This window comes from Chelmon rostratus, chromosome 10 (assembly GCF_017976325.1).
Source record: "Chelmon rostratus isolate fCheRos1 chromosome 10, fCheRos1.pri, whole genome shotgun sequence".
Lineage (NCBI taxonomy): Eukaryota > Metazoa > Chordata > Actinopteri > Chaetodontiformes > Chaetodontidae > Chelmon > Chelmon rostratus.
The window spans coordinates 26,198,818-26,320,713 of record NC_055667.1 but is presented as its reverse complement, the minus strand read 5'-3'; the positions used below and the strand labels follow the sequence as shown (position 1 = coordinate 26,320,713).

At 43.7% G+C, this 121,896-nt stretch overlaps 5 protein-coding genes across 14 annotated transcripts in view; 4 read left to right on the top strand and 1 right to left on the bottom strand.

Moving 5' to 3' along the window:
• Positions 1-4,155: 4,155 nt before the first annotated feature.
• Positions 4,156-33,666, top strand: otud5a (OTU deubiquitinase 5a). Of its 3 annotated transcripts, none has more exons than XM_041945598.1 (9): positions 4,156-4,988; positions 12,569-12,659; positions 27,085-27,149; positions 27,242-27,398; positions 27,504-27,652; positions 28,364-28,549; positions 28,939-29,143; positions 29,794-29,865; positions 31,270-33,666. In XM_041945598.1, exons 1-9 carry the CDS (start codon positions 4,401-4,403, stop codon positions 31,401-31,403), a joined length of 1,647 nt encoding a protein of 548 aa, XP_041801532.1. In that variant the 5' UTR covers positions 4,156-4,400; the 3' UTR covers positions 31,404-33,666. The 3 variants fall into 3 exon arrangements, with proteins under 3 accessions (XP_041801532.1, XP_041801531.1, XP_041801534.1); XM_041945597.1 differs by having other exon boundaries at positions 12,566-12,659; XM_041945600.1 differs by lacking the exons at positions 4,156-4,988; positions 12,569-12,659 and adding an exon at positions 21,001-21,085.
• Positions 33,667-35,529: 1,863 nt separating this feature from the next.
• On the top strand, positions 35,530-40,086 carry pim2 (Pim-2 proto-oncogene, serine/threonine kinase). The gene is made up of 7 exons (XM_041945652.1): positions 35,530-35,865; positions 36,735-36,835; positions 37,014-37,064; positions 37,869-38,077; positions 38,173-38,342; positions 38,530-38,706; positions 38,836-40,086. The coding sequence occupies exons 1-7, from the start codon at positions 35,808-35,810 to the stop codon at positions 39,000-39,002; spliced, it is 933 nt and encodes a 310-aa protein (XP_041801586.1). The 5' UTR covers positions 35,530-35,807; the 3' UTR covers positions 39,003-40,086.
• A 1,185-nt stretch (positions 40,087-41,271) lies between these two features.
• Positions 41,272-54,552, top strand: slc35a2 (solute carrier family 35 member 2). 7 transcript variants are annotated; one of them, XR_006007163.1, is made up of 7 exons: positions 41,272-41,615; positions 42,638-42,820; positions 43,349-43,500; positions 45,005-45,127; positions 46,071-46,660; positions 49,215-49,368; positions 49,603-49,739. XR_006007163.1 is itself a non-coding variant. In XM_041945864.1 (7 exons), the coding sequence occupies exons 1-7, from the start codon at positions 41,552-41,554 to the stop codon at positions 49,629-49,631; spliced, it is 1,305 nt and encodes a 434-aa protein (XP_041801798.1). In that variant the 5' UTR covers positions 41,272-41,551; the 3' UTR covers positions 49,632-50,919. The 7 variants fall into 7 exon arrangements, 6 of the variants coding, with proteins under 6 accessions (XP_041801798.1, XP_041801802.1, XP_041801803.1 ...); XM_041945864.1 differs by having other exon boundaries at positions 46,071-46,670; positions 49,603-50,919; XM_041945868.1 differs by lacking the exons at positions 49,215-49,368; positions 49,603-49,739 and adding an exon at positions 54,501-54,552.
• A 9,642-nt stretch (positions 54,553-64,194) lies between these two features.
• On the top strand, positions 64,195-100,164 carry slc6a8 (solute carrier family 6 member 8). 2 transcript variants are annotated; one of them, XR_006007173.1, is made up of 14 exons: positions 64,195-65,710; positions 75,103-75,234; positions 78,438-78,705; positions 80,061-80,193; positions 85,080-85,214; positions 85,608-85,711; positions 86,110-86,234; positions 88,713-88,825; positions 90,689-90,826; positions 90,994-91,096; positions 91,444-91,544; positions 92,031-92,201; positions 92,671-98,853; positions 99,044-100,164. XR_006007173.1 is itself a non-coding variant. In XM_041946501.1 (13 exons), the coding sequence occupies exons 1-13, from the start codon at positions 65,359-65,361 to the stop codon at positions 92,803-92,805; spliced, it is 2,010 nt and encodes a 669-aa protein (XP_041802435.1). In that variant the 5' UTR covers positions 64,195-65,358; the 3' UTR covers positions 92,806-100,164. The 2 variants fall into 2 exon arrangements, 1 of the variants encoding a protein (XP_041802435.1); XM_041946501.1 differs by having other exon boundaries at positions 92,671-100,164.
• A 4,678-nt stretch (positions 100,165-104,842) lies between these two features.
• The window catches only part of bcap31 (B cell receptor associated protein 31), a 19,447-nt gene continuing 2,393 nt past the window's right edge, over positions 104,843-121,896 (bottom strand). Inside the window, exons 3-8 of the mRNA XM_041946447.1 lie at positions 121,027-121,127; positions 118,520-118,664; positions 115,002-115,137; positions 109,822-109,948; positions 109,013-109,113; positions 104,843-107,186 (exon numbers count right to left, since the gene is read on the bottom strand). Coding sequence (XP_041802381.1) covers positions 107,160-107,186; positions 109,013-109,113; positions 109,822-109,948; positions 115,002-115,137; positions 118,520-118,664; positions 121,027-121,127 — 637 coding nt within the window. The 3' untranslated portion in view covers positions 104,843-107,159. The remainder of the gene's footprint in view (positions 107,187-109,012; positions 109,114-109,821; positions 109,949-115,001; positions 115,138-118,519; positions 118,665-121,026; positions 121,128-121,896) is intronic.

The following is a 121,896-nucleotide window of genomic DNA, read 5'->3' as shown; positions in this document are numbered from 1 at the left end:
TCACTTTCTTTGTGTTTCCGAAGCTTTCGACCACTAATACGACCAGCTGTTATCGTGTGAAAACAAACCTCAAGATGTGGCTGAAAGCTTCAGAACCACCAAGCTGGACGTTGCGAGAATTTTCTCTTTTAATTTTATCCTAGGAAAACATAAAACACTGCAGATGATTTTTAAAAGATGATTATTGATCTGATTTAACTGAACAGAGATCATCAGTCTGGACCTTCTGAGTTCAGTGTGAAAACAGAGCGACAGCGCCCCCCGCTGTTGAGCAAGCAGAAACACTCATCACACTGCTCCTCAAGTCATTTCAGTTAAACTTGACAGTAATATGCAGGGTATTTTGTATAAAGTGTATCGCTCTATATTTGAAGACAACTATTGCTATTATTATTATTATGATTATTATGATGATGATTATTATTATTACTCAGCACTGAGCACCAACTGTAACTAAAGATGTGTGTGTGTGTGTGTGTGTGTATGTGTGTGTGCGCGCGGGCGTATGGAAGATGAAGATAATATAAATACACTTTGTCACTCCACAGTCTGGTGTCTGATTTGTAACTCATGTATATAATATTAATGTGCATCATTTCAACTGTCTCCTCACTTTTGTAGTCTCAGGTTAATTTTTATTAATGTGTGCAGTAACGCCTTTGTTTGGCAGATTTCTGGCCGTCGGTCAACAAAGCAGTTGGGACAAATTTGAGTGCAGCACCATCGAGGTTTAAATGGCTGATACTTGTTTTTGATTGGATCTCATTTGAATTCACACTGTCTCTTGTCTGCCAATCAAATCTACGTGCATTGTTCGAGGCCAACTCAGTCTGCCATGCCTGCAACCAGACGACCATGTAAAGGAGGGCGGTCATGTTGCCGTACGAGAACACCTTTCAGAGCTGGAAATTCAACAATATGATCCTATGAAACCCGAAAAGCACCAACATTACCATACAGAGTAAAGCTTGTTTACCCGTGCTGGAAAAGCTACATTAAAACACTCAATGTCAAACCTGAGGAAATATTGACAGGTAAGTTAATGCAATCAGCCAAATAAAAGAAAGTACCTCCCACTCAAACACAAATTCATATTTGGTTCATATTTTTTTGTGTAAGAATTTCAGAAATTCTTGAAATTCCTGTGCCCATTTCAGTGAAACATAACTTGCTAATATCTAAATAAGAAACTGTCATTCCTCTGGACCTGAGGTCTGCTCCAAAGCCTCTGACATGACCACACACCTAGCATAGAGCATCAGCTTCTAAGAGTTCGCCTGAAACCCCTAACACTCCCACTATGTATGTCAAGTCGGTTTCACTCTGCTGTTGTTTTTCCACGTCGAAGCAGGCTGGGTTTTATTTGACTTCGAACTGACATCATGCTGGTCTGGCAGGGGTATGCAGGAACAAGGGCTAACCTTAGCTAATGTCAGCTATCACAGCTAGTGTTAGCTAATGTCAACTATCATAGCTAGCCTAAGCTAATGTACGCGATCATAGCTAGTGTAAGCTAATGTCAGCTACCATAGCTGGCATTGGTATCAAAAATCAGCCCGTAATGTGCACTGAATTTTCTAGATATTTGGAAGAATAAATCACAGTATCATCTGCATATAGCTGAATATGTCAGTCGGAACAAATTTGTGGAACTGATGTCTGCGGTGAAGACAGGATTTAAGCCAAAGCAAAGACTGTTTTGAAAGACCAATAGCACAAAGTTTGTCAAGGAGGAGGAAGTGATCAACCACGTTAAAAGCCTTAGTGAGATCCATAAATATTGCACCTGTAAACATATTGTAGCGACCTCAGACTAAATTTTGATGAAAATACGGTCCCAGTTCTTGTCCTGTTAGACCTCAGTGCAGCATTTGATACGATTAACCACGATATCTTAATCATTGGTCTTGAACAGTCGGCTGGTCTGTCTGTCTCTGTGTTAAACTGGTTTCAAACACCAAAGGGAGAAAGTTTGACATCTGTTTTGGGGTTGCAGGAAGCTGATTAGTCTATTACTGTTCTCACTATACATGCTGCCACTGGGTGGCGTCAATAGAGGGCACAATATACGTTTCCATTGTTATGCTGATGATACACAACTGTACTTCTGTGCTGAACCAGATGATGCTGCAGCTATAGACTCCATTACTAACTGTCTGTTGGCAACAAATCAATGGATGAGCAATAATTTCATGCCCCCCCACTCCCTCATGTATTCATTATGAATACATGAGGGAGTGGGGGGCCTCAGTTTTTTTTATGTAGGTTAGGGTCAGGGTGAACCCTAATATGTTAACTTTTCCAGAAACATTAGAAAAGTAGCAGGTTTATGTCTTTGATAGTTTTATTATCAATGATTAGAAAACCATGTTAAATTTTAAGTACTTTTGACCCTTAATGAGTCTTTCACTGCCAATTACTCACATTTCTTGACATTCAAGGATGGTTCAGAAGCCTTAGAGAATACATGAATTATTAATAGTATTAATAGAGCACAATATTGGAATATTGGAGCAGAATCTTTTAAAAAGAGAGGTGTCACCTGCGAGCTGGTTTATGAGAATTTCTTGTTCTGTTGTTGTACTTTTAACGTGCTTGTGTTAATATGATGTTTAAAAGCTGAGTGAGGGGGACAAAGCTGGAAGGAGAAACTGGGCGAACCGTGTCTGAAGCTCCACCAGGTGAACTACCAAGGACCCCAGCCAGGTTTCACATCAGAGAACTATGACTGTCAGCATATAACATACAAATAGCTTTGCTAAAATAATGAATGAAATGAGTGACTTGGAAATAAATGTTTGTTTGTTGAAATCAAAAAGAGGATGAAGCAGTTATGATGGATTGGTTCCGAGTCATTTCTCATGAACCCAAACTGAGATTCATCTATGAATGTATCCAGAGCTAATTGATGCTGTTTGGTAAAGGCAGTTAATAACAGCTTGATAACAGCTCGTTATTTAGAAGACTAATAGGACGCTAAGTATCAGTGAGCCAAGTGTTATTAATCACATTCATGTAACAGGTCATTCAATCTTCTAAGAAAACCTCCAGTAAAAATGGGGAAAATTGTTCCAATATCATCAACCCGCAACGCTTTTTTTAAACTTTATTGATAACACAGTAATGTGACAATATACCACCAGTTTATTGGGGTGCTTCCAAAACAGGAGTCACACCTAAAGAATATCGATCTTCTGCTGCTGGAAACCTCCAACAAACCAGCAGCAGATGCTCACAGTGTTCTTGAAGCCAAATAGTGAACAACAGAGTTAGCAATGTAGTTTGGACCTAGTCCATTAAGGGCTTTGTATACAAGGTGGAGGACCTACTACGACCATCTGCTGTGTTGGCTTTATTTTCATCCTTATCCTCTTATTTTTACTCTTTATTTCGCTGTTTTTTTTCTCCATCTTATTTTACATTCATTTTCTCTCCCTGTTTTTATGTTCATTTTGTGTATTTTTATGTGAAGCTTTCGCTGCATGTGATTTATTTGTTGTAAAACACTTTGAGCTGCATTTCTTGTATGAAAGGTGCTATACAAATAAAGTTTATTATTATTATTATTATTATTATTATTATTATTATTATTATTATTAACTTTTCAAGCTATATATTTTAGTAGGGATAAGACAAGGGGAGTGGATAAACATGGTGGTCGTCATAATTTGTGTTGTTGTATTCTCTTTCAGGTTTTTTTTTAAACCAGCTGATAATCAATTCCATATTGTAAAGATCTCAAATTGTTAGACCACGCTACCATTTGGAAACTTTTCTCTCCAAATATCAAATTAAATCTTTTCAGGAAAAGCTTTAAATTAGCACTATTTTCCACCAGCTAAAAGGAAACCTTAGATAACTGACCACAATAATAATTATTGGTCTATGGTGTCAAGCAAATCTTCGTTTTCTGATTCGGTGTTACATCATAAATGTCAGTGAAAGTTATAACCTTATCAAACTGAATAACTGGGCATTTACAGTGACCTTCTACATCAACAATATATACCTGTAAAGTTGTTTTTCCGTGTGTCCTCACCTGCTGAACGTTCTCACAATGGCCAATAAAACAGACCCGATAAACGGCATGACGTAAAAAATGCCGTCGCAACCAGGAAGTGACGTCGCTGCCCTCCGTCAGATTGTGTTGATGTTTTGTGGACTGGACGGGTAATAGAACGTGAAGAGGGAGACGCTTTTTGTTTTTGTTCAACTAAACCGTCGAAAAGGAGCCGAATTGCTGTTTCTGTCGTCCGTTTCGATTCGTTAAGAGCCTTAGCTCGGTGATTAGAGCCAAACGACCGGGCCGGAGGGCGAACAGACCGAAGCATTTGATCTAGAAAGGGAGGACTCGTCACCCTCTGACCCCCTCCCTGCTTCCCTCACACATAGACACCACCATGACGATTCTCCCGAAGAAGAAGCCCAGCTCCGGTGTCGGCGTCTCGGACCACGCCGATGACAGCGACCGTCGCAGCGGCTCCGACCCGCACCAGCACCCGCACCCACACGCAGGGCGGACCGGAGCCCGACCGAGGGCTTCACCTCCGCCGTGGTCCTACCAGCCCGCTCCGCCCTCCGCAAGGGACGACAGGCGGAGCATCGAGGCGAGCTCCCGGCCGCAGCAGGCCTCTCCGCCGCCCGTCGGCTCCGTGTCTCCGGTAGGGCCGGGCGACGGTCGGGACAGCAGCGGCGGAATGGTGGCCGGGTCCCGCGGGGAGCTCGTCGTGTCGGCCGGAGTCGTCGGCTGTGGCGGAGGCATCGGGAGCTGCTGCTCCGGGCCCGGGCTGAGCAAGAGGCGGCGGCAGGCAGGCACCTGCTCCGGCGGAGTGGTGGCGGCTCTGGCCGGCGGAGGCCAGCCCGGGGTGACAGGACCGGGAGTAGTGGGGTCCAGCCAGGACACGGAGGAAGGAGCCGGGAACAATAGCGAGGACGAGTACGAGAATGCTGCCCGGCTGCAGTCCATGGACCCGGCTACCGTAGAGCAGGTAGGAAGCTAACGTTAGCTAAGATAATGTTAGCAAGAATGCTAATGCTACTGTGGCTACACAGGTGGGGTAAACAGTAAACGTCTAAGTTTTGATGGGTTAGCGTTGGCTTGTAGGGGCTTAAAAATGTTCGTCGATGTGACTGGTAACAACCGTCAGCGTTCAAAACTCAAACATTACACAAAAAGTCAAAATAGATCTTTAGATACCGAAGTATGCGAAATATACCGTGTGTGCATTCTGTGAAATAAATAACGATTTCTCAGTTTTATCGTGATAGAATAATGTGTTTCAAAGTGAATATCACAATGTACATTTAGAATAATGTTTTCTGAATGGCTGTCAGGTGTGTTGAAATGAAAAACCTTAATTTATCTCAAACATATTTCAGATGAAACATATTGCCTCGGTTTTATTTAAGTGCTGGTAACCATAGAAACGGCACTGATGCTTCAGGTGACTGACAGGTGACACTAACCTGACCCTGAGTTAAACTGACTACAGACACACTTTTAAACATGGCAGATGACTTAAATACATTCACATTTGTTCCTTTTGTCTGCACACACGAAGCAGAATGGACTTCTGGGGGTTCACGTAGAGACAAACACCAGGTGTCCATGAAGAGCTGGTTAAGAGAGTCTGACCATTAATATAAAGCACACTATTCACTATGTGAAGATACAGTGGAGTATTAGTGTCCTGGTGTCCTTTGGTAGCTGGTAAAGACACGTGTGCATGTGAACCCCACTCTGTGAAACAGTTGGTCCTGCCCACGTTTATGACGGGATTCAGGCCAGAGATGTACTTGCTTTTAACTACACGCAATGGCCACAAATGCAAGTGGAGTCAAAAACCTCCAAAAATACAACAATTTATAAAGGAAGTAGAGTTTTATATGACCTCCTTACACAACGTAAAAGATAAAAGAGCAATGAAGACTCTGGACATTTGCAAATCCTTTAATATGTTTAATTAATTTTCTCAGGTTGGGTCCCCTCAGCGTTCATGTATATATGTACATTTGTATATAATGTATATATTGTATATACACTGGTGTTTGTATGCATAATGTAATGATTATATGGTATGGTGGACACTTATCAATAAAGAAAAAAAATGTAACCACCCGTTCACGTAGACAGCCAGCTGCATCATGAACGTAATTGTTCAGGTTCTTGCCTGTGTGCTACGCGTGTTACTAGAGGATACCACTAGAGGGCATACCAGAGAACTCGGACAGTGTAGAACTTCCGGATTTGCGTGAAGTGTACTAAACATGTCTAGAGGAGGTCACTGAGTCGTTCATTCTGAGATCACCACAGAAAAAGCGACGGCGGCACCATCACAGATGATGGCGTTTAGGTTTTTCTTGTTCTGCCGATGTGAGAAGGTCGTGTTGTGGAACACCACCAGTATTTTTGAATGTCTGCACACACGCACACACATACACACACTGAGTCAGTCAGTTCAGCAGAGTGGCTTGCCATCACTCTTCCTTCTCCACTCTCTAACAACAGTCATCTGCTACCATCCCAACACTGCCCCTGCTGTTCATGTGTGTATTGAATGTTGCGTCGCTTTAATTTCTAAGGACGCTCAGAACGACGCAGGGTACACGAGGTAGCCATCATGTGAACGTAAAATTAAAAGCAAGTATATCTACCATTTAAGGGAGTGACCTCCCACACAGCACTGCACAAAGACGCTGTGTAAAGCATAAATAAAACAGAATGGGACAATTTGTTGATCCTTTCTGACATAAACTCACCTGAAAACAGCTCAAAGACAGTATATTTAATGTTTGAGCTCATCAGCTTCATTGATATCTGTAAATAAGATAAGGTAAGATTCGGGTGTTACAGGCAGCAGGCAATAGCAGTAGGAAAAAAATAGCAAAAGAGCAACAGCAAAGCTGACTATATATAAATATGTACATTTTTTACAAATGACTATATAGAAAAATATATATTTTTATATATAGTCATTTATATTTGTGTGTGTCACAAAATACCAGTGTGTATTGATAGTTTGAGTAAAAACATTGTGAATATGGACTCAGTGCTGCATTAAGTAACGCTGGAGTTGAACTCTGACAGCTGTTAGTTGAAGGACCTGCGGTAGCTTACAGGGTGGATGCAGCAGTCTGTTATTGAAGGAGCTGCTGAGGGCCCCCACTGTGTCATGCAGGGGGTGGTTAGGGGTTGGCAGTGATGGATGTCAGCTTGGCTAACATCCCCCTCTCACCTACATCCTCAGTGGTGTCCAGAGGGCAGTCCAGGACAGATCCAACTCTCCTGACCAGTTTGCTCAGTCTCTTCCTGTCCCTCTCAGAGCTTCCACAGCCCCAACAGACCACTGCGTAGAAGATTAAAGATGCCAACACAGTGCTGTAAAATGTTCTTAGCAGTGTCGTACACACTCCAAAGGACCTCAGTCTTCTCAGCAGATGGAGATGACTTTGGCCCTTCTTGTACAGGGCATCAGTGTTAGTGGACCAGTCCAGTTTATTGTTGAGGTGGACACCCAGCTATTTGTACTCCTCCACGATCTCAGTGTCCAAACCCTGGATGCACACCGGTGTAGTCTGTGGTGCCTTCCTGCAGAAGTCCATCACCATTTCCTTGGTCTTGCTGGCGTTGATGTGCAGGTGGTTTAGTCCACACCAGTCGACAAAGTTAGCGATAACTTCCATGTATTCCAAATCATTCCCCTGTGATACACATCCAACGATGGCTGCATCGTCTGAGAACATGATGCAGCAACACATTCCACAGGTGAACAGGTTGATTGTTAACAGGTGAGAGTATCATGATTGAACGGCTCAGTGGTTCACAGCGAGGATGGAGCGAGGGTCAACACTTTGTCAACAGGTGATTGGATAAACAGATTAATACCTGGACTCAGGAACACTTCAGGAAACTGAACTGGAAACTAAACACAGTTTGTCTGGAGATGATTGATGTTTTATGTTTTAAAGTCCAGAGTTTTTGTAAAGGCAAGATGGCAGAGTGCAGCTGGAGGCATCCACATTCAGTTGAAACCATCAAACTTTAGCATCTAAAAGCACATTTTAATTGATGTTTTAGGTAGTTAGCGTCAGCAGGATAACAAGCAAACTTATAATTGCATTACATGGATTTAGGTCACTTGGCAGTTCAAAGAAATTGCTTCATACAAAGCTGAATATGTTACTGATGTAGAGCAAGAAAAAAAAACGCGTAGAGCCGGAATGTTTTCACAACTATCTCAGTGAATTAAGTCTTTATTACACATGTTTAATCTACATTAACATAATTAACATGATAGAATTATTAGATCAGACTCAGAAACAGTGGATAATCAAAATAGTGAAGGTCCTGGATCAGGATCAAGATCAGGATCAGAGCCAAGAAAACCTGGTAGGTGTAATGATAATTCATTTCACTGAAATGCAAGTGAAAGTCTGACCGTCAGATTAATTGATCATGAAAATGATTATTAGTTGCAGCTCTAGAAGTGATGCCGCAGACGTATACAGACACTATCAAGGGGGGGGGGGGGGGCATTTGCAGCAAACTTAAACAACTCAATTCAGTAGGGATGCACGATAACTGTTTTTTAAAACTGATACCGATAGCCGATAACTTTCAGCTCCTAAAGGCCGATACCGATAACCGATAACACACACATATACCTAACATCATGACCACCACCAATACCACGAACAAAATCAAAATCAGTTTTGACTCTTTAAATGAAGAGATATTTATTTTTCCAATGAAAAACTATTGGTAAGCCTCTCAAACATGTTCTTAAAGCTATCAAACAAACCTATTTGATATCTCACATCAATTTAAATAAGGTGCATTACTTACTGATATAAAAAATAAAGGCCCCTTGAAGTGATGCAAATACATGCATCAGGATTACAAACTGAAAAAGTGCATTCCAGAAGTTTACAAAAATAAATATACATAGAAAATTAATGCACTGACACAAGTTAGATTCAAACATTTCTATTTAAACAAAGTGAAAAAGTGCATTTCTCAATGACAACAAAGATAATGCACAGTGCATATTGTACTGACAGGAATTAGAAGACGACACTCTTAAATACTCAATTCTGATTGGTCAATCGCGAAAATTCAGCGGTGTTCCTAACAGTCAGACTAAAGGGGGAATCCCTTAATGTACCAAGCTCAACAACAAATCGCCAGCTGATTTGAGAGGCAAAATATGGAGCATATTCCGTACATTATTTTTAATTTGTTTGGAGAGGACCAAACACTTGGCTGGAGAATGATGTCCCCAGCAAAAAAGACGAGAAAAGTAAAGAACAACGCTGGACCGACAGCAGGAGCGATATTAAGACACAAAAGACTTGAGGACGCAGAGATTGACCAGATTGAAGCCGACAGACATGAAAAAAACACCAAAAGAAACACAGCATGGACGATTGGTCTGCTAAAAGACTGCTGAGTGGAGACAAAACTGGAGACAGATTTTTTAATGTCTGACGCTGAAAGCAGAAATCAGCTGATGCAGGACTTTTATCCATCAGTCCGAAAAAATAGCGGTAAACCAAACTCTGTCTCCAGCTACGTCTCTCTCAGGTCTGGGATATCCCGTCACTTCTCCACATTTGACATGATTTCGCTGAATATCTGTAAAGAAACGTTAGTGTCTTTAGCAGGCCGGGCGTCCTCATACGCTTCCAAACTCCGTCAAAGCGGTGGTTATGTTTCAGGTGACTGATCAGGTCTGATCACACACTGACATGACACACTGACATCACACTGTGACATCACATCACACAGTGACATCACACAGTGACATCACACGGTGACATCACATCACACACTGACATCACACGGTGACGTCACACAGTGACATGACACGCTGACATGACACGTGACATGACACGGTGACATCACATCACACAGTGACATCACACGGTGACATCACACTGTGACATCACACACTGACATGACACACTGACATCACACTGTGACATCACATCACACAGTGACATCACACGGTGACATCACACAGTGACATCACACGGTGACATCACACACTGACATCACACACTGACATCACACACTGACATCACACAGTGACATCACATCACACAGTGACATCACACGGTGACATCACACAGTGACATCACACGGTGACATCACACAGTGACATCACACAGTGACATGACACACTGACATCACACGCTGACATCACACTGTGACATCACATCACACATCACACGGTGACATCACATCACACGGTGACATCACACGCTGACATCACACAGTGACATCACACTGTGACATCACACTGTGACATCTCACACTGGCATCACACACTGACATCACATCACACACTGACATCACACTGTGACATCACATCACACATCACACGGTGACATCACATCACACGGTGACATCACATCACACGGTGACATCACACGCTGACATCACACAGTGACATCACACTGTGACATCACACACTGACATCACACACTGACATCACACTGTGAAATCACAGTGACATCACACACTGACATCACAGACAACACTGTGACATCACAGATCACGCTGAGTAACCACGGTAACAGGGTTTAACATGAAATATTTCCAGTTTATCGGAAGTGAAAACTGACAGGAAGTGGTTGTAACTTCTTTACATTTGATCGAACAGCTCAGTTTCTGTTTCTGTAACTCTGCCTCCAAGTAATCAAAGTAAAAAATGAAGTGCTTCTTTTCCAACATGTTAAAATAAACCTTCTGGACGCTGCAGCTTCACATCAGAATTAAAAACTGACTCAGATTCACTTTGTTCATTCAGGTTTGGTAAACAAACAGCTGTGAGCTCAACAACACCAACATGCAGAGTGTGTATTTTCCCTGTCGCAGCGTTCGAGTGATGGTGGGTCTCTGTAGTTTCTGCTCAGTCCAGTTAACCGATGGTTGAACCAAACACTGAAACGTCTGTAAATCCACAGTTTTTGATCAGCGTGTGTGTTACTGACTGCCCGATTAAAACCAGTAAAAGCAGCTACGTCTAATGTTTGCCATGTCCATCTTAGCTTAGCAAGAAACTTGCACGGAGCCGCTGCAGAGATCAAAATCAGAGATGCGTTCACAGTTTAGACACAGACTCAGAGTCAGACACTGACTTAAAGGATAACTTTCGTTTTTTACAACCTGGACCCATATTTGTAGCATGAAATACGCCCATTTGCTCACCCAGACAACTTTGGTGGCATTCGGAGCACCAGCATATCATAACTAAATATTGGAATATGAACGAGTTTCGCTGCAGATTATGCGTTATATAGAGGCTGCGCATGGATGCCTCGAGTACTCGCATTATACGGATATACGCGCCGCTCCTCTGGGGCTAATTTCTTCAAAACGACTCCAAATGCCACCAAAGTTGTCTGGGTGAGTAAATGGGCGTATTTAATGCTAGAAATAAGGTCCAGGTTGTAAAAAAACGAAAGTTGTCCTTTAACATCTTGTATTTGGGATATTATGAGTTTTACTCAGATGCCAAAGGTGAGGAGGAGTCTGTGTGTCTGCCCGGTGTGATGGCATCATGTTCCGTTCAACGTTACTACCTTTAATATCATTAAATCATAATTCCTTGTGCAATTTTTCAATATCTCTCCATATTTTCCATTTATACATTTTTTATAGTCTTTTTCTATAAAATGTACATTTATATAGTCAACTTCTTATTTTGTATTTTGTAGTTTTTATTTTCCATTGCCTTGCTATTTCTGCTTTTATTGCTGCTGCCTGTGACATCAAATGTCTCCAGCTGCAGATTAATAAAGTTTATCTTATCACAAATCGTATCCATAAGGGTGCGTTGTCTCATAGAGCACAGAGCCAAGTGTAGGTGAGCAGGTATGTGGCGGACAGGTATGTGATCCATGGAAAAGAGACGACAGACGTCTGTAATTAAATTTCTCCCGTGCTGATTAACGAGGCTCGGCGGGCGGACAGACCCACAGCAATGTCTCCAAATGTCTTTCGTCCAACAGTGCAGTCAGATTCAGTTTACTGTGACACTGTAACTCAGCTGCTAGTCCAGATTCACGGTCTGTCCTCCGGATCTGTTCAGAGCTGCAGCGATGAATCCATCCTCGCAAATCAGCAAAAGTGTCAAACATTCAACATTTCACGCTTCCAGCTTCTGAAACGTGAGCGTTTCCTCGTCCTCATAACAGCTAAATACCTGCTGGGACAAAACAGTTAATGACACTGGAGGGACATTTTTCACTGTTTTCTGATGTTTTAGAGACCAAATGATTGATATATAAATATATATAAATATAAAGAAAAATTATCTGCAGATTAATCAGTAATGAAAATATTCGTTAATTAACTTCCCTGAAAACTGTCTGTGTTTGGAAAAGAGGGAATTCTGGGTAGTCAAGTCCTCGTAGGTCAGCTTGAGTGTTACTGTTTGTTACCATCCAGGTCCAGTACACAGCTCACCCTGTGTGTGTGTGTGTGTGTGTGTGTGTGTGTGTGTGTGTGTGTGTGTGTGTGTGTGTGTGTGTGTGTGTGTGTGTGTGTGTGTGTGTTCAGCAGGAGCACTGGTTTGAAAAAGCTCTGCGGGAAAAGAAAGGCTTTGTCATCAAGAAGATGAAGGAGGACGGCGCGTGTCTGTTCAGAGCAGTGGGTGAGTGACACACACACACACACGCACACTCGTTTTCTCCTCAGGTGTGTCTGTGCAGTTCCTCTGGTCTCCAGCAGGTGTCAGTGTTCCAGCATGTTTTCAGTGTTTGGCTGCTCCTGAGTGCTTCTGTTCAGAGGTGTTTATAATAGTTTGTCTCCCCTGATTGATAGAAATGGAATGGAAAATATCACTGAAGCAGCCTTTGTAGTGTTTATTCATTCAAATAATTTTATTGATTTAAGTATTTATTAATTGGTTTGTTTAACAGGAACAGTGTTAGATAAGAGGCTGTTTTTCATCTGTAGTCTCAGCACAGATGTTACTCTAAAACAGAACATCTGGTTAAAATGACAAACTATTCTGTTTTATTTTCATAAGCATGCAGCATAATATTGATTTTAATAAAGAAACAATGTGCAGGTCACCATTATAATACATTGTACAAGATATACAAAGTAATGAGGGATATTCCACCTGAGTGGTCTCAATACGTCAGTTTCTTCTCACTGTGCTTTCTCCGTCACACACATGCACATGCCTGATCTGAAAGAGATTTTGATTTGAGATCAGCTAATGGTTTTAGTACAGAATGTGTCTTGAAGTTGTTGGTGCTACAAAAACATCTCACGCTTGGACAGAGTGATGCCTCTTTTACCTCGTAAACAATCTTTGGCTGAGGACAGACACCAGTGTTGTGTTGAAGTCTGTGTCCTCATTTGGTTCTGTGTCCTCTCACTGAATCACAACCAGTTGTTTCTGTGACGCACAACCTCACGTTAACCAGCCATCTCCATGACACCTACCACAACCTGACCACCTGACCATAACCTGATCACAGCGTAACATAACCTGACCATATCCGTGCAGGGCAACAGTGTCATAATAGGCTGTTTAACTTCTTTTAACATTTATCTGTCAACGTCATCTAACAGCACTGTTTCAGAAAACCTACTGTTTTTGCTCTACTGCGTTATTTACGTTTAACATTTTGCTCATACCCACTACATGCGTTCCAATACCATGTGCAATGCCGCATATTTTCTGTGTTATGTAGTCTCTATTGTGCAATCGTATACTGTATTTTTATTATCAGTATCCTACTGTGTGCAATTCCAAATTTTCCATTAAAAACAGAGCCGTCCTTCTAAAGGCAACTTTATTGTATAGAATTGTAAAATATATACAGTATAGGCCAAGAGTTTGGACACACCTTCTCATTCAATGTGTTTTCTTTATTTTCATGACTATTTACATTGTGGATTCTCACTGAAGGCATCAAACCTATGAATGAACACATGTGGAGTTAACTCTGATAAGGCACACCTGTGAAGTGAAAACCAGTTCAGGTGACTCTTCAAGTTCGTCGAGAGAATGCCAAGAGTGTGCAAAGCAGTAATCAGAGCAAAGGGTGGCTGTTTGAAAGAAACTACAATATAAAACATGTTTTCAGTTATTTCACCTTTGTTGTTAAGTACATAACTTTACATGTGTTCATTCATAGTTTTGATGCCTCCAGTGAGAATCTACAATGTTAAAAGTCATGAAAATAATGAAAACGCATTAAATGAGGTGTGTCCAAACTTTTGGCCTGTACTGTACAGTTGATTTTTTTTTTCTTTATTTGTTATTGATATTTATTTACATTCATTGTTCTTGCTATTACTGCTGTCTCTAACAACGTAATTTCCCCTGTGTGGGATCAATAATCAATCAAGTTTTATCTTATCTGAACTTTGAAGAGAAGAATGTGCAGCTGCTGTGACTCTGCTCTGACAGCAGAGGGCGCTCTTGTACTGACAGACTGTGAGGCCACTGGGCTCCACGCTGGTGCAACACTTTGCTCAGCTGCTCACATTAACATATGATTTGGTCGCATTAATATTATTATTATTATTATAGATATATTAGTTTTTCCTTTTTTTAACTTTATTAACAACACAGTAATATTACAAAGTGGCTCCAGTAATAGACGGTTTATCAAGGTGTTGGCAAACATGAGCCACACCAAAATTATCAGCACAGTTTCCAAATGGACCCTGTTATTAAAAATGTATTCAAAGTCAACACCGATGTTTTCAGAGCAGCACAATCCAGCGGCCGTTGTTGAAAAGTTGTTATCGTCACGTCCAGCATCTCTTCGTCGTCTTAGGACGTCTTAAAACAAATCCATCCAGGATACAACGTCCCAGCTTTTTCTGCTCACTAACTTCAGACTGAAGCAGAAACAGCAGCGTAGCTGCTAGCATTGACACAAGCTACCACGTAACATTTTAACTCGCACCCTCACCAAACAGGGTCGCAGTCCAGAGCCCTGAGTGATGCTGTCTGGTCCTCACTTTCAAAGAGAGCTTCAAAGACCTGCTTGAAGGTTCAGACTTGGTTTGATTGGGCGGTGTTAGACATTGAGTTGTGATGCTTCAGGGCTAGAGAAAGCATTATGTCAATGAGTGGCCTCGCAAGGATAGAAGTACTGAGGTGTGTGTGTCTGTGTGTGTGGTGGGAAGGTATGTGGAAATGTGGGTCACTGTGAAAGATGAGGCTTTCTGGTTCTACAGTTAAGACAGGACAGGTCCATTCAGCAGAGCCCAGGTTGTGTTTCAGATAACGACTATTATGCAGCTGCAGTTATGTCATCATTGTGTGTGTGTCTGTGTGTGTGTGTGTGTCGGGGGGGTCTGCTTCAGTCTGATTCAAAGTCCATTAACACACTGTGTCTGTTTGTGTCTGTGGTGTAGGTGGTTGTTATGGCCCCGCAGTACTGTCACAGTATGTCTGTGTATTACTGTGATAATGATTTTCCTGATCATGTGACAAAGTACAACCTGCTGCAGATCCAGTGATGCTCTGCTGTCAGGGTGCAACAATACATCGATCCACATCGATCCACATCGATACATCGATTAATTAATTATCGATCCAATTACATCGATGCACAATGACAACATCGATCCACACCATCATCTTTAAGATAAGCCTTTATTTTGAAATTTACATAGCACGTCTGTACGTCTGTGTCAGCATTTCCTGCGCACGCCCGCCACCTTCAAATAACTGAACGGCGGCTGACGCGAGCAGCCAACGAAAGGTCGATAATGACGACATACGCTCACCTCTTGGAAATGAATCAGCGGTGTGGAAACTCACGCCACATAGAAACAGTTCCAATGTGAGTTAAAATACTCGGGAAACGCGACGAACTTGGCTGGGCGCCTAAAGAAGAAGCATGGCCTTGACCCCCATGCTAGCTTCATCGTAGCTCTGTTTACACTGTTTATTTAAGACCTGATACATGAAAGACTTTAGAAATAAATCATGGTCAAATCATATCTCAGTTGTTTTTTGTGAGTTGATAGAAATGTAAGTGATTGTGTGAGATGAGCAAACGATATCGTATCATATCGATCGCAGGCTTGTGAATTGAATCGAAATCAGGTTATCAGATTATCGTGACAGACGTTGTGATATCGGCAAACATCGTATCGTCATCCAAACATATCGAGATCGTATCACATCGTGATGAAGCTGGTGGTTTACACGCCTGCTCTGCTGAGCTGAAGAAGTGCGTCTGCCTGGTTGTTGTGTAGCTCCATTTGTTCTTCCAGTCTTCCTGCATTTCTTGCACGTTTCAGGTGGACGTTAGCGTCTGCAGGACGGACAGACAGGTGGACGTTAGCGTCTGTAGGACGGACAGACAGGTGGACGTTAGCGTCTGCAGGACGGACAGACAGGTGGACGTTAGCGTCTGTAGGACGGACAGACAGGTGGACGTTAGCGTCTGCAGGACGGACAGACAGGTGGACGTTAGCATCTGTAGGTTACAGCGGAGAAAAAATGTCCATTTGTCTCAGTTGACTTCTGATTCTTCTTGCTTCTGTTTTCTGTAGGTCGTTTCTTTGCTCTGTTACATTTCACAGAAATCAAGTGTCTGCACACACACACACACACACACACACACACACACACACCTGCCTACCTGAAACAGAAAGTGGACAGCTAGGTGTGAAAACACATCAAATGTGAAAGTCCAGTGTGTGTGTGTGTGTGTGTGTGTGTGTGTGTGTGTGTGTGTGTGTGTGTGTGTGTGTGTGTGTGTGTGCGTGCATGTATTTGTGTGTGTGTGTGTGTGTGTGTGTGTGTGTGTGTGCATGTATTTGCGTGTGGGTGTGTGTGTGTGTATGTGTGCATGTGTTTGTGGGTGTGTGTGTGTGTGTGTGTGCATTCAGGGGTGTGTGGATGTGTGTCTGAACAGTTTTTCGTGAGTTTCTGACTCATCGATCAGTTCAGTTTTGCATTTTCAGGCACCTAAAAATGATCCAAATTTAATAATCTGTCAGAATTCCTCTTTGATTGAACTGCTCATCGCTCAAAGACGAGAGGTCACAAGTCGACAAAGTACATTTACTTAACTACTGTACTGTACGGCAATTTTGTTGTACTTCTACTTTGTCTGAGTATTTCCAGTTTACGTGAGATTGAACTTCTACTAAAACTGACAGATATTGTTAATTTCAGTTTCAGATTTGACATTAAAAAAGTAAGATCATCTTCTAAAATCCAACAAAAACCAAACCAGTGGTTTACAGTCTCCCAGTCCTCTTTAGCTGCATGAGGCTGAGAATACTTCTGGACTCGTACTTTGAACACAGGACTTTACACTTACCTGTGTTTTTACATTGTGGTACTGATACTCGTACTTTAAGTGAAGAATCTGAGTACGCGTTCCTGGGTGTGTTTCCTGTTGTCAAGTCACATTCCAGCTGTGTGATGAAACCTGTCCGACCTGCCAATCACCCTGCCAGCGGTGGAACAAGTACTCGGATCCTTTGCTTCAGTAGCTGCTGTGTAGAAATACTCTGTTACAGAATCGTAGGAGGTAAAAGTGTTTTAAATGACTTTATATGCTGCTCGGTATCTTCATTTAATAATAAATCAGGTGTGTGTGTGTGTGTGTATGTGTGTCTGTCTGTCTGTGATGAGCAGCGCAGCCTGCGGGGGGCGCCGTCAGAGCCTCAGACTGTCCATCTTGTTGTTTCACAGCGTGATGTTCAGGGTGTGGTGACACCGCTGCTGTCAAACACTCACACGCCATCAGCTGATCCACACACACACCTGACTGCTCAGCAACAAACAGCCAATCACAAAGCGCCTGAAAATATTTGGACATAAAGTCAACAAGCTGAGGACGTCTTCTAAACATCTGGAGAGCGAACTGACACACATGAGGACTGTGGAGCCTTTTATGAATCTGATTGGACAGATGGGACCAAGTTGAACCTGGTCTGTTCTAGTCTGGCTCAGCTGGACCTGGTCTGTCCCAGTCTGGCTCAGTTGGACCTGGTCTGTTCTAGTCTGGCTCAGCTGGACTAGGTCTGTCCCAGTCTGGCTCAGTTGGACCTGGTCTGTCCCAGTCTGGCTCAGTTGGACCTGGTCTGTCCCAGTCTGGCTCAGTTGAAGTCACCAGTCACCTGAAGTTATCTTCGTTTCACAGTCAGTCAGGTCCAGGTCCCTCTGTAGGATCTCACCAAACCTCGAGCCTTCTTCCTTCTTTTCTGGCCTCTTCGGCACAAACATCGCGGCAGAAAAACAGTTTGAGCTGCTGGATGGCGTCCATGTTTCTTTTAGCACGAGAGCACGTGACAGTTGGCGTTCTCGTTATACTTCGTTCAGGCTGTCGTCGTCAGGTTTCAAACACTAAAGCAGGTTTTTGTTGGTTTGTCTTGGCTTTTGGGTCGTCTTCAGCTTTGACGGGAGGTTCACGGTAATAAGTATTAAAAAGACGCTATATGAATGCTGTGTGACGCAGGATGATGAATCTGGTTGTCATGGTTTCTAGAGGACTGGATATGAAGTGCTGTATGTGTGAAATGCTGCAGCATTAATGCGCTGCTTGATTACTGATTGATTCCGTTTTAATTCAGGACTGTGGAGATGCTGCATGCTGACACATCCTGGACCTGATCCATGCAGAGTGAAGGTCACACAGTGGAGACACTCTGCGTGTGTGTGTGTGTGTGTGTGTGTGTGTGTGTGTGTGTGTGTGTGTGTGTTTACTTACAGTAAACCAGATGTGTTTGGACACGTCTCTTCTGTCAGACCTGTTGAGTAACGCGTCTGATTCGTCAGAGACGTGTGGCCGGCATGCTAATAATTCCCAGCATGCATCGCTGCTGGTCACACTTTGTCAGAGAGAAGTAGGGCAAAGACTGTGTGACGACGTGGAGCAGAGCTGTCAGTGTTTTATTCGTTTGAACCGCGCGAGAAAATGAGGATTTCTAAAGGATTATAACTGTATTTTCATGTTTGAGATCACATGAACAAAAAATCATCCATCACTCCTTCCAGGGAGACTTTGTTTCACTGCATTTCCATGAAAATCAACCTGCAGCAGCTGGCTGTTAGATGTCTGAGCGTCCGTGAACGCAGCACACGATGATAACATCAGTTAAAGAGAAAATCAAGTTGACTGCATGCTGATGTGATGGAGTATCTGTCTGCAGCCAGTTTATGTACTGTATGTACTGAATCACGTTCCACACTCAGCTGACAGACCGGTCTGATTAGCATCCCGAGTGTTATGGAGTGTGTTGTCATGACAACGCTGTCAGTCATCCCTGAAGGCTTTTTGCATCTCAGTCCAAACATCCCGTCAGTCCTGCTGCGTTTGTTGCATGTCAGCAGCGTTACTGCCGGTGATCCTGTGATTGGTTTGATGCGTGTGAAGTGGGAGGAGTCTCTTTGCTCGTTGAGTGACAGTGACAGCTTCACGAAGCTTTGTCCCTAATTAAATTTGACAATCTTGAGAGAAACATGGGGAGATCCAAACTGGTGCTTCTGCGTCTCTTCCGTGGCTTTTCCAGCCAAATTAAGAGCAAACTTTCACCAAATTTCCAGGAAATCCTAAAAGAAAATGTGAACCACCACAGAAGAAGAGACACAACAAGACGACGTCATTCAGAGAGGTCCAGTCAAAGGCCAGACCATGGAAACACATCTGATGTTTTCAGCTCTTCACTGAAGAGTCGAGTGACCTTTAAGTCACATGATTCATGTATTCACTCTGGCTGTTTCTGGTTTCATCCATACAACAACTTTCACACCTCAGATGACAGGATGCACTTTTCACACACATTTAGACTCCTTCTTACATTTCCAGCTTTGATGCTGGATGCTGGGGAGGTGTCTCAACAACAAAGGTCCCCAACCACATTCGAACTGGAGTCCACGTGGTGTTATTGATCACATTGATCAGTAATATCAATACTGTTTTAGCAGCCAAGGTGGTGTCTTGGTTCCTGATTTTGAGGCCCCGTCTTGAAGAAAGTCCCCGTGACCAAATCTAGTTGATCTTTTCAATGGGAGGAATGGGGGTCATCAGGGGCTTAAGATAAGATAAGATAAGATAAGACTATAAATCACCAGCTGGAGAAATTCAGGTGTTACAGGCAACAGGTGTTAACAGTTGGAAAAAAAATAGCAACAGAAGTAAAGAAATTCAAAATACAAAATACAAAATAAAAGCTGACTATATACAGTAGCTCATGTTTTCCCAGGGGGACCCCAGCAGGTTGATCCCGCCTCCCCTGACTGACTGACCAATCACAAAGCTTCCAACTGTAACACCACATTGGTGGTTTCCAATTATGAGTTCCTCAGGCCGCTCTGTGACTCAGCCGTCACACAGCTGTTTGTCACTCATACGATCTGCCTGTCCGTCAGTCACATGACCTCATGCTGAAGACTTTTCCTCATTGTTTTAATGGGAAAGTGGTGTTTGTTAACACAGGGCAGAGATCACTGAGCTGTCGGCCCTGTCAGAGTTGAACGTCAGTCAGGGGGATGCAGTCATGACCTGCAGGAGGCTCACATAACACCAGTGATCTGAGTCATCGGCCCAGGAATCCTACCTCATTTTCACAGTATTTTTAGCAGCGTGGGTCTATGGGTGGACGGTCCAGACTGAAGAAATGTTCATGTTACTCTGCTGATCCTCTGACTTTTCTGGCGCCATCATCAGGTCACCAAGTTAATGTGTCCAACAGTTTGGTTTACGAGCAAATACCTGCTGAACTGATGATGACAGAACTCCCATCAGCCTCATCTGGACTTTGTGTTTAATAGTACTTAGCAAATGTTAGCATGCTAGCAGGCTAAACTAACATTACACCTGCTAAACATCACCGTGTTAGCGTCGTCTCTGTGAGCATGTTGCTGCAGTCTGCAGTACCGCCTCCTTTACTGACATCCGGTGTGGTCAACACTTCAGCAGCCAATCAGGAGAGATGATCTGCAGGTTTTATTAGTGATCAGCACACGTTTCTTTCCTCTGACTGTGTGGAAATCTCATGCTTTCACGTCACAAATGATGAACAGAAACTGTGCTCAGACAGGGTGTGAGAGGGAATTTTCAGCTCAAGTCGTTCATGCAGGTTTGACTATTGTTTGTGTTCATTATTCCCAAATGTACCAACTGCACAGACCTTAGCTGTTAGCCAACTCACAACAGACACTGCGAGTGTGTGTGTGTGTTAGCGTTTGTGTGTCTCTGTCTGGTTACTCTCCTCTCTGTACGTTAGGAAATAATAAACCCTTTGACACATACACACTTTCAGCTCACACTTTCTTCATGCTGCTCGCTCGTGTCTTTGAATGCAGTCGCATCACATCTGTAATTTGCCTCATGCGCTGTCTCAACAAAAAGTGTGTGTGTGTGTGTGTGTGTGTGTGTGTGTGTGTGTGTGTGTGTGTGTGTGTGTGTGTGTGTGTTTGAGTGAGTGAGTGTGTGTGTGTGTGTGTGTGTGTTTGAGTGAGTGTGAGACCTCTGTCAAAGTGCCCTCTGATCTGGTTTACTGTAACATCGACAGCTGAGTGTTTATGTCCAGACAGTTTGTGTGAACACTGAACAGTACAGTGTGTGTAAAGAGGAAACCCGCTGTTTCTCCATCAGTCTGCTGCCTGCTCTGTCTGTCTGTCTGTCTGTCTGTCTGTCTGTCTGTCTGGGTTAAAGGTGGACTTTCCCTTCAGGTGGAGGTGAAATGTCTGAGCTGGTGGATTCAGGTGCTGGGTGTTGGGACCTTGCTGAGACAGGTGGTCTGACAGCTCAGCTGGTTGTGAACAGTGTTTACACACTGACCTCTGTCAGCAGCTGCGGTTTGATTGTTGGACAGTTTTGTTCTCAGTTTTTATCTGAAGGGACACAGCTTCAGAGTAAACAGTGAACACGGACAAACCCTGAAAAGTGTCACGTAGCACCAATAACTGTGATAAAACTAAAGTAGTAAAGTTCATGTGGAGGAAAAACTCCTATGTCCAGGATGTTTGAAGCACTGGGGCTTTGACTTTGTCCTATAGCCTTTAGTGGCCTGATGGGGGCGCTGTAATTAGAGTTAAGTTGAGTCAGAAGTTGTAACTGGGCACAGGTCTACCTGTGCTGCTGTTTCATAAAAGCTTGTAAGTGCACCTGATTGGTTTGGTTTCGTTCACATCGTCAGGCGCCGTCATTTTCTCCAGCCAGCATTTAATCACTGAAAATTAAACTCTATGTCAACCCCTCTGCCTTGTGGGAATCTGCAAAGGCATACATATGTGGGGCTGTGACATGTCTTCATACGTCAGTGCTGAAAAGAGATGTTCTGTCTAGAAAAGACAGTACATAGTCTGGACTTTCAATTCAAGCTCTTGCAATAGTTCCCTATCAAAACAGCTGGATGCCAACCGATCTGCTTTAAACCAGCTATTAACCAGGAAAGCAGGGAGACACATGTTGCAAAACACGGGTAATTTGAATCAGGGAATAAGGCTGACCGGTTACTTGCCGTCTTGTCCGTAATAAAACTGAGCCAAATGAAATCCCCTTTCTCATAGATGGGAACTGGTTCAAGCACCTTAAATCAGCCGATATTAATAATACTGACATTGTTTTACAATGACCTCTATAGCTCATTTTCTGTCGAGACCAGAGCGAAATTTCTTGGTAAGATGAAGTTCCTGTCTCTATCTGATGATTAAAAAGTGGATTTATGCAAGCCAGGAACAAGAGACATCTGCCAGGGATCCCCCCTCGGCCCACTCCTCTTTTCCTGAGCATTAGAACCAATGGCTGAAAACATTCAGCTACAAACTGCACAACAGGAATAATGATGGGAAAGTGTAGTGTAGAAGTTCCTTGTATACAGACGACATTCTCTTGTTTTTGAAACAGAGAGCGATGACGTACCTCTGTCCTTGATGAGTCGAATCAGTCTCATTAAGATGAATATTCTTCTGTATCCCCTGCACATGCTCCCTCTGTACTGACAGGTGTGGGTGGTCGTTATATTCCTAATTTGGTATTTTACACCTGGACCTGTCACATACATATCTTTGGAGAGGAACGTGTATTGATTCTTGGGCTGCTCTCCACACTCCACATGGATTCTGCTCACTTGTGATGCAAATCAGTTAAAATTTTGAAGTAAAGTCCACTGATAGGGGACGAATTTCCACTGCTTGTGGAGTGTAAATTTATTTACAGATTCTAGACACTTATTTCTGAGGTAATTAGTGGGATATTTAAGAACAGAATTAGAAAAGGACCCTGGTTGTTTTCTTTTAGACCTTTCCTACAGAGAATTGCATCCGCCTGCATCACCCGCAAATTTCTTGAGAAGCTCCTTTAAATTACTCATGAGTCCGTCTTGTACAGTTGGAGCTAAGACTTCCTGCTAAGTGATAAAGGGAGAATTTCAACGTCGCTGCCTTGCTCTGATTGGTCAGCTGCACTGCTCCTCAGTCAGTCAGTGACACGCTCCTAGTGGGTGGGGCTTCAGATCTGATAGACTTCTACAGAAGAGTTGTGACCTCACTACTCTGACTGGTCGACTGAAGAACATCAGTGACTTAAATGAAATGAAAAGAAATTACTTCTATGAATACTGCTACTTCTAATAGAGGATGATCGACTAAATAGATGTATCAGACTGGATTCGACAGATAATCAATATTAAAGCACTCTGATCAGGACATCCATAACTTCCACTGCTTTCACTACTGTGACTGATGCTTCTACTATGACTGCTTCCACCTCAAATACGATTACTAATACTATAACTGTTTCCAGTACTAATACTGTTTCCAGTACTAATACTGTTTCCAGTACTAATACTGTAACTGTTTCCAGTACTCATACTGTAACTGCTTGCAGTACTCATACTGTAACTCTGTCTCGTTCGTGGTGTAAATGCGTCCAATTTTCTTTCTTTATTGATTAACCCATTGACAGATCTGCCCACAGACCAGTTATTCTGTGTTTTAGCTTCCAGCCGACAGTTTCTGAAAGCCTGTTAGTGAGCCACAGTACCCAGAATTTGCAGTCCAGTGCTGGTGGTCAGGGTGGAGTCTGAGACTGCAAGCTTCAGATAAAACTTTATCGACATCATTAATATAACAAGCAGGTTGAACACAGCGCTCTTTTCTCAGGCCCCTTTCTTAGAATAACGTCCAGGCTGACCAACCAGAGTGCTCGTTGTGGTTTCCTCTGTGTGTGTGTGTGTGTGTGTGTGTGTGTGTGTGTGTGTGTGTGTGTGTGTGTGTGTGTGTGTGTGTGTGTGTGTGTGTGTGTGTGTGTGTGTGGTTTGTTATTAATTCTGCAGAAGTCTATCTGTGTCATGTTTCTCAGCAGCTAACACACATTTACTATATAGCCTCCTCCTCTCCTCTCCTCGCCTCCTCTGCTCCTCTCTCTGTCTCCTTACTGCCTCCTCTCCTCCTCTCCTGGCCTCCTCTCCTCCTCTCTCTGCCTCCTCTCCTGACCTCCTCTCTGCCTCCTCTCTTCCTCCCTCTGTCTCCTTACTGCCTCCTCTCCTGGCCTCCTCTCCTCCTCTCTCTGGCCGTCTCTCGGTCTCCTTACTGTCTCTTCTCCTCTCCTGTCCTCCTCTCTGCCTCCTCTCCTTCTGTCTCTCTCCTCTCTGCCTCCTCTCCTCTCCTCCTCTCCTGGCCTCCTCTCCTCCTCTCTGTGCCTCCTTACTGCCTCCTCTCCTGTCCTCCTCTCCTCCTCTCTCTGTCTCTTCTCTGCCTCCTCTCCTGTCCTCATCTCTGCCTCCCCTCCTCCTCTCTCAGTGTCCTTACTGCCTCCTCTCCTCCTCTTTTGTTGTCAATCCTGGCCTCCTCTCCTCCTCTCTCCTCCTCTCTCTGCCTCCTCTCCTCCTCTCTGCCTCCTCTACTCCTCTCTTCCTCTCTCCTCCTCTCTGCCTCCTCTTCTCCTCTCTCTGTCTCCTCTCCTGTCCTCTCTCTGCCTCCTCTCTCCTTCTCTCGCTGCTTCCTCTCTCCTCTTTCCTCCTCTCCTCCTCTCTCCTCCTCTCTGCCTCCTCTCCTCCTCTCTCTGCCTCCTCTCCTCCTCTCTCTGCCTCCTCTCCTCCTCCTCTCTCCTCCTCTCCTCCTCCTCTCTCCTCATCTCCTCCTCTCTCCTCTCCTCCTCTCCTCTCTCTGCTTCCTCTCCTTCTCTCTCCTCCTCTCCTCCTCCTCTCTCCTCATCTCCTCCTCTCTCCTCTCCTCCTCTCCTCTCTCTGCCTCCTCTCCTTCTCTCTCCTCCTCTCCTCCTCCTCTCCTCCTCTCTCCTCTCTCCTCCTCTCCTCCTCTCCTCCTCTCCTCCTCTCCTCCTCTCTCTGACAGTATCAGTGTATTTAAGCAGTGTGTGTGATGCTGTGCTGGTGGATTGTGGGCTTTCCTCGGTGTGTTTCTGACTCGTATCAGCAGCAGAAATCCTGAGGTTAGAGAAAAGCTGCATCAGTGCATCTCTAATGATGAACAGCACTAGAACCATTAACGCTCGTCTGCTCCAAGAAGCAGAATGACTGTAACATCAATGCACGACCGTCACATGACCTGGGCCTGAAAAACACTGAACTGCATGAACCTGGAGGAGGGTGACACACATATGCGTACATGCTCACACACACACACACACACACACACACACACACACAAGGTGATGTGTTGGGAGATTCTTGTTTCTGATACACACCTGCTGCTGCTGCTTAACCATGTGTTAGTTTTGTTATGAGAGAGTCCCTGTGCTTAGGTGTGTGTGTGTGTGTGCGTGTGCGCTTGAACTTTACACATGCACGCACACACACACGCACTGCTGATCAGAAGAAGGAAGTTGTCGGGGAGATTCTGAGAATCGCTGTGGTGACAGACCATGTGACTTGCTGGAAATCAGACCAGTGTGACGCTCATTTGCATATCTGTGCGTGCGCGTGCGTGCGTGCACATGCGTGCGTGAGAGAGAGAGATAGAGAGAGAGAGAGAGAGACACCAATCAGGGCTGAATCCTTGGAAATCAGATTCTCTTTGATGTAGACTGATGACGCCAGAAATCGATTCTGAGTTGATTTGTGACGCAGAATAAAGAAATAGAACGAGTATTTTCAGTCTTTCTGTTACACTCTCTGTCCAACTCACTGTCATGTCTCTACGGTAATTATGAAGCTACAGGCAGCAGCTGCTTAGCTTAGCATAAAAACTGGAAAGAAGGGAAAACAGTTAGCCTAGCCACCTCCCAGTGCCTCTAAAGCTCACTGATGTTCGATCTTGTTTGCTTGCAAAAACTGAAGCATAATGACAAACCATCGTTTTACAGGTATTTGTTGGCTTGGAGCAGCAACGTCCTGCTGGCTGAGGAGGGTGTTTTGTCTCAAGATGAAACTATTTGTCACAGTTGCTGCATTTGACAGTTTTTCCTGCGGATGGCACGTTCAGGTGTGGGACAGCCAGCTTCCCTCTGATTTAGCTTTTGTTGTCCTGTCAGACCGTGTTGAGGGCTGAACTGTAGCAGCTTCTCTTTGGGCTGTATTTGCATTAACGGGTCTTTCCATCACCATGTCAGGTTGCTATGACGACCAGCAAACAGGCTACGTGACCACTCGTCTTAGCCGAGTAGACTGAGGTTTGGTCACAGAGCCTGTTTACACTCGAAAACATAATACGAAAATGTGAACAATGTTAATGTCGTCTAGTGTTTTTCTATTTGAGGGAACTTTGTGAACCACTGGTTTAGATGCAGGAGGTGAAATTAGTAAGTAGTAAACTTTATTTATCACCTTTCAGGAGCGCCGCGAAGGCGAGTCTAAACAAAGCCTCTGGCCCTGTGGAAGGTCTGTAGTCTACAGGTTGATTTGCACTTGAAGTGCAATAATGTGCAGTCGATGAAATTAAATAGTGAATTGTTGACCAGTATCAGCTGATGCATGTGGAAGACTCTGAAATCCAAGACATTCACTCGTCTTCACCGTCCTGTTGGTTGGACACTAGTCCACCTCGGAAACTGACGTCTGTCACAGTGTCATAATAAAACCTGCAGCTTTATAAATCTGTGTCTGCACTTCTCTGCCTTCGTGTATACACACACTTTCAGTTTACATCTAACCCAAACTCTGTGTGTGTGTCTCAGCTGATCAGGTGTATGGAGACCAGGACATGCATGAAGTGGTCAGGAAACACTGTATGGACTACCTGGTGAGTGACTGTACACACACCTCTTCTGTTCACTGACAGTCTGTTTATCAGCCATGATTTGTCTCTGATAATAACGTTTGTTTTCCTTCCAGATGAAGAACGCAGACTATTTCTCCAACTATGTGACAGAGGACTTCACCACATACATCAACAGGAAGAGGAAAAACAATTGCCATGGCAACCACATTGAGATGCAGGCCATGGCTGAGATGTACAACAGACCAGTGGAGGTGTACCAGTACAGCACAGGTGAGTCTGTCTGGCCAATAACAACCTCCAGATCTGCCATCATCAGCCAATCACATCCCACCGACCTGACCCCACTTCCTATCCTCTCCTCTTCCTCCACCACAGAGCCAATCAACACGTTCCACGGCATCCACCAGAATAACGACGAGCCAATCAGAGTCAGCTACCACCGCAACATCCACTACAACTCTGTGGTGAATCCCAACAAGGCCACGATCGGCGTCGGACTGGGACTGCCCGCCTTCAAACCCGGGGTACGAAAACCAGACACTTTTCAAGGTTTTCCAACTGTGAGGCGAGCTGACGGAGGGATGAGGAGGGAGAGACATGAGGCAACAATGCTGTGGGAGGTGAAGGGACAGGTGTATGCAGGTGTAGTGAAAACTACAGGAAGTTGGTTATTGTAGTTCATGGACGTCATTCAGATACCTCAACATAGTCGCATCAAAAAACTCAAGAGCTCAGATTTGACTGCGTCATAAATGTGTGTTTCATGTCTGTGAACACATGAAACACGTCTTTAGGTTCAGTGTGACAAACAACTTCTAGAGGAAGTCGTTCTCTCTGATGTACAAACGTCCACATGTCCACTTAGAAATCACAAGGAAGAAAAGTCGTCTAGTTAATGCTGTTTGTACATCAGTGAACATGCTGCTAAAGGGAGCTGCTAACGGCAGCTGCTAACGGCAGCTGCTAATTGGAGCTGCTAACAGGAGCTGCTAACAGGAGCTGCTAACGGCAGCTGCTAACGGCTAATTCAGCACACTTTCAAAAAAAATACAAGCTTAAGTTGTTGTCACGTACACCACATCAACTGAAGGCACAACTGAACTGTACATTATGGTTCGGTAAGTCTCCAGGAAATGAATGCAAGTCTATGTAATGTCCCCAAAAACGATGAAAACCTAACGTGTGTGTGGTACATGCATTAACTGATGGTGGATCCCCCCCCCCCCTCCCCTCAGTACGCAGAGCAGTCTCTGATGAAGTCGGCCATCAAGACGTCAGAGGAGTCGTGGATCGAGCAGCAGATGTTGGAGGATAAGAAGAGGGCGACGGACTGGGAGGCCACCAACGAGGCCATCGAGGAGCAGGTGGCCCGGGAGTCCTACCTGCAGTGGCTGCAGGACCAGGAGAAACAGGCCAGACAGGTACGGGTGGAGGGCAGGACCCATCATTGAGCATCATGCTTTTGTCCCATCTGAGTAACATGTGAAACAGAGAGCGCTGTCAGCCTTGCAGTGAACAGACATTATGCTTTGAGCCTGCTGATCTCATTCAAAGACGTGATTCTCAGAATGTAGTGAAGCAGGTAAACCTACCTGCAGACAAGATAAGATAATTTAAGACTTCATTAATCCCCAGCCAGGGAAATTCGGGTGTTATAGGCTGCATAGGTTACGCTGTCTGTCACATGTAACTATGGTTACCATGTTTGTTTACACGAAGGCTCCACCCCCCCGCCAACTCAGCTGTCAATCAAACACACCTGTTGAAGCTAAACTATTAACGATAAATGGAAACATTTTCCCACCTTCAGCCCCGTAAGGCCAGCGCCACCTGCAGCTCGGCGACGGCGGCGGCTTCCAGCGGACTGGACGACTGGAGCGCCCGGTCACCACGGCAACGGGACTCAGACCCCTCCCACTCCGAACTCACAACTGCCCCGTCGACCAACAACAAGCCCCCATCCCCCGCCGGAGCCGCCCTAATCCTAAGCAAACCCCCCTCCCCCTGCGCGCCAGGTAACACCCGCACGCACACAAACACACACACAGGTTGTTTTTTTCCCCTCATCTCTCACCACATTCTAAACTGTCTACATAAAAGAAAAACAGATTTCCTCTTCAGGTGTGTTTGTACAATTCAAAGTGCTTCACAGGAGAGATGTAAAGAAACAGAAGACACAAAATCTAAAGAGAAAAGTTTAAAAACGGTCAAATAAAACGGGAGTCACAGTGTGCATGTGACTGCAGTGATACAACAGACTGACTCTCCTCCTCAGGTAGCTCACCTGGTAGAGATCTGTTCCATGCACTGATGTACCGCAGCCAACCTGGCTATCTTGAGATCTTTAGTGAACATCAAGAGGAAGATTCAGATGTTTGGTCAAAGGTCAAAGTCAGCTTTATTGTCGATTTTGCAGTATGTACAGGACAAACAGAGAATCGAAATTTCGTTACTCTTCAACCTCTGTGACAGGACATATATTAAAAAGAGATAATAAAACCGTACAATCTAAATAAAAACTGTACAATCTAAGTAAAAAAACAAAAACAAAACTGTCAACATTAATCCTGAACTGACTCATTCCTCCTTCCTGTTGACTGTGTGTGTGTGTGTGTGTGTGTGTGTGTGTGTGTGTGTGTGTGTGTGTGTGTGTGTGTGTGTGTAGGTCCCAGTAATCAGAGCCGTCATCATTTGGAGTACAGAGCCATCATGCAGGAGATGTCTCCTACAGCGTTTGGTAAGACACAGACTCTGTTCGTAGCTGCAGTCGAGGTGTTTTCCGACTGCTGCTAATTCTGGTGCTAGTGTTTATTACTACTGCTGCCACTGTCTCAGCTACTGCTAATGCAACTTAGCTGTTAGTACTACAACTGCTGCTTCTACTACCCGTGCCACTACTGTAGCACCAGCCCCATGTGAGCATAAATGCCACCTTGGTTTGGCTCCTGCAGGTGGTGTGAACCAGACAAAGTGTTATTTAGCATGTTGGCCACAGGGGGCAGCAGTCAGCCCAGTGCCTGGAAAAACAAACTTAGTCATGAGCTTTCTGCTTCATTATTAGCTGTTCTGAGTCTTTTTCAACTGTGTGTTTTGTTTTTTCATGAGAAAAAACTTCAGTGATGAAGACTGATGTTCTTCAGTTTAAACTAAAGAACAGCACACAGCTAAACTGAGCTTTCTATGGGAAACGTGGGACTTACTGTTGTTTACTGTCAAACCACAAGAGGAAGCAGCCGAGTGGAGCAGAGCATGGTGTGTGTGTGTTTGCATGTGTGTGTGTGTGCGTGCGAGGTTATGTGAGTTGAAGCACAGGCCAGTGTCACCCTGTGAAAACACACAGTTTCAGTGTTTTTGTATCTAACAGTTTTATCAGAAGTGTTTGTATCAGAGCACAGACAGAAACATCCCTCAGACAGATGTTTCTGTCTGTTTCGTGGCTTTACTGCTCGTTAAATTGTATTTTCATGAGACATAATCATGAGTTGTTATCCAGTGCTTCACTGGAGTCCTTTGAAATGATTTATTCGTGTGCTAGATGTAGACAAGACCAAGAGTTTACAGCCAGGCCAGCAGCTCAGTGCGGCTGTAATGCTCATGGTGAAAACACACGGTTTGATCTCCAGCAGTCACGATGGAGGGTTATTGTTGTGAGGACAGTGTCAGCAGAAAGGGCGACATGGGAAGTTTTCAGGGCTGTCTTTTCTAACTTAAGTATGTATATAAAACCTTCGAAAATGGAGAAAAATAGACATCTCTTTATAACTTGTGTGATACTGATAGTCAGCGGATCAACAGAGTTGTTAGGATTCATCATGTGGGACCATGAAGGACAGACCGTGTCTGTTGACCCGCCTCATTGGTCCAGACTGAAACATCTCAACAGCTATCAGACGGATCGTCATGAAACGTTTCGGACAGTCATGTTCCCCTCAGGATGAACTGTAGTAAACTTGGTGAACCTGTGACTCTGTCATAAGGTTGTAAACATTATGCCTGTTAGTCATCAACATGTTAGCATGCTAATGCTAACTACAGCCTCACAGTGACTGTACTGTCTCTTAGACTCCTAGAGTTGAATGTGTTCTGACATGAGCCTCAGCACTGTCAGTACCTGGTGTGTGAACTGGTCTGTGTGTTTCAGGTCTGACGGACTGGGAGGACGATGAGATTCTGGCGTCGGTGCTGGCTGTCTCTCAGCAGGAGTACCTGGACAGCATGAAACACCAGAGCGCCGCCATGCATCGAGAGAGAGAGCCGTCACCGGACAGCAGCTGATAGCTGGCTGACACGCAAAAACACACAAATACAACGATGACCTTTGACCTCCCCGTGCCCCCGTCCCACCCTCCAACATCCTGAGCCCCCCCCTCGCCTCTGACCCGCAGAAGGAGATCGACCAGGGAAAAAAATAAAACATCAAACAAAGAAATGCAAACTTGTTTTTTTCTCCAGATGTTTTCACTCATCTGCTCATCACTCTCCATTCTGTCGTCTCTTCTTCCTTCCTTCCCCGTTTCCCTCCCTCTTTTCCTCCGTCTCGTTTCCTCATCCACCTTCTAGCCAATAGTGATCAGTGTCATTTACACCCCCCTCCCATGCTCTGGTTTCCACTCAGATGGAGCTCGGTCTTAAAGGTGGAGTTGTTCTGCTCAAAGTTCGTCGATATTCAGCAGATCTCGCCTCGCAGTCGCTGTCTGCTCTGAAAAAGGGGAGCAAGCAAAGTGGCTCGAACCAAACCACAACACTATTCCAGCCAATCAGCGACCGGAACTGTTCGAGCTCGTGCACAGGAGGGGAAGGGGGGAGGGAAAGGGAGGCTAACGTGTAATCTCGTGTGAGGACGGAGAGATGGTCAGATCGGCAGTCTTTCTCCAGAATGACTCACGGAGCGTCAGTCGTCATTTCATTTTCTTGACATGTAAACGTCATATTTTGCAGCTTTCAACAGGCAACACTGATGACATTCATCATCAGACATCATCGGTTTACTTTTTGATGTTTCTGTTTGGGTGTCAACAAATTGGATTGATCATTCAGGTTGTAGCAGGCTGTTAGCTCTCCGGCTATCAGGGCCATTTCAATGAGAATGCTAAACAGGACAGTGTATCAGTGTGCTGTTGGCTAAGTTAGCATGTTCTTTTGCGAGCAAGCTATCACCTGAAGTCTTACTGTGTTTTAAAGATATTTCCTTTTAGCACTGCTATCAAGCTGCATTAAAGTTAGCTTAGCTAACTATAGCATTTTTTTCCCTGCTCATTCTGACTTGTCGTAGCTCCCACTGGCAGCCATTCTGTGAGTTTTGTGAACTCTAATCGAAATTAAAAACTGTCTCATGCCAACCAAATTTGGAAAAGCAACCAGTACGTATCAGTGTCTTGTCAGCTAAGTTAGCATGCTCTTTTGCAAGCAAGCTAACATCTGAAGTCTTAATATGTTTTAAAGCTAGTTCCTTCTGACAATGCTAACAAGCTGTGTTACTGTTAGCTTAGCTGTCAATAGCAAAATAATTTCCCCCTCATTCTTACTCCTCTTTTAACTCCCACTGGCAGCCATGTGGTGTGAGGATTGCTAGCTCCATGCTAATCAGAACTGAAAATGACGACAATGCTAATGGTACCATATATCGGTGTCCTGTAGGCAAAATTAGCATGCTCTTTAGAGAGCAAGCTATCACATGAAGTCTTACTTTGCTCTAATGCTCGTTCCTGCTCACATGCTAATAACCTACAATGTTCTTAGCTGCAGAGAGTGAACCTCTTTTACCCCATTTTTAACCTTCTCACAGCTCCTACCAGATGAGGAATGCTAATCAGAACTGAAAACTGTCCCATGCTAATCAGAATTGAACACGACGACCAACCTTAACCTTTGTCAGCCCCAACTGGCGCTGGCTGCGATTTTGTTGGAGGAAAGCTCAACATGATTGAAAAGATGACCAGTCTGGCATGTAGGCAATGTTAGCATGCTCTTTAGCGAGCAAGCTATCACCTGAAGCCTTATTATGTACCTTATTAAAGCTACTTCTTGCAGAATCCAGGTTCCTAATACCACTAGCAAGCTTCATTACAGTTAGCTTAGCAGCCAGTAGTGAAATCATGTCCCCCGTCCTCTTCACAGCTCCCAGCGGCAGCCGTGTTCAGCCAACACACATCAATCATTATCTGAGAAACAAAATGCGTCTTCAACAGCCAGCAAAGACTCCACGGTCTGTAACTTCTCCTCCCTCTTTCTCCTTTATGTCTTCCTCTTCTTCCTCCTCCACCCCCTGCTCTTCCTCAACCACCATCACCTCCATCATCATCGTCATCATCATCAGACTTATTTAGCTGCATGTTTAATTGACCACGACCAATATCATCATAGAGAAAAAGCAACAAATAAAAAAGGAGAGAAAAAAAATGAGAATTGTCATACTTATCCTCTTAATGATTGATTATTGTTGTTATTATTAATATTATAAGTTTGTTTTATTTTATTTTCTTGTTTGGGATGAAAAGATCTTTTTTTTCTTGGAATAAAAAGAGGAAAATGTTTCTGAAAAAAACATGTTTGGAAGATTTATTTCTTCTCTGCACACAAATACACTGAACATCTTTTCTGTCTCCACATTTCTTTCAGTGCGTCTTATTTTTCTTTTTTTTTTTTTACTTTTTTGCTTCCTTGTCTTTTCTTCTTTCTTTATTTCTTCTGTTTCCTGCTGACTTGACCTCGACCTTCCTTTTCTTACTCTGTTCACCCACTTCCTTCCTTTCTTCTCTTTTGTCATCTCTTCCTCATTCATCTCCTCTGCCTCTTTCTGTCTCATTCATGTTCATCCCAGTGTTTGTCTTTCGTTTTTGTGTTACATCCTTTCTTCATTCACAGACTTTTTGTCTTATTATTTTGTGTTATTTCCTCTCTTCTCTTTGCCTTTTTCAAACAAACTATGAATACAGACTGTGTGTCAACGACATAATGTCTCAAGCACAAATAATTCACGCAGATACACACAGCAGACAGGATAATGTCCTAAAGCCTCGAGGCCTCCAGGACATCCAGGCTGAATAATAAACTGTCTTAATCGTTGATACTAAGCAAAAGTAGTGGTGACGTATTTGATTTGACAAACCAAAGCAGGAAGACAGTATGAGGTTCACTTCAGTTTAGTTCAGATCTTTATTGTCCCACAAGAGGAAATTCTATGTGCAACAATGCAGAATAAATGTCTACATATTTAGAAAATATGGTGGTTTTTTTCATTATGACAAAGCTTTTGAGAATTTGTCTTCAACAGGAAAAAGTATGACATATTTTCTCACAAAAATGTGACGATTCTTATATTTTGTGCTGCAGTAACATGTTAAGTTCCTCACATATTGACAAGTCTTACTGTTCAATCAGTCTAAAACTTTAGAGTATAATCAATGTTCATGTTCATAGCATTTTTAATGTCACAGAAGTAATGTTACTGTATCAAAATCATGTTGCAATATCATCATGTAAAGAAGATCACTTGGACAAGCTAAAATATTAAAATGCTGGTTACACTTTGAGTTTAATGTACAGTAATAAATAATTCAGAGTGCCTGTTTACTGCAGGAGTGAATGCACTACAATGGACTATTTGTTTTTTTTTAGTAAAAGTAAAAGATCTAAATTCTTCCACTCCTGTTGAACTTTAAGATAAGAAAAAACTTTATTGATCCCACGCCAGGGAAATTAAGTTTCAGGTGTTTTATGACATCACAGGTTTAAGAAAAGGTGTTGTTGAGTTTCAGTGTTATTTAAAAAAAAATACAAAGTGTGCATTCATCACACTTTGGATGTTTTAAAAAACAATTTGCACGACCAGAAAATGAATTTCCTTCATTAGTGGAAATATGTTTAATCAGAGTTATCTTCGTCTACTGTGGACTTTCTTGTAAAATCTGCCAACGACCACCAGTAAAAGCACACGAACAGGTTTCTTGTTCTAATTTACTCTCACAGTGACTCAAACTGTCGCCTCTCGTGGTCTTTACACTTTCATACCAGGAAAACTCGGCCAGGTACGCAGAGTTTGACAGGAAGTGAACGCTTGTCTGTGTGCGCATGCGTGAGGGAGAATGAGAACGAGTGCGGCACATCGCGGAACCGTTGGTACAGCTCGCGCCTTGTTCAACCGGCGTGTGCGTGTGTGCGCGTGCGTGTGTGTGTGTCTGTTTTGGGGAAACCGTCCCTCGCTTTCCCGTCAGCAGCGCGCGCTGCTCTGAATTCTACGATTTCCTCTCTCGGATTTGAATATTCATGATTTAACCGCAGGTTGAATGTGGTTGGCGGGAGGTTTCAAAACATTGAGCACACACCTCAGCGCTGATTGGACAGCGTGCGCGGTGTGGGTGTGGCCAGACAGAGATAAATAAATACGAAACAAAACAGTAACGTAAGACAGTGGAGAAGGAAAGAGCTGTGGAAACTTTGGTGAAGCGCCTGAATTTGTTATTTTCAGCTTCTTAATATAGTTTCGAATAAGAGAAAAAAACCTTTGGTGCTGTTTGTTTTCGCTGAAATTGGATTTAAAAGCGTAAAGCGGGAAAGAGACAAGAGGAAACGGCGGCGTCGGTCGGTTGACGTATCGGAGAAGGTTTGAAAGCGATCGAGGAATTAAAACAGCAATAAGATGGATTTTATCAGCTTCAACTAACTGAAGTCTTCCAGAAGATGTTGGAGAAACGAGCTGTGGAGCTTCATGTGGAGCAGGAGGTCCGAGGAAAGCACGGTAAGAGCCTCAGGAAAGAGAAGTGGGTTCATGTCCGCGCAGTTTCTGACCGTCCAGCCAAACCAACGTTTCTTCGCCGACTGCCTCCAAAGAAACTTCTAGCTCTGCTGCAACCAGACTACATTTAAAAAACAGCCAATTTAAGGATCAGCGCTCCTTATGTGTTATTTCACCGGGTGGTCGGGTTAGCTCGAGCCGTTCCCACGGTAACCGCATTTTTAGTTAGTTTCACGCGAAAAATACAGTGAAAAATGAACCAAGTGCGACTCCCACTGAGACTAGTGTTGGATTTTAAACCGAAAGAAAGAAGCCTTTTTATGACAATAACAGGAAATGTAGGCTGAAAGGAGCGTTAAACAGCTTCAGGTGGCAGACAGGTAGACAGACAGGTAGACAGACAGCTCTGGAAACGTTTGGATTGAACACTAATAATCCACCACTGTGTGAGTTTAAATGTGATGGACGTGAGATAATAGATTAACATAAATGAACGGGACAAACAAAATGTTATCCATCCATAGTTTTATATTTTCAGTCTAGAAATGTCAACATTAGTGAGTCATCTCTCCATCATGTTTTCCCTTTAGAAAATGTGTCATTTTGTCCATTCAACAGTCCAAACATATGATGTTAATGCTGATCCACCTCAGTGTCCAGTGGAAATATGACATGTAACACTGAAGCTGTCCGGCACAGACCCTGTTAACCCCGTCTCATTGACTGCATCTGTCAGTGTACAGCAGCCAGAACGTGCCTGGGCCACCGGATGTGTTTTAGGCTGACATGTTGCTTTTTACTGTATCGTTGAATTAAATTCTGTGCAGAAAGTGTCCCCAGTTGACTGATGTGCTGTGTTTTCTGTCTCCCAGTGAAGGAACCGTTCTGCAGTCAGTACAGCTGCGGTTCTCTGCTCGGCAGCGGCGGTTTCGGTTCAGTGTTTTCAGGCCAGAGGCTCTCTGATGGACTGCAGGTCAGACTACAATCCTTCAGTCATACCTTTGTGTCTCCACTCGCCTGTCCCTGTTCTTGATATTTATGCATATTTATTTAAGCAGTTTGTTAACTTGTCACTAGCCTCACATACTGACTCCTACTTACTGCTTAAGTTGCTGCTGCTGCAAATGTTTGTGTTCTTTTTGTCCACCCAGGTTGCCATTAAACAGATTTCCAGTGACAGAGTTCAGCAGTGGGCCAGACTGGTGAGTTTTTCAGGAGTGTTGACTTTAGCATGTCAGAAATCCGTTTCCTAGAGACCAAAGTGACTTCTTCAAACATCTGGTCTGACCTACAAATACATTCAGTTCACTGTTAAATAAAAAAAAAACTGGAGAACCTCGAGCTGAAAGTGACATGACAATAACATGTCAGGACTGACCTCAGGTCAGCTCTGCCCTCTGCTGATTGACGGGTGCATTACAGACGTGGGTGGGGGCTGGCCCCTAGTTCCTACAGAAACCTGTGATTCTGTCACGGTTCAGTAAATAATGCTGTAGGATTTCCCCTCAGTTAACAAACTAATTTCTTATTCATGACAACTTTAAGTGGGAGTCCCCCCACCACAGAAAAAGCACCTGGAACGCGCCTGTAGATGCTGACTCAGGGGGGAAAAAAACCCATAACACTCACAGGAACCAAAAAACCAAAAGGTTTCTGTCTGACTCACTGAAAGTGAGAAATCACCTGTTACCTGTGGCCTCGTGGACGTCACAGTAACTGCTGTAGATGTTCTAACTTGATGGAGTTTTTACGAATGTATTTATCTCACCAGACATATTATTATGATTGCTGTCATTACTAAACAGATTTTATCATTAACTTTAATTTACAGTTAGTTTGTGCATCTTCTTTTTTCTTGGTTCAGTTCTTTCACTAATGAGGTCGTTAATCAGAAGCTGATTTCTGAATCGAGCTCAAACGTCAGTCATTCATTAGAAAAATAGCCAAAAATCTGTTTTTTTCTCATCAATGATGGTAAATTGTTTATAATCCGTCTCGCCCTGCAGCCCGGCGAGGTCAGCCCCGTTCCCATGGAGGTCGCTCTGCTGCAACGGCTGTCGGAGGTCGGGGGTCACGGGGGGGTCGTCCGCATGCTGGACTGGTTCGAGGTGGAGGGGCAGGGCATCCTGCTGGTGCTGGAGCGGCCGCCGCAGTGTCAGGATCTGTTCGACTTCATCACTGAGACGGGAGCTCTGTCTGAACGCCTCGCGCTCAGGTTCGACCCTCTGAACGCATCGTTTCTCTGAGCGTCGGATTCTGTGTCGGTGGACTCGCGGTGTTAAACTTCTCTGCGCGCTTTGTGTCCGTCAGGTTCTTCCGGCAGATCGTGGAGGCGCTGCTGTTCGTCCACGCTCACGGCGTCGTGCACCGAGACATCAAAGACGAGAACATCGTGGTCGACACGAGGACGCTCGACGTCAAGATCGTTGACTTTGGATCAGGGGCTCCATTCAAAGAGACGCCGTACAGCGAGTTCGAAGGTACAGACGATGTTAAATCTGCTGCCCTCTCCCATGGTGACCGCTGATCACACTGTCAGTTTCTGTCAGTGCTCATGGAGTTTCTGCTGTTTTCTGAAAATGGACCAATAACGCTCTTTGAATTTGAAAAGAATCAGACAGAGAAATCCTGCAGCCTTTGTTTCACACTCGCCTCGTGTCTCCTCAGGGACTCGGGTCTACAGTCCTCCTGAGTGGATCCTGTCTCAGTCCTACGAGGCCGTCTCCCTCACCGTCTGGTCTCTGGGTGTCTTGCTCTTTGACATGGTTTGCGGTGACATCCCATTCCAGTGTGACCAGGAGATCGTCACCGCCACGCCCCTTTTCACCAGGCGGGTCTCTACAGGTGAGCGGAGGTCCCGCCTGCCACTGTGCTCCTGTGAAAGCTGATTGGCTCAAAGAACTGTGTCTTCACCTCATTCTGTCTGTTGAACCACAACCTTGCGTCACCTCAGCTCTCCCCTTTTCTTCCCAGAATGCCAGTCTCTGATTCGCTGGTGTCTGTCGTACCGCCCCGAGGAGCGTCCAACGCTGGAGGAGATCCTGTCTCACCCCTGGATGGAAGGAGGAGAGGTGGGGGAGGAGGAGGAAGGTGGAGACCTGCAGGAGGACCACAGCTCTTTACCCAGCCAGTCCCTGTAGCCGATCGTGTGTGTGGACGCGCAGTCACAGGCTGCGAGACTGATCGTCACACAGAAACTGATTCGGGGAGAATGACTTCCTGTTTGGTTATTTATTAAACTGAGTATTTATTTGGGTTTGAAGATTTGTTCGTTACGTGTACAGAGCAGGTTGTTTTTTAGCGCCGGCTCCATCAGAGAGGTCTGGTTCTTTCGTTCTGTCGTCATGGTCATTTTCTAGAAAGCAGCTGGTTCGTCGCTGTGAGGAACATGGAGAGAGTTCTCAGCTGCTTTTAAAGGAGAGTGAAGCAGATCGTTCATCACCTGTGGAGCTTCAGGTGAACATCACCTCCAGCTTAGTTCAAGTTCAGATCCGAATCAGAGGATGGATCGTTTCCGCCTTCCTGTCCGTCCTCAGCTGGAAGGGTCTGGAAGGTTTTTCTGTAAAATGACAGAAACGATGACTGGATGGTTAGTTTAGTGTAGTAGTATATGATGTCAGTCTTTTTCATAGTGTTTAGATGAGCCTGTTTGTCAGTTAAGAAAATCCTCACTTGGATATTCACGCTGCTTCTTGTACTCACCAAACTTCTAGTGTTTCACAGATTATTTCCTAAAATGTCAAATATGATAAGCAGGCTGTAATCAGCTGAGCACATTCTCCATTTTCCGGCACGAGGAAATGTCCTCAGGATTAACTGTTACACACCAGACATTACTTGGAAAAAAATTGTGTAACTAGAACACAGCAGTCAGATCTCAGGTCAGTTTTTTAGTTCTCATGTAAAACATGAGAAACCGGGAAGAGTTAGTTTGACCGTAAGTCGGAATCTTTAATGTTTGAACAACGATATTTATTTTCATCAGAAGTTTAATATCAGTTCTGAACTAGTTTCAAATGAAAACCAGTGAATCTGGTTCGTGGTGGTTCGCGTCCTGTTGATGTTTGGATGTGACAGAGAACTGTAAATACTTGTGTATTTTTCTCTGGTTTTATGATCAAAGTGACTCGTCAGTCACTTGTTTCTGTTTATTTACATTAAATAAGAAGTTATGGATCGAGAGTAAACAGATCCAATATTTGAATAAAAGGTTTTATCACCTCACTTCATCGTGTTGTGTTCTGACTCTGACGTCTCTGTGGTGCTGCATTACGCACAATTCATAGCGTTCAAAAGACGACCAAGAAAAAAAATCCAATCATGTAAAAAACAAACAAAGTAGCTGGTTTACATTAAAAGAGCAAAAACATCCAAACTAAAGGAAACAGACAGTGAAGCTTCCACATCACCACTGTTTACAAAATAAAAGAACTCACATCAGAGGACAAAGACAGTAAAATAAGTTTTATTGAAGTTCTGTTACTCTCTCTGAAGTTCTGTGGCCCAACAAACTGGAAACATGCCTGCTAGCGAGATAAAGCCAACTCCACTCACTGATGAAGACTGTGAAAAAGTCTTAAATTACTGTTTACAAGATCAAGAATAAACTTTCATGCTGTTTTCACATCAATTACAAAATGACTAGTGTTGAAAAATATTCATAATGAAATATCTTTAAGATGATCCCAAATATCAACACTTACTTCTTGGAGTACTGATGATTTTCACATCATACCACATTATGTCACGTTACACTCATGTGCCAGATGCTTTTCTCAAGATATGGAGGAGCAAGGACTCAGTGTCATCTAAAATTAGCAGTTTACCCTTTTTAAACTAAAAGTGCATTCAGTGCAACACGCACGTGTTTCTGCTTTTGTTTGTTTTGATCTGTTTGTTTGTGTTTTGAGGTCCAGGACAGTGAGGCTGGATCGACTGTATTAATAATCTAAAAAATATTCTGATCCCAGAATGTTACTGCAGTCTGAAACTATCCTTCATTCAGCCAGCAGGCGGCGCTGAATATTACAAACATCTGACAGGTGAGGTGTTCACCGGCAGCCAATAAAATTCCTGCATGTTCAACCTGAAAAAGAACAAGGAAGTGATTGTTTCAGCAGGATCAGAGAAGACGAAGAGGTCTCACTCTGATGGTGATTTCACGAATCAGAAATGCAAATAAAATCTGATTGCATATGTGGATACGGCATTTCGCGAGTATTTTTTTATTAATTAAAGTCTTAATTAGTTATTGTTCAACACCTCTTTGTAAGTAAGGACATTTATTATTTGAAATCAAATTAAAAAGACAGCACATATGCTATGGGTTTTGTATTACGGTTGAAGCCGAGTTTTTTCCATCGGAGTGACACATCACGTCAGACAGTTTGCCCTGTTTCTGCAGCAGGAACCGTGGTTTCTTCGCTTCCTGGACATCTCAGAGCCTCCGTGGACTGTTTGCATCCCGATGGTACCGGCGGGTCCTCCGCAGGCTTCTCTGACCACAGCACCGGTCCAAAACCTGCCTGACAGAACCACATTCTCACACTTTAACCTGAATATTAAACCGGAGGTCGCCTCCGGTTGGGACTGAACTGGGAGCTGGGGCTAGCTGGGAGGCTAGCGGAGCGTTAGCCGAGCAAGCAGCGGGGTGAAGGCTCGGTCCGGACGGCGGCAGAGGGAGCGCAGCATGGCTGGAGGGAACCACAGCCCGGCGGCGGAGGTGAAGGCAGCGAGCCGGAGTCAGAGTGAAGGTAACGTTGACGCTAACTGTTCCGGGGAGGGAGAACCGAGAACCCATAGATGAATTAACTTCACACGGCCCGCACGGCTTTAAACCCGGGTAGCTGATTGACGAGTGTTGAAATAAGAATTAAAATTAATTTCTGTCGACAAATTAAAAATAATAATAACTAAGTTTCTCGGTCTGTGTTTCTCTGGTAATGTATAGGGTGGTGAGGGCTAGCTAACCAGCGGCTATACTAACTAAACTTAGCTAACTTAAGCAACGTTATAGAAGTTAACCAGAAAAGTTAACTGTTATGCTAACAAACGTCGTCAGTCTTATACACCATTTCATGTGTTGAATAACTAAATTTAGTGTGCTAATTTCAATTTATACTTGAGGTAAAGTAACTGTTAGCATGCTAGCTGAGCAAGGCAGGGAAGCAGCTAACTTCACTGTTTGTAGTTTGTAGCTAACTGACCCGTAAGTTGGTTCATGTTGTCGCTTTGTTTTGTAGAGGCTGAACCTCGACAGCTAAAGCTAAAACACCAACAAACTGCCTTATTAAAGGTGTAGAAACCAGGTGTATTAGTAGACTTCAGAGTGTTGCCAGCTGGTGACGTGGAGCTTTGGTCCAGGTGACACAAGTTCTTTTATTTGCACAAACAGACACACCCACCCACACACACAAACTCTCTCTCTCTCTCTATCACACACACACACACACACACACACACACACACACACTGTGGTAGTGGTAAGGTGTGTCTCCATTCAGGCTGTACTGGTCTAGGCCGTCTTTGTGTTGTTTGACGTATTGGTGGGGTCAGAGGACAGTCACGTTCTGCATTTCAAAACTCACTGAAAAAGTATTATCAGCAAAATGTACTTAAAGTACTTTGAGTAAAAGTACTCATTGTGCAGTAAAATGGTCCCTGTTAGTTTTTCTAGTATATTAGATGTTTTTGGATTGATATTTTTTGCACTTGGCCATATTGCCATGTCGATAGTATTTCCTTTCATGGGTTTGATTCGTGTGTGTTACTGCAGTGAACAGCAGGTTGAAGTACATCAGCCTGGCGGTGCTGGTGGTCCAGAATGCATCGCTCATCCTCAGCATCCGATATGTCCGCACGTTGCCAGGCGACCGCTTCTTCGCCACGTCAGCTGTCGTCATGGCAGAGGTCCTGAAGGTCCTGACGTGTCTGCTGCTCATCTTGCTGCAGAAGAGATGTAAGTGGATCTGACACAGGGCATTTATGTGTGTGTTAGAGTCATATTTGATATTGAGATATGATGTTTATTTACTTCTGTTTCTCAAACATTAAACTAGAGCAGCAGTGGTTAGTCAAGTAGTTGTCAACTATTTAATTAATCGCAAACTGTTTTGATAATCTGTTGATGAACACAATGGTCAAAATTCTGTGTTTCCAGCTTCCTAAAAGTGAGAATTTAATTGAATATCTTTGCTCATCTTGGGCTTTGGGAAACATTGATCGACATTTTTTTACCATTTTCTGACATTTTATAGACCAAACAACTCATCGACTAGTTGAGGAAATAATCAAAAGATTAATTGACAATGAAAATAATGGTTAGATGCAGCCCTAACTGAATCACGGAGAGGATTGGAATGCATCATACTTGAATGCCTCCTAGTGAAGCTGAAATCCAGACCGTCCTGTAACGCTGCTGTTCGCTGTGCCGTCACAGCAACACTGCAACGAACCACAGCCTGACTCTGTGTCTGTGTCCCTGCAGTCAGTGTGAAGGAGACGGTGTTCCTCCTGGTCGACTCCATCGTGTTTCAGTACAAAGACACTCTGAAACTGGCCGTTCCGTCTCTCATCTACACCCTGCAGAACAACCTGCAGTACATTGCCATCTCCAACCTGCCGGCGGCCACCTTCCAGGTCAGACAGAGCTTACAGTCTTTTATTTTATTTAAATGTTCGGATTACTACATTTTTCACATGCGTGGAGTCAAAGCCGCAACATGTTCTGTCTGTGGCTCTCAGCTCTCAGCTCATTGGTTCCTATCTCTTTAAAAACTCCTCACAAATATTTAGTTTAATGGTTAAAAGTTTCAGTAATTTCTTCAAACAGCCGCTCACAATAGCTTCTAACAAACAGGAGGAAATAGAGCATTTAATGGGGACTATTTCCAGCGGCGAATTAATCCACATTTGGTGCTGTAGTGTGTGTGTGTTCATGGTGATGAAGGAACTCACTGAATTGTTTGAATGGAGCTCAGAGGAAGAAGATTAGAGTGTCAGCTGTTTGGGCCACTGCTGCTAAAAGATTTCAACAGTAAAGTCAACATTGTTTGAGATTTATTTTTTGACATCATGGTAGTAAACAGACGGCAGATAACCTGAAGCTGCAGGTTTCACAGTGAAAAAGTTTGCTATAAAGGATTTTTAGGATATTGAAATGAACAAGTTTATAAGCAGATGTGTTTCTATAGCATCAGCTGGAGAAGAAGAGCTCAGAGATCCAAACGCAACTGCAAGAAAAGCGGCGCTGCAAACCAAACTGTGGTCTCTGGAAAGTGAAACTCGTAACTGTGTCGATGTGTTGGCAGTCAGGAAAAGACTGAACAAATCATCTAAACTGTTCCATTCATCTCATCCTTCACACTCACAGCAACCTTTTCTCACAACACCATAACTGTATTATATCATACAAACTATTAGTACTAATTTTATTCATCAGATATTATGTTTGTCTTGAAATGTTCTTCTTCTTCTTCTTCTTCTTCTTCTTCTTCTTCTTCCTCCCCTCTCTTGACTCTTTACACTGTAAAGAAATAAGCCAACTGTGATTCTGAGAAGAAGTCATCTATTGAGCCTTGGTAGCACACTGACACGGGTAGCATGGCCTGAACTGAACTGAAGTTTCATGCAGCGCAACTAAAAATCACAATTTTACAATAATAACATATGAACAGAGCGTTTGTTGGTGTTATCAGCTGACTGCAGCTCCTCTCGGCTTCATGGAGCTTTATAGTGACTTGTTTATCTGTCGGACACACTGCTGAGCAGCAAACATCAGTCGGACACAGCTAGAGACCAGCTGGTGAACATATAGTGCAGCGTTTAGCAGCTAAAGAGGCAGATATTTCCCTCAGGAGCTGGAGGAGACCAAAAACAGAGCTAAAAGAGAGAGAATACTGGACTGACTTTCATCAGGTGACACAAACTCGAGTACACATCAATTATCATGTTGCTCTGTAGCTGCTTCTGCTGGGATGATCTGTTGATGTTTCTGCAAGTGAGCAGAACATCATTTGTCGCTGGTTTATCATGTTTAACACACACACACACACTTGTTTGTCATATATATTGACTGTTGATAGGAAGAAGCAGATGTGTGTTGATGAAATGGTGTAAGTGTGACCCAGCTGTGTCCCCTCAGGTGACGTACCAGCTGAAGATCCTCACCACAGCTCTGTTCAGTGTGCTGATGCTGAGGAAGTCTCTGTCCAGAGTTCAGTGGGTCTCTCTGCTGCTGCTGTTCGCTGGAGTCGCCATCGTACAGGTACGTCCCGTCGCCTCCAGCTCGCTCATCATTCTGTCGTGTGAGGTAGACGTTCGTCAGGCAGGAGGAGCGGGGGAGGCAGCCAAAGACCTCAGGCTGACTCAGTCGTGATACATGGTCCAGATTTCTGCTGGTCTGCAGTCCACGTGACTGACTCTTCTCAGTAAATCCACTTCTCATCATAAACGCTGAAAAGTTCTCTCCCTGCTCACCTAGCATTAGCACTAGCATTAGCATCTTTCAGAAGGCTGATTTACAGAAACACTGTTGATTGTGTGGTTTTATCTTGAGAGGAGACGCTGCAGCGCGAGATAACATCGTGATGTTTCTTCATAGAACATCTGGAGACATAAATCCTCAACTGACTCGTCTTCCTGACAGCAACGTGAAAGATGGCCGCAGTTGGTCTTTCTGTCGTGTCGCTGCTTCCTGTCGAACTCTCGGTGGATCGTAGATGACCAGAAATCATCAGATAACTTTACTGACAGACACGTTACTGGCTGTTAGGAAGCTTCTTATTAACAGCAGCAGGCCAAACTGATCAATCAACAAGAGATACTATTGGCTGATGGAGGAAGCTGTTTGACCAATCAGGAGCTGCAATGTGTGATTGAATGAAAATTTGCATTAAAACAGTCATTAGTTCATTTGTTCTTATTTTACAGTATTTTTTATGTAAAACGTTTCATCACAGTTCTTGCAAGTTTTCTTTTAGTCTCGTCATTAAAAATATTTTTCATTGTACAGTGGACAGTAAGTCATTTAAACTACATGACTTATTGATTGATATTAGTGATTGATATATTTGCTTGTGTGCAAATGAACGTGATGGTTCGTATTTTTTGCTTCCTGTTGTCGTAGTGAGTAGATTGACTGCTTGTGGTGAACTGATTGATTGATGATCAGTTATTTTTGCTGGACTAATCAATCGTTTCCCTCTCAGGTGCAGCAGGAGGGGAATAAGGAGGCGTCTGTGTTGGACAGCTCCAATCAGAACTACATGGTCGGATTAGTTGCCGTGGTGATCAGCTGCCTGTCGTCGGGCTTCGCCGGCGTTTACTTTGAGAAGATCCTGAAGGGGAGCTCTGCGTCTGTCTGGGTGAGGAACGTGCAGCTGGGGATCTTCGGCATGGCGCTCGGCATGCTGGGACTGTGGTGGAACGACGGCCCCGCCATCGCCGAGCGCGGCTTCCTGTTCGGCTACACCGACATGGTGTGGTGCGTCATCTTCAACCAGGCGTTTGGCGGGCTGCTGGTGGCCGTGGTGGTGAAGTATGCCGACAACATCCTGAAGGGCTTCGCCACCTCCTTCTCCATCATCGTCTCCACGGTGATGTCCATCTACCTGTTCGGCTTCCACGTGGACCTGCTCTTCACGGCGGGGGCGGGGCTCGTCATCGGCGCCGTCTACATGTACAGCCTCCCTAAAGCGGCCGGCGGCTCTTCGTCCCCGAGCTCCGCAGAGTCTTCCTCGGAGTCTTCAGCATCGCCGAGGACCGGCGGAGGCGCAGAGATGGAGGCGTTTCTGCCCAAGTCAGTGCTGGTGAAGTGACTCTCTCTCTCTCTCTCTCTCTCTGTGGCATCTCCTGGTGCTCACTTCCTGTCTGCTCTCTGTGGGGTCAGAGGTCAAACAAAAGAATGACTGAGGTTTATCTGCTCACTCTCTCACCTGCTCTCTACAAGGGTCTCTCTCCCTCTGGTGGTCGACCTCCTCCTGACATCCTCTTCAACTCCTCTTCATCTTTTGGGCTCTCCTCCCTCGTCACTGACCTCCTCCTGACACCTCAGCTCACCTTCACCATACCTCCTCCTAACCTCTGGACCTCCTCACCTTCTTCCTGACCCCCTGCTTACCTTCGACTGATCTTCTAACTTCCAGACCTCCTCTTCCTCCCTCTCCTCACCTCCTGACCTGCTGAGAAATCCTGAGGACGGTGGAGAAAAAGAGGAGGAGATGCTTTCTTTTGCTCCTTCTCTTCCGGCTGTCTCTGCTTTGTCATGGCCTCCTGCAGACAAACGCAGACCCACGTGCTTCCTTTTACGTCCTCCTGAAGAAAAGGAGAACCGAGGAGTCGATGACCTCCTCAGAGCTCATAACTATCATTTGGTTTAGAGACTCACTCCTCCTCTCCTGTGCTGTTTTCCTGCTCCTCTGCGGAGACTTGTAACTTCATGGAGGAGGAGGAGGAGGAGGTGAGGAAGGCAGCAGGGCTCCTCACGTCTGCTTTTCCTCCAAAATACTAACTCTCCTCACCTCAGAGCTCAGGGAGGTGTCGCGTCTCCTCCTCCGGCCGTCCAATCACAGACTAACTGCTCAAAGCACAACAGCAGCAGGAGGAGGAGCTGTCTCAGAGACCCTGACCACCAGCTGTCTGTCTGTTACACGTTTGTCGTCTCGCCCTCTCTGCCTTAAAGCTCTTTACTGAATGAACAGAAAAAGCCTTATGCTGAGTATTGATAATATATTGATTATTGTTGCCGCAGGAGGAGGAGCTGCAGCTTGATCTGATCGACTGTTTTCACTGTGCAGCCTCCACGTCTGACGAGAACCAGCTGAGTTCACTGATAAAGTCACGGTCGCTTTCATTAGCAGTTGCTCCTGTAAATATTTTGGATTTATTCCTGGAAACAGACTAACTGAGACTGTAAGACAAACGACGAGGCGCTCGTTGGCTTCGACTGAACACTGGACCTCCTGATGTAAAAAAAGTGGAGGCTGACTGCTTTGTGAGGCGAAACAGCTTTTACGAAACGTGATACAACGTGACCACAGTTAGTGAGCGCGGCGTTTTTCTTCTGGAAGTGAAGCCTCTGTAACGACGAGCCGCCGGCCTCCTCTTTCATTCACTCCTCTCTTGTGGATGTTCAGTTAGACTCCTGCGCTGCTTTCACACCTGGTGTCACCGCTGTCAGTCAATCAGGACCGGGTGGAGACCACCTGAACAGGAGGGTCTCAGTCCTGCAGTCGGACTTTGGTGTGTTTCGTTTGAGGTCTGAAAGCAGACGGAGCGGCCTCGGTGTTTAGTGTCGGTAGATTTGTGATTGTAGCATCGATTCAACAGCTCAGATTGTTCAAAGTTAAGAAGAGGTCTGTTGAGCCGGATGACCCCAAACCAACTACAGGTGTGAAAGTGACCTTAAGTCTCCTCAGGATCCACAAACATTTCATTTCTCAATAATCTGCAGCATCTGAACTGTTGATTTCTCATGTGATATGGATCATAATTGATTTCAGCACTAACTAGTTGGTCAGACTGAAAAAAAACTTTTACAGAATCAGTAAACATGGACGTTGATGAGTTGATGGAAAGAGACTCAAACATGCAGCTTCCACCAGCTGTTTCTAACCTCGTGAACCATCGTAACCTGCAGGACTCTCCCCAAAACCGGTTCAGAAGCTTTGAATCTTCAGCGAGAATCAACCACGTGCTGTCGTGTTTCCTTTGCTTCATTTTCATTTTTAATTACGATGAGTCCAAAGTGGGTCGCGGGCCGGCGAAGGCGTTTCGGAGCGCGTCAGGAGCGCTCGCCGCGGTTTCTGCCAGGAGTCGTGACTGTGATTTATTCGTCTTTCCGTTTAGCTGCACAGTGAAAACGTCTCAGGTGAAACGTGGCTCCCCGTTTCCTGTCGGCGGCCACGTTGAGCTGAGAATCCGCAGACGGTCTGTTTGTGTTTGGTGCCTTTTCTTCTCATCTGTACAGAAGCCATACGATTGTGTCGGTGTTAGCGGTCAGCGGTGTACAGTTAGCAGAGTTCGCTGAGACCACCTGGAACTTTGTTCAGTGTGAAGCTCTGCAGGGTCGTACGCAGCTGGAGGGTTTCTGTCTTCTGTTTTGAGGGACACGCAGCTCCTGTCTCACCACGCTGCTGTAAACATACACTGAACTCAGATCAGTCTGGAGAGCGGCTGGAGGTGGGACAGAAGCTGAAAGGGGAATGTGCTCGTTCATGGATCGCCTTTTAAAATGAATCGGTCATTATAATTTCCATGTGTGTTCCCACCGTGCTGGGCCTGCTGCAGGGGTCTTGTGAAAGAGACGTCCTGCGGAGGCGTTCTTGAATGTTTCTGTCACTGCGTGTCGACAGGTCTCTTCATCCGTTGACTCCACGTGGACGAAATCGCCTGCTCGTCGTCTGAGCTGCCTCTTGTTGTTTTTGTTATTTTCGCTTTGGGAGGAAAGTTTCTGTTGTTTGTGTCTCCAGATCACTGCAGGAGCAGCAACAACCTTCAACGCTCCAGGTCAGCATGTAGCAGTTAGCTTCAACTGCTGAAACAGAAATGACACTAACACCAATCTCATGTCTCCTATCTGAACTGTTCTCACCAGCCATTAATCTGCTGCTCATGTCTGGACTTTATAACATTAGCCTTTAAAAACACTGACTTTACAAAAACCTTAAAAGTGTTCATCAAATATCTGAAATATTACCTGCAACAAATATTTCATTCTAAAATGATGATGATTAATTCCAGTTTTCAGGCTCTGTGGAAAACTGATCTGAGGACGGAGAAAAGCTGCCGCTTCGTTGTTCTTCAGCTCCTGAAAATCTGTGTGGAGACAAAAAAACAAAATAAATGTTTTCTCCCAAAGTGTACTTTTACTTTACTGCTACTTTACTAAACTTTAAATAGTTTTTCTGTTTTATTGCTATCAGAATCAAAACTCAGTCAAATTGTGAAGGGACAACAGAAAGCAAATATATTTTACTTTAATTTTCTGTCTTTGTAAAAAAGAAAATGACCCAGTGGACAGTTTCTGTCTCTGGAGACTCTATATTCATATATATATATATATATATATATATATATATATATATATATATATACATATATATATCTTGTTTTTATTTGAAGTGGAAATGAAAGGCTGAACTGTTGCTTTATTTTCGGGTGGTGATGAAGGAGGACGAGGAAAGAAGAATAAAGAAAATCGGCAGGTTGCTCAAGTTTCTTGTGACAACCAATCAGAGCTGATTTAAGGATTTGACAGTTACTGTGACAACAACAACATTTAGTACAGATGCTGAGAGCGGCCATGTTTTTTTATTTCCTCTTAGCTCGATCACAGGTTGATGATCTGGCATCATATGTCCCTGAGATAATGAAATCGCCATCTAAAGAATGAATCATGGCCGTTCTCAGCCTCTGTAGATTAGAGCTGAATCTGGTAAAATGTTGGTTTTTTGTTTTCCCTGTTTGATCGAAATTGAAACCAAATATAAAGAAGTTTCTGAACGAGGCAGCTGAGTTCTGAGGGTTCGGTCGAACAACTGAAGTTTAACTTTCTGTTTTAGTTTTTTTCCAAAAACAAACTGACATTAAAAAAGACAAATTTCTTCATCTTAAACGAGCAGATTTGCTGTACGAATTCTGACTTCAGTTTCTGTAGAATCTGCATTAACTGCACTGACTCAAATTTCAGCTGGCAGCTGCAGCGCCACCTGCTGGAAGTTTAAAAATCATCCTGTATAATTCACTGTGCTCATTTAAGAAAATCCTTCAGGATTTTAGTGACTCGTTCATAAAACTGAGGGATTTTCAGTCCGGTCAGATCCAGCAGGATTTGTTTTTTTCTCATTGGATCCTCCAGGTGGAGAACCATCCAATAAGAAATCTTACAGGATCTTTTAAACTTCCCCTCCTGTCTGGAAGTTAGTGTTTGGGTTGTATGAAATCTGTTTGGTTTCATCACTGATCTGTTAGTTTGCACGTGATTGTTGACTTGTACCAATGCCTCTGAATTTGTACATACTTCTTTTGGTAAAGTTTTATATAAACAAGGACATGGACTCAAAACCTCTGGAGTTTGTCTTAATTTGTAGATAAATGATAGAAATATTAGGGGATGTTTGGCTCTAATTCACATTCAGTTTAGTCCTGTGTTTTATTTTTTCACAGGACGACGCACAATTAAAACCTGTTAGGAAAAAAAATCTGGAGATCTCCAATAAAGTTGAAATATTCTGAATAAAGAGACACAATTTAATGAAGAAGAAAATAATGAAAAGATTGTCGTCCTGTTGAAGTTGACAGGTACATAATCGGTAACATATCTATAATTCCACTTTTCTCCTTTATTCTGAAAATACATATTTATTCTTGATACGTCAGATTTATTCCCTCCTAACACTGGTTCTAATGCCCTGTTGTCCCCCAGGAAGATAAAATCTTTATTTATTTATTCCAAACAAAAATTTCTTCAGATCCGAAGAAAACCGACAAAACAAAAAACAACTTCCTCTCGAATATGCAGGAAAAGACAGTGGGTGCTTCTTTGCCCTGAACTCGTCTTCTCAGGCAGAGCTGTTTTTTGCTCCACTAACCAGTTCCCAGCAAACTTTTCTAACCGTTGACCTAAACTCATCTGAACTAACCTCTGACTGATGGTGCTGTGCAGAGAAACGAGTGACTGGAGACGATTAGCGTCGGGTGTTGGACTGTTCTTTGACATTTTGTCTCGTCGTAGCTTAGCTTAGGAAACGCTCGATTTCACTGATGACATACTTTAGAATGCCGGAGCTGTTTCTGTTGTGTTTCGTGTAACAGTGGGAAGAAACGGTGCGTCTCAGTGTGGACTGATATCTGTCAGAGGAACGTGGACTTCCTCCGGTCAGAAGGTTGTGACCAGGCGGCTTTTAAATGGTAGAAAAAAGAAAATATCGATGGTTTCCACTGGACAGCGACTGTGAGCGGTTGGTGCGACGGTAGAGCTGGTGGTGGCGTGCAGGTCAGACACTAAACCAGATCCATGTGCGCCGCTGGAGCATGACGAGCTGCTCGTAAGCAGCTTGATAAAAAGTGGTGGCACATCAACATGCTGTTTGTAAGTGGTATTAATAATGTGAGTCAATTGGCATTTGACAAACCACAAGAATCTGAACCAGCCTGATGTCGGCGCTGAGACCAGAACCATGTGTGGACCACATGCTGCCAGTCGGACCACGGGGGTCCTTCAGGCATTTATTGATAGAACTCAAAGTCTCTTCATTGGCAGATATGGCGACTGTAACAGCCGAGCCACCATCAGTCCATCCAGAGGTTTGTACTGAGGGTTCAGCAGCCAACCAGTCCCACCAATCACAGCAGGCCGCAGCCAATCAGAGCTCTTTATTGACCAGGCCTGTAGTTTTTCTGTAATCCTGCTGAAAACAAACTGACACATGATGTTCGGAGGTAACAATCATCAACCAACCAGAGACCATCATAGATGGGATCACACCAACATGGTGGTGTTCTGACCCATCAGCGGTGTCGGCGTTCCTGACTTTGAGACATGTATCGCAGGAACCTTTGACACAAAGCAGGAAGTGGAACAAACGACATGCAGGCATTACGGGGTCAATATGCAGCTGTTCTAAAGAATGAAGCTCTGAAACTAATCACAGACCCTTTTCCTGTCAGTTCTGTCTGTCCAGTCACAAAGTGAACGAAGTTCAGTTTGATCCTTTTCAAACATTCGCATCATTTTAAGATTAAGAACAAGATTATTTTCAGTCATGTGACTCACTGTCTGTTCCATAAAGAACCTGAACTTCAAAGAGACAAAAACAGAACAGTCCAAAAACGCTTAAAGCAGTTTTGAACCTCCTGCACTTTAAACACAGACTGTCTACAAGCATCAGTTCACATGGAAAATCAACACAAATCACTTTTTCTCAATTTTCAATTCAAAACAACAGTGATGGAGGAAAAAGTACTGAGTGCAGTAAAACGTCCCTGAGACTGTTCTCCTGTTCTACTGTTCTCCAGTTCTCCTGTTCTCCTGTTCTATTGTTCTCCTGGTATATTGTTCTCCTGTTCTCCTGTTCTACTGTTCTCCTGTTCTACTGTTCTATCTGTTCTCCTGTTCTACTGTTCTCCTGTTCTACTGTTCTATCTGTTCTCCTGTTCTATCTGATCTCATCAGATTACTGTGACTCAGTCGTTCATGTCAAAGCAGGATTTTACTGTTGGAGCTGGTTGAGCTTCATTTGAACTAATGATTCTTTTCATTCTGGATCAATCAGCTGATTATTTCCTCCATTAATCGATCGATCGTTCGGTTTGGAAACATTGTGAAAATAGTGAGAAATGTGGTGACGAAGAGGCCAAAGTGACGCCTTCACAGTGTTTGTTTAGTCCAAAGCTCCACATTATTACAAACACATTCAGATCATTCAGATCATTCAGAGGAAAAGCAGCAAATCAAACATCTGAAGCTCAAACATCAAATGATTTCACAGCAAAAACCACTGAAACCAGCAAAAATGTATTTTCTGTCGACTAATTGATAAATCAACAAATCATTTTAACTTGTACAAACTATAGAGAGTTTAATTTATGACAAAACTTCAGATTTTATGAACTCATATGTTTGTGTGGAAAGAAATGAATCTGTAAAGTAACTAAAGCTTTCGGGTAAATTTGTGGAGTAAAAAGTACAACATTTTCTCTGAGGTGTAGTGCAGCAGAAGTAGAAAGTGGTACCTCAAATTTGTACTTAAGTACAGGACTTGAGAAAAACGCACTCAGTTACATTCCACCACTGCAAAATAACGTTACCCTGATGGCACGTGGTTTATTTATTTTATCAAAGGACATCCCCGTAACACCTGCACATCAATACACAGGTGTTTCCTGGTCCAGGTGTTACCATCTCTTCTCTCACTGCAGCAACAATAAAACCAGAAGAACAAGCAGCCATCATCCCATCATCTCATCTCACACTGGAATCACTCTGTCGATCACATGGCAGCCTACAGTCTGTCCCTGACAACTGACAGTCATTCATAGCCAAGATATATTTTTCATTAAATTAGAAAAGGTATAAACTTATATAAACTGTATATTCTCTCACAGCTCACCTGAGCTGGCTGATCATTTGTCAGTTTTTCTGTGTTTGTATCAACAGCTCTGCTGGTTGAAGTTTTATGTTATTTTGGAAGAAAACAACAAATTTGAACTCTCAGCTGTCTATAACTTATCTTTAAATTTTATTGGCTAAATTTGATATTCGTAAATAAAACACGTAGAAGTAAAACTTGTTGGTTTGCACAGAGGAGGTCAAACACTACGCTGATGATACGCTCCTCTATTGATCCAAAGCCTGTGAAAACCATTAATACCTGTTTCTTTTATTGCAAAATCTTTTTAAATTTAAATTTTAACTCAGCAATATAATATGACTCAGTTTATGGTCATTTTGTGACTCAGTGAAATTATACTTGTTCCTTCTTGTCAATAAAGAAGGTAAAAAAAAAAAGAAAATGTGTTTTCCAGGCTGAGGTGGAACCAGGAACTGAACTACATGTGTGAGATCAGATGTGACCAGTCGCATTCAGGTGGTCTAACCTCGACTCTTCTTCTTCTTCTCTGCTTGTTTTGTCCTCCAGATGTGCAGCTAAAGAAAAAGGATCCTGAGTGACAGACTGACGGATGTTTGGGGAAAAAATGCTTCCTGCTGAGGTCAAAAACAAAGACTCTCCCTTTATTTTTATATTCATCAATTGCTCCAGTCAGAACTACAGCACTCCTACTGGTCCTACCACAGTACTTCAGTATTATATTATTATCATTAATATTATTATTGTTATTACTTCTCAAACCTAAACAGCCACACATTAACAGTCTGATACAGTGAATGTATTAATCTATATTTATCTCAGGTTGATAAAAATATGTCTGTTACAGTATAATATCTGGTTATCATGGGATATCAAAATGTCCTTTTCTGGACATTATCTCAGGATGATGACCTGAGTTTAATTATCCAGATAAAATATCTCTTTATTTTGACATGAAATCATGTCAGCTCACACAGACGATGTCATATCTCGACATAACAGATAAGTGAATCATGATGAGAAATTCGTTTTTGTAGAGTTTATGTATCCTGAGATCCCAGAGGAAATATGTCAAGATGACAGGATGTTTTTATCATGTCAGCATGCATCTCGTTATCTCAGTGTTTTCTCAGAATAATGACGTAAGTATCTTGTTATCTTAAGAATACTGCTTTTTTTTAATCTTTTTCTATTTTAAAGTATTTTATTATAACAATGTAAAACAAGAGATTTAACTTGTCAAGATTTAATCTTGTTATCTCGAGATTCTCATCAAAACATGACTAAAAGTATTTCTTGTGAATGTGGCTGCTCTCGTCTTCCATATAATGATCGATTTATGGTCATTTAAAGATTCTGTGAGCCCGTCGGGTGACTGAGCTTTGGTTTTATACTTTCATTGAACGTGTTTTTAAGCCTTCAGCAGCCACAGAGAACATAGAATCCCTCCATTTAAACTTTTAAATAAAGATATGACATACAAATCAGCAGGAGTGTCATCTGACAGCAAATTCACATGGACCTCCTCTGATTGGATGGTCAGTGGGCAACATGCTGATTGGCTCATTTATTCAGGCTGGTCAAAATTTGTGCCTGTAACTGGTAACTTGTAGCTTGTAGTATACTTCAGTGTCACATACACAAATATGACATTCGTGCGTCTGCTTCTCAGCTGTAGTGAAACCTCATGATTCAATATATTCCTGCACAAATTTTTATTTCACATCCACAAAATGTTTCTACAGCTCCGAAACTTCATTGCACATTCAAAAACTTTTTTTTTTTTTTTTTTACAAATTCACATGTTCAGATACATGCACCCTATTTTTTCTCACACACAAAAGGTGATGTACAGCTGCAGGCTGAGACATTACTTGTGAACGCTATTTCACAAGCTCATAATATTAATGACCCTTATTTGCTCTCATACATTTGAACCGGGATGGAACTGCTCTGACTAAAGCCTCCTCAGGGGGGCGATGGAGACTCAAAGGGGAGGCAAAGATGCTGCAGGAGGTGAATTAAACTCAGATGTTAACACACAAAACACATGTTGATGTGATTCAGTGTGACTTCACTTCCTGAGGAGATCTTTATCTCTGAGGATCCAGAATAAACTCAAGAAATCCACTGAGAAACCAGAGAAGAAGACTCTGCAGAAACTCCTGAGAATCTTCGTGTTTTTAAGTTTCTTTAGCATCACAGTGATCCAGTGATTGTTGTCTGAGTACACTGCTAACAGGAGCTGCTAACAGGAGCTGCTAACTCAGCAGACTTTGACTCAACATATACAGCTCATTTAATGAGCCTTTACAAGGTTTTCTCTGCTGATGACTTCCATTGTTTCTGTTCCCAAACTGGCCAATACGTTGGTGTTAGCATGTTAGCAGCTACCAGATTAGCAACAACATTTTTTACTTCCTCCATTTTCACACAAAAGTCTCAGCATTTCACAGTGAGTGAGCTAAAATGCAGTAAAATGTAAAAAGTCAGAGATCCACTTTAAAATAGAAAGATGAGGTTTAAATGAGAGGAGGAGCAGCCAGGTCACAGACTGACAGGAGCTCACTGTGTCTGCAGTCACTGCTGAGGGGAAAATGACCCACACACACGTTAAAACCACTGACAGCAGCTGATGTCGAAACACTGAAATGTGGAAAAGACCCAATGCTGAGTTCAGAGTTCAGCTTTTTATTCTGTAACTTTCTAAAATCTGACTCATTCTGTCATGATTCTTCATGACTACACTGACCTGAGGTCAGATATCACCCACATGCCTGAACTTCATCATATTCTCACATGAATTATGTGTTTGTAGTTTGTTTTATTCTCATCAATTCAATCTATTCACAAACATTCAGATTCCAATCCAAGACAGTAAGACACATTGATCATAATTCAGTTTTGGTCACAGATTTGACTCATAAGAATTTAAAATCATGTCGGGTTGGATTTGCTTCATCCTGCTGAACTCACAGTTAATCTTTTCTTTTTAAAGTGAACCTTTTAAAACTGTGCCTGTCCTTGGTGATTTCTCCGGGGCTTAGACTCACCTCAGGGTTTTGGAGGAAGAAATAAATGTTGGTTGTAGTTTGATGGAGGAGCCACCAGGGGGAGACAGTGACCGTGTCAGTGGTTTCCGTCAGAGCTCAAAGAAGAGAGAAGAGAAGCGGCCGCCAGGTTAACCTGCCAAACAGCAGAAGAAGAATAAACGTGGAAGACAGCAAGAAAACAGCTGAAGCAGAAAAACCCAAAGTCTTCATGTCTTCAAATCCCTGCCAGGTATTAGTCAGCACCTTTCACGCAACACCAGGTATTGAACAGGGCCTCCAGTCTGCCAGATGTTAGCTAAGAACATCCAATCTTCAGAAAGTAGCTGCAGCCCTCCAAGTCTTGTTAGGAGCTTCTAGTCTGTAGTTGGGACCCAAGCATCAGTTACAGCCTTACAGTTAAGAAACTGGTCTGAGGTCTGGGCTCTCGGCTCTCATTCACCAGCTAATAGTCAGTTCCATTCAATCACTGCCAGGTTTTAGTCAGAATTCTTCATTCCATGTCAGGCTTTTATCAGATTTCTCCAAACAGTGCAAGGCAGTAAGGCTGTCTGCTCACCTCCAGGTATTAATCAGGTCCCTCCAAGCTACAGACACTGTTTCTCTCCTCTTTTCTCACCTGTCTGTCCATCTGTCTGTCTGTCCATCTGTCTGTCTGTCAGTTTAAACACACTTCAGTCTGTCTATTTGTTTATGTTAGACACTTTAAGATAAGATAAGATAAGATAGACTTTATTAATCCCCAGCCAGGGAAATGTGGGTGTTACAGCAGCAGGTAATAGCAGTTGGAAAAAAAGAATAGCAACAGAAATAGAGAAATACAAAAAACAAAATAAAAGCTGACTATATATATGTACATATTATCACAGAACTATTAAAAGGAAAAACGTGTAAAAATATATATCATATATATTGTACAGAAATAAGAGAGAGAATAGATTTTGAATCACGTGAACATTTACTCAAGTATGTTGTACTTTTTATTCCACTACTTTTATCTGACAGCTTTAGTTACTGTACAGATACAGACTTTTACACACAAACACAGCGTTTCTAAAATATAATGTTGTGTTTTAAATTAAATTCCCAACAGTTTATACGAGTACAGCTGAAACAATCCGTCCATTAATCAATTAGTTGACCGACAGAAAATGAATTTTTGCTGATGGTTTCAGCTTCTCAGATGATTTGCTGCTTTTCCTCTGAATGATCTGAATGTTTTCATTTTCACAATGTTTCCAAACCGAACGAACGATCAATTAATGGAGGAAATAATCAGCAGATTGATCCAGAATGAAAAGAATCATTAGTTAAAATGAAGCTCAACCAGCTCCAACAGTAAAATCCTGCTTTGACATGAACGACTGAGTCGGCTGAGCATGAATAACACCTGCTTGTGGATCAAAGTAAGAAACCATCACAAGGTGATCAAGATAGAAGACATCCATGCTATAAAGTTAAATAAATACAGCCTGATTCCAGAACAGTCCGTACCCTGGTAAAAACATAAAACCAGAATCAATCATTAACAATCAAACTGTTTCCTGACAACAGTTTCCTGAAGTGTTCCTGAGTCCAGGTATGAATCTGTTTATCCAATCACACGCTGAAGTGTTGAACCTCGCTCCATCCTCGCTGTGAACCACTGAGCCTTTCAATCATGATTCATACCAAGCAGATATTTACAAAAATCAATGAAGCTGATGAGCACAAACAGTAAATATCTTGATTTTGTGCTGATTTCAGGTCAGTTCATGTCAGAAAGGATCAGCAGGTGATCTCATTCTGTTTATTGATTTTTAAACGTCTTTGGAATCACAGCTGCAAAAAATAAACGTGCAGATTTAGTTCCTTTTGAATTGAATGAGGTCATAACAGTCTCTCTCTCTTTACCTGTCTGTCTGTCTCTCTCTCCTCACCTGTCTGTCTGTCTGTCTGTCTGTCTGTCTGTCTGTCTGTCTGTCTGTCTGTCTGTCTGCCTGTCTCTCTCCTCACCTGTCTGTCTGTCTGTCTCTCCTCACCTGTCTGTCTGCCTGTCTCTCTCTCCTCACCTGTCTGTCTGTCTGTCTGTCTGTCTGTCTGTCTGTCTGTCCTTACCTGTCTTTCTGCCTGTCTCTCTCCTCACTTGTCTCTCTCTCTCCTCACCTGTCTGTCTGTCTGTCTGTCTCTCCTCACCTCTCTCTCTCTCTCCCCACCTGTCTGTCTGCCCGTCTCTCTCTCCTCACCTGTCTGTCTGTCTGCCCGTCTCTCTCTCCTCGCCTGTCTGGCTGTCTCTCTCTCCTCACCTCTCTCTCTCTCTCTTCCCACCTGTCTGTCTTTCTCTCTCTCCTCACCTGTCTGTCTGCCTCTCTCTCTCTTCTCACCTGTCTGTCTGCCTGTCTCTCTCTCCTCACCTGTCTGTCTGTCTGTCTGTCTGTCTGTCTGTCCTTGCCTGTCTCTCTCTCCTCACTTGTCTCTCTCTCTCTCTCCTCACCTGTCTGTCTGTCTGTCTGTCTGTCTGTCTGTCTCTCCTCACCTGTCTGTCTGCCCGTCTCTCTCTCCTCACCTGTCTGTCTGTCTGTCTCTCTCTCTCTCCTCGCCTGTCTGGCTGTCTCTCTCTCCTCACCTCTCTCTCTCTCTCTCTCTCTCTCCCCACCTGTCTGTCTGTCTGTCTCTCTCTCCTCACCTGTCTGTCTGCCTCTCTCTCTCTTCTCACCTGTCTGTCTGCCTGTCTCTCTCTCCTCACTTGTTTCTCTCTCTCTCCTCACCTGTCTGTCTGTCTGTCTCTCTCTCCTCACCTGTCTGTCTGCCTCTCTCTCTCTTCTCACCTGTCTGTCTGCCTGTCTCTCTCTCCTCACTTGTTTCTCTCTCTCTCCTCACCTGTCTGTCTGCCTCTCTCTCTCTCCTCACCTGTCTGTCTGTCTGTCTCTCCTCACCTCTCTCTCTCCTCACCTGTCTGTCTGTCTGTCTGTCTGTCTGTCTGTCTGTCTCTCCTCACCTGTCTGTCTGCCTGTCTCTCTCTCCTCACCTGTCTGTCTCTCTCCTCAGCAAATGTTGCTGTGATACAGTTTAGCCGTTTGCCGACTGAAAGGAGGAGAAGAAGAAGAGTTTTACAGGTCCGTTCATCACCTGTCCTCGGTGGCTGGATCGTACCCCAGGATGCTTCAGGTGACAGACCCGTCCATGTGATTGGCTGACTCATGCGCAAAGACAGCCATTAACAGTCACACCTACAGGTAACCCAGACTACAACCACAACGATGAATGGACAAGATGTCTGTCCACAGTGACACACCTGAACTACACGAGGAGAGACAGGAAGATCTCTTCTTCTCCTCTTTTGAGTTGGCAAACAAAAGCATTAAACAACATTAAAAAAACAATAATAGGAGCCCAACATTAAAAAGACGAGTTCAATTCCTGACCACAAACCTGTTTCCAGAAACAGGATGTGATGATTTGTGAAGCACTGAAACTCCAGATTTTATTGAAGTTAGCACGAAGACGACAAATTTCATAGTTTTTTAAAATGATTTCCTCATTTAGACTCTGATGCAGCAACACGTTTGAATAAAGTCGTGTCAGGCTGATGTTTCGCTCTCCGCTGCAGCTCCTCTTCTTTAATCAACACGCAGTCAGTGTTCAGACCAGCTGCTGTCATTCTGAAAGTGGAACGTTCTCTCATTCAGGTTTGACGTTTGATTTCAGCGGCTCAACACTTCGGAGTTTTCTTTCGCCATATTTTAGGCTTCATAAAGCTCTGAGTGGGACTGCAGACAGGTCGGTTCAGCAGCTGGACTCTCTGACTGTTGGAATACGAGCAGAATGTGGTTTGACGTCGTCTTGCTGAAATAAACAAGGTTGTTCCTGAAAAGGACGTTGTGTACTCGGCAGAGTGTTGCTCCAAAACCTGAATATGTGGTTCAGCATTAGTGGAGCCTTTTCAGATCTGCAGGTCAGCCATGTGCACTGATGCCCCCCCCCCCCCCCCCCCCCCCCCCCCATACCATCACAGATGGTGACTTTTGAACAAGCTGGATGGTCCCTCTCCTCTTCAGCCTGGAGGATACAGCATCCATGATTTCCTAAAAGAATTTTAAATGTTGACTCGTCAGACCACAGCACAGTTTTCCACTTCGCCTCAGTCCATCTTCAATGAGCTCGGGACCAGAGAAGGATCTGGATCTGGTTTCTATATGGTTTCATGGTCGAGTTTCAGCTTCATTTGTGGCTGCAGTGATGAACTGTGTTCACAGACGATGGTTTTTAGAAGTGATCCTGAGCTCATGCAGTGACGTCCACTACAGAATCTGTCTGAGGCCTGAAGATCAGGACCAGCCAGTGGTGGTTTTCAGTCTTGTGTGTTGTGTGCAGAGATTTCTTCAGATGAATCTTCCAATGACATTTTGTTCTGTAGGCAACGAAATCCACAAACTCTTTGCAGTCTTTTGTTGCCACTGTTCCAACTTTTTACAAACGTGTTGCTGCATCAAATCCAAACGAGGACGTGATTTTCAAAAACAATGAAACTTCTCAGTTTCAACATTTGATATGTTGTTTTTGTGCTATTTTCAATTTAACCAGGAGTTTCAGTGTTTGAAAATCATCACTTTGTGTTTGTATCTATGCTTCACAGCGTTTTGTTCTGTTCTGTTAGACTGTGGTTTGTACATGCGCTCCACGTGTTGATAGGAAAATTGTTTAATGAGCTTTCAGAAGGAAGTGATAACAACAAGCAATAAATAAAAAATTTAGAAAAAGAAAATAGATGAAATGAAACAAAACAACTAACATGAAATGAAATAAGATCAGATAAATGTTTTTGGATCCTCAGAGGTGAAATTCAGGTGTTGCAGCAGAACAAAGAGAAATAATTTCAGATTCTTATTAAGAAAAACAAAAATCACCTGATGAGATGTTTCTAAAATAAAAAGTCAAAACTATACAAGAGCAAATAAACCTAAAAACGATGAGCAAATACAAATATACAAAATAATAGTGTGAGTGCTGTGATAAGTTGTAGGAAACCATCACACACCCTGAAGTCAAAGTTCAGCAGAGAAACCAACCAATCACAGTTTTAATGTAGATCTGGTGCGGTGCATTCAGGGTCTTGAGGAAGTTTGTTTTCTGTGTGCAGCATCGCAGCTAAAAGCAGCTTCACCACGTCTGGTTCCCACTTGAGGTTCCAGCAGCTGGAAGCTTCCTTTGTCCTCTTCAAAGAGATCAGAAACGAGATTATTGAGTGATTTCTAAACCAGCAGCGGCACATTAAAGTCACCTCGTCACGCGACTGGAAGCGAGCGCGAGGACTTCGGAACAGGAGGCGGGTTCTCCTGGTTCTTGTTAGTCCACGTGCAGGAGATGAAGGTCTGACACACAATTAGAAATTACGCAGTTCAATAAAGATCTACTGGTGCACATATCTTTTTATCTCCCAGAGCTCTCGAACGTGTCGTATCGGCAGGTTTATGATTCAGGTGTCGGACTGGGACTGAAGCTGAAGTGACGTTTGGAATTCACCCCTAGTTTTCATGCAGCTGAATTTAACGTTTAACTCGTTCTTACTGATATTTGCATATTTGAAGATGATCACAGGCCACCGTTGATGTAGACAGTTGGATTTCTTCTAACTCAAGGTTAAAGGCAGTTCATTTCGAGGTATTAGAGCAGATACTGTAAACAATGTGGCACGATCAGTAAATATTAGGATAAACTGATGTTTTCATGATCTGATGGGATCTGTACTCCTGTTTGATGCAGCTGTAGATGAGATGGTAGAAGCGCCGGTCGGTCGCCATGAGGTCAGTGAGGGTGTGAGTGTGGTCAACTCTGGGCAGCAGGTAGAGCGACACCTTTATGGACAGTGACTTTTAGTTGAAGGCGGGAAATCCACTGTTGAAAAGAACAAAGGAACTTAATTTGAAAAGATCACATTATTATTACAAGCAATGAGAACGTGTACATTTACACGTGGTGTGAACAGGTGTGAACAGGTGTGAACAGGACAGGTGGATGCAACGTGGAACATGAGGTGGTCAGAATCTAAAGGTCCTGATCATATTGTAATAAAAGAAGAGCGTACTGGGGTCAGATTATCTTTAGGTTCACGTCCTTTTTATAGTTCATTTACCTTGATCAGATACTGACATCTTTTTTTATATGTGCAGTAAATGTGTTGTAAAAGTAAATGATGTCGATTGTATATGTTTGGAAATCTAAAGAAAAAAAAACATCACAGAGGAAGTTCTTCCCAGCGTCCCCGACACGGTGGAGCCTCGCTGCTGACGTCTGTTTGCTGGAAAAGCTTCGGATGGTGGCTGAAACTGAGAGACGATGAATTAAAGTGGCTGAACGTGGATGAACTCAGTCAGCAGTGAACATATCCAAGCGTCCATCCAGGTGTGACCAACGAACGCTGGTCTCCATCTCCTGCTGCGTGTGGTTCCGATTCACCGATGGAGACAAACAGCAGGTGGAGCTGAGTCTCCAGTCGCCACCACCGAAGAAGAGACGCAACGCGGTGACGTCATTCAAAGAGCTCCTGTCAAAGGTCAAACGATGAAAGTGTTCATGTGAGGAAGGTCACGGCCTCCTCCTCGTCATCGCTCCACACACATCTGATGTTTGCAGCTCTGCGTGTTAATCACACGCTTCATGCGTTTCATCATTTATTGACGGAGTCAAGCTGCCACACCAGCTCCACCTCAGCTTCTCTGCTGTGCCCGTTTTTATGCTCAGGTTGAAAACGATGAACGAGAACAACGTGAGGCGCGTGGATCTGAATCTGTTCACGCAGTCACATGGCGGGGACTCACCTTCCCTCCGCCCCTGTAAGGTAGATCGTTAGATTTTAGGTTGTAGACCTGGATCTTGGTTGGGGTTTGCCTTGATGTCCCCAAAAGTGATGGAAACCAGACTGTGTGTGCGTGTTTGTGTGCGTGCGTGCGTGTGTGTGCGCGCCCGCGTGTGTGTAGGGTGGATGGAGGGGGACCCCTGTGACGTCAGAGGCATAGAGGGAAAAAAAGAAGGTAGGGTCGTGACGGCGGAGGGGGAGGAGTGATCGTGATGACGTCCACAGAGAAAGAGGGGGCGGGTCGTGCGTGTGACGTCACCAGCAGCCGCGTCTCCTTTTAAAGCCGCCGGTGGCTCGGACAGACAGACAGACACACACAGAGACAGAGAGACGGACGGCAGCAGCTCTTTAAATACCTCGGAGCGTCTCTAACGGGACATTTGACACCTGAGCGGACGCGCTGAAGTCGGAACCTCCTTTTCCTCCTCCTTCCCCCTCGTGATGGAGCCGCCTCAGCTCCGCCGCCGGGCCTGAAGCCGCGCGCCGCTCGGTGTCCACCGGCCCGGTCAGTGTGATCGTGTCCTCGCCGTCCTCTTCGTCCTCTTCGTCTTCCAGCAGGCCGCCGTCTCCTCCGTGACTCTCTGTTCCCATGCGATTCTTCAGACTCACATTCAAGTGTTTCGTGGATTGTTTTTGAAGGTCGCTGTTCGAGTGTCGGTCTAATTCCCTTTATTTTTTATTTTCACATTTTTCACTTTATGATTTTTCTCTCTTCTTTTCGATTCGAGAAAGAAATGTCTCTGGATTATTACTAGACATTTTCAATCTGTGTCATATTTTAATACATGAATTAGTTCGTCCGGATAAAATTGGAGAAATAATATAGACAACTGATTCTGGATCATCCGGCTCCGGCTGATGTGATCCGCGATCCACCCGCAGCTCTCTGAGAACAATAATAATAATCACATTTATTATTACTGAACACGAAGCGGACCGAGAGCTGCCAGCCGCAGAGACCTTAAAGCGGACCGTACGGGACCTGCCGGACCTGCGCCTGACTGACTCATCTGTTTCTCACTGGTTTCTGACTGGTTTTGAACTGGTGTCTGACTGGCAGGTGAGGAAGACACAGATTACAGGGAACCTGAAAACAGTTTGAAGAGACAGAAAGCTGCAGGTTTAAAGGGAAGAGACTGGGCTGAGTGGCTCTCTGACTGGTTTGGAACTGGTTTTCACTGTCTGGTTCTGGGAATCTCAGAACAGGAGACTTTAAAAGAACTTAAAACTAAAATTAAGGGGAGACTGGGATCACTTCTGCCTCCAGTGTGAACTGCTCCTTTACTGACTGATTCTGTACTGGTTTTGAGGAAACTGGGAAGAAGTGAGTGATCAGATCAGTTTAACAAGAGAAACAGGACAAAAACCTGCAGGAATTCAAGGGAAGTGGAGAAATTTGGAACTACAGCATCTTCCTGACTGGTTGGAACTGGTGTCTAACTGGTTACTGGTTTGAGTCTGACTGTGGGAAAAGACCAGAGGACAGAAATAAGAGGTTGACTGGTTCCTGACTGGTTTGTGGATGTCAGTGATGGAGAAGCAGGCCCTGCCAGCCTCCTCCTGCTCTCTGGTTCTCCTGGAGGAGACCAAGAAGAACCCCCTCCTCCTGTCTAACGGCGGCGGCGGTTACCCCCCTGCAGCCGCCAACGGCAGCCTCGTCCCAGCCTCTGTGGCGGGGTCCGGCGGCGGGGTGGTGGGAGGTGCCTGTGCTGGACCGGACAAGAAAGTGGGCGTGGTGACAGGGGCGGGGCCAGGATACCAGGAACGGGAAACATGGACGCGGCAGATGGACTTCATCATGTCCTGCGTGGGCTTCGCTGTCGGACTCGGCAACGTGTGGAGGTTCCCCTACCTGTGCTACAAGAACGGAGGAGGTGAGCACGCGTACACACACACACACAGAGGCAGCATAGTGTGAGCTGAAGCCCCGCCCCCCTCCTAACAGTTGGCTGGGTGTGTTTTCTCATAGCAGCCGATGAGTCGATGCATCACGATATGTGTGTTTCTGTGACTGATGCTCGTTCTCCTTCGTCCTCTTCGTCACTGTGGTTTGTTGCACTTCTGATCCTCAGTGATCGAACTCCTCCACCGTGGAGCCGCCAGCGGTGTGACGTCAGCTGTCAGCCATGTTTGTTGTTGATGCGAGTGACTGTATGTCATTACGTCAACAAGTGGGAATGTTGCCACGATCACGATATATAATAATTGCGAATGTTTGTGAATGTTTGTGAATATTTTGGAATATTTTTGAATATTTGTGAATGTTTGTGAATCCAAGCTTCTGTTCCAGAGGTAAGAAAACTTTATTGAGAGTCACACTGACCTTTGGAACAAGGCGAGCTGCAGGGACACTTCGTTTTTTCAGAGGAAAGCGGGAGTTTGTGTTGAGTTACAGAAGCTACAGATTAGACAGGAAGTGTGTGTGTTATCGTGATGCTGTGTGTGTGTTATCTCGTTGCTGTTGTACGGTGTGTGTTATGGCCTTGTAGTTCTGCGTGTGTGTGCAGTGATTGTTATAATCTCAGTGTACAGTCAGCTGTGTCTGAACGCTGACGGTTAAAAACCGCCTTCATGTATCAGACTCATCCTCAGTCCGTCTCTAAAAGCCTACCTGACACATCGATGCACACCTGCCTCTACAACCACCCTTCATTACACGCCACACGTTTTCGTCTCCTGTTTCTAATCTGACCCCATCTGACCGTATTTGCAGGAATGTTTTCATCACATCCTGTATCAGTCCCACCCCGCCACCAGTACAGCGGCGTTTTGCTTCCCGCCTCGTCCTCATACATCCAGTCAGTACAGCTCAGACTGAATTCAGTCGAAAGGAAAATTTTTCAGGAGTGTTTCAGCTGCAGGTGTGTTTCAGCTGCAGGTGTGTTTCAGCTGCAGGTGTGTTTCAGCTGCAGGTGTGTTTCAGCCGCAGGTGTGTTTCAGCCGCAGGTGTGTTTCAGCTGCAGGTGTGTTTCAGCTGCAGGTGTGTCAATCATCCTGCTGTTTCTGATGCTAATGGACGGCGGCTGTGCCGTGGTGCATTCAGGTTCCTCTGGAGTTGCAGGCATCCAGAGTTCCAGCTGTTGCTTGTGTTCAGGTGTTGATACCCTGACAGGTGAGCCAGTGAGAGCAGACACGTGCTCATCGCACACACAAAGTCATCCCTGTGTGTGTGTGTACAGCGTGTGTGATTGATGATGCCGCTGTCAGCATGTTTCTATCAGGTCGTCACATGGTCGGCGTCGATGCTGCTGTCCAATCAGAATGTGTGACCTTCAGTGTATTTTATAATGAAGAGCTGCAGCCAACAGATGTTTTCATCATCGATTACGTTCCACTTATTTTCTTTACTAAGATTTAGAACAGAGAAAAGCTGAAAAAAGCTGGAACCACGAAATGTTTTATTTCACCACCTCTTTTTTATCTTTGACACTAAACTTTACCCACAGAGACAAACTGCTGAGAGACACAAAGAAAGGGAGGAAAAAGAGATGTTTCTTCTCACCTGAAAAGGTCTCGTTCACACAGTAGACCAGTTTCAGCTGGACAGGGGGGAGATACAAAGGTCTGCATGTTCACACAGAGGGAGGAGGAGGATGAGGAGGAGGAAGAGAAGGTCACGCTGTGTTAAATCACAGAGAAAAGGTTCAGTTCTCACATTACAGAGACTCACTGATGTCCTGGTAACTGACTCTGGGTCTGTCTGGAAAGGTTACCTCCTTCACTCAAACTTCACACCTGATTTATCAGACGAGCACTGAAGCCAAACTGTCTTTAAAGGAGCATTCTGCGTTTTTTTTCAGCCACGTCAGCGGCTCTGTGGTGATGTAGCTCAGAGCTGCACCTCTTTGTTCAGACTGAAACGTGAAATGCGGTTCAGACGTTCGCGTCAGGATGAACTGCAAGAACGCTGCTGATCCTCACGTTTCATCCAGCGCCACCATCAGGTCAACAAGTACGCTTTAATGCTAAAAAAAACGTCACCTCGTTGTTTCTCAAAGTCCATGTTGGCTGTTTGATTCTCTCACTACAGTCTGACTCAAACTGATACCTGGCAGCTACAAGGATCCATTTAAACAAACCTTTTTGATCCTGATCTGGATCCTGAATGTTTCTTAAAGAACAGTTCAGGCTGTGGAGATCATCCATGCGTTGCCTTTCGTCAGGTGACCTTAAATGTCAGCGTGTCCGTGAACACACCGGCAGGGATGGTTCTTACACAGTAACCAGTTAACAGTTATTTCTGTCCTTTAGTTTCTCCACTTGTCTCTTCCTTGATTCTGTCCTTCTTTCCTTTCCTTTTGCCTCCTCTCCCCTCTCCTCCGCCCTTTTCCTCGTCCTCTTCCTCCCTCGTCTCCACAGAGTCACTCAGATTTATTATCCTGCAGTGTGTGTGTGTGTGTGTGTGTGTGTGTGTGTGTGTGTGTGTGTGTGTGTGTGTGTGTGTGTGTGTTTTACTGCTGCAGCCACCCTACCAAGGACAGGCCAGACACACAGACACACTCACCTTGAGTCAGCTGATGAAACAGCTCAGTGTTCATCTTCCAGATATCAGAGATCACAGATTTCAAGGCGCCTTGAATCTGTATCAGAAGTTATTGAGGAAGGCTGATATGGCCTCTCAAAGGTCCTTGAGGTGGTTGCAGAAGTTATTTAAGATGTCCCAGGTGTCATTTATGAGGCTCCAGGAATAATTTAGAACAGTGGCCCTTGAGGAGGTTCTAAGGTCCATGAAAACGTTCCAGGGGTTCCAGGGATCATTGAGAAGGTTGCAGTGGTCCTGAAGGTGTGTTCAAAGGGCGCAGGGTAGCTTCTAGGCGTCCTTGTAAATGATCCAGGGATCCTTGAGAGCGGTTCAGTGGTCCTTGAAGAATTTCCCAGGTGTCCTTGAGGGGTTCCAGGAAATGTTACAATCATTTTATGGAGGTTCTGAAGGTCCTTGAGCACCACAGTATTGATCAGTCCTGCAGTTAATCCAGCCTGATTGATTTGATTGGAGCTGATCAGGTTTGTCACAGCTCCCAGGCAGACTCTTTCATTGGTCAGTTCTGCTGGTCCTGCTCTGCTGCACGTCGCCATGGTAATGAACCTTTGCTCTGGGTCAGGGGTCAAAGGTCAGGCTGTAGTTAGCTGGTGGTTATGTTCAGAGATATTATTACAGACGGGGTTAAAGGTCAAGGCACAGATGCAGTTTCATGACTGTGTGTGTGCGTGTGTGTGTGTTTTTGTGATGACTGGCTGCCAAGTGTGACATCATCATCCCTCTCACCACGTGGATGAGAGATTAACGGGAGTGGCCTGTAATCTTTTAATCCTGTTGACAGACCTCGCTGCTCCTCCTCACTCCTCTCCTCTTGTCGTCTCCTCTCCTCCTCTCCATGTTTCCTTCTACTCCCTTGCTTTGCATACACCTTATGGCCAAAAGTATGTGGACACACTGTCTGCCAGCCAGTCAGCTTTTTTTTGTTCTGGTTGGTTAAGATCGTAGTAGTAGAAGAACAACACAGTTGAAGAGGTCCTTGAAAATGTTTTAGAGGTCGCTGAGGAAGCCTGGAGGTGGTTGAGAAAGTTAGAGAAGGTTCTATACGTGACTTTTATGGGGTTCCAGGGAACCTTGAAGAGGAACTAGACTACCTTGAGGGTGTTCCATAGGAAGATAGTGGTTATATGGATCCTTAAGAAGAGTTTCTAAGGGTCCTTGAAAATGTTCCAGGGATCCTTGAGGGGTCATCACTGACAGAATACAGGAGGGTGCAGTGATCCTGGAAATCTTTCCAAAGGTCACTGAGCTATTTACTCATGGTCCTTGAAAATGACTCTGGGGGAGTGAGGAGGTTGATAGAAGTGTGTGAGGTTCTGATTGACAGGTGTGTGTGAGGTTCTGATTGACAGGTGTGTGTGTGAGGGTCTGATTGACAGGTGTGTGTGAGGTTCTGATTGACAGGTGTGTGTGTGAGGTTCTGATTGACAGGTATGTGTGAGGTTCTGATTGACAGGTGTGTGTGTGAGGTTCTGATTGACAGGTGTGTGTGTGAGGTTCTGATTGACAGGTGTGTGTGTGAGGTTCTGATGGGAAGGTGTGTGTGAGGTTCTGATGGGAAGGTGTGTGTGAGGTTCTGATGGGAAGGTGTGTGTGAGGTTCTCTTCAGTCGACTGACTGACATCAGTCAGCTCTGCAGTCGTGGTTTGAGTCGGACTGGAACTTGCTGACTCAGCAGACGTTCAGATGACGATCAGTCACTTTGGTGACCGCAGGAAGTTTCAGATGTGGTGAGAAGTTACGATTCAACATCATTTTGTCTGCATGTATTTTGCGTTTCTTCTTTCGGCAGAACACTGAGACACTAAACTGTCATCGATGATCTCACTGTGGAGTTCACCCGAACACACCGACACTACTCACAGCAAACACAATGTGCTTTCTTAAAAGCTCCATTGCTTGAAGAACAGTAAGAAAGGGAAGTAATAAAAGTGAAGACGATTTCCTGTCAAACAAGAGAAGAGAGGGCAGAGTTTAGTCTGTTATATACTCAGTGACTCCATGACAGGAATAGTTAACATTTTAACATACCCTTATGTGACAGTGAGATAAGATGAAGTCAGTCTCATGTCTGTGCGCTGAGTACAGATATGAGTTGGTAGATTGAATAACATTAAGGTTATATAATCATTTAATGTCTGGTGATATTTAAAAGTAGGCCGTCATTCACTTTGTTGACCTGGCCATGAGGTGCAGAGTCATTAGCACAGGTGAGTTAATCATTCTTTCTGTTCAGGTGTGAGTGCCAGCTGATGTGTAGGGCTGCAGGTGAAGCTAAACTCACCTAAGCTAAGCTAACATTTGGCAGAAAGTGTTTGGCAGAGGTGACGGAGGCGTTTGTCAGACAGAACCGGACCGGACTGGCCCCTGGTTCCTGTTCGTTTCCATTAAAACCACGTCAGTTTTATTACAAGAACGGGCTCACAGCATGATTCCATTGGTAACGTCAGATGTGGCTGTTGATAACTGTCCCTCTGCACACTATAGTCTGTATGTGAGAAATAAATCTTTGAATCTTAATTAAAGCTCGTTGGATCCAGCATGATGGACGACGTCCAACTGATCCTGGGTCAGCTGGCAGCTGATCAGATTGAGGCAAGCCAAATATGTTACCTACAATCCAGGACACAAACTGAAGTGACCTCCATCACTGATGATATAACCTCGTCAGCTCATTCTTTCACTGAAACAGTTCCTTCACCACAACCTTTAGTTAAAGTTGTTTTACATTTGGCAGCAGAAGCTTTTTATTTGTCTGTCTGGGATATTGTGAATTGACAATGCGACACAGCAGAGGAGCATACGGGTGCTTTTATATTGCACATTGAAATAGATCAATCAAATCAATGTGCATCCACGATCCCGTAGTTAAAACAATCCAGTTAGCTAATCCAGTACCAGTTAATATAGCCTCCTGGCACACAACCACTCGCTACAAAGACGGTAGCAGGTAAAAACGCAGTGGGATCATCAGGGTAGTGATGATGATGATGATGATGATGATGCTTGTGCTCTGTCATTAGCCCTGTCAGCCTGTCAGTATTTAGCCCACTGACTTACCCCGGATTAGCCATCTTAGCTAACTCAGTGTAGCGTTGCGGCTTAGCGGGCTAACTGCAGCAGCAGCAGCAGCTCTATTTCTGTTTCTGTCTCACTTTCATCTCTGAGCAGACCACGTGTTGGGCGTGTTAGGTGACACCGCTCAGTCCAGGCTGATGGTCCACCTGTCTCACCTGCTGCCAGCTTAATTCTTCACATTTTCACGTTTGATCATCCCGTCCTGATTCTCACTTTTCATCCTGCTCCTCTTTCATTCTGAACCATAAAGCAAAGACGCTCTTCATTTCTCATAGTTTGAAGCTTTGTGTTAAAGGTGTTCTGCTTTTTCTTCACAGCAAAATGTGTTTACATTTATTGAGCAAGTGACAAATTATGCTTATTATGTTATTATTGTGTTGTCTTATTGAGCTACCTGATACTTCCTGATCTGATCCTGATCATCTTTGCTAAAACAGCTCGGTGATTTACAGTCTTATTTTTGACCGAGCTTCAATTGTATTGTCTTTTAATGTCTCAGCCCTCAGTTGCGTCTGCAGGCATGACCCCGGTCATGTTCTGCTGCTGGTTCAGCTCGTTGCTTTGAGCACCAGTAGAAAGTGAAAGTGTCACTTTCCTCTCACTGAAGAGAAGCACATTCACGTTAACGCTGCAGCTTCATTGAATCTCTGTGGTGTTTCCACACGCTGAAATATTGCTGCATGGATCTGCAGGATATATCAGGAAATATTCTGGTCTGTTTGGAAAACTTTGTGGAATGTAGAATAAAGTTTGGAGGTGTTGAATAAAACAGGTGTGTATCTGGATGGAGCCTCTGCTGTGTGCAGCTGACTGTGATGAGGCCATAGTGCTCAGTAATCCCATCAACACTGAGTTACTGACAAGCTAACAGCATTACACCACTTAGCTCTGTGTGTGTGTGTGTGTGTGTGTGTGTGTGTGTGGATTGTTATTGAGCTGCTGACATGCCCCCCCTTCATCCTCTGTGCAGGCTAAAACAACAGAACAGTGTGTGTGTATATCAGAGCGGCAGCAGGCTAACGCTAACCGTTGTAGCTTTATTGGAGGTTGCGTCATCAGTGATGGTGCTGTGTGTGTGTGTGTGCGTGTTATATTTTCAACCTCATCGGCATCAAAACTGAGATCTATATTTATTATCGCTAAAATTAGCCTAGCTTAGCCTTTCCTCATGTCCAGAAGTCACTGTTGTGTATGTGTAGATATATTTGATATGATGTCACTTCCTGCGTCATATTCCCACACTCGCAGTGATGACTGTGACAGGTGATCACCTGATCACCTGAACATGTCGCTGTCAGAGAGGATCAGAGGATCTCAAAACTCTTCCTGTAACAGTCAGAATGAACTCAAAGCACAGTTCATGCTTTTCATCAAAGGTTTTCAGCTGCGGACATAATGTGTCTCTCTCTCCCTGTCTCCCTATCTGTCTGTCTCTGTCTCTCTGTCCCCTCTGTGTCTCTCTCTCTCTCTCTGTCTGTCTTCCTATCTGTCTCTCGCTCTCTCTCTCTCTGTCTCTGTGTCTCTCGGCTCTCTCTCTGTCCCCTCTGTGTCTCTCTCTCCCTGTCTCCCTATCTGTCTGTCTCTGTCTCTCTGTGTCTCTCTCTCTTTCTTCTTGTATAATATATAATATCTCAGTGTGTAACGGCAGCCACTCTTATGTAACTCCTGGCTCACATCATCACCCCTCCTCCCTCTCCCTCCCTCTCCCTCCCTCCATCTCTCTCTCTTTCTCTCTCTCTCTCTCCCTCCCAGTATCATTCCAGTTTGATTCCATTCATACCAGTTCCCGGTGGCACTGTGACCCAGTTACCCCCTGTTGTGTGTGTGTGTTTGTGTGTGTGTGTGTGTGTGTGTGTGTGTGTGAGAGACCCTCCATCACACCAATTAAAATACCAACGAACGGCAGAAAGAGAGAGAGAGCATTTCAAATTGTCCATTCATGTCTCTCGCCCCAGTTCAGAGTGAAGGAGAGGGTGATTCATTCATTCATTCATTCGTTTGAGAGGCAGTGAATCATCATCACACATCACAAGTGACTGTGTCATGAGACCCAGCATCAGTTATTCATCATTACAAGCAGCTGTGTGTAATTTATTTAACTGCTCTTTGTGATTTTTAATCATGTTGGGAATAAAGACGACAGGAGACTCTTTGTGTTTTCACGTCACGCCGACACAGAAACACTTTTCACGGCAAGTTCACGTCTGTAACTGTGAGATTTCTGCCAGGAAAAGAAAGACTGACTGCCATTTTAGCAATAATGGCAAATAAAATCAATAATAATTAATAATGTTGACACTGTTTCTCTTGACTGTCGACAAAATAACAAAATGCTGCTTAACAAACTAAAACAAAGGAAAAGCCCAAGAAGCATAATATGACCTCTTTAACTTAAAGCTGTTTTTTAATAAACATATAATAACATTTTCAAGTTTATTTCAGCCTTCACAGGCAGGAAGAATAAAAAGTTAGCAAAACAGCAAATAAAAACGATCAATAAAGGTGCAAATATGTCCCATTTATTCTGTTATTACTTCTATTTATTCTGTTCCTCTTAATTAATTGCCTCTTTAATGGAAAAAGACACAGTCGTTTATTCATTTTTGTCCTCAAACATTTGACTCTGAGACAACGAGGAAGAGGGTTTTGTCCTCTTTCCCTCATTCGTTCATTTCTGACTCTGTTCAGGCAGACAAAGACGGGATTAAATATGAATAAAGAGCAAAGAGAGAAAAGAGAGGAGAGACTTCATCCACTCAGCGACAGCGAGGAGACGAAGGATGATGGAGGGAGGAAGATTCACCTCCTTCCTGTTCAGTTACATAAATCTGTCGTCATGATGCTGCTGAAATAAATATGAGACCCAAATTACGAGCAGAGTCTCTGACTTCTTAAAGGCAGCCGGTGTTAAAGGACCACGCTGCTGTTTGCTGATGCTGTAGTTTATTAGCTGCAGACATTTGTTTCACGGCTCTGCTCGTCAAATCTCCCGTCAGTTTTCAGTTTTCATGAAAACCTGCAGAGTTGATCCATCATATCACAACTGAACACTTTTTTCTTTGGTTTCTTAAGTTTTCTGAATCGGAATCATTCTGTGTTGATTGTTCATTTATCTGTTGAAGATGAATCGCGGAAATAATTTCTGAGTAGTTTTACAGTAAAATCTCTCTTTTCTCCTCCAGTAAAAATATTTTTGATGACTCATCCTGAACTTTTATGATTACTTCAATGTGTCTTTAATTACATCACTGTTTTTTATTTCTTATATATAAAACAGCTCTCACCTCACTGATATGCACCTAATTCTTCCTGTCACTTGAAACCTTTTCATGAAGGCTGTTGAATCGACTGAAGTATTGTGAATAAAGGGGGTCAGACTCTGGACTAAACTCACTCTGTTAAACTCTGTGGGTTTCAAAAATGAAACTCAAATACTAGATATACTGTAATACTATGAAAAGAAAGATGAAGGATTCACGGACAAAGCCAGCCTGCTGCTGGTTAATTTACGATGTTTCAGTCTGCTCAAACCTTCATGGACCAGCTCCTGGTCCATGAAGGGATGGGAGCTCTGTCAGTGTCCATAGTGTGAGTGTTGCATTGACTTTAAAAGAGTTGTGGACTTAACCTTTAACCTGTCTCCTCCCGCAGGTGTCTTCCTGATCCCCTACCTGCTGATCGTCTTTGTCGGAGGAATCCCGATCTTCTTCCTGGAGATCGCTCTCGGACAGTTCATGAAGGCCGGCAGCATCAATGTCTGGAACATCGCTCCTCTATTTAAAGGTGCAGTACGCTTAAAAATGACTCTGACTTGTCTCTTTTAGACATCAGTTAAACTTCTGTCAGATTCCCCAGCCGATGTTTGATGCTTATTGAAATTTTTTATACATAAAAACCACTGAAACACATGAATTCTTTAAGATTAGATAAACCCATTCTTAGAAAGAACCTACATGCTGTACAGAAAGGGGAACTGCCTCCCTAAATGAGGACAAACAGGTTTTAGTTCACTCTTTGTTAACTCTCGTGTCAGCAGAACCCTGCGAGCATGCCAGGAACTTGCAGGATATATCATGATTTTGGATGCTGATCTTAACTTCCAAAACCGTCAGACTCTGGAAAGCTGGTTCATGTATTTATTATCAGAAGACTGGATCAGACTGCAATGCACTTTTAGCTTGCCTGACAAAGCAGATGTTAAATAAACTCCAGGTTATTCAGAATTCTGCAGCCAGAACGTAAACCATTTTAATTTTTAACTCTTCGGTGACTCCCGGTAAAACATTGATTTTAAAATCTTTCTTATTGTTTCTATAAATGGTTTAGCTCTTTCCTACGTCGTTGACATGCTCACTGAATACACACTCGGCAGATCCCTCAAATCATCAAATAAAGGTCTCTTCATAGTGCCTACGATTAATTCCAAATCAATAATAATAATAATGGTTATTATTATTGTTAGTCCCTTTTTTAATGTATTAGCTTTTTATCTCACATATTTTTGTCAGGTATGATCTTGTATATCTTGTATGAGTCTACACCTGTCGTATGAAACATTTGAAACTATTAGCCACTATATTAGGGTTTTCTCCAACCTTGTATGCTCTGAAGAAGAGTGGGTGTAAATTGTAGATCGTATATTGAGAACACATTCCCAATAATAGTTGCAAAAAAAAAGAGATAAATGAATGGGGGAGTGCACTGACGACCTGAAAAACCACTGCAGCATAAATCCACACAGTAAGCAGTTTGAATCACGTCAGTCTGCAAACACACAGTCAGTATCTGTCGAGGTTTATCTGGAGGTGATAATCTGTGATCCTGCTGTACGTGCCTGCAGACATGGCTGGAAAAGTACCAGCAAAACACACACTGATAAATACATGTCTCTCACACCGCCTGGTTCCTTGATATCTTCGTTAGTTCAGTAGGTGTTTGACCTCCACCTGCCGCCTTCCTCTGACCTTTACACGTCAGGTGGTGTTGACAGTGCTCCACCTTCACATTCATACAATCTGCCACAGTTAGAGGGAGCGACAGCAGTCAACATCCTGATGATTTATCTGTACCTAGAGCATCAGATGTGGAGTCATTAACATCTAAAGTGTTCATCCTCTGGAGAGCAGGAATACAGTCTCTGTGATCACTCATTTTAGATGACATAACTGATCACACAGCACAGCTGCTGTCATCAAGCTCCAAACAGTTGCTTCATTCACCTCAAATGCACAGAGCACCAGGCCTTTATTTGGAACAGTCTTATATTATAAACAGACCTTTATGTTAGCTAGAGTCCTTCCTGTTTTCTATTTGCTGTTGTTACAAACTCAACACATCTTCCATGTTTAACTGTCGTCTTGATAAATTCAGTATAACATTCCACAGCAAAACTTTTTCTCTGTTTAGCGACCTGGGGATGCTACATAGCTCCCTCATAGAAAGAGCTAATAAGCTGATAATTTTGGTTATTTTTGTTGAAATTGATTGAATGAGTTCAAGTTACGGAGGGAGCATTCATTTTAAGTTCGTTTAAGGACATAGATAGAATATTAAGAGAAAACTTCATTTTACAGCTACATGTATTACAAGCTTGTGACCCCTCAAAACCAGACACTTCCCCTCTAAACTTCTCAGATGGTTTAATTTCTTTAACTGTTTAAATTAACAAAAAAATTAGACAGGCAGAACTTTTTTTTTCTTCTTTCCGATTAATCATATGACGACCCCTCAGACTGATTTCGTGACCCTTTGGAGGGGCACACCCCTGAGGTTAGGCCCCACTGGACTAAACTAGCTAACAACGTAGTTGAACGTAGCTCCATCTGCAGCAGCTCCAACAGTAAAATGCTGCTCTTGTACTGGTCATGTGCTTATGTTACTGTGGTTGAGGACGTGGTCCTTCAAGGGCAAACTTTATGGTCGGCCTACTGCAACAAAGCACGTGGTGCTGATAACGATCTCTTTCACCTCACAGGTACTTACTCAGAGTTGAGCTGTGATTGGATGTTGCTGCTGCTCATAAACTCATAAACGTAGATGTACAGTTTGGACCCAGTAACCTCACTGGGCTCAGCTACTGGTTTACTCTCTTTTGATGGAATGAATGGTCGTAACTGATTAGCTGGTAAACCGTCAGGAGTCTAAATGTACTTTACGCAACACAAAATGTTTAGAAAATGAATAAATACTGATCATGTGTAAAACATGAGTCGTCATTTTTACTGAGGTGTTAAAAGTTTTTGGTGCAAAGGCAAAGAGAGAAGAAGTCCAAGAAGAAGAAGGTCTCATCTTGATTTGTTGAATATTAAAATGAAAGCTGGAACGTCGGTGTCCTTCTCCATGCCGACTTTAGTTTCCATAAACATGTAAACTGTGCTTCAAAATCAGCCATTTACCATTTCAAAACATGCAAAATAAGAGGCTGCCCAACCGAACCAGACCCGGAGAAGCTTGTACTTATAACCTGTGAAATATTGACTGTGATAATGGCTTTGACTCTGGCCTGCTTTTAACACTGCACATTGCGCCTGTCGGGCTTCCTGTCTGCATTACAACAGACTTTAAGGCTCCTCTGCTGGTCTGTAAAGCTTTAATGCTCCATCTTATATGTTCAAGCTGCTTAAAAGCTATGAGCCGGTCAGTCCTCTCGGCTCATCTCACCCTCATCGTCTTGCTGAACACAGAGTCAGTTCAAAGTGTGGAGAAGCTTTTTGTGCTCCTGGTTTGTGGATCGGCCTCCGGAGGTCCTGAGGTCCTCTTCTGTTGCCTGTCAGTAACCTGAAATACATGTTTTATAACTGAATAATCTATATGTGAGTCATCCTGTATGCTTGTTGTGAATGGATTTTGTCATGATTGTCAGTGTTGTTATCATTATTAGCATTCTGCTAATTTTCTCCTCCTCTTCTCTCCTGTTGGCTGTCTGGATTTTCATCTTAATGTTAAGTGATCTCACCCTGTGCTCTGCTCCTCCTCCTCTTCCTCAGGCCTGGGTTATGCCTCCATGGTGATCGTGTTTTTCTGCAACACCTACTACATCATGGTGCTGGCCTGGGGCTTCTACTACCTGATCAAGTCCTTTAACAGCGTCCTGCCCTGGTCCACCTGTGATAACGAATGGAACACGCCCAGCTGCATCGAGATCTTTCGTCACCAGGACTGTGCTAACGGCAGCCTCGCTAACGCTACCATCAGCGGCAATATGACCTGCGCCGAACTGGCTAACGCGCGATCACCCATCATCGAGTTCTGGGAGTGAGTTCTGGTTACTGGGTCATGCTGTGTTCCCCATATTTATATGGCACATAATGAGAACATAACTAACGGTCTCAAGTAAGGTTCTAGATTGCCTTGGTTACCATAGTCACAAGGGCCCATGTGGGGTATTTAGAGAGCACCACCTTTCCACTGTTTGAGCAGCATTTGATATAAGCTACAGTGACCAGCTGATTTGTGAGGTGCTGTTCTGCATGCTGTAATTTATGGGAAGTAGTTGAATAAGATGGAACATCCAGATTTAGGGTGAATGAAATTAAAAGTGTGTTGAAGCTGCAGTTCTTCTAATGGCCACTAGTGCTCTGTAGCTAATCCCACCTGTTTTACATCATATTTAGGCTTAAATACAGCTACGTGTATTTCTACTGCAAATTTTGGGATGTGTTTTTTTTTTTTGATTGACACGTGTCTCAGCCTATTACAGTCTGTAGTAAATACGAACAGGACCTTCCTGCTGCATCGAGGCCGTGTTGTCATGACAGGCTTTTAACACAATGAGGAGTTAACGAGGTGACAATTCAATTTAGAGTGAAGTCAGCAGTTTTCTGCCTCCGAGGAGAACAGGGAGGAGGTCAAATCAGGACACGACAGGTGATTGTAAAAGAGTGTACGCCAATAAAAGAGTTAGTGACTGAATAAAGGAATATAATGCTCTTTTTGTCTCCCTGTTCTGACATGCACACATGAAGTGCTGCCACTCAGGACCACAAACAGTCATATTACTACAGTATTACTGGTGTCTTGTTGGTTTTATCGATGCTGCTGCTGTTGTTGGTGTCTTTGTGCAGGACTGGTCGGTCTAGTCTGGTTTGGTCACTGTTAACCTTGAACAACTGTGATGCACATTAAGATTTGGGGAAATGTTGTAGTGTAGTATGTGTGTGTGTGTGTGTGTGTGTGTGTGTGTGTGTAAGATGTGATATCGCAATAGGAAGCAGAGGCCAACGGCATTCTCGTAGTCAAAGTGAGCCACTTCCCATCAAAATGTCTGCACACGTCCCTGTTTCAAACTGTAACACTGAAAAAAAAGATGTACTACTTCAATAACCGAAGCATGATTTCAAGAAAGAAAACATCCTGAAAACATAATGAGATGTTCATCAGCCAACTTTAGACATTCTGATAGGTGGATTTTTTTAACTTTGCACAGAGCCGGCGAGCTGTTGCCCCCTGCTTCCAGTGTTTATGCTAAGCTAACATGAGGTCGATGTCGATCTCAACATGTCACTCTCTGAGAGAAAGTCAGTCGGAGAGTTTCCCGGCTACTGTTCCTCTTCGTGAAGCTGATGTTTGATTTGGATTGACGGAGCTGTGGTCCTCGTCTCTCTGTGCAGGAACAAGGTGTTGAACATCTCTTCTGGTCTGGATGAAGTCGGACAGTTTAACTGGGAGCTCATGTTGTGTCTGATGGCCGTCTGGGTTTTGGTTTACTTCTGTGTCTGGAAGGGAGTCAAATCCACCGGGAAGGTAACACATTCACTTCATTTACTGACCCTTACCTTTTGCATGCTGGTATGCTAATATTACTAATACCACTATACGTATGTATTATTGATAAATGTATTAATATTGGGTATGGAATATGAGCACGTAATAAATGTATTGATGGATCTGATGCTTGTCTTTTCAACCATTTGGGGTCATTTTTAAAAGAATAGAAATGTAATCTTCCTGCTGTCAAAGCACTCTGACCTTCAACAGCAGCATAACTTTAGCCTCTGATAATTAGAAACAGTCAATTTGTGTTAATGAAACAAAGTCTTAGAGCTAAACTCATCTAGTCAGAGTCAGATTTGTATGTGTCATAACAGTGTTGGTGTTTATTCAGGTCTGTGTCCCGATAACGTGGCATATGTTTGGATAGATTAATACTCGACGGTTCAAAAAGAGCAGCGCGTCATGACAATAATGCAGCTACAACGTTTGAGAGATTAGACAACTGAAAACTATTCTAATTTATTTATCTTATAAGCATTATTATTATAAGAGCTGAGTCCCCACAGCTCGTGGTCGTGAACAGATCTGTGTCCCCACAGTACTTTAAATCACACTGACTGTCAGTTAGTGACAGCTGGGTCGTTACAGTCAATTACATAACAGCGCTGAAGGTCAGAGGTCACGCCGCACGGCTACATCATGTCAATAAGAAGGAAAATGTAAACCAAACAGTGCTGAGGTCGTTAGTTTGTAGTTTCTGTTTTCTTTTAGACATTTTTGCGTTTTTTCAGCTGCATGTAGTATGTAGTAAGTACATGTAGTACTTATTTAAATTCAAACAATTATTTTTTACTAAACCGAGTAGATTTGATGCGTAAACCAAACCAAACAGCAGCTGGTCATTAATCCACATCTATTATTGTTAGCATGACAACGAAGGTCACCTGACCATGATGGCAGCTCCGCCCTTTCCTGCATGCTGGCGGCGTTCAATGGCACGTGAAAAGCTTACAATGCGTGACATGACACTTGAAAGTGGCGTGCTGTTTGCGCGCCATCACACGAGTCCTCGATGCGTTTGGTACAAAGATCCATCACGTGTGGTCGGACAGATTTGAGGTGTTTGGAAAGCAGATTTTTTTTTTGCTGCTTCTTACAGTTTTCACAAAAACTGTTGGACTGTTCCTTTAAAACTGCATCCTTCAAACAGTTGTGATTCACTGTGCGTGCGTGCGTGCGTGTGTGCATGTGTTTGTGTGGCGTGCAGGTATGCCTCATTGGCTCGTGGTGATGAGACCCGTACACACTACTGTCACATGGCAGGCTAAGTGTTGCCATGACTACGACAGGGGGTGGGGTGAGGGGCAGTGGGAGCTGTGAGGTGGCAGAATGTGATTGGTTGTCGTGCGGGAGGGCAGCTTGCCTGCAGTGGGACGTGACTGAGAGGCACAGAGAGAAATGCCCGTGTACTGTACTGAATGTAAACTGTGTTATTGTTGCTGTGGATGCGTGTGGTCTCCAGCAGGGACCGAACTGGACACATGGACACTGGAACTCGTTCATCCTGAGGGACTTTTTGCTCGATGCTTATCATAGCGAGAGATGTCCCGAGCAGATCATAAGCATCAGCATTACAGTCGAATCCTTTCTCTGCTTCGCTCTTTTTCACCACGGTCGGCTCGTCGGTGCAGCATTTGACGGTTATTATTCTGCTAAAGAATGCAGATACCTACACATGTGCTGCACACGGGCCAACACACCCTGAGTGCACTCAGCTGCCTGTGTGAGGCTTTCTGCTGAAGGCACTTTGATGACTGTGAATCAGAGCTTTGTCACGGAAGGAACTAATATTATTGAAATAAACTCGCATCGCAATCAAGTCTTTACTTGTCAACTGAAAAGCCGTGCCCAAATTCCATACCGCATACTACTACCACTAATTATAATAATAATAATACTAATTTTGTTTGTGTCACACCTCTCAGCAAGGAAATGCAGCTCAAAGTGTTTGACAACAAAGAAATCACAGGCAGCAAAGGCTGCAGCCCTGAGGTTCTTCCAGCTGCTGGAAACCTCCAACAAACAGCAGCAGATGACCACAGTGTCAAAGAGGAGGACCTAAAACCGGTTCTAAATGTTACAGGAAGCCAGAGCAGAGCAGCTAAAGCTGGACTGATGTGCTCTCTCCTCTTGGTCCTGGTTCATAGTCGAGCTGCAGAGTTTTGAATGAGCTGAAGTCTCTCAGTGTTTTTCTTCTGGAGGTCAGCACATAATGTGTTACAGTAATCCAGTCAGCCTGAAATAAAGGCATGAATCAGTTTTTCAGCTTTTTTTTTTTATTTAAAAATGGTCGAACTTTAACTGCTTCTAAAGTGGAGAGATGAAGTTTTCCCAGATTATTAAACAGCATTTCTCTTTTTGTTTTCGGGCTGAGTAGGATTCAGTTTTGTCCTCATTTAACTTGAAGAAATTGTTGCTCATCCATCGATTTAATGTCAACAGACAGTCAGTAATGGAGTCTGTAGCTGCAGCATCACCTGGTTCAGCACAGATATACAGTTGTGTGTCGTCTGCATAACTATGGAAACATATTGTGCTCTCTAATGACGCCACTCATTGGCAGCACGTATAGTGATGACAGTAATGGACCAATCAGCTGCCTGCAACCCCAAAAGCAGCAACACTTCCTCTAATTGAGCTTATTTTATGATTAAAGGACGATGCAGGTTCTTCACTGTCTGATGAAGTGTTGGACGGGTGATGTTTCAGCCAGCTTTCATGCTCGTGGTGTGATTAGGGTTCCCTGGCTTTAACATAGCCTTATCACACCTTTTTGTCATTCAGAGTCAGTTGTTTGTACCTGTTTAGCAGCGAGAGTTCAGGTGGTGGAGCGAGCGTTGATGCACGATACCAAACCGAGTCCTGGCTGGGGTGGATGCTCTCGGTCTGGTGCGGGGGGTCATCAGGGGAGGCTGGTTTGGTAGCCTCACCAGCTGATCCAAAGGCGCGAGGACACGTCCAGGGCAGCGTGTCAGCCAAATCTGTGCCAGGATGCTCCACAGCTGAACTAATCCGTCTATAACCGTCCAGCGGCTGCTGCAGAGTCGACGACGTATCTGACGCAGCGTTTCAAGCTGTGCAGTTCTCTCAGTCAGCCGCTCACAGATGTCACCGTGTTCTCCGCCCTGATCGCAGGTTTCCTGTCAGACTCAGCAAAGAGGCTGTTTGGAGGCTACGCTCGCACGGTACCGGGAAATATTAGAAGTGATCAAAAATATGGTGGCAGCCCTTTGTTTCATTCATCAATTTAAGTCTCTGGGGTTTATAACTATTCAGGATCCACTTTCTGAAGCTTTTGACAGAAATAAACAACGACATCAACAAAAGAATGTGGGAAAAGCGGAGAGTGAACAGGAAGTAGAAGTGTATACATGATGAACGACATACTGTCTACTTCTTTAGTACTTTTTTTTTATAGTAAACTGAGCCAGTTTGTATAGTAATCATTACATTTATTATTCTATATAAGTTTATTATCATTATATTACTCAGGAATTTGGGCCCTGCAGGCTGTGTGTGTGTGTGCGTGCGCGTGTGTGTGTGTGTGTGTGTGTGTGTGTGTGTGTGTGTGTGTGTGTGTGTGTGTGTGTATGTGTGTGTGTTTCTGGCCTCAGTATGAATCCAGCAGAGTTCACACGGCTCTCAGTACCAACAGAAACAGTTTTTTATTGTTGGTCATCAGCAGGAGGCTGAAAGCTGAGTGTCAGATCAGAGCAGGGCGAGAGAGCCTGAGACACACTGGGAAAGAGAGAGAGAGAGCGATGGATTCCCATAATAATGGTAATCCAACAAAAGAAAAGGCTATGTAGTAGCAAAGTACATACAAGCTGCGTTTCCATTACAGTTGTTCGCAAAATAAAAGCGATATTGCTGAAATTTCGGCAACGTTCAGATGCTACTTGCAGGTGTTTCCATTGAACAGTGTTTTGCAGAACCAGCCAAAATTCTCATAAATTCTCGGACGTCCCGCGAGATTTCATTTTGAGGAAGATGGGAGAAAGTGTTATGGGTCTGCTGACCTCGGTAACATGTAAATGCAAAAAAAGTGTTTCCATTACACTTTTATATCGACACGTCTGAAAAACCACCTCATGAGAGCGTAAAAATGTTTTAGCGATATTTTGCGATATTTATCGCATTTCTAGGGGCCATGGAAGCGCAGCTACAGATATACTGCATATAGAAAGATGATTAACCAGTGTAAAGCAGGTGGTGCGCGTGTGCGTGCGTGCGTGTGTGAGAGTCTCAGCAGGTCTCGTCTCCTGGTGTTTCCTCAGATCAGGTTCATGCTTGTTGTCTTTACCTGGTTCTCACAGACAGTTAAAGGACCAGCTGCTGTTCTTTCATGTTACCTGCTGATCAGGTCGTGGGTGGAGGTTCAGTGTCAGTGGTGGAGGTGTAACCACTGCTGGTTTGTTCAGAGCTTTATTATTTATTTATTTTTTAATGTATTTTTGTGATTTGTCGCTGCTGCAGTTTCAGACTGTCATAAACACCACTGTCGTTGTGGACACATTTCATATGATCACATGACTTATGATCAAACACCAGCAGGTAGACAGTTTTGCTAACAGCCAAACGTACCATCAGCCCAAGACTTAGCACGCCAGCTAAAAGGCTCCATACAGCTTAAACCTGACCTGCAACCAATCAGGTCGTTGCTTTCAGAGACTCTGGGCCATCTGATCTGAAATATTCTCAGAGGAGGTCCAGGGGCTGAAAATCTGCAGCTAGACTTACAAAGTAGCCTGAAATAGAAATATCCAAGCAAAGTACAAGTACCTCAAAATTTAACTTAAGTATGAGTACATTTACTTCCATCCCGCCGCTGACACGGTCCTTTGTATGCGTTTCAGATTGTGTACTTCACAGCCACCTTCCCCTACGTGGTCCTCATCATCCTGCTGGTCAGAGGAGTCACACTTCCTGGAGCCTACGACGGCATCATGTACTACATCAAACCTGATTGGTCCAAACTGGAGGAGGCTCAGGTACTGCTGTGATGTCCTTCAGTGAGAGTGTTGGAATCTGTCCTCAACCTGACTCACTTTAACAGTAGTCACAACATGCTGCCTGGCAGGCAGAGTTCAGGGTAAAATAGAATCCCACTGTCAAACAAACACACTAAAAACAAAACTGATAAAGAAATAGATCAAACGGGCCTGATGCAGCTCACCTGAGCTGGTCCACCTGACGCCTCTTTGTCCCTGATGACCAATCAGAGAGCCTTGAGCTTATTTGGTTTTGTCCTCTCTCTCCAGTATCGTTTCTGTCTGTCTCTCCGTCCCAGCGTGAGAGAAGACGTTTGAGTTTAAAACATCAAAAGATGCTGAGCAGCGAACAGATCACACACCTGTGACCTTTGACCTCTGGCCTCTTTTCAGGTGTGGATTGACGCTGGAACGCAGATCTTCTTCTCCTACGCCATCGGGCTGGGAGCTCTGACCGCTCTGGGCAGCTACAACCGCTTCAACAACGACTGCTACAAGTACGACACACAGAGCACACACGCATGCATGCACACACACACACACACACACACATTCACACACTTTATGTTACTCACATTGTCGACACTGTACATGAACTTCCTCTTTACAAATGGCTGTGATTGGCTGGACGCCCGTTCAGTCAGTCTAACTAAACCAGCAGGTTTTCATGCACGGAGTCTCTGAAGTCCTGTTATTCTAGAATTTAGTTTTGTTTGATCAGCGACTACCTGACTGGAGGGTGATGGAATGATGTTCCTGTAAAAGCACAGGTGTGACACACCTGTTCCAGATGTAAAGATGAGCTTTTTAAGTATTTAGCTCTTGTGATAGCAACAGAAAAGCATGTTATTTCTGAAAGTGGACTGATTTTCCTCCTGTCTGTCCTCTCCTGCAGAGATGCCTTCGTCTTGGCTCTAATCAACAGTGGAACCAGTTTCTTTGCTGGTTTCGTTGTGTTTTCTATTCTGGGCTTCATGGCTGCTGAGCAGGGAGTCGACATCTCGCAGGTCGCTGAATCAGGTAAAGAGCCCAGCTGTTCCTCTTTCTTACATGAAAGACTCCGCTGCTGTGCAGGAACTTTAATGAAGATATTATTATTATTATTATTATTATTAGTCAATGTCTGACATACACACAGCTGACATCACATCACCAGCTCAGAGAGCAGTTGTGGCTAAAATGTTAGCATATTAGCATGAAGCTGCTACTGTCCGCTCTGGTCTGAAGGGACCCATTGTCTCAAAAATAACTCCCGCCTAGTTTCCAAGCGAGGAACCAAAGGTTGACAGAAATAGTCGCAGTGAGTGACATCATGAATGGAGATTCATCACCATCTCTGCAGCTCCACTGAGTTCTTCAGCCTTGTTTAGCTCTTAGCTTTGGTTTTACGCCACATCTGCTGTCTGGTTCAGTCTCGGTGTTTCTGTCTTCTACCTGCCGAGCAGCGAACAGCAGACAGACTCAGCTGGAGGAGACCAAAAACAGAGCTAAAAGAGAGAGAATACTGGACTGACATTCATCAGGTGACACAAACGTGATCATGAATCATCAGTGATCATGTTGTTCTGTGTCTGCTGGATGTAGCAGTCGGCAGCTGGTTGCTAACATGTTAGCTACAACTGCTTTATAAGGTGATAATGTGTCAGATGTTCAGCTGTAAACATCTGACAATCGCCTATGTGAAAACATCAGCAAGCAGCATGAACTGTAACAAAGTACATGTACTTAAGTACGAGTTATAGGTACTTCTACTGTACTTTAGTATTCCCTGGCTCCACAGTTAAACACTTTGGATACTTACAGTACATTTTGCTGGTAATACTTGTGATAGTGCAACTTGTACTGAAGCAAAGGATGAGAATTAATCTTCCACTTGGACTGCTGGATTCAGCTGTGTGTGTGTGTGTGTGTGTGTGTGTGTGTGTGTGTTTGTGTGCAGTTCAGTGTGTACAGTCATTAGCCAACTGTATGTTTATGAATAGCTCTGAAGCCCATGACGTGACATCAGAAACACACACGGTTATATTTAGGTTGTGGGCAGAAGGCAGCATGCTGCAGCGCTCTCAGTGCCTCATTGTACATTTCTGTTTCTGTTCTGAGAGATGTGCCTCTACCTCCACACTTTCATTCACAGGGAGGGAAGGTTTGAATTATTTGCCATGATAATGAGGCATGACGACAGTGTTTGTACATCAGACTGCTCACTGAAGTGTGCAGGGATCATTTGCTGAAAGGCTTGGATGCTCAGATGTGTTTTTGTTATAAAGCAGTATAAGTGCTCCTCTGATAGCGATTATATATATCGTGTGTGTGTGTGTGTGTGAGAGAGAGAGAGGGTGAATGAAAGTGGCAGCAGTTGCTTCAGTGTGAAGACATGAATCTTTTTATTCTAATCTCGCTGCAAAAAGAACAAAAAACAAATCCAATTTACTTTTAATCCTGTCTGACAAGTTTACAATGGTTTAAAGTGTTAGCATCACTTCGTGTGTGTGTGTGTGCAGTATTAACTGAGGGATTATTTAAGCAGGCCTTTTCACCTCCTGACATGTGACTCATCTGTATTTCATGAGGCTCAGCTCTGAAACACCGAGTGTGCAGTGAATCCCGTCCTGCTGTGGCTGCTGCTCTTGAAGCCGCAGTAAACCTGTCAGTCAGGATTCACACTGAATTTGATTTGCAAAATGTGGATCTGACCGCAGCTGATTGGATGAGACACCTGCCAATCAAGACAAACATGCCCACAACATACCCCTTTCTTAAAAGTCCCAGTCTGTGCATTTTTAACCAGCTAAATTAAAAGTGCATTTACACACACTACATAACTTTTTAAGTAAAAATAAAATAGCTGGCCCGCATGTTGATAATTCACATCTGGATTACAGATTATGAATAATTATCTTCTTACTGTTGTTGTTTGCATTATATAAATCTGATGTTCTCAAGATGTCTAAAAGGAAGTAACAATGTATGTTACAACATTGTGTTTACTCTTTTGTGTGACCTTTACCTCTCAGGTAACTAAAAATCCTTCCAATTGTAAAGAAAATCACTCTTTGGCTGAAGTGTTCACATTAAGATCGTCACTTTATTCATTCATCCAGCGTTTATTAGGCTGGTTCAGTGAGACTCTTTTGCGTGGGTGTTCATGTACACAGGACAAAAATAAATCATTTAGACTAACATTAACATTTACAAAACTGCAAATTAGGGTAAGAGGAAAACAATGACAAAGGGTATAAAAGGGCAACATTAAATAAAATCTAAACACAATATGGGATAAAAATATAAACATTGCAATATTTGAAGAAGTCACAAGCCAAAACAGTTGGAACTGCAAATCTTTATTGAGAAAATAAATGAACTCAAGCAGAATTTTTTGTGGGAAAAAAAAGAAAAGAAAATGACTTCAAACTTGAAGTGTGACTTGAACTTGAACCAGTGTTGTTGTATATTAAAAATCTAACAAGTGTGTGTTGTCTGCCTCTGTGTGTGTTTCAGGTCCAGGTCTGGCCTTCATTGCATATCCAAAAGCAGTTAGTCTGATGCCGGTTGCTCCTCTTTGGGCGGCGCTCTTCTTCTTCATGCTTCTGCTGCTGGGATTGGACAGTCAGGTGACCAACACTCCTGCTCATCATATATGGAATATAATATTACCTTCACTTTTTAGGTTCCTTCCAGGCAGCCATAGGTTTCATTTAATTTCTATCACAACTCAACTTGCAGAGACTTTTAACAATCCATCAAGGTTGGTCAAGTCAGTCAGTTTATTCAGCTTTTTTATTTTGTCAAAGTGACATTATCCTCATGTGGCAACGTGCTTGAGTTTGACAAAAAACTGAGAGTGACTCAATGTTGACGATGATCATCTATCAATGAGTAGTTGCACCACCAGAGTCATTATGTTGGCACACATATATTTGCATAAATATTTGCATTATTCATATAGTCTAAAGTATGTAATAAAGCTTTTCATTATAAAATATGCCATCGTACAGAAAAAAAGCCAAAGCATGTTGTAATATACTATTTGATAGGAAAATGTAACATACCATAGATGGTAGTAGTACAATAGGACAGTACAATGCAAAAACTGTCAAAGTATAGTATGTCATAGTAAACTACAATATAAAGTAGCGTGCTACAGCAAAATGAGACATATGATAGTATGTCATAGTAAATTAACCAGTAGAAAAAAATGCATGCCATAGTATGGTATTGGAGGGTAAAGTATGCTATAGTATAGTATTTGATAGAAAAGTATTCCAGGATACAATATTTGATACTAAAGTAAGCCATAGTAAAGTATTTCATAGTTAAGGATGCCATAATATAGTATGTTTATACTAAAGTATACCATAATGTAGTATTTCATAGTCAAGTATGCCATAGTATAGTATTTGATACTTAAGTATGCCATAATGTTGTATTTAATAGTTAAGTATGCCATAGTGTAGTATTTGATTCTAAAATATTCCATAGTACAGTATTTGATACCTAAGTATGTCATAATATAGTATTTCATAGTTAAGTAAGCCACAGTATTGAATTTAATAATAAAGTATGCTATTACATCCTATTTTATAGTTAAGTATGCCATAGTATTGTGTTAGATACAAAAGCACAATACAGCATTTGATACCAAAGTATGCCACACTATAGTTTTTAATAGTTAAGGATGCCTTAGTATAGTGTTTAATACTAAGATATTCCGTAGCATAGTATTTGATAGTTAGGTATTGCATATTCTGGTAAAGTATGCCATAGTATAGTATTTGATAAGAAAGTATCCCATAGTATAGTATTTCATAGTAAAGTATTCCATAGTATAGTATATGATAGTTAAGTATGCCATTGTATATTATGTCATTGTAAAGTACGCCATAGTATATTATTTCATAGTTAAGTATACCATAGTATAGCATTTGATACTAAAATATTCCATAGTGTAGTCTTTTATACTAAAGTATGTCATAGTATAGTACTTGATACTGAAATATTCCATAGTATAGTATTTTATCATAAAGTATTCCGTAGTATAGTTTTTAATTCTTAAATATTTTATAGTATAGTATTTGATAATAATGTATGGCATAGGTATGGCATAGTATATTACGTCAATGGAGAGCGATGGTGTATTCAATGAAACTCCGATATTCCAGATTTCAGCTGCCAGATTCATGTGAATCTGATCATTTTGTACATTAAAATGTTGGCTGACTGGCAGCACACTGTCAATCAACAATAGTCTTTTGCTCTAAGCTACATTATACTGTGAAGTTTGGCATAAAGTTGAAAGTAACTTAATGCTGACTGAGGTCATCTATTACACTCATTATTTCTGCACAGCTATATTTGCACTACTTGTAAATATGTAAGTATTTTGATGTATATACATTTTCTTACTTATTAAACTCTGGTCTCTTTTCCTGAGATAGACTAATTGTTAATCTGTCTTTCTGTCTGTGTGTCTCCAGTTTGTTGGGGTGGAGGGTTTTGTAACTGGAATTCTGGATCTGTTTCCTGGAAAGTACTACCATCGCTACAAAAGGGAGATCTCTGTGGCGATATGCTGTTTATTGTGCTTCATAATCGACCTCTCTATGGTGACGCAGGTCAGTTAAACACTGCATGTTTGTTGACATGTAAAAAATCTTAACCCTATTTAAAGAACTGTCGTCTTTATTAATAACTGTCAGCAACAAACTCACACTTCAGCTGATTAGCTTAATGTCGTTTTAAAGTGATGTCGCTTTAAACACTGAGCTGTGTCTGTCTGCAGGGAGGGATGTACGTCTTCCAGCTGTTTGACTACTACTCAGCCAGTGGAATGACTCTGCTGTGGCAAGCATTCTGGGAATGCATAGTAGTTGCCTGGGTGTATGGTAGGCAACACACACACACACACACACACACACACAGTGTAGTGTTTCACAGCGACATATCTGCATGCTGTGCCATAGTAAAGTATGTCACTGAAGTACCTGATCTCAAAATAGGTGTGTGAATGGTTTTGTTACAGTAAAGAAGGTCAGAGTTTAGTCTGCTAAAGCTGTAGTGTTGTATAAGTAATATAACAGATTACAGGAAAGTGTCAAATAATAATGTCATAGTGTATGAAGTTGCAGGAAAGTCATAGTTTTTGTATCAGTAACAGTTGGGATTGGAGCGTGTCAGTGATGCATTCATGTTGCTGCACTGTTTCCATATCTGTTTCTTGCTGTAATTGCAGGTGCTGACCGCTTCATGGATGATGTAGCTCGTATGATTGGCTACCGGCCTTTCCCCTGGATGAAGTGGTGCTGGTCCTTTATAACTCCATGTGTCTGCATGGTGAGACTGAAGCCCACACCAACCAACTGTAGACCTCCATCAAAGAAACTCACCTTCTCTCCATGCAGCTTATTAGCACACAGCGCTAGCTTCCAAAACCCCCAATCCCCAATTAACAAGAAATTCAGAAAATTTAAGTAGTTTTTATTCATTTGAATTCCTCTATCATCACTTCATACATCACAATACAGTGATGGCATGACACACCACATCATTGTACTTCATTTCAGTAGCATCTGTAAATGAACTTAATTATGTAACAAAATAAAACGCTATCACTACTAGTGGGAAAACAGTGTAGCCTTTCACAATAAGGTGCCAAAAAACCCCACATGAGTACAATTAGTACTCTTTTGTTTTTACACTCTTCATCTTATTGACACCTAAACACCAACAAGCGCAGCCATAATAACATTCACAAGCTGCTCCTTCACCCTGAAAAGAGCCAGTTCAGACGGTTCGGTCCTGTTTTTCTCTCCTCTGCAGGGCATCTTCCTGTTCCACCTGGTGAACTACAAGCCGCTGACCTACAACAATGTGTACGTTTACCCGTGGTGGGGCGAGGTGATTGGCTGGTGTCTGGCTCTGTCCTCCATGCTCTGCATCCCCGTCAGCCTTCTCTACAAACTCTTCAGAGCCAAGGGAACCTTCAAAGAGGTCGGCACTCACCCACACTGGGCATCCAGCAACTGCACAAACACAAACAGATTTCTGACTGAGAGTAAAAAAAAAAGAGATAATATGAGTTACATACTGACCAGAACGCTGATTTCTGGCTGGAGTCACATCCCAAACAAATATGAAGAAGCTCTTCGAGAAAGTTGAAACATTTCTTACCGCTAATCCTTTCATACGGTCCAGCTAACCAGGAGACTGATGTGGTCCTCTTTCAAGACTGCTGAAACTTTCTATTTAGATCTCTAATGACGAAGAAGTAACCAAACCTGTCGAATGCTGGCCATCTGCTCTGTGTCGCAGTAAAAAATCAAAGTACACTGTAGTAGTGAAAGTAGTAATAGTAGTAATCATAGTAAAGGTGAGTTCAGGTTGAAAAGAAGAAAACTGCACAGAGCAGCTTTAATGCTGGCAGCAGACGCCTCTGACTGTCTCCTGCTGTGTGTTACAGCGCTGGGCCCACCTGACCAATCCAGTGTGGGGGGCCCATCACCTGGAGTACATGGCCCCCGACATCAAGTCCCTGACCTCGCTGTCCCCCGGCACTGACGACAACAAGGTCATCATCTTCGAGAGCGTCATGTAGGCCGGACTGCAGCGATCGCAGCTCTCCATCCGTCCCACCTACGACAAGATGGCCGACACCTCACCGCCACGCACCTCACCTTCAGATTTACCTCCACCCTGCGCTAGAACTGTGGAAATGATTGACCAGCCGGCCTCCTGGGACCCACTGATCGGTCGGACTCCTCAGCTCCTCCAAACGTCACCATGCAGAACCAAAGCTAGGGAGAGTTTGGAGGGAATAAGGGAACGAGGCAGCTCCTCCAGGAGGGTTTTTCTAACCACAGCAACAACAAATGCTTCCTCTTTTCCAGATTACAGCAAATTTGTGATTAAAAGTAGCAGAACACTGAGCTCTTTAACTGTAAAGAGCTTCGATTCCTCCGCCTCTCATGCAGAAAATGTAAATATTATTATTATTATCCACTATTTTTAGGACGAAATGCAGAATATTTTCACAAATCCTGGAGGAGCTGAAGGAGGTTTTCTTCCTGGTGGAGTCTCACTGTGTGAAACACGAAGAAGACGCTGCTGAACGTCTCCCATCAAGCTTCCTCCATCTTGGATGAAGGCTATCAATGCAATCTTGTCTTGGGTTGGGCGGGTTGAACATGCAAACATACCTGGTAGGCAGCCATTACGCACACACTTCCTGTCACCAACATCATTAAACATGAGTGCAGGGTCTCTGATGCTCGAGCTTCTTGTAGCTCCGAGTCCAAAACTTTATGGTACAAATCTAAACCTGAGTGTCTGAAACCTGTGTCTGTGTAATGGCTGTTTATAGAGACAGAGTTCTAGACAGACAGACTGACTGACCCCCCCCACAAAATTACCAGAGGTCATTTGCGTCATCACAGGACTAAAAAACAGTCAAGGATGGTCGTCTCTTCAGTCCTGTCGTCAAAGGTGAGAAAAGATGTAAAGTGGCTTTCCACCAAGGAGGAGACTCGGGTTCACTTCCTGTTGGAGGAACTCCAGTTTTAAGACAATTGAGGAAACAAAAGGAAAATTTTCGGGAGTTCTGCGATCCTTTTCTCACCACGCGAGGAAGAGTTTGGCAACAGGACTGAAGCGTAAAAGAGGGCGAGCTCCTGCTGCGTAGCAACCAGCGGTCCCTGAATGCACCATGCTGACAGGAAGCCGAACTGAGCTCAGTGAGGCCTGAACGCATCGTCAGACTGTCCTGCTCCACCGTACTCTCATGCTGAGTTGAAGTAGCCTTGACTCTGAACGTCTTTAAACCTGTTGTGAGCACTTTATGTGACACTTTGATTGTTGAAGCCTGTTCTGGATCTGCATTCTGAAACCTGATCAGGACTCAAGTCCATGTTAAACTGAAACCGTGGTCCTGATGTTTGAACATATCAGCGCAGCTCGTTTCTGTCAATACTGTGAATCACCAGCTCCTACTACTGATCCCAGAACAGTCCCGACTCCTGAGCAGCATGTGCTTCTTTGACCGCTGACCTCTGACCACTGACCTCAGATCTGTTTTCGACAGTCACACCGAGGCTTGAATCACTCTGGCAACAATAGATGTGATGTTAGGAGGAAGGTTCCAGTGAGAGTTCAGTCACTGCTCATTTCAGACCTCATTCAAAAACTCATTAACAGCGATCCATCACAGGTGGAGCCTGAATCCGGACACCAGGGTCCGGTTTGCAACACAAGGTTCAACTTCCTCGTCCTCCCTGAAGCTTTCAACCACAACTCATGGCCTTCCTCAGCCAAATCTGCTTCATCCTCCAAGCTCGAACCTTCAAACTGAAGGATAACGAAACGGATGACAAAACAGTCTCAACTTAAACTCCACTTGTTAGACCTGGAACTAGCAACGGATTTGATAACCGATTGATTGGCAAACCGTTTATCAGTCATGCCAAACATGACCTCGCTTTAGCCTCTTAAAGGTGTAATTTTATGTGATATTAAGCTGAATATCTTTGGACAAAACGAGCAATTTAAAGCAGGAAGTTGTTGTTTAACTACACTATCGACTCAATAACTCGTTCCAGAATCTCAAAGGGACCCAAAAACAAAACAGATTAATCTGGCTGTCGTCGCAGCCTTACAACTGCCAACATCACCTGTGGTGATTTTAGGCTCTTCCTCCTGCCAGTCACGTCCATCGGACCAATCACAGACTCGTCCAGTTGTCCAAACAGAAATCAAAATCCAATTTGAACATTTACTCTGAACAACAACTAAAAGAAAGACATCGAGTGACGAGCTGAAAAGCATTTAGCAGAGACGGAACTCACACCGGATCTGACCTTTAACCCTTTCATGTTCTGTATCGGACCTCCTCGTGCGGAGGTTCAGGCCCGTGTGAGAATCAGGTCAAAGGTCAGGCTTCGTTCTGCGTCCCCGGGTCGACTGAAGTGCCAAATGGAGCGATACTCGCCCTGCAGGGCTGACCCAGACCAGGGCTCCAGACTGCCAATATCAACCAGTTCACTCTTCTGTCTGCCTCACCTCATCGGTCTCATTAACGCTGAGGTCCTCCCACCGAACATCACGCTCCCCCCGATCAGATGAAGGTGCTCCTAGTTTTAATCTCACATCTCAGTTTTCTGCCTGAGTATTTAGTGCCAGAAGTATAATTCTCAGAACCTGAATGTTAATTGGACATTCCTGGGATGGAGTAAAGTCTGTAACTTCAGATTAAGAAGCTTTTTCACTGGATATCTTAATTCACCAGGACCAAATTTAACCTTAACTGAATAACTGGTCCTAAATGTCACCCCTACAGGTGGATCCATTCGTGGACCAGTCTCTCTCCATCTGTGTTAGTTTTGGACTTGAACTCAGTTTGTATGGATGGACGCTGCTGCATGTCAGCATGCAGGCTGCAAAAGATTTCAGCACTTTTCAAACTGTTCTGTCCAAGAAAATCCAGATTCTGTTCAGACGTTAGCACAAAACCGAGCCACTGAAGCTCCTCTAAGGAGATATTTAAAAGGTCATTTTAAAGGGATCCTTACCAGAAATGTCTTAATGTTAAAAAAAACAATGACTGGCTGATTTATTGGAATCAGATTTTCTAAACTGTCAAATGTAGGTATTGATAACAGCCCGGAGAACCCAGTATAGACTGAGCTTTACCTGAACAACCAGCAGAGCCTCAGTGGGCTTCTGGGTAACGCTGCTCTACAGTTCCTGTTATTGTGCTGGCACCGTATTTGTTTGCAAGGCTGAGAAACGATGAGTTGGAATGACTTTAAGAACGAATACTTACCTTCAGTCAGATCAGCCGGTGGAGAGATGAGAGCCGGAGGACTCAGCTTGATGCCAAGCGTTGCCTTACGTCGTTGTCTTAACTCTAGAGCCCGTACGGTTGACTAGCCAAACCCAGAGCCCTACAGGACGTCCTGTGTACGGCTCTGGTTTATATTCCACCGATCAGCAGTCTGCGGGGGCGTGTCTACAACTCTGTCTCCTAGCAACCACTCACCATCAACCTGTCATGGGGAAACATAATGATTAGAATGTAAAAAATACTAAAACTACATACATTTGCACATTGTTGTAAAATAATGTTGCTAGCACTTTTAAAACGAATCGTGTTTTGTTTTACATATTGTAAAATGAATCAGAGATTTATTTTGTGGAGGCTTTTATTTTGGTGATACATACAGTATGACAGATTAATACAGTATATTGAATATGTGTGTTATCTATATTTGATGCAGTATGTAAATGTGATGATGATGATTTCTGGCTGATTGTTCACGTTTAGCCGGCAATCATGAGCAACGCGGCAGATGAAGCGACCACCTCGAGCTTCAGGCTACCTCACTTCACATTCAACCTTTCAAAATAAACTTTTAGCTTTTATGCAAATGTATTGCCAGCAGCATCAGCGGCGTCAGCTGCCAGCAGCAGGGGATTATGGGAAGTCTTTCTGGAAATATTTCCCTCCTCGACCTGTTCCATGTTGCGGCTTAAAAGGCTCTCCAACACCAATGAAAATATAATCAACTGAAAATCTGACACACACAGGAAGCTAATTTATGCAGTGAATGGAAAACTGGCACCCAACTACAGAAACTTCTACAAAGTGAAAAACAGCCCCATTTTTGTGGCTCTGCATTGGTAATGAATTGACACTGTATTATATTACACAGTTGGTGCTGTGAGCCTTTGAGTGGTGTCTGACCGGCTAACGTGAACAAGCAGCGAGGGGCGGGGCTTTTATTTTGGCGGGTTTGCTGCGATGCAGTGATGTTAAGGCTGTCGAGGCTTCGTGTGGCTCTGAACACACTACGAAAGGGAATTTTTTTTTTCTTTACCTTTTTGATTTCTAATTTTCAAAGTGCTCAATATTGAAGAGTTTAGTTTTTGATGATTTTAGACTTTTTTTTTTTCTCTCTGTGTGTTTTACTGAATATCAGTGTTTTTCCCTCAAACCCCCCACGGCTCAGACTCACATTATTATTTCCAAGCAGAAGAATCTGCTTGTCTCATTTCCACATTTTCTACATGATGGCAGATGGTTAAAATAATCGACCTTTCTGTTTAACAGTGAAGCTAAAAACATTTTGAAGGCTGAACGACTGCCGACTGTGACGCTGCCAATAAGAAGGTTTGTGCTGTCTGAGAAGTTAACGTGATGCTGAAACAGGCAGAATGAACCGCTCACTACCATCTGAACAGTATGCAGTAGAACAGCTACCTCATTAAGATGAGTTGGTCCACCTGGACAGACCCTACACTACTACAACTACATATCCCAGCAGTCAGTGGGAGCTTCCAGACACCAATCACATCCACAGACAGAACAACACCTTGATGAAACCACACCTGGTAAATCAATTAATATCAGGTGTAACCTCATATGGAGCAACCAATCAGCGCAGTCTGATTTTTCTGTTTCTTTATAATGTTAGAAAAACTGAATTGGATTTAATTTAAGCTGAGAACCAGACCTGAATCTGGTTTCCTGTTTCACAGCCAATCAGAGCCTCTGGCTCTAAGACGGACCAGGCGAGCCAATGAAATATTAACACCACAGGGTGATGTCATATCAGGCATATGAGTGGTTTCTGACATGTAGACGTGTTCATGTCACATGTTCAAAGTGAAATTCTCTTTCAGTCTTTGTGAAATGTTTGATTCCACCTTCAATGAATCAGCTTGTAGCGCCTTTAAGATGAGGATGAAATGATCAGTTTCATGAATCACTGACAGTTAATTGGTCAAACAAAGAGCTCAGACCAATGAATGACGAGATGTTCATTAGTTGCAGCTCTCCAGTGGAGCTGATGCTGATTGGCTGGTCTGGAGGCTCACGGTTCAGAGATTATTTCCACAGAACTGTTCAAAGCGTCGCATCAGAGATCAAATGTTGTCGCGGAGGTCACATGTGACTCGAGCGCCACTGATAACTTGTTATTTCACTAATACGACTAACCTGAGGCGAGATTTTATAGATACTGATCAAACTGACATGTGAACAGTAGAATCTTTTTTTTTTTAATCAAAGTTGAATCATTGCTGTTTTTTAATGTCTCATCTGTGGACCGGAGCCTGGGAGGGTCAGAGGGCAAAAAAGTACAAAGTGCAGCCATTTACGGCAAAAAGAAAAAGATGAAAAAACAACTTGAAAAAATGAAAATGTACATTACCAAACTCTGATGTTGTTTCATGTCATTGTCTTTGTGCTCTTCAGCCAAAAAAAAACAAGAAAAACAGCTTGTTGTGACAGAGTCTTTGATCTAAAAGTTCATCGAGCCCAACAGGAAGTCAATTAACGAACAAACTGCAGCAGAACAACACGTTCGCCTGCAGGTGCTGAGGCCTGTGCAGTCTGCCTGTCTGTCTGCCTGTCTCTCTCTCTGTCTTTGCCTGTCTCTGTCTGTCTGTCTCTCTCTGTCTCTGTGTCTGTCTGTCTGTCTTCAGGCTTCGATGATTGATTCTGTCCAACAAGCTTCACCGTCAGCTGGTTTCCTTCAGCAGAGAGCGCCTGTTACCCAAAAACCTCCTTGAGTCTGTTTCCCTGAAAACCTCCTGCTGTTCTCAGACCAGCACAGAGTGGACTCTCACTTCTTTAGTCCACAGTTTTGAAGTAATTTAAACTCTTATTTTATTTTACTGTAGATGATCTTGTTTTTTAGATATTTTTTGAAAAATACTGTCAATGATTTTATAGCCAAAAACATTGCCAAAGTGTTTTTTTTAACCTCCAAAAACAGAAGACAGAAAGGGAAGAAAGATGATTTTGTGTTCTTGTTTGATTTCTTTTCTTGACTCAACAGGCTGGTTTTATTGGCACGATATGTAACTGGTGCTCCAGAAAAACAATCCAAATCTTTCATCATGATATGAAATGACCTTCTTACCTTCAAGTTTTTGGGAAGCTGACCTGAGGTCGGATGTTGTAGCAGTGGAAGCAGCGGGGGGCGCTCTCCTCCGGTGGGAAACCCCATCGTGTTTGGGCTGGAAACAGGATGCATTCCATTTCTGAAGAGGTTCCTGTCGTGTTAACTGTCTCAGAGTGTGGATGACATCATTAAAGGCAGTCTCAAAACAATATGGCTCTTTAATGAAAAGTAAAACATCATCAGCAAACATGCTGAACAACGCTAACGCTAACACAGTTTTTAGCTGCAATTTGTGTCAAATAACTGATTCATGACTCTGAAATGTGACATGAAACACGTGTTCTCCTGTTCAGTGTGAATCGTCCAGAATAAACGGCCATAAATTCACTCAGAAATCACAGGAAAAAAAAAAACTCTGCAGAACTTCCCTGAGCATCTTCACGTTTTTAAGTTTCTTCAGTGTCACAGTGATGAACACGCTGCTAACAGGAGCTGCTAACAGCTAATTCAGCAGTCTGTTAATGGAGATAGTTTGACTCAATGTAAAAATTTGACTAAATTTGTTGCATCGGAAACTGAATCTGTCTCTAATCTGACTCTATTCCAGATTTTACAACAAACTTTATCTTCACGTTGTTTCACTGCGATGCTTAAACTAAGATGCGTTGTGATCACATTATCTCAAAGTTCAGTCCTGTCTGTGTTTCCAGCCCAACCTGAGCTACACTCATCCAGCGTCGGCCATTTTATTGTAACTGTGTCTCTGTGACTTCCTGTGAACCGCAGTCTTCCATCCATAACCGTAGACTAGACAATCGAGTAGGCGATAAGTAGCTTCATTAATTAATAGCTGTGTTAACGATAGTAATGACACTCGGGGCTCGACGTTAACGAGTCACCAGCCAAAAACTCTCTGAGTCGATGATGAAAGAGTTAACTCGGAGCCCTGATGATGTCACTTGTGTTTCATTGACCTTTGACCCCTGTGCGGGTTTCCATGCTGTAAGCCACTGTGATCACTGTGCTCATTGACCACCAACTAAACCAACGGCAATAAAACTAACGTCATGACAAACATGTGACCTGCTCTGTGGTTACTGAGTTGTTTTCTGAATTTTAGATCAGTGTAACAAACGATTTGTTGACATGAAATGTTTGCTGTGACCCTGATAAAAACAGTCAAAATCACCCAAGGGAGAGTGAGACTGTTAGGGAGAGACTGTGAAGCTGTATTTGCTTGACCAATAACAGTCTACTTACTGATGGCAGTGCAGCCCCAACAAACCTCCACCTCTGATTTACTGCATACAGGCTGCCTGTCTGGCAGGCAGTCTGTATGCAGCCTGAGAGACAAAACTCAGGGAATATACCCTGGCCAAATCACTGCCGAGCCCAGTGAAGCTCACTGTCGACTCAACCAACTCCTCCTGCTGCTCTCAAACTGAAACAGTTGTTTAGTCATTAATAGCAGGATGAAAACATGATGTCCTCTTCCTGTCTGATCAGCCGTTTAGAAAAAACTGTTCGAGGCCCGAAGAGATGATCCAACATTTCACTAAAAATCAAAGACGAGACAAAAGTCCAGAAGCTGAAAAGAGGTTTGTGTGTCACTTAGTTTCTTCTCTCCTATTAATCATCTGACGACCCCTCAGATTTATCCTGTTACTCTTTGGAGGTCTGACTAAACCAGCTAACAGTAAATGAAGTAAATGAAAGCAGCTCCACCTGCAGCAGCTCCACCTGCAGCAGCTCCAACAGTAACATGCTGCATGAAGCTGATTATACTGCTGTACTTTTACTGCATGACGCTGAGGATACTGTACAAAGACTGTGCATCCCAGGGAGCCCAACTACTTCAGGCTGGTAGCCTTAGCTTCCCACCTGATGATCACCCTAGAGAGGATTCTACTTAACCACCTTCGTCACCTGACGCAATCATCTACCTGCTCCATCAATCTCTTTCCCACCTGGAGAGCACTGGTAGCACAGTTAGGATCATGATTTTGACTTCTCCAGTGCTTTTGACACAATCCAGCCATCACTGCTGAGGGGGAAGCTGGAAAGTGCGGGAGTAGACTGTCACCTGGCAGCGTGGACCATCGACTACCCCACCGACAGACCACAGTATGTGAGGCGTCGTGACTCGTCGTGTATCGGATGTGGCAGTTTGCAGCACCGGGGCTCCGCAGGGTACTGTACTCTCTCCTTTCCTCTTCACCCTCTACACATCAGACTTCAGACACAACACAACCAGCTGCCACCTCCAGAGGTTCTGACGATGCAGCCATCGTTGGATGTGTATCACAGGGGAACGATTTGGAATACAGGAAAATCATCGCTAACTTTGTCGACTGGTGTGGACTAAACCACCTGCACATCAACGCCAGCAAGACCAAGGAAATGGTGATGGACTTCTGCAGGAAGGCACCACAGACTACACCGGTGTGCATCCAGGGTCTGGACACTGAGATCGTGGAAGAGTACAAATAGCTGGGGGTCCACCTCAACAATAAACTGGACTGGTCCACTAACACTGATGCCCTGTACAAGAAGGGCCAAAGTTGTCTCCATCTGCTGAGAAGACTGAGGTCCTTTGGAGTGTGTACGACACTGCTAAGAACATTTTACAGCACTGTGTTGGCATCTTTAATCTTCTACGCAGTGGTCTGCTGGGGCTGTGGAAGCTCTGAGAGGGACAGGAAGAGACTGAACAAACTGGTCAGGAGAGCTGGATCTGTCCTGGACTGCCCTCTGGACACCACTGAGGATGTAGGTGAGAGGAGGTTGTGTTTTTACTCACTGATGTGTGATTTATCATACACGAATTACATTGTGGAATATTACTTTTTTCACTCTAATTAAGTACTCTACCTATCAGTACATACTGGTATTCTGTGACACACACACACACACACACACACACACACACACACACACACACACATATATATATATATATACATATATATATATATATACATATATACATATATATACATATATACATATATATACATATATATACATATATATACATATACATATATATACATATACATGTGTATATATATATACATATATATACACACATATATATACACACACACACACATATATACATATATACATGCATATATATATATATACATATATATACATATATACATACATATATATGTACATATACATATATATACATATATACATATATATACATACATATATATACATATATACATATATATACATATATACATATACATACATATACATATACATACATATACATATATATATATATATATATTACTGTGCAATAGAGTAAATGCTGTACTCACTTTATCCTTCCCCACCATACGCAATTTGTGCAAAAACTGTGAAATTCTCTAGAATTTTTGGCAGTATATTTTTATGACAATATTTCTTATAGTTCTTTGTGGCAATATATATTTTTATATAGTCCTTTGTATAAAATGTACATATATATAGTCAGCTTTAATTTTGTATTTCTCTATTCTGTTGCTGTTTTTTCAACTGCTATTACCTGCTGCCTGTAACACCCGAATGGAGATTAATAAAGTTTTATATCTTCTTTTGCAGTAGGATTTTTACTTGTGTGAGTTCTTCTACATTGTGTTGGTAGTTTTCCTGAAGTAAAAGATGTGAGTACTGTGTTTGTTGCTTTCAGGGAGGCTGTATTGATGTGACAGAGGTGGAAGTCAGACAGGAAAAGCTGCAGTTTCATGGTGCTCGTGTTAAAACGCTCATCTATGAGGACGCATCAGAAACCTGAAAGACGGCTGGTTGATCCAGACAAGATGATCTGAGCTGCAGATCGGTCTGAAGGCTCCCGACTCGATTCTGAGGAAAATAAAATCAGTGTTCATGTGAGCGGGCAGCTCTTTGCGGCCTGAACACCTTTAAACCAGTCTGAACGTCCGCAAAGGAGAAGACAGAAATACTAGAGGCTTAAATAAAGTTCCTGGCCTGAGACTTTCTCCTGTCAGCGTTTTTACACACAAGGCGCTCAGCTGTGAAAGCTGATCTGGTGGGATGGTGGAAAGGCTCGGTGGTGCAGCTCAAACCGGTTTCTAATGCCAAACGGCCGTTTAGACCAACAGCTGCCTTATTAAGACTGAGAGGAGGCGAAGGTGGGACGCTATGTTTAGACCAGAGACAGACAGACGGGGGGGACATGTGTGTCATGTGCAGTGGTGAAGGAAGTATTCAGATCCGTTACTGAAGTACTAATACACGCTGAAAATGCTCTGTCACAAGTAAAAATCCTGCATGTTACTTCAGTAAAAGTATGTGAGTATAATGAGGCAAATGTACTTCAAGTATTAAAGTAAAAGCGTGCAGTAAAATGTCCCTGTGTCTGTCCTATCAGATCTCATCAGATTACTGTGACTCAGTCGTTCATGTCAAAGCAGGATTTTACTGTTGGAGCTGGTTGAGCTTCATTTGACTCTATTTTGTATCAGACTGTAACTAATGGTTCTTTTCATTCTGGATCAATCTGCTGATTATTTCCTCCATTAATCGATCGATCGTTCGGTTTGGAAACATTGTGAAAATAGTGAGAAATGTGGTGACGATGAGGCCAAAGTGACGCCTTCACAGTGTTTGTTTAGTCCAAAGCTCCACATTATTACAAACACATTCAGATCATTCAGATCAATAGTGGACTGATCGTTTCAGCTGTACTCATATAAACTGTTGGGGAATTTGAATTCTACCAAGCTTCATATGTTTGTGGGTAAAAATCTTAATTTGTAAAGTAAAAGTACAAAAGTAGTAGTACAAAGTAATAAGACAGACAAAGTACCACAAATTTGTACTTATACAGTACTTCAATAGATGTACGTTCCATGCATGGTATTCTGCACACTCTGCTCAAATTCATGAGCTGTGGTGATATTTCATGATCATAAAGAGACGATGAAACAATCATCCACAATTTAGTGTACGAGATGCTGCGTGCTAGCTGCTCTGTGAGACTGCTAGCATGGCTGCTTTGAGATGAATCCTAACATCAGCATGCTAACATGCTCACATGAGAAAGCTAACATGCTATTATTTAGCATGTGTAATGTTTACCCTGCTCATCATCTAAGTTTAGCACATTAGCACGTTAATATTAGCTAATTAGCAGTCAACACAAAGTCCAGCTGAGGCTGATGGATTCATACAGCCATGGTTTCATTTGTCACCTCTAGGAACCAATCCTGTCAACCTGTGGGCGGGGCTATGGAAGCCAGGTGTAGCTACTTAATGCTTTTTTACAAGCTACATGTTGAGCCTTCATGTTCACGTTCAGGGATGTTAAAATCCTAGGGCCAAAGTGCAGTCTGCATCAGGTGAAGGTGTACTTTGTACAAATATGTTCAAATTTATAGTCAGTGAAAACCAGGTGATCATCAACATCTAACAGAAAACAGAAAAAAAGAAGTTACCTGTACACTCTGCAGATGGCGGTTTATTTCAGAGTCCAGATACAACCAACTCTTCCTCCCGCTCTCAAACAAACTGAAACACTTGTTTCACTGTTTAGCCATTAATGAGAGGATGTCCCCTTCCTGTCCGTTCGGCCATGATGTCCACACGACTGGCGACACGTTTACAGTCTGAAAGACACTTCTGTTAGAAACAGGTGCATAAATACAGAAATATTTGAATGAGGTTTGGTCTGCGTGCTGCAGAATAACCACAGAAGCGACGCCTGGTTTTTGTCCAATGTTTCTGCTCAATTTATTGGAGGTGAAAACTGAGACAGAACATTCTGACTGTCAGCTAATACAAACATATTTCTGTTTCATCATAAAGCATTAAAGCTGAAGATACACACAAGCTTTTTAGAGTGGATCCATCTGTTCTTCAACACACTAACGATGGAACCGAACAATTCAGAGAAACGAGCAGTGATCACATGATGAAACCTAAATACAAACCAATAATAAGCACCAGCAAACCGTATCAGACAGAAGTCAAATAAAAAGGATTTCAGTGAGTCCCTCTGAGGTTCTGTATTCTTCAGGTATAAGCTACAAACTGTGAAACATTATAGAAGCAAACAAAACCTAAAAAATGAAAAGTGTTGTCAGATCACGTGTCTTACACTTCTGTCACATCAGATCAGAACGTGGACAAAGCAAAAATACACAGAAACAGAAAAAAAAAAAAAACACAGATGGTCTGCAGTGAGAACTGTGTGGACTCAGCTGGTTAAACCAGATGTGCAACGAACATGTGACACAAACCAACCAATGACTGCAGTGACTCGGGAAACTGTTTCGTGTGATACGTTCGAGGATTTCTGGAAACATTTTCTCACTGGACATGATGTGAGAGTTTGAAATCTGGCCAATCAGGAGGGCGGACCCTCTGAACCGTCGAGGGGGGAATTCTCTACTCGCGTTCTTACGTTTGCTCTGATCCGAACACTGAGCCTCATATCAACCACAGCACCGACGAGAGCAGCCTGAAGGCACTTCCTGTTTCAGTGTGCTTTAGTAGCGACGCTCAGTCAGTTCATCAGAGCAGCTGATTGGCCCACAGGGAAAGTGTTTCCAGCCTCGCCGATCAGGAGCAAAGAAGAAGTTTATAAAAACTAAATTCTTACTGAGACACTTCAGAGCCTCCGGAGGGGAGACGGTGCTGGAAACTGTGTGTGTTTACATGTGAACATGTGATGAGACATGATGAGGAAATAATTTATCATGTGATCAGCAAAATGGGGTTTTGCTTCAGTCATCTGTTCCAGAGCAGAAAACCTTTTTTTAACAGTTTTAAATTCATGAAGTTTTGATAAGAGTCTGGTGGAAACTTCACATCACTTCTCACAATGAGAGAAACTACAGTTAGTGTCCAGACGACAGTCAGATGAATGATTCAAACCTGCTCAACATGTTTTAAGTGTTGTTGTTTACAGACTCCATCATGTAACTGAAACACATCTTTCCGAGTGAACTGAGAGGCCTTCAGACTGAGAGGTTTAGTCTCTGGGTAAGAACAGACCCGGTCAGCTGACGTCAGGACGCTGAGGGAACATCGGACGACTCAAACTTTACGTTTCACGTCATGAATCCGATGGTTTCAGACGGTCTGCAAACAGACGCAGCCACAACATCAGTGGGTTGTTCTTCACCAGAGAGGAAATCTCGGCGTCGAAGCCACAAAACAACAAGACATTAACGCTTTAACACAAAAAAAACAACCTTCAGCTGAGGAACCGAAACCACCAAAACTGTGACGAAAGGAAAGATGTCGCTCGAATGTGGACGAGCTGCTGTTCAAAGCAACAAACAGACGAAAGGAAGTGAAAACAGCGAACAAGCAGAACAAAAGTCTGGTGGTCTCGTCTTTAATCTTTTATTTGTCTGTGTGAGACCACAGTCTGAGCGTGTCCAACATGTCACCTGACAGTCAGGAACAGGGCGAATGAGTCGAATCAATAAGGGACCAAAGGAAAGAGACAGACAGGTTCTGATCTTTTGTTTGGTCCATTCATCCGTCAATCAAACTGCAGATTCTCATTGAAACCTGTCGGCTCACATCACTCATAACTGGAGGGAATCAATTCCAAAATGCAACGCAGTCGCTTTGGATAAATTTACAACCTGAAATTCACCAGCTGATTTCTGAAAAAGAGCCGTTTGGAGACTTTTTAACTCTGATTTGAATTTAGAGATCACTAGAGGAGGGCGGGCGTCTTTAAGACTGGAGGTCTGATTCTGGAGTGAAGCTCCTGCAGAAAACAGCAGAAGACGCGAGTGAAGTTCAGGCTGAGCAGCAGGAAACGGAATGATCAGAAAACAGAGAAGGAAACGTCTTCGCTGGTTCGTTTCTTCTGATGGAGCTCCGACAGTCAGAACCACAGGAAGTAGACCAATCACAGCCCTGCGATGTCAGCTAGTCCGAGAGAAAGGAAGTGACATCACAGCGCTGAGCAGGAGGGTGAGCCGGACGCAGGCGCTGAAGACCGTTTGTGGAGGCCAGGGAGGATGATGAAGATGAAGATGAGAGAAGCTGGAAACCGTCTTCATCCTTCTCAGTCTGATTTCTTGTCGCTGCTTGCCTGCAGACAGAGAGCAGGGCACAGTGTGAGCGCCTCCTACAGGCTACAGTGTTACATTACATCCAGTCTGCAGGGCCACAAAGATTAAAGTGACTGTGTAGAGGTTAACTTAAACATCACACTTTCAGAAATCTCATCCTATCAGGATCTGAAGCCGCTCTGTTACCGGGTGAAAAAAGGATCAGACCAATAAACTAAATGAAGCTACATTCTGGAGTGACAGTCAAACTAACCAATCACATTTCCATTAGCGGCGATCAATGACTCGGATTATCCCGATCAATAACGGTTCATTTCATCTCGTGTGGTGAATAATCGTGGACGACAAGCGACGTCCCGGCAGAAAGACGAGCGTGTCACAGTGTTTTTGCTTTCCCTCACAGAGTTTGAGACAAACGGACCAATGGGAGCACAGAGCTCCAGACGACCAATGCTGCGAGGGGATTCTTTCAACCTGGAACCAGATCCAACACAAAACCAGCTAACTGATCCCAGGCCTGTCCTCGTATCATGTGCAGGTACGTGTGTATTTCTTGGTATGTTATATAACTGTATCATCACCCTGAGTGTGTGTGTGTGTGTGTGTGTGTGTGTGTGTGTGTGTGTGTGTGTGTGGCAGAAAATAAAGCGGCGCAGCTGCTGTTACATTGATCACACACACACAGACACACACGAGCAGCTAAATATAACTGAAACAGAGCTGCAGGGTCCTCGTACACACTCACATGTTTGTGCTTCCCTCATAAGGACTCTCATTCATTCCTGAAAACAAACTTCTAATGAACCATTAAAACCACGTTTGAACCCTCAAACAGCCTTTTGAAGCCAACGTGTCCTCGCTCCCCAGCTCTAAAACGAAGCCAACAGCTCGTACAGCGACACACACACACACACACACACACACAGAGCAGCGATGGGTATGAGCGCTGCATTGATTACTGATCAGCTCGACACGCAGCTGATCGATGTGTTGGAAATGTTTTTTTTCCTGGAAATCGCCTCTGAGAGGTTGTTCTCTGTTTGACACATCAGATACCGTTTTGAATGGAAACAGCCTTCCTGTTGTTAGGCTAGCTGCTATCCTCAAATTCCTTCACAGTGCATCATTGTCAAAGCTGCAGGAGCGCCTGAAGGCTCACGCAACAGGTTTCCTGCCACACAGAAAACAAATTCCTGATGAGTGACAACAAGTCGAGTCTCCAAACCTTTAATACAGAAACAGATCGACAGCCAGGAAACAGCGCTGGAAAACATCAGAGAAAATCTTCTGTTCTTTCGACGGAGAGCTCACGAGCAGACGGCGCAGATGTGGATTTAATCTTCCCCTGTTTCACTTCATCTAATATTTGAGCCAATAAAGTCGATTTGATGACTCAATCTGGAAACAAGCATGACTGTTTCCTCACAGCTGTAAAGTAATAAACAGCCACGAAGAGTTTAGAGCGGCGAGCAGCTTTCACATCGAGGCCGTCGGCTCGCTCCATTCAGACGCTCTGCAGAGCTCTGCAGGTGTAAAACAACAGACAGGTGACGGTCCAGCTTGATTTTCAGATGTTCAGACGTCCAGGCTACAGAACCACCATGCGAACGCAACAAGAGCTGTGATTGGTCAGTTTGGACTGACAGGACATTCATGCCTGCTGAACTGAACTGATCACAGTAACATTACTGCTGGATGATACGGTCCAATACAACAGGAAGTCATTAAACGGGTTACATTAATCATTGCAGCACTAGAAACTAAGTAACCTCGTCCTTTTCTGACAGACGTCATTAGTGTGTGTGGTGTGTGTGTGCGTGCGTGCGTGCGTGCGTGCGTGTGTTACCAGCAGTTTGCTGTGCTCGTCCAGCAGTCTGTCGTACTCCACCGTCAGATTCTCAGCCTGTTTCTTCATTGCGCGAACGTCGCTGTCAGACTTCTGCAGAGCTGCAAAACATAAACCAGAGGAGGAAAATAAATGAATACATTTACACTTAACAAGTACTGGACTACAGTACTTGTACTTTAAAAAGTATTTCCATTTTATGCTACTTTATACTTCTACTCCACTACATGTCAGAGGGAAATAAACTTTTTGTCACTACATTTGTGTCACAGATGAGTCTCTTTTAGTTCTTCTGCTCGCTGGACTCTCCTCTACAAAATAATAATAAACTTTATTCATGCAGCACTTTTTAATTACAGCGACCAGCGAGCAATAACAGAAGGCTTTGTTTCAAAGAGATGTTTTTAGTGATTACAAAGATTTCACTGATTCTGTTCCAGTTCCAGATCTCCTGACCTGACTGTTAAACCAGGTCGCCTTTAGTCCTGATCCAAGACTTCAGTCCTGCCAGAGGATCTGAGGCTGAGGTTCATAGCAGAGCAACGATATAGCGATGTAACTGGGACCAGACCATGAAGGGTCTTGAAGGTGCTGAGCGGTAACCAGGTAACCAGCTTGCCGTTGGAATACTACGCCCTGGTTTCTGCCTACAGGTTCGACGTTAGCCGGCAGGGAGACGAGGAGTGTTTGTGAACTGGGACTTTGGTTCATTTAGCTGCAGAATGTTTTGGCTGGTCTGTCATGGAGGTGTTCAGCTCCTCCTCCTCCACCTCACCCCTCGCCTCTTTAGTTCTCCTTCACCTCCTTACCTTTCTTGGTGGTGTCCAGCTCCTCCTTCAGGGTCTTCACCTCCTCTTTCAGGGTCTTGTTCTCCTCCTGAGGTCCCACTCCCTTCTTCCCGGCCTCTGGCACCTCGACACCGGCGTCACGGAGTTTCTATTCAAACAGGAAAAAAAGGCAACGTGTCAACGTTTCGCTGATTCTCCGTCTTTAAGAACCACAACGTTTAACATCCACACAAACACTGAATGTGACTGTGACAGCAGACACGTCTCCAGTCTCAGGCTGCTGAAGCAGTGAGACTGTTAGTGGTGATGAAACATGAAGTCTGCTTGATGTCTGACATACAGGTGAATGAAGGCTGCAACTAATTGGCCAATTATCTCTCAGATTAACTTAGTGTTAACATAATGCACATAGTTAAATGCTTTTAGGATGCCTTGTTCCCTTTGCTGTGTGTCTGTTATATCCACCTTAACATCAGCACGCACTGCAGAACTACAACATGAAATGAAGAAAAGCTGCAGATGAGGAAGGAGGAGGAAGAAGTCATGAAGACGCTGAGATGAGCTGAAAAGAACTCTGTGAGGCTGAAGTTGGTTTCTGGTTGGTGATCAGTTTGTATCCGCCCACTCGGGACCAGCAGGTGTTCATACCAAACGCCTCCTTACCTCTCAGCCCTGACCTCAGAGTGACAGCTGCGCTCTGTGTCACTATTTAATACTGTAGCAACAGGGAATCCTGCTTTCTGATTGGCCGATTTACCTCTTCTACTGTATATGGACACTACAGACATACATGTTATAAATGAAAACACAGACAGACAGACAGGGAGGGAGACAGACAGGCGTTTCTTCTGCTTTTCTGGTGCTTCTGTTTATTTGTGCCTATTTAAAGTGAAGCGGTAACAGATTTTCTGTAGCTTCATGTTGGAGTTTCCGATGTTTCATAAGTTCAGGTTTTACTTTGTACAGCGTAGTTTTTTCTGTTTCCCTCATCTCATGTTATTTCTCACTTATTACCAACATCAGGGTGTGTGTGTGTGTGTGTGTGTGTGTGTGTGTGCAGGACAGACTGTAAATAAAGATGGACGACTCATCTCCACTTCCTCCCACTGTACAACAGTGGAGCCAGACAACACAGGTGCTGCATGTTGTGCTGATAATGGGTGGAGCTACGTATCAAGGTCCCGCCCACACACCCACCTGCCTTCAGAAAAACGTGAACATACATCAGCGTGGTGCGAACTACCTACAATGACAGAATGGACACAATGGTCCATGTCCAATCTGCTAACATGGAGGGGTCGGGGGTTTACGAGCTATACCGCAGCCAGCCTCCAGGGGGGTGGTGACATGCTGACAGGCCGTCATGTCGTCCATCTTTACGGTTGGCAGCGTTTGGTATTTACACCCATCTACATCGATGTCACTGTGACTACAGACATTTGATATTCTGGCTTCAATGCGAGTCGAATGAATCCAGCTCGTTCGGCTCCTCTGACCTGCTCGCAGTTACCTGACGAGGCAGCGGGCCAGGCTTTAAGCTCTGCACTCAGCTGTTTCAGAGCAGTCAGCATCCTGTGAGGAACTAGTGGCGGCTACAGGCGTGGTTCAGGTGTGACGACAGCGAGAGAAGCGCCAACAATGGCGGCTTCTAAAGAGGTTAGCGTAGATGCTGCTGAAGCATCAGCTCCATCGGAAGGGGAGAGGATTGTTCAGTGAAGGAAGAGCAAAGAACACTGAAGGAGAAGATGTTTGCATTCCTCTTCCAACTGGCTTCACCGTGAGTTTCACTCTTCGCTGATCTGATTGGTTGAAGTTATTTGGCGGTAGACAGGTAGTTCATCCAATCATGTCAGTTTCCTGGACGGTTCTGTGTCACCTGCAGTCAGGTTAAGCTCACTAAATCTGAACTGGTTTTATTGTCTATAAGGTGTGTTCCTCTTTATCGTGAGTATTAACTTGATTATTTAATGGAAATTAAAGTAAAAAAAGACGAGAGATCTTGATGTGGTCTCTCATCCAAATGACATCAACGTTTTCCTGAAGCTGACGGTGCTGAAGCATCCATGTTTGGGTCTCACCTGGAAACCAAGCATCACCTCATTATCACGTTCAAAATATAGGTTTGAGGTCGAACTTTAAAGAACTGAAAAATAAAAGTCCAGGTTTTGTCAAATGATCAATATTCACCTTGAGTCAAGTCACTAAACCACGTTCAAATACTAGAAAATTAAAGACTGATGAGACTGAAGCGGTGGAGCTTCCTTCAGCTGCTGAAGAGTCATCACGGTCGTCAGAGTGACGGAGAGAAACAGGTGCTGAGCTTCAGACCTTTAACTGAGGAGGCTTGGCCATAAAACCTGATTTTACTGCTCTGAACCGAATCCAGCAGCACGAGGTCTCAAGTTCAGAAAGGCCACGAGGATCCTCATTGAACACCGCTTCACAAATAATCTGAGAGCTCAGTCAACACGACGCCAGTCAGGAAAACAAAAACAAACCGCACGAGCAGCAAACAGCGAACCTTCAAGAAACTATTCAAACTCTTCCAAATGCTTTAACTAGACGTTAAAGTTCAGTGCAGCAGCACGACCCCTGTGACTGTCCTACGATTACACATGAGCTCCTGAAGTCCACAACCGTCACTAATAAATCTGCTGTGTTCTGTGGTTCAGTCCACAGCTGTCTGTTCACTACCACTCATCTATGAAACAGCTTCAGCTCACTGATCTGTTGCTCCTCCACAGAGTGAACACTGATCACGGCTGCTGTGAACATCTTTCACTACAGACTGTGGAAGCAAAGTGGTGCTGCAACGATGAATGACATCAGCATCCACCCACACGCTCATCCATCATGTCTGCAGCTTCTCCAGCGTCTCACATTTTCTACCTTTTCTTTGTATGTAGAGCACCACTTTTGTGGAGTTCATTTTTTCTATGCAGCTTTCTCCGTATTACATCTGTTTGCTGGTTCAAAAGTGTGACGCAGATGCTGAGGAAGACTTCTGAGGAAGGATCGTGCTGTTGGCTTTACCAGTAACACGTCTGACAACACGTGAACGAGCATGTACGCACACGCACACATCGAATCGTGACACCTTCAGTAACTGCCTGAAGTGAAATTACACCATCCTGTCAAAAATAGAGAGCACTATCAGAGCGTCACGTGTGTTCCTGCAGGACTGCGGCAGCGCCACATTACTGACCTTCGCGGCTCCAGACAGATCACACACACACAGAGAAGCCGATTATTCTCAGAATATGGAAAATAAACTCCTAAAATAAAATCTGAATGGCTAACAAACGAAATGCTTAGTGAGAGATTGTGCTGAGCTACAGAAGCTGGTGGACCAGAGGCTAGACAGGAAGTGATGTCACGACATGAGCTCCGCTGCACGCTGACTGACGACCGTTACAAACATGACTCAGGCTTGCATAAACACAGGACGACCGCACATTTAATTAGTAGGGAAGAAAGGTGGAGTGTGATGATAAGGGCGTAGTCAGGAGTGTGACGAATGAAAGTATGTGTGTGAGTGTTGATACACACCCAAACCAAACTAGAAAACACATTTCCCACACGCACGCACGCACGCGCACACACACACACACTTTTAAAAAACAACACACAGAATAAAACGGATTTCAGAAGGGCCTGAAAATGCTCTGAGCTGCAGAACAGCTGACAGTCAAATCACGACCCTGCTGTTCTCACAAGGCCTGTGAACATGTGCTGCAAACACTGAACACACAGGAAGAGGTGGGGGGGAGCAGTCGTGACAGCGGTGAAGAGGCTGTAGCAGTAGTAGTAGTAGTAATATTAGCATTCAGTGATAATACAACCAGTTTTAAATGCATTACTGCCAACACCAGGATGAAGTATCTCACTTCATTAACACGATGCACTTATCTGTGGGGGTGTCCATCAAGACTTAGCATGTTTGTAAAATACGAGGAGGAGAACTAACGTAAAATGAAGTCATCAGTGGTAATAAATGGGTGAAAAGCACACTGAAACTTCTGATCGGAGTCTGTTCCTCAACATCATGTGAGGAACATTCCTGATATCTGACTCTGTGGAGGGTGGGATCAAACTGTGGTGGTGTGTCACAGATGGCTGTGAGAGGAGACAGCTGCTGAAACCTGCAAAAGCTGCAGAAGCTTCCCGACGGTGTGGAAACGGTTTCAGCGTCAAACAAACAAACTATATTAACTACTCGACTTTCAATCATTAACAGGAACTCGTGTTGCTGCCAGAACTTCCTGAAACACAAAACACGTAGACATTTATCTGGAGATCATGAATCAACTGTGTGCGTGCATGTGCGTGTGTGTGTGTGTGTGCATGCATTTGTCACATGCAGATGAAGCAATTTCTTCTTTTAGCAACTAGGACTTGGTGATCTCTTCACAAACCCAGGTCAGATTACCACAGAGCAGATATATGGGTGTGTGTGAGACAGAGAGTGTGTGTGTGTGTGTGTGTGTGTGTGTGTGTGTGCGTGTGCATGTGCATGTCCACATTGTGAATGAGCTACACAGACTGTGTGTGTTATGTGTATGAATATTTTCAGTGTTTATGTGGGCTCAGCTCTGCAGCTGTACAGTGCTGCCCCCCACTGTTGAGTTGGAGACATAGCAGCGTTGTTGACTGTCACACATTGAGGACATGTGCACGCCTGAAAAGGCATTTTCAAGTTTTTTTTTGTTTCATCTTGTCGAAGGTGACGCTTTCTACAGACAAAATGTCATAAGAATGTATTTTTTTATCTTAGAGAATAAGATGAAATGCTAAACTTATTAGCAAACAGTTGCTTATTTCCACATCCAGCAGCTACAGAGCAACATAATTGATGTGTTGATGAATGTCAGTCAAGTATTCTCTCTCTTTTAGCTCTGTTTTTGGTCTCCTCCAGCTCCGGAGGGAAATATCTGGCAGTTAAACTGCTAAATGATCCGCTATGTTCACCAGCTGGTCTCTAACTGTGTCTGTCTGCTCAGCAGGGGGTGTTCAGTGGCTTTTAACAGCTTCTTCTCTGAAAACGACACGAACAGACAGAGACATAAACAACAAGCTGAAAGTTACTACAAAACTCTGAGGGCAGCTGCAGTCAGCTGGTAACTGCGTTCACATTATAAAATGCAAGTTAAATAGCCACTTTAGGGTTAAATATTTCTTCTTAGTGTGTGTGTGTGCGTCACCTCTTGCAGCAGCTCATTTTCCTCCATGTATTTCTTGGCAGCGGTGCTGGCGCCCTCCGCCTGTTTCTTGAAGGCTTCGTTGGAGGCCATGAGTGAGGCCTGCTGGGAGAGCAGAGTGGCAAGACGACGCAGCAACCTACACAGACACACACAGGCACACACAGACACACACAGACACACACAGACACACACAGAGTCAGTGAGGTCACAAAGACTGAAGCCTCATCTGTGCACAACCACAACACCCGAGGACTCAGCTGCTCGCTGCAACCCAGGTGAGACAGCAGAGGCACCAGAAACCAGAGCCAGTCTGTAAGTTAAATTGCACACTAGCACACACGTGCAAACCAATCCGAGACCATCTCCCAGTTGGTGTGCCGTATGATTGAGACCACTGAAGTGATGAAGTGAGCTTTTTGTTTCTGCTGTGTTTGAATCAAGTGTGTTAACGACGATAAAATGACCATTTCTGTGAATGGAGTCTGGTGGCTAGCAGCTGTTCCTGCTTAAACAAAAGGATCAAACGCTTTAACATCAATGTCGATCTCTGTAGGGATCTTTTCTATAATGTTGTCAGACGACAATCTGAGTTGTCAGCGGCAAAACAAGTAGTTTTACTTGGACGGACACCTGGAGGAATTACACTGCAGCCTGTTTGGTGGCTGCCGGCTGCACCGCTCTGACTCAGTACTGGTAAAACTTTGACCTAATTTGACTGGAATAGTTTGGGACACTGAAATCTTCCATGACACCACTGGCACTAATTTTTCCAAACAGAAACCCTCATGAGATGCAGTCCAGTGTGCTGCTACTTAACCAAAACTGACATCTCTAGTTTGAACCCCTGAGCCTGTGGAAACTGGACGACCTGCTCCAACAGGAGGAGTCACTGCTGATTTTTATTATCTACAGTGATAATACACAGCTGGAGTCAATCTGACAGGAAGAGCGAAGTGAGAGCAACAACATCAAAACACCATCTGAGCCCTGTTAGCCATGAATATAATGTGTGTGCAGTTCATCCATATAGCCAGAAACAAACAAACCAAATGCAGATGTTTCCACTGAATGTTTCAGTTAAAGCATTAACATCCTGCCTTGAAAGGGAGTTCACTGTTCAACTGGCTCGTGTTGACACAGAACATCGGCTACAGCGACAGCTGCATTAGATCTATGGGAGAGACACCAGTGGAAGAAACTGGACTGTGATGCTTGTGCATTAGTGAGATATACATTAAAACAGCAAAGCAACTCTTCCTCAGCTGGCCGAGGACGTGACAGCAGGATGATCAGACTGTCCGCAGGAACAGCCCATCATCGATCACACAGAGAGGGCCCTCATTACAAACAATCCACAGCTCACCGTTCAGGGGTGTGAAAACCATCGGCACTGGTTTACACAGATGTGGAAAACAGTGATCTGGTCACACCAGTCATCCTTCACCATAAGGTGAGTCAGTGCGTGTGTGGCGTACAGAATGGTGTAGGCCTGAAAGCTTGACCTCACAGTGAGGTCTGGTGGGCTGTTCTGCTGAGGGGGCATTTTGCTGCCATGGTCTGGGTCTACTTGTCCCTTTAGAGGGAAGGGTCACTCCAAGTCAATACAGAGTTGTTCTGAGAGATCACCTTTAATCTACAATGAAACATCTCTATCCTGATGGGAGTGGTCTCTTCCAGGAAGACGGTGCCTCCGTCCACGGGACATGAGGGCTCACTGGACGCTTTGATGAGTGTGAAAGCAGTGTGGATCAGATGCTGTGGCCTTCACAGTCACCAGATCTCAAGCACCTATAAGACCGATGTGTCAGACAGCGCTCTCCACCACAAACATCAAAACACCAAATGAGGGAAGATCATGGTGTCCATCCGTCCAGACAGAATCAAAGCTCTGACACGTTCTGGCCCGACACCTTCCTCACACTCTTCATGCTGTTTTTCCTTTAAGTTGTCACCTATTGGTATATATGTACCCTGTTACCCCTGACATTTCCCAGCTGAGGTGTGTGTGCTGTACGTGTTGTGCACGCTGTGCGTGGCGCTGACAGGCTGTGATGTAATGGTGACTCACAGCAGGGGTGGGTGGGGCTGTAAGGGGAGAACTGCAGGGGCAGAAATAAAGGATAACTGCCTCCATTCCTCAGGTCTCCAGACACTGAGAGAGAGTTATTTATACACATTTTTTTCAGGTATTCATCAAACAAACTGTTGGACACATTAAAACGTTGGCCTGATGAAGGAACTGGATGAAAAGTCAGAGGATCACCAGGAAGAAGATTTATCAGACTGCTGATCTGAAAGCTGAAATAAATTCTTCTGCAAACTTCACAGCTGAAAATTTAAACCGTTTCCATCGCTGATCTAAGGTTCAGCGTTTTGCTTGGACGCTTCAGAGACGTCAGCATGCAGGAGACGATGCTTTCAGTTCTAAATATGGCCATCAGTTAATTCACAAGCTTGAAATAATCTGATCAGCTGCTGGCGCTTCAGCCTTTCCATATTTTCTTCTGAGTCACAGTGCCAGATCACAGCGGACTGTCTGTGGAGGGCTCGGTCTAAACGCTGGAGCACTTCCTCCTGGATTCTGTGTTACAGCAGCTGCGGCATCACATGTTGCAGCGCTGCGGTGAGTCACCGAGCAGCTGCTGCAGACACCAAACAGAGACAAACACTGACCAGACTGAGCCGACGCCGCAGCTGCCCCCTACAGGCAGACTGAGCCGACGCCGCAGCTGCCCCCTACAGGCAGCACGCAGGCTCCACATGGTGGGTTTGTTAAGATTCAGACAGAACAATTATGCAGAGACCCGGATTAGTCAAAGTCAGATGGCTCAAGTATCCAATTCATTCATTCCAATAACAGAAACTCTAGAACTCTAATGAATGACTCTTTTTGTTTCTGTTTAACGCAGTGGTACTTGCTGTCGTACTTGAAACTACATTGCTAGCATTACATCACAGTAAACTTAATATCTGCTGGTTGCAGAAACGTCACATCGAGATAATTTCAGTCTAACGAGATACAACAAGAAGTAACTGCCCAATTAATCGATAAAGAAATCTGTGAGTTGCTGCCCTACTTATCATATCATATTTTGTTTCATATACATGTAAACAAAACTTCACTGTAAATGAAACGGAAGCAGCAGCTTGTTTAAAGTGGCGTTCAGATGCTGTTGAGCTTTCAGAGAGTTTTTCTTTGTTTGATAATCAGTAACTTCTCAGCCCGACAACAAGCTTTCCTCCAATAACAACACGCCATGTCACAGACCTCTAAAGCCAACCACACTTAATTCATGTTTGACCCTTCCTGCGGGTTCAGCCAACCACGGCCCAAGACAGATTCACACCTCTGAACACTGTCCAATCAGGATCAGGCAGGAGGATTAACACTGTACAGTGACTGGTGTGTGTGTGTGTTCTCATTGACAAACACACAGCTGCTCATTCTTTCCATCCTACTGTAAAATTCCTCTGCATTTAGATCCGTGTGTGTGTGTGTGTGTGTGTGTGTGTCTCACAGGCAGAGCAGCAGGGCGAAGCCAGCGATGTATTCATTCCTCTGAGCTCTGAACAGTTTCATGTGGATGTGTTCGATGGCCGTGGGGTTGTTGGTCAGATCCACCTTCTCCGTCACGCTGTACTTCCTCACCTCGCGAACAGCATCTGCACACAAAAGATAAAACATCACGTCACCGTCCGAGTTCACAAAACAAGTGTGAGCAGTTTCCAGTTGTAGTTGATGGTCAAACAGTTTTCATGCTACACAAAACACACACTGACACAATCCACGTCAGTGTCTGTTTGTTTACAGCTGAACAGAAAAGTTCAACTGGACACGTTCTTCACTGTGTGCTTGTGTCTGATCACACACACACACACACACACACACACACACACACACACACACACACACACACACACACACACACACACACACACACACACACACACACACACACACACACACACACACACACACACACACACACACACACACACACACACGACAGGAGCACCACTTTCTGTCCCACAATGCAACGCTCTGCATTTTCAGCAAAATTCTAAATGTTGCAAAAAAGAAAAAAAAACTAAGAAAATGCAAATGAGGCCAGTTTTCATGTACTGGTTAGAGGTGAATAATCGAGGCTATGCAAAGTGTAGTTTCATCAGAAGTCAGAAGTCGGCAGTATGAGCTACGTTACGCACGGCTACAACAAACGAAGCAGAAGAAGAAGAATGTTAAAAAAACCTGAAACAGCACGAGTCGCCTTAAAACACCTGAGAGAAAAATGGAGAGACGTCTGCAGGAAGTCGTTTGTTGTTTGCAGTCTGTAATTGTTCTTTCATGTCAGCTAGTTTGGTCACGTTTTACGCCATCCAGCTAAGAAAGCGTTCAGTTATTTAAGACAACACAGACTCTCACCAAACGGCGTCTGGGTTCCACAGTGAAAGGCCACAGAACCAGACTCTGAATGAAAGACTAACACAGGTCCACTTCACCAATGAAGCAGCCGAACACGTGACGGATGGGTGAAGAACCCGCCCATCACGACAGGGAACCCGACCTGAGTAAGACCTCCTCGCCATCGCACTACAGCATGGGCCATCATCAGCCATCAGGAAAAACAACAAGACAAACAGAGGCAGGACAGATCAGGTTGAAGGTATCAGGGGCCTTTTCCAACACTAAGACACCCCCTGCCAACCTCATCATCCAGGAGAGGAAGGCTGCGACGTCACCACAAGGACCAACACATCATCATCATCCTACCGGTGATGAAGGACGGTGTACGGCGGTCCTAAACACAGCGCGCCACCCTGCCAGGGCCACCACAGTACCGACGACACTAACACATATGAAACACTGAAACAAGGTCCAACCAGTGGACACAAGAACAGCTCAGTCGTGAACAGTGTCATCTAGTGTATCCTGGAGAAGCCAGAGAGAAGATTCTCCTGTTTGCGAGCGTCACATCAACAGCGAACTGAAGGCAGAGAGTTGTTACAGAGTTGGTGGTGTGAGGGTCCTCTTGTACAGTGTTTCAAACAGCTTGGCCACTGCAATAAAAATGAACTTAAACAGACACTTCTGGGTGCAGCCATGCACCGAAAATAAATGGGAAATGTAATTTATATACTTGATCAGATTTTGAATGTTTCTGTTGTAAAGGAACAGTGGATTCATATTAAACTGTCGAACTAATGGTATGAAATAAAAGTATTCCAAAAACTATATGCTTTATATGTTATGTATGTTATACTCTGTATGTGTATGACAAACACATGATTACAGGTTAATTTAAGAACAAACCTAACTGAGAAAAATACCATCTGTGTGTTTTCTCCGTTTTGTGATTGATCAAGTTTTATCAGGGCATTGGCTTTAACTAGCCTTAGCTTTACGATACGCTTCACTGATTCTGAAATTAGAGCGTGTAATTGTGTGTTTCTCTGCTTTTTTAAAGGCTCATCCCAGAGAGAAATCAGACGGCGTCTCTTCCTGGAATTCCTCATGTGAGCTACACAAGGCGCACCATTGGCTGGTTTACTGGCCCCATCGCAGACGTTGCCTCAGCGTGTGTCATACATCATAACACTGACCCAATTAATCAACGATGGAATTCATTGCCAACTATGTTTAGTGATGAGGAGGCTGTAACCTTCCTCACGTAACAGAAATTTTCATAATTTCAGCTCTCTGAATGACGTCATCTCGTTGTCTCTTCTTCTGTGGTGGTTTAATGGCACTGACGGGAGGATCAGCCCCACCAGCTGTTTATCTACAACAAATAGCGAATCACACTCACACAGGGAGTGTTCGTTCATGTTTTACACATTTTCAGTAAATTCACATAAAGTTTGCGATGCATTTGGATGGAAGCCCGGCTAGTGACGAGTGAAGGAGATGTTGTGTTTTCCTGCTGCATCACTGATGTAAACGAACCTTTAACAGGGATTTAAAAAAAAAACAACCAAAAAACGCACAAATTTATTCTGAGACAAAGAAAACTACTGAGACACGTACCGATGAGCAGGAAGACGAGGATGGCGATGGCAACCATGAATGAAGTGTTTCCATAGAGAGCGATTGTTTGGATGATTCGAGATTTGAAGATCTTATTCCACCTGGAGGGTCAAACACACAATCACATGACACTGCAGTAGAAAGCAGATACTAACAGCACAATAAAATACAGTAGACGCACACAGTATGGGTTAGATTACGCCTGTACAGACAGACATGACAAACCTGGAGCGCTGGCTCCATCTGGTGTCCAATCAGAACACACAGGAGCAAAATATCTGACAACAGGATTACTGTTCAGTTACCTCATTTCAAAGTTACAGAAATCAGGAGACAACAAACCAGTAAGTGTTTAAATGTGGAATAACAGGAAATCAAACGCACTGCATGTGTAATATATACACCGAGTACTTTTACTTTGATTCTGGGAAATAAACTCCTGGCATTTAGTTCATCCTTCAGGATGTTTGAACACGTTGGATCCAGTTCTTTACAACAAACTTTTATTTTGTGTTTTCACACTTTTGATCTCTACCGAATTCAAAAAGAAGAATTAAAGAAATTCTGTTTCATGCCCTGAAGTAAACTCCGTGTTGTTCTGTCTGCCTGTCACTTTACACTGAAACACTGACTCTGCAGCAGCTTGTGGTTAAAAAGGTCAGATTTTATACGAGGAGATATTTTACATTTTTATTGAACGGCTCAGTCCTGCTTGTCTATTTTTGTCATGAACGTCGCTCAGAGTTTCTGCTCAGTACACTGTGATAAAAACAGTCTTCAGTGAAGTCTCTGTTCTGAGTATTGAGGTAATGAGAGCTGCTCAGTTCTCAGTCAGGAGGTCTGATGGGTTTTAATTTGATCACACAGACA

What these genes read in the sequence shown, in the direction of transcription:
- otud5a (XM_041945597.1), top strand. Translation starts at nt 4,401, where the DNA reads ATGACGATTCTCCCGAAGAAGAAGCCCAGCTCCGGTGTCGGCGTCTCG. An exon ending in GTGTCTGTTCAGAGCAGTGG is followed by an intron (nt 12,660 to 27,084) that starts GTGAGTGACACA and finishes TGTGTGTCTCAG; the next exon opens with CTGATCAGGTGTATGGAGAC. An exon ending in AACACTGTATGGACTACCTG is followed by an intron (nt 27,150 to 27,241) that starts GTGAGTGACTGT and finishes TTTTCCTTCCAG; the next exon opens with ATGAAGAACGCAGACTATTT.
- slc6a8 (XM_041946501.1), top strand. Translation starts at nt 65,359, where the DNA reads ATGTCAGTGATGGAGAAGCAGGCCCTGCCAGCCTCCTCCTGCTCTCTG. An exon ending in CTCGCAGGTCGCTGAATCAG is followed by an intron (nt 86,235 to 88,712) that starts GTAAAGAGCCCA and finishes TGTGTGTTTCAG; the next exon opens with GTCCAGGTCTGGCCTTCATT. An exon ending in ACCTCTCTATGGTGACGCAG is followed by an intron (nt 90,827 to 90,993) that starts GTCAGTTAAACA and finishes GTCTGTCTGCAG; the next exon opens with GGAGGGATGTACGTCTTCCA.
- pim2 (XM_041945652.1), top strand. Translation starts at nt 35,808, where the DNA reads ATGTTGGAGAAACGAGCTGTGGAGCTTCATGTGGAGCAGGAGGTCCGA. An exon ending in GGAGGTCCGAGGAAAGCACG is followed by an intron (nt 35,866 to 36,734) that starts GTAAGAGCCTCA and finishes TCTGTCTCCCAG; the next exon opens with TGAAGGAACCGTTCTGCAGT. An exon ending in TCTGAACGCCTCGCGCTCAG is followed by an intron (nt 38,078 to 38,172) that starts GTTCGACCCTCT and finishes TGTGTCCGTCAG; the next exon opens with GTTCTTCCGGCAGATCGTGG.
- slc35a2 (XM_041945863.1), top strand. Translation starts at nt 41,552, where the DNA reads ATGGCTGGAGGGAACCACAGCCCGGCGGCGGAGGTGAAGGCAGCGAGC. An exon ending in CATCTTGCTGCAGAAGAGAT is followed by an intron (nt 42,821 to 43,348) that starts GTAAGTGGATCT and finishes GTGTCCCTGCAG; the next exon opens with TCAGTGTGAAGGAGACGGTG. An exon ending in TTCTGCCCAAGTCAGTGCTG is followed by an intron (nt 46,671 to 49,214) that starts GTGAAGTGACTC and finishes GCGTGTCGACAG; the next exon opens with GTCTCTTCATCCGTTGACTC.